The sequence below is a fragment of the Schistocerca serialis genome, chromosome 5 (genome assembly GCF_023864345.2).
Source record: "Schistocerca serialis cubense isolate TAMUIC-IGC-003099 chromosome 5, iqSchSeri2.2, whole genome shotgun sequence".
NCBI classification, from domain to species: domain Eukaryota; kingdom Metazoa; phylum Arthropoda; class Insecta; order Orthoptera; family Acrididae; genus Schistocerca; species Schistocerca serialis.
In genome coordinates, this window is record NC_064642.1 from 587546189 (window position 1) to 587690367 (window position 144179).

At 43.1% G+C, this 144179-nt stretch overlaps 1 protein-coding gene across 2 annotated transcripts; it reads left to right on the forward strand.

Annotated features, from left to right (window-relative positions):
- Positions 1 to 30212: 30212 nt before the first annotated feature.
- LOC126481589 (senecionine N-oxygenase-like) lies at positions 30213 to 89519 on the forward strand. Of its 2 annotated transcripts, XM_050105448.1 has the most exons (9): positions 30216 to 30298; positions 30401 to 30546; positions 33389 to 33501; positions 40955 to 41093; positions 53090 to 53208; positions 56037 to 56214; positions 73138 to 73288; positions 75186 to 75349; positions 89047 to 89519. In XM_050105448.1, the coding sequence occupies exons 2-9, from the start codon at positions 30469 to 30471 to the stop codon at positions 89347 to 89349; spliced, it is 1245 nt and encodes a 414-aa protein (XP_049961405.1). In that variant the 5' UTR covers positions 30216 to 30298; positions 30401 to 30468; the 3' UTR covers positions 89350 to 89519. The 2 variants fall into 2 exon arrangements, with proteins under 2 accessions (XP_049961406.1, XP_049961405.1); XM_050105449.1 differs by lacking the exon at positions 33389 to 33501 and having other exon boundaries at positions 30213 to 30546.
- The last annotated feature ends 54660 nt before the right edge of the window (positions 89520 to 144179 follow it).

The following is a 144179-nucleotide window of genomic DNA, read 5'->3' on the forward strand; positions in this document are numbered from 1 at the left end:
TACTGACGTACCACCCGGCGTGATGGTATGGGGTGCCATTAGTTACACGTCTCGGTCACCTCTAGCTCGCATTGACGGCACTTTGAAGAGGGGAAATTACATTTCAGATATGTTACGACCCGTGACTTTACCCTCCATTCGATCCCTGCGAAACCCTACATTTCAGCAGGATAATACACGACCGCACGTTGGAGGTGCTGTACGGGCCTTTCTGGATACAGAAAATGTTAGACTGCTGCCCTGGGCAGCACATTCTCCAGATCTCTCACCAATTGATAACGTCTGGTCAATGGTGTCCGTGCAATTGGCTCGTCACAATACGCCAGTCACTACTCTTGATGAACTGTGGTATCGTGTTGAAGCTGCATGGGCAGCTATACCTGTACACGCCATCCAAGCTCTGTTTGACTCAATGCCCAGGCGTATCAAGGCCGTTATTACGGCCAGAGGTGGTTGTTCTGGGTACTGATTTCTCAGGATCTATGCACCCAAATTGCGTGAAAATGTAATCACATGTCGTTTCTAGTATAATATATTTGTCCAATGAATACCCGTTTATCATCTGCATTTCTTCTTGGTGTAGCAATTTTAATGGCAGTAGTGTATTTTATACACAGTATGATACGGTTAGGGACTGTGCTTGTTGTGATCGGACACAAGGAGGGTTGGCTGCTGTCCGTAAACAGCTGGAAGCTGCGGTGGCTACCGTCGACAAGCTTCCAGCTAATGCTAGAAGTTGCGGTGACGTCGGGGCGCAAGTGACGAGACTTGTGTGGTGGCCCGGACGTCACTGCGGCTTCCTCCACGCAACATCAGAGCCGTCCGTCGTCACTCCAGAGTGGCTACAGACAGTGGCGGGCTGCCGTGTCACTGGGCGGAAGGCGAAAGAGGGAGCAGTTCACGCGGCTGGCTCCCTATATCTTAGCAACCGGCACGAGGTGCTTCCCAGTGTTGATGATTGATCCACCGCGGGATGCCTCTCCTGTTGGGCTTTTTTCTTTTTCTTTTTTTTGGTCATCAGTCTACTGACTGGTTTGATGCGGCCCGCCACGAATTCCTTCCCTGTGCTAACCTCTTCATCTCAGAGTAGCACTTGCAACCTACGTCCTCAATTATTTGCTTGACATATTTCAATCTCTGTCTTCCTCTACATTTTTTGCCCTCTACAGCTCCCTCTAGTACCATGGAAGTCATTCCCTCATGTCTTAACAGATGCCCTATCATCCTGTCCCTTCTCCTTATCAATGTTTTCCACATATTCCTTTCCTTTCCGATTCTACGTAGAACCTCCTCATTCCTTACCTTATCAGTCCACCTAATTTTCAACATACGTCTATAGCACCACATCTCAAATGCTTCGATTCTCTTCTGTTCCGGTTTGCCCACAGTCCATGTTTCACTACCATACAATGCTGTACTCCAGACGTACATCCCCAGAAATTTCTTCCTCAAATTAAGGCCGGTATTTGATATTAGTAGACTTCTCTTGGCCAGAAATGCCTTTTTTGCCATGGCGAGTCTGCTTTTGATGTCCTCCTTGCTCTGTCCGTCATTGGTTATTTTACTGCCTAGGTAGCAGAATTCTTTAACTTCACTGACTTCGTGACCATTAATCCTGATGTTAAGTTTCTCGCTGTTGGGCTAGCGGTCGATTTTCCCGCACAGTCCGGATGAGTACAGACGGTGAGTATGCTAGTCGTTGGGAGCTCCAATGTTAGGTGGGTGATGGACACCCTCAGGGAGATGGCAGGCAAGGCAAGAAAGAATTCCAGTGTGCATTCGGTATGTTTGCTGGGAGGTCTCATCCGTGATGTGAAGCAGGCCCTGCTGGCGGCTATCGAGCGCACTGAGTGCAACCTGCTGTATGTGCTGGCACATGTCGGCACAAATGACGCCTGCCGCTTGGCTTCAGAGGTCATCCTCGGCTCCTTTCGGCGGCTGGCTGATTTGGTGAAGGCAAATAGCAACGCACGCGGGGTGTAGGCTAAGCTTCCTATTTGTAGCATCTTACCCAGTGTTGATCGCGGTCGTCTGGTTTGGAGCAGGGTGGAAAATCTAAACTAGAGGCTTAGACGGTTCTGCGACGGTATAGGATGCGAATTTCTCGACCTCCACTATCGGGTACAGAATTGTAGGGTTCTCCTTAGCAGGTCAGGCGTGCACGACACGCAGGAAACGGCTACTAGGGTAGCGGAGTACGTGTGGCGTGCACATGGGGCTTTGTAAGGTTACTGGACCCCTCCCTTAAGAGTAAACACGATTTTCCTGTTAAATCAGCCAAAGCTGATCAGAAATACAAAAGATTAATATGATTTTAGTAAGCTGTAGGAGCATCCATGGAAAGGTCCCAGAACTAGTATCGCTTGTTGAAGGTTATAAGTCCGCAGCTCGTGGTCGTGCGGTAGCGTTCTCACTTCCCGCGCCCGGGTTCCCGAGTTCGATTCCCGGCGGGGTCAGGGATTTTCTCTGCCTCGTGATGACTGGGTGTTGTGTGCTGTCCTTAGTTAGGTTTAAGTCGTTCTAAGTTCTAGGGGACTGATGACCATAGATCTTAAGTCCCATAGTGCTCAGAGCCATTTGAACCAATTTGAAGGTTTTAATGCACAGATAGTATTGGGAATAGAAAGCTGGTTGAAGCCAGACGTCAATGAAAAAGAAATCCTAAGTTCAGGTTGGAATATTTATCGCAAGGATAGATTAGTCGCCAATGGTGGTAGCGTGTTTGAGCCGTGCACAACTCCTGTTCATGCCATTTATTGTTTTCATCTTCTGTTACGGTACTGCCGCCTCGTTTTTCTAATCCATTTACTGGCGTCACTAACTTCCTGCCTTACTTGCCGGTGAGCGGCATCAGCAGCGCGTATCGATAAATGCACTTTTGTACCATCTTTGGAGTGACCGATAGTATTTCCGGGTCGTCGTGTGTCTGGCAGTCGGTTGGAGACGGACCAGCAGTGCAATCGGGACGCAGAAGCACCGGTGTGGCTCGGACAGCCAGTGCTCGCCGACCGCTGGCGACACACATAAATTGTCCGACGGAGTGAGATTGGAGTGGGACGACCGTTGGTTGGTCGTTTGGTTGGTCGTCTCATCGGCCGATGTATATTTCGGTTTTACACCGTTTCTGGGCCTGGGCAATCGGTCGATTGGCGTGGAGCAGCAAGGACCCCGCCGGGAATCGAACCCGGGAACCCGGGCGCGGGAAGCGAGAACGCTACCGCACGACCACGAGCTGCGGACTTATAACCTTCAACAAGCGATACTAGTTCTGGGACCTTTCCATGGATGCTCCTACAGTTTACTAAAATCTGGCCGAGGCCGCTGGCGGTGTACACGCGCAATTGGAGTGTGAGGTGGTACCTGCGAGTGCTACGAAGTTCGTCGCCCACCGACCTTGGACATGAAAGTTGAGTCTCACTTAACTTACTATCGAGCCTCGACTGTTTACATTTCTTCGTTTGATCCTGGTTGTCACTTTGGGGACATTCCCGCGAGCAGTAACGTGTGTGCATTCAAGTCGGCTAAGATTCCAGCCATCGTCCTGTGGAGTTTAGCTTAATTTATTCCCTTTTATTGAAGTTGAGCCGGCCGGAGTGGCCGAGCGGTTCTAGGCGCTACAGTCTGGAACCGCGCGACCGCTACGGTCGCAGTTTCGAATCCTGCCTCGGGCATGGATGTGTGTGATGTCCTTAGGTTAGTTAGGTTTAAGTAGTTCTAAGTTCTAGGGGACTGATGACCTCAGCAGTTAAGTCCCATAGTGCTCAGAGCCATTTGAGCCATTTTTTATTGAAGTTGACGAGCGGTATCTTCTACCTTGTGGCCGTTGACGTTCTGGTTACCTGCGCTGGTCGTTGACGTGACTTTAGGCAGTGTGTTTTCCTCGTCGTGTTGTTGTTGTCCAGAGCGGCTTGTAGTTCGATGGCTGAGGAGTTGTTGGTCATTGTGGGCCCCAATGTTCTGTTTGTCGTAGTATTGAAATCTTGTGATCATTTTGATGGTTACGTGGACCCCATTTTGTTGATTGGTCGGTCGGCTGCCTGCCGGTTGGATTGCCTCCAGATTAAGAAGTCTCACCTAAACAGGCATTAGTGTTACAATTCCAGGCCGTCGCTTGGTAACTTCTGAGCGCCGTTATTTGTGTGTTACATAGTAATTTCCCTGTTTGGGTTTTAGTTATTTGGTTGATTTGTAGCCTTCAGCCGAGTATTAATATCTCCTAAATCAATGTTCTTGTCTTTCCCTTAAGGCATGAGATTGCTATTCTTCATCGGAGCCTTGAGCCGAATTTTACATGAGATTTTTAAGATAAGGCCTTCTGCCTTTTAAATTGAAACTACTTTTCTAGGCCTTAAGCCGTTAAACATATTTTGTTGATATGTGGCCTTCAGCCAAGTATAAATATCCCTTAAATTAATGTTCTTGTCTTGCCCTTAAGGCATGAGATTGTTATTCTTTATAGGGGTCTTCAGACCAATTTTATATAAAATGTTTTAAGATATGACCTTCTGATTTTAAAACTGAAATCTTCTTTCTAGGACTTAATCCCGCTCAATTATTTGTTGATGTACGGCCATCGCCCGAGTTTTAATATCTCTTAAATTAATGTTCTTGGCTTGCCCTTAAGGGATAAGATTGTTATGCTTTTGTATGGGGCCTTCAGCCGAATTTTGCATAAAATGTTTTAAGATAAGGCCTTCTGTCTTTTGATTGAAACTCTTCTTATTGCTTAATAAGAGCCCTGCAACCAATTTCCATTAAAATTAAATTGCTAAGGCCTACAGCCTGTTTAGATTGAAGATTTAGAAACCTCCAGAAGAACCTTGTATTTCAATATCTTGCTTAGGCCTTGTGTCTTGGATTTTGAGTGTGGCCTTCTGCCGATCTAAAGTTAATCAAAGGAGTTCGATTAAAGTTTTGAGTGTTTTGTATCCTTGTTTAAATTTTGTGTGATGATGAATAAAGTTCTATGTTGAGATCAACTGACAGCAGCTTATTTTCGCCCCTTTCCACAACCTAAACCGCTCTGTCCTGCTAGCCCAAGCATTTCAGTTTTTATTGCAGTAAAAAATTCTATAAATATAGCGAGATTGTAACAGATTCAGAATGTGAATTAATCTGGGCGAAATTGAGTATCAAAACCGGGAAAAAATGATGACCGGATGCTTTTATTTACCACCTGGGTCCGGATCTGTAGTTGTAGAGCGCTTCAGACAGGACTTGATTGCAGAATATCATTAGTAATTGTCCTGATCATGGCCTTGTAATAGGGGGTGACTTCAACATGCCAGGGATAGGTTGGGAGTTTTATGCCATCAAAACTGGTGCCAGAGACAGGTAATCGTGTGGCATTGTTCTGGATGTTTTGCCCGAAAATTACCTTGAGCAGATAGAGAACCAGCTCGTGAGGGTAACGTCTTAGACCTCCTGTCAACAAACCTGAACTTATAGAATCAGTTAACATACAGGAAGCTATTAGTCATAAGGCTGTGACAGCATCTATGACGACGGATCTTACAAGGAATGTTAAGAAAGGCAGGAAGATATATTTGCTCAGCAGTCAGCAACAAATCCTCTGGGATGAGGACGAAGATATGGAGAACAAATGGAAAAAATTCAAAGATCTCGTTCAATATGTCCTAGACAAGTATGTTTCTAGTAAGGTTTTAAGAAGTGGGAAAGATCCACCATAGTTTAATAACTGTGTTAGGAAATAGCTACGCAAACAAAAAGCACTTCATCTCAGATTCAATAGAAGTAAAAACCTAGCTGACAAACAAAAGCTGAACGAAGAGAAAATGAGCGTAAGGAGAGCAATGAGAGTAGCGTTCAGTGGTTTCGAAAGCAAAAGGTTGTCAACTAACCTGAGTAAAAACGCTAAGAGATTTTGGTCGTATGTAAAATCAGTAAGTGAGTCAAAATCATCTCTTCATTCTGTCAGCGGCCACACCGGCACAGAAACGGAAAATAACAGATGTTGTTGTTGTTGTGGTCTTCAGTCCTGAGACTGGTTTGATGCAGCTCTCCATGCTAATCTATCCTGTGCAAGCGCCTTCATCTCCCAGTACCTACTGCAGCCTACATCCTTCTGAATCTGCTTAGTATATTCATCTCTTGGTCTCCCTCTACTATTTTTACCCTCCACGCTGCCCTCCAGTGCTAAATTGGTGATCCCTTGATGCCTCAGAACATGTCCTACCAACCGGTCCCTTCTTCTTGTCAAGTTGTGCCACAATTTCCTCTTCTCCCCAATTCTATTCAATACCTCCTCATTAGTTATGTGATCTACCCATCTAATCATCAGCATTCTTCTGTAGCACCACATTTCGAAAGCTTCTATTCTCTTCTTGTCCAAACTAGTTATCGTCCATGTTCCACTTCCATAGCCGGCCGAAGTGGCCGTGCGGTTAAAGGCGCTGCAGTCTGGAACCGCAAGACCGCTACGGTCGCAGGTTCGAATCCTGCCTCGGGCATGGATGTTTGTGATGTCCTTAGGTTAGTTAGGTTTAACTAGTTCTAAGTTCTAGGGGACTAATGACCTCAGCAGTTGAGTCCCATAGTGCTCAGAGCCATTTGAACCATTTTTTTCCACTTCCATACATGGCTACACTCCATTCAGAAACGACCTCCTGACACTCAAATCTATACTCGACGTTAACAAATTTATCTTCTTCGGAAAATCTTTCCTTGCCATTGCCAGTCTACATTTTATATCCTCCCTACTTCGACCATCATCAGTTATTTTGCTCCCCAAATAGCAAAACTCCTTTACTACTTTAAGTGTCTCATTTCTTAATCTAATTCCCTCAGTATCACCCGACTTAATTAGACTACATTCCATTATCCTCGTTTTACTTTTGTTGATGTTCATCTTATATCCTCCTTCCAAGATACAGTCCATTCCGTTCAACTGCCATTCCAAGTCCTTTGCTGTCTCTGACAGAATTACAAAGTCATCGGCGAACCTCAAAGTTTTTATTTCTTCTCCCTGGATTTTAATACCTACTCCGAATTTTTCTTTCGTTTCCTTTACTGCTTGCTCAATATACAGATTGAATAACATCGGGGAGAGGCTACAACCCTGTCTCACTCCCTTCCCAACCACTGCTTCCCTTCCATGCCCCTCGACTCTAATAACTGCCATCTGGTATCTGTACAAATTTTAAATAGCCTTTCGCTCCCTGTATTTTACCCCTCCCACCTTTAGAATTTGAAAGAGAGTATTGTCAAAAGCTTTCTCTAAGTCTACATATGCTAGAAACGTAGTTTTGCCTTACCTTAATCTTTCTTCCAAGATAAGTCCTAAGGTCAGTATTGCCTCATGTGTTCCAACATCTCTACGGAACCCAAACTGATCATCCCCGAGGTCGGCTTCTATCAGTTTTTCCATTCGTCTGTAAATAATTCGCGTTAGTATTTTGAAAACGAAACTTATTAAACTGATAGTTCGGTAATTTTCACATCTGTCAACACCTGCTTTCTTTGGGGTTGGAATTATTATATTCTTCTTGAAGTCTGAGGGTATTTCGCCTGTCTCGTACATCTTACTCACCAGGTAGTAGAGTTTTGTCAGGACTGGCTCTCCCAAGGCCGTCAGTAGTTCTAATGGAATGTTGTCTACTCCCGGGGGCTTGTTCCGACTCAGGTCTTTCAGTGCCCCGTCAAACTCTTCACGCACTATCGTATCTCCCATTTCATCTCCATCTACATCCACTTCCATTTCCATAAAATTGTCCTCAAGTACATCGCCCTTGTATAGACCCTCTATATACTCCTTCCACCTTTCTGCTTTCCCCTCTTTGCTTAGAACTGGGTTTCCATCTGAGCTCTTGATATTCATACATGTGGCTCTCTTTTCTCCAAAGGTCTCTTTAATTTTCCTGTAGGCTGTATTTACCTTATCCCTCGTGAGATAAGCCTCTACATCCTTACATTTGTCCTCCAGCCATGCCTGCTTAGCCATTTTGCACTTCCTGTCGATCTCATTTTTGAGACGTATGTATTCCTTTTTGCCTGCTTCATTTACTGCATATTTATATTTTCTCCTTTCATCAATTAAATTCAATATTTCTTCTGTTACCCAAAGATTTCTACTAGCCCTCGTCTTTTTACCTACTTGATCCTCTGCTGCCTTCACTACTTCATCCCTCAGAGCTGCCCATTCGTCTTCTACTGTATTTCTTTCCCCCATTCCTGTCAATTGTTCCCTTATGCTCTCCCTGAAACTCTGTACAACCTATGGTTTAGTCAGTTTATCCAGGTCCCGTCTCCTTAAATTCCCACCTTTTTTTGCAATTTCTTCAGTTTTAATATACAGTTCATAACCAATAGATTGTGGTCAGAGTCCACATCTGCCCCTGGAAATGTCCTACAATTTAAAACCTGGTTCCTAAATCTATGTCTTACCATTATATAATCTGATACCTTTTAGCATCTCCAGGATTCTCCCATGTATACAACCGTCTTTTATGATTCTTGAACCAAGTGTTAGCTATGATTAAGTTATGCTCTGTGCAGATTTCTACCAGACGGTTTCCTCTTTCATCTCTTAGCCCCAATCCATATTCACCTACTAAGTTTCCTTCTCTCCCTTTGCTACTGTCGAATTCCAGTCACCCATGACTAATAAAAATTCGTCTCTCTTTACTATCTGAATAATTTCTTTTGTCTCATCATACATTTCTTCAATTTCTTCGTCATCTGCAGAGGTAGTTGGCATATAAACTTGTAGTACTGTAGTAGGCGTGGGCTTCGTGTCTATCTTGGCCACAATAATGCGTTCAATATGCTGTTTGTAGTAGCTTACCGGCACTCCTATTTTTTTATTCATTATTAAACCTACTCCTGCATTACCCCTGTATTCACCTGACCAAAAGTGTTGTACCTCCGGCCACCGAACTTCGCTAATTGCCACTATATCTTACTTTAACCTATCCATTTCCCTTTCTAAATTTTCTAACCTACCTGTCCGATTAAGGGATCTGACATTCCACGCTCTGATCCGTAGAACGCCAGTTTTCATTCTCCTGAAACGACGTCCTCTTGAGTAGTCCCCGCTCGTAGATCCGAATGGGAGACTTTTTTAACTCCGGAATATTTTACCCAAGAGGACGCCATCATCATTTATCCGTACAGTAAAGCTGCATGCTTTCGGGAAAAATTACGGCTGTAGTTTCCACTTGCTTTCAGCCGTTCGCAGTACCACAACAGCAAGGCCGTTTTGGTTAGTGTTATAAGGCCAGATCAGTCAATCATCCAGACTGTTGCCCCTGCAACTACTGAAAAGGCTGCTGCCCCTCTTCAGGAACCACACGTTTGTCTGGCCTCTCAACAGATACCTCTCCGTTGTGGTTGCACCTACGGTACGGCTATCTGTATCGTTGAGGCACGCAAGCCTCCCCACCAACGGCGATGCCCATGGTTCATGGGGGGAGGAAGATAACAGAGAGGAGTCCGAAATACTGAATTCGGTCTTCCGAAGTCATTTCACCGCGGAAGATCGTAACGCTCTCTCCCCTTTCAATCTTAGTGCGAACGTCGAAATGGCAGATCTTGAGATAACCGATCACGGAATTGAAAAGCAGCCACAAATGCTTATTAGTGGAAAGGCTTCAGGACCAGATGAGATACCTGTAGGATTCTATAAAGATTATGCGAAGGAACTTGCTTCCCTTCTAGCAGTAATTTATCATAGATCACTTGAGCAACGAAAAGTACCTAACGACTGGAGAAAGGCGCAGGTCGTTCCCGTTTTTAAGAAAGGCCGTAAGACAGATCGACACAATTATAGACCTATACCGTTGACGTCAATCTGTTGTAGAATTATGGAACATGTTTTGTATTCAAGAATTGTGACGTTCATGGAAAATGAATAGTTCCTCTAAAAAAAAAAATCAACATGGATTCCGCACACGGAGATTCTGCGGAACTCAGCTCGCTCTGTTCCTACATGAGATGCACAGCGCAGTGGACAACGGCGCTCAGGTTAATGCCGTTTTCCTTGATTACAGTAAGACAACCGTCCAGCATTGCCGATTAATGAAAAAATGCGAGCTTACTGAGTATCGGAGCATAGCTGCGATTGGATTCAAGACTTTCTTACAGATAGAACTCAACACGTCGCTCTTAAGGGAACTAAATGGACAATGTAAAGGTACTATCCGGAGTACCACAGGGAAGTTTGATAGGGCCGTCGCTGTTTAATATACTACTGGCCATTAAAACTGCTACACCAAGAAGAAATGCAGATGATAAACGGATAATGTGATTACATTTACACGCAAGTTGGGTGCATAGATCCTGAGAAATCAGTACCGAAAACAATCACCTCTGGCCGTAATAACGGCCTTGATATGCCTGGGCATTGAATCAAACAGAGCTTGGATGGCGTGTACATGTACAGCTGCCCATGCAGCTTCAACACGATACCACAGTTCATCAAGAGTAGTGACTGGCGTATTGTGACGAGCCAGTTGCTCGGCCACCATTGACCAGACCTTTTCAATTGGAGAGAGATCTGGAGAATGTGCTGGCCGGGGTAGCAGTCGAACATTTTCTGTATCCAGAAAGGCCCGTACACGACCTGAACATGCGGTCGTCTATTATCCTGCTGAAATGTAGGGTTTCGCATGGAACGAATGAAGGGTAGAGTCACGGATCGTAACACATCTTAAATGTAACGTCAACTGTTCAAAGTGCCGTCAATGCGAACAAAAGGTGACCGAGACGTGTAACCAATGGTACCCCATACCATCACGCCGGGTGATACGCCAGTATGGCGATGACGGATACACGCTTCCAATATGCGTTCACCGCGATGTCGCCAAACACGGATGCGACCATCATGATGCTGTAAACAGAACCTGGATTAATCGGAAAAAATGACGTTTTGCCATTCGTGCAGCCAGGTTCGTCGTTTAGTACACGATCGCTTGCGCTTCTGTCTGTGATGCAGCGTCAAGTCCATGGTCTCCGAGCTGATAGGTCATGCTGCTTCAAACGTCATCGAACTGTTCGTGCAGATGCTTGTTGTCTTGCAAACGTCCCCATCTGTTGACTCCGGGATCGAGACGTGGCTGCACGATCCGTTACAGCCATGCGGATAAGATGCCTGTCATCTCGACTGCTAGTGATACTAGGGCGTTGGGATCCAGCACGGCGTTCCGTATTACCCTCCTGAACCCACCGATACCATATTGGATCTCGACCAACGCGAGCAGCAGTGTCGCGATACGATAAACCGCAATCGCGTTAGGCTACAATTCGACCTTTATCAAAGTCGGAAACGCATTTCTCCTCCTTACACGAGGCATAACAACAACGTTTCAGCAGGCAACGCCGGTCAACTGCTGTTTGTGTATGAGAAATCTGTTGGAAACTTTCCTCATGTCAGCACGTTGTATGTGTCGCCACCGGGACCAACCTTGTTTGAATGCTCTGAAAAGCTAATCATTTTGCATATCACAGCATCTTCTTCCTGTCGGTTAAATTTCGCATCTGTAGCACGTCATCTTCGTGGTGTATCAACTTTAATGGCCAGTAGTGTATAAATATACAGGGTGAAAAGTATTTAAACCGACAAACTCTGGTAGGTTGTAGGGGAAATCAAAACAAATATTTTTCGCTAATGTTATTTTTTCCTATGAGGATTATTTAAACCGGTGGAGGCCGTATTACGCTCTTCAGTTGTTAGAGGCCATATACCGATCTTCAGTTGACAGAGGGCGTATTACGCTCTTCAGCTGTAGGCAACTGCTGTCCTCCAGTGTAGTAGTGCATTGTCTCTGTTTACTAATGGAGCGATACACCTGGAGTGAGTACACTGATATGGTTGGTACGTACTACGTAGCACACCACAACGGACGAGCTGCACAGCCGGTTTATCAACAACAATATCCTAACCACCGTATCCCGCATCATACGACCTTTGTTGCTGTGTACCAACGTCTGCGTGAGACTGGGTCATTTAGCAGATTACCTGGACAGGGACAACGTCGCACGGTAAGAACGCTGAAATTTTTGAGGAAGCTGTCTTGCAGTATGTGGAGCGGGATCCTTCAATCAGCACTCGTACAAGTTCACGTAACATGGGGACGAATCAGACGAATGTAAGAAAAGTCCTTCGAAAGCAGTTGTTACGTCCAGACACGAGACTCAATTCATCGGCAGAATCTTAAGTGAATGTAACTCGTCCACGAAAGAAGTGGCTTATAAGGCGCTTATTCGCCCAATTCTTGAGTATTGTTCATCTATGTCGGATCCCAATCAGGTAAAGCTGATAAAATGGTACAAATGACTCTGAGCACAATGGGACTTAACTTCTGAGGTCATCAGTCCCCTAGAACGTAGAACTACTTAAACCTAACTAACCTAAGGACGTCACACACATTCATGCCCGAGTCAGGAGTCGAACCTGCTACCATAGCGGTCGCGCGGTTCCGGACTGTTGCGCCTAGAACCGCTCGGCCACTCCGGCCGGCGTAAAGCTGATAGAGGAGATGGAGAAGATCCAACGAAGGGCGGAGCCTTTCGTCACGGGATCGTTTAGCTGGAGAGAGAGCGTTACAGAGATGCTAAACAAACTCTGCTGGCAGACGTTACAAGAGAGACGTTGTGCATCACGGAGAGATTTACTGTTGAAATTTCGGGACAGCACTCTTGGGAAGGAGTCAAACAAGATATTACTTCTCCCCACATATATCTCGCGTATTGACCACGAGGAGAAAATTCGAGAAATTAGAGCCAATACAGAGGCTTACGGACAATCATTCTTCCCGCCCACTATTCGCGAGTGGAACAGGGTTGAAGGGATCATATAGTGGTACTGAAAGTACCCTCCGCCACACCCCATTAGGTGGCTTGCAAGTATGATGCAGAGTGGATTAGGGAAAGATGGGGAAGGGAGACGGGAGTGCCCTTTCAAGGAACAATCCCGGAGCGCTTTAGGGAAATCACGGAAAATCTAAATAAGGATGGCCGGACGCGGGTTTGAACCGTCGTCCTCCCGAATGTGAGTCGAATGTGCTAACCACTGAGGCACCTCGCACGGTTCAATACCCCTGAAAAACTGGCTGTTACAGTTGTAAAGGCTACCCAGATAACCCAATGTGGACACAAGGGTTAAAGCATCACTTGATGCACCAGTTAACAAACTCTTCTCTTCAGGTAAAATGTTCAACATTTACAATAGGACAAATACATCTAAGACTTAAATACCACTTTAATCCTACTCAATCAAGCTGACTGCTTCAACTGAGGTCACTAACTGGGGAAGAGCGCTTTCATGCTCGGCTTTATATTGACCTCCATGTGAGGGCGCTGTTGCTCTGAGACAGTGGACCTGTCTTCACAATGCCCCCCATTCCTCATTGCGGCCATCAGCGAGACATCGGTAATGTCTATGATGTCGATGTGACTCACTGACATTGGTGTGGCATCGTGATCTCTGGACCACAAAAAGCGTTTAGGAATTAACTGGGGGAGGTTCGTGAATTCCCCTACCCTTGTCTTTTGACCAAAATAAGAAGCCTATCCATCAGTCCCCGACTGTAAATGTACGCTGTTGTCATACTGTCATTTCTTCAGCGCCATTTCATTTATCATTTCTACAGTACTCTTTCTTACACGTAGTATAACAAAGAAACGACAACTTTCGAACAGATGTTTATCGCTAACATGGTCTTATATGGCATGATTCCGCCTGGTTCAAACATCTGCCGCCCACGCAGCTCGCTAATCTTCTGCAATGGCGTTACTGTTGCCGCTTCGCTACGGTATTGTTGGATATCAAAGACTGTCTGGCGAATGCTGGGGCAAATATTCTATTTGCTTGAAGACTTCCGACTGTAGATGATATCTGCCGGCTGACTGAACTATATGGTGAGTCTGGAAGAGTTGGACACTAGCTGAGACGGACCAGTGGCGTATATCACAAATGCGCCGCTACAGAGACGCTCTCGCTGTTCGCAAGAAAGCTATTTTGTGAACAAACGTGTTGCAAAAGTGACGCCGCAATTTTGGCGTTAGTTCTGGAGAAAGATCACGTTCCCTGTTCCTGTAAGCCGAAAAGTTTTATCGTGTGGTTACATAATTTTAGCATTAACACTTAGTCTGCACAGTGTTGGTGCCACCGAGTCCGCTACCTGCAGACATAGGTCGGGGTGGTCCATCTCACCCAGGCAATCGCAAGAGATAGATCAGTGTTATTTGGGATAGGTGGACCACTTGTTTCAATGTGGAATAGATGGCGCACAATTAAATTTTTCTTCAAGGCATGTGGATTAATCTAAGTGAAAACGGCTGCAGTCTCGGACGCTCCTTATTTGTCGGAAGATAGTCCATGCCAAAAACCGGAAGACCAGAATCTCACACACACAGACCTAAAAACCTCTTCAAAGTTCATCAACTGACGTATTTTTGATCTCAAGCTCATCAGAAGATTGGAGTTATCTGCTGCCACAAACAAAAAAAGTTGAAAAATACACAAACCTGGAACAAAGAAAGTTCAAAATGGTTCAAATGGCTCTGAGCACTATGGGACTCAACTGCTGAGGTCATTAGTCCCCTAGAACTTAGAACTAGTTAAACTTAACTAACCTAAGGACATCACAAACATCCATGCCCGAGGCAGGATTCGAACCTGCGACCGTAGCGGTCTTGCGGTTCCAGACTGCAGCGCCTTTAACCGCACGGCCACTTCGGCCGGCAACAAAGAAAGTGGTCCAGCTTTCCCGGGCTTATCCTACAGCTTCAAAGAATTCAGAAACGCAAGGTGATATGGAAAACAGTTCTCGTTTGTATCATTTCACTTCACCTGATCTTAATTACCCGTCAGGAAATTCCTTAAATGAAAGCTCTATATCTAACCTGAAAAACGTCCAGCCGATTTTGGTATAAAATGTGACGTACTGATACAGCGCAGCTTGTTAACTGAAGAGCTGCTTCCAAGTTCCAGGCAAAAGAGGTGATCAAGAGCGTTGACAGAGATTCATGTTTAGATACTCTGAAATTTGTTTTAAAGCATGAGTTGCAATACACACGTTCAGACATTAAGGACACCAGTAACTACAGCACCTTCTGAACATAGTTTCAACAAATTGTAGATGATAAAAACTACTCGAGATGGGGTTGAAAGTAGGCTGTCAAATTTTGTCAGTAGAACAGGACATAGCTGCTATACCTCCCCACAATCAATCACTTTACTCCGCCCAAAGTGTGGAAATGCTAAGTAAAATTACAATACATACAATTCCAGGAATGGGATGTTATCTCAACTCTCAGTTATAACCCTGTTTCTTTTATGTCTAAGTAATAATTTATGCACTACCGATAAAGAGCAAATAAATTATGTTCTTCATTATATTTCATATTAACACCAATGTGCAGTAGCCGCCCAAAACGATAAGATACGCGTTTATTTACTGGCAATATTTTTAGGAGTTCTTAAAATTGGTAAATTGTTTACTATAATTATACATTTAATTTGTTGTGTGGAATAGTTTTAATCATTGAGTTTAGTTCAGTCCAGTCCTTTTTTCAGTAGTGAGTCATTTGTACAAAAACCACTTAAAAATGATAAAATTTGTTTACTCTGAGTAGAAAGCATTATAGAAAGGTAGTTGTATGGAGGGAAAAGGTGTGGCTGAGAGAGACGGAAGAGAGGGTCCAGGGCAGCTTTGACAGTTCTTCCAAGGAACCAGGATCACCTCGGTACGATACTGAGGCAGTGAATTAGAGCAGGCAGTTTACAGGAGTACCGGCCATATTTCACAAATTTTTGGATGGAGAAAATTTCATTGGGCGGTGTTTACATTTATCCAGCAACTTACTCGTACGTTATACTTGTAATTGCAAACAAATGTGGTTGATGACGAGTTTGGTGAAATCCATAGTAGCGGAAAGAGCTTGGGAAAGACAAAGGTTATAATACGGAAATCGGTCTGCGGTGGATGTTGGTTGTAGTTTGTGAAGACAAAAAAATATTATTACCACGTGATGATTGACTGAGAGACCGTTATTATAATCGCTGACGAAATAATAATTTAACAGATAAAAATTGAAGTTCTTTTCTTTGACTTATAGACTCTGGTTTTTTTAGTGATTCCAAGCTGAGAGCAAACAGCATTGTGGCTAATGTATATTTCAGTTACTACGGGAGAAAAATACGTGTAAGAAAGGGGAGAAGGCACGACGTTCTTTACTGTCACTTGTTTCGTGAGCAGCAAATATGATTTCAACACTCGATCCGTTAATTTCCGAAACTAGTCCGTGTAGTGGTCTTGACAATAGTATTTCTTTTGCATTCTGTTTTGATTAAACTTGAACGTACGTAGTTTAATCAGTAGTGTCTTATAAATAATTCGCACGTTCCCTTACAGCATTCGGCTTTGCGTCAGTTCATCTTCTGATACGGATAGACACCTAAGTACGAGTAGCATGGAAAAGTCGAAACCAGAAACGAAAAGCGATTAATGCTGTCAATGATGGCAAGGAATTCGGTTGTCATTTAAAGAAACATATTGCTGACTGCTACAAATGAAACACAAATGTGAACTGGATACACATTATCGCCACTTTAACAACTGTTACGTATCACATAACGTCTGTGTTCCTAAAAAAATGTGCGTCATCCTTCTTATCTACTCAGGACGCAGCTATGCTTAGTTATTATTACAAATCTTAAGTGGTTACCGCTATCTCTTCTCACATACACAACACAGTAGACAGCTTTCATCTTGACGTAGCTACTGCCAATTACTAGATAAGCTAAAAAACGCACGGTCACTGTTATCTAGCTTCTCTGCTTGTGCAACCGCAGAAATCTGAAAAACTAACGATATGCCCGTATGTGTGTAGCTTAAAAGATCCCTTCGGATCTTCATAAACGTCTGTCGAGAGAGTGGAATTGTTATTATGTAATCAAATGGAACATTTTCATCAGAAAAGTCACGCGATTGAAAACAGAGATGATTGCGACCTTAGTAGGGAAATGATTTAAATTAGCTCACCTAGGGTCACGTGATAAGGAACAAATAAGATCTACAAATACAACAAGCAAAGAAAATTCTCACAGTTTCCTGCAATATTTATGCGATTTTGGTGCGCTCTAATACCATTAAGTAATAACAAAAATGATAAATCATGTGTTATTAATACTGTCACGACAAAAGAGGTACGTTTCTAGCAGCCCTTCGAGTGGGAAACTGTCCATAAAAGATGGAACAATCAGCAATGACCAGGGGCATGAGGACGCAGAAGGCAGTGGAAATCACTAAACCATTGCATTAAAAACACAAGAGATGTATCCACAAGACGTTGGTATGGAAAAGAAAAAGGGTCATGACGATCTCTCCATTGGCAAAAGTTTCCGAATTTTTGCCGCGTTTGAATCTCACGGAGGGACTGCCAAGGGGGAGGTGACCATGAGAAAAGGACTGAATAACCGACGAAAACCTAACGTTCTTCGAATCGTAGCATGTAATGTCAGGGGTTATAAAGTGGCAAGGAAGCTAGAAAATCTGAAAAGGGAAAAGCAAAGACTCACAATCAGTCTAGATACATTGGGCGTCAGCGAAGAGAAATGGAAAGAAGGCAAGGATTTATGATCAGATGAATACAGGATAATATTAATAGCAGTAAAAAATTATTTATCTGGAGTAGATTTCCTTACGAAGGGGAAGGTAGGACAGAGAGTGAGTTACTGGGAATAGTTCAGTGTTAGGGTTCTTCTCATCAGATTCGACAGCAAACCAATACCGACAATACAATTCAGGTATTCATATGTACGTCTCAGATTGAAGATGGAGAGACAGACGAAGTATATGAGGATACTGAACAAGTGGTACGTAAAGGGAGGTGAAAATCTAACAGTCATGGGGGATTTGAATGCGGTTGCAGGGAAGGAGCAGAAGGAAGGCCAACAAAAGCAGTTCAAATTTACTTGCCGAGATCGCGAGCGAAAGATGAATTGATAGCGGAAGTATATGCCAATACTGAACGGGTAATTTAGAACGTAAAGGGAGATGAAAATCCAGTAATCGTAGAGGACTGGACACAGTTGTAGGGGGAAGGAAAAGATGAAAGCGTTGTGGAAGAATATGACCATGATATTAGAAATAAGAGAGGAGAAAGGCTAACTGTGTTCTGCAATAAATTTCAGTTAATAATATCAAATATGCTGTTCAAAAACCACAAAAGGAGGTGATATATTTAGTAAAGGGCTGGGGATTCGAGAAGATTCCAGCTGTATTACACCGCGGTCAGAGAGAGCTTCCGAAATTAGCTACTGAACAGCAAGGCGTAACGAGGGCCTGATATAACATCTGATCACAATTTATATAGTAATGATGAAGAGCAGACTCAAATTTAAGATAATCTTTGTAAAAGGAAGTGGGATACTAAAGTACTGAAGATTGACGAGTCGCCTTTAAAGTTCGCTAAGAATGTGGATACTGCGATGAGCAATACCATTGTATACAGTTCAGTTGAACAAGAGTGAACATCTCTGAAAAGAGCAGTCACACACTTTGTAAAGACAGAATTGGAATGAAAAACACAGCTACTAGGAAGGTAACTGTGATGAAGCCTTGGGTAACAGAATAAATATTTCAATTGACTGACGAAAACGGATGTACAAAAATGATCACGGCGAGACAGGTACACCATCACCGTATAGGTCACTCAGGATTGAAACAAAGAACAAGTGCAGGTAAGGCAAAGTGAAACGGAAGCAGGAAAAATGTGAAGAAATCTAAAATGAAATTATCGTTGGATGAACTCACTCAGCATACAGAAACGCCAAAATAATCTTCGATGAAATTGAAATCAAGTGCGGCAGCTTCAAGAGTGCAATGGTAATTTCACTGTTAACCGCAGAGAGAGCCGGGATAGGTGAAAAGGAAAGTCTCTGTGAAAAGGACGAATTGTCTGATGACTTGACGAAAGAAGAAATTATACAAAACATATAAGATAGTGGGGATTCAACAGTAGAATCAGAGTTTGAAAGAGCTTTGGAAGACATGAGATTAAATAAGGCGGAAGGGATGGACAACATTCCACCAGAATTTAAAAGCATTGGGGGAAGCAGCAACCGTACCATTCAGATTGGTGTGTGGGATCGAGGAGACTGCTGACATACCATCAGACTTTCGGAAAAATACCATCCACACCAGTTCCTAAGATAGTAAGAGAAGAAAAGCGTGAGAATTGTAGTACAATCATCTTAGCAGCTCTTACATCCAAGTTGTTGACAAGAATAATATACAGAAGAATGGAAAATAAAACTGAGGATCTATTTGATGACTGTAAGTCTGGCTTTAGCCAAGGTAAAGGTACCAGAAAGACTGTCCTGACACTGTGGTTGGTAGTGGAAGCAAGAAAGTAGGAAACTGAAAGAGCGTTCATAGATCATGTCGACGTGGAAAAAACCTTCGGGATGTAAAATGGTCCAAGATGTTCGAAATTCTGTGAAAAACAAGAGTAAGCAACAGCGAATGACGTGTAACATACAATATGTACAAGAACCAAGACGGAACAACAAAACTGGATGACAAAGAATGATTTGCTAGGATTGAAATGTGTGTAAGACAGGGATGCAGTCTTTTGCCTCTGCTGTTCGATGGAAATGTCTAAGAAGCAGTGCCGGAAATAAAAGAAAGGTTCAACAGTGGCATTAAAATTCAGGGTGAAAGGATTCCAATGATAAGATTCGCTGATGAGATTGCTATCCACAGTAAAGATTAAAAAGAAGTACGAGATCTGTTGAACGAAGTGAATAGTCTAATGAGCATAGAATATGTACTGAGAGTAAACCAGAAAAAAGCCAAAGGTAATGAGAAGGAACAGAAATGAGAGCAGTGAGAAACGTAACATAAAAATTGGTGTTCAGAAAGTAGACGAAGTTAAGGAATTCGGCTACCTTTAACACATGATGGAATAAGCAAGAAGGACGTAAAAAGCGGACTAGCACTGGCAAAGAGGGCATTGATTGTGAAAATAAGCCTATTTATATCACATATGGACCTTAATTTGGGGAAGAAAATCCTGAGATTGTACGAGATTTGGAGTACAGTTTTGTAGGGGAAAATCGGAAAAAAATAATTGAAGCGTTTGAGGTGTGGTGCCAAGGAAGAATATTGAAAGTTAGGTGGAATGCTAGAGCAAGAAGCCAGAAAGTTTTCCCCAGAATCGGCGAAGAAAGGAATATACAGAAAGTACTGACAAGAAGATGGGACATGATGTTAGGACATAACAGAGTTTGGAATATGTCCAACAAATAATTGAGGATGTAGGGTGCAAGTGTTACTCTTAAGATGAAGAGAAATTCGTGGCGAGCCGCATCAAACTAGTCAGAAGACTGATGACTCAAAAAAAAAGTCTCAGCTTTTCCACGATATAATCTTCTGGTCGCACTTACAATCGACTTACATAATATAGAGCAGCAAGGCATTTTCACAGATTTTTTTGTCGAGAGCCTTTACCGCTATCTGTGGCAAGGAAGTAGCTTGCAACAACCACTCACGACCCAAACATTATGACCACTTCCCACCACGTCGTTGAAGCTGCCTGGTGGCGTTGCGAGCACGTAACAAAAGTATATAAGCCGAGCAGATATGGACGGGTAACACCCTAGCGAAGATATGGGCTGAACATAGGGAATTACATCGAGATAAACGAGTCTGACAAAGGGCAGATTATTATAATGAAGAATATCTAAAAAATGGCGAAGCTGGTCGAATGTTTACATACTACTGTCATGAGCATCTACAGAAAGAGTTAGAAGGGCAGTGAAACTACCACTAAGCAGTAAGTAGTTGGACGTCCACGACTCTGCACAGAACGTGGGGCTTGGTGGCTTGTCTGGCCTGTAGGGTAGCATAGGTGGTGTGATCTGTGGCATCTCTGCCAAAAGAGCACAATGCTAGCGCACGCAAGTGTTTTGGAGCACACCGTTCATTGTACGCTGTTGAACATAGAGCACCACAGCAGACTACCGTTACGCATTCGCATGTTACAATTGCAGCGGACACGTGACTATTGGGATTTGACTGTCGATCAATGGAAACGCGTCGGCTCTTCGGGTGAATCACATTTTCGCTACACTAGGTCGCTGGTCATCCCATAAGTGACATCGTCGAGGTGAACGTCGGCTCGAAATGAGCAGAGCGCCGCAGACGCTGGGTGGTGGAAGCAGTATTATGACATGGCAGACATTCTCCTGTGCTTGCAAGAGATCTGTACACACACTGACAGCAGCGAACCACCTGCATTTCTTAATGCTTTACGTCTTCCCCGATAGTGGTGTCATCTTTCTGCAGTATAGTTGTCCGTGACTCGGAGCCAGAACCGTACTACAGTGGTTTGAGTGGCATTATAGTGAACCCATGCTTATGCCTCAGCGACCAAATTCGCCTGATGTAAATCCTATGGAAGCCATCTGGGTCGCTATTGAGCGCCATCACTGCGTACGCAAATCAGCGGCCCCATACTTACGTGAATTACGTGACTTGTGCGTAGACACATACCTCCACAAAGCTACTAACGTACTGTCGGATCCCTAATACGCAGAATCAGTTATACATTTCGTTCTAAAGAGGGACAAACAAGCTATTAAGCAGGTGATCATAAGGTTTCGGCTCCCCATAGCCTGTCACCCAAATCGGTCATACCTGATGTCTCGCCAGCAACGCGTCATATCCGGCACCATAAAATCACAACGGAGGTGGGTAGCATCAGGCATCCCCCAGGATCTGCTATTACATCTTATATGCTTTTCACTGTATGTCAGAGTGCGACATCAGCTTTGTCCTACTTGATGGGCATCAGTTGTATCTGTTATCAAGAAAGGCCTTTCTCAGGAAAGCTCATGGTGTCTTGCATTGTTTATGAGAGTCTGTGTTCATTATATCTGTGATGTTTGACTCTTTGATCCTGTTTCACCATCGAATGCAAAACTCACCTGCCTGCTTGCAGACAAGAGCAGAGATTTGAATACCCTCTGTCAAGGCCCCTGGAGTAGACAACATTCCATTAGAACTACTGACAGCCTTGGGAGATCCAGTCATGACAAATACCATCTGGTGAGCAAGATGTATGAGACAGGCGAAATACCCTCAGACTTCAAGAAGAATATAATAATTCCAATCCCAAAGAAAGCAGGTGTTGACAGATGCGAAAATTACCGAACTATCAGTTTAATAAGTCACAGCTGCAAAGTACTAAAGCGAATTCTTTACAGACGAATGGAAAAACTGATAGAAGCCGACCTCGGGGAAGATCAGTTTGGATCCCATAGAAATGTTGGAACACGTGAAGCAATACTGACCTTACGACTTATCTTAGAAGAAAGATTAAGGAAAGGCACGCCTACATTTCTAGCATTTGTGGACTTAAAGAAAGCTTTTGACAATGTTGATTGGAATACTCTCTTTCAAATTCTGAATATGGCAGGAGTAAAATACAGGGAGCGAAAGACTATTTACAATTTGTACAGAAACCAGATGGCAGTTATAAGAGTCGACGGACATGAAAGGGAAGCAGTGGTTGGGAAGGGAGTGAGACAGGGTTGTAGCCTCTCCCCGATGCTATTCAATCTGTATATTGAGCAAGCAATAAAGGAAAAAAAAGAAAAGTTCGGAGTAGGTATTAAAATCCATGGAGACGAAATAAAAACTTTGAGGTTCGCCGATGACATTGTAATTCTGTCAGAGACAGCAAAGGACTTGGAAGAGCAGTTGAACGGAATGGGCAATGTCTTGAATGGAGGGTATAAGATGAACATCAACAAAAGTAAAACGAGGATAATGGAATGTAGTCGAATAAAGTCGGGTGATGCTGAGGGAATTAGATTAGGAAATGAGACAAAGTAGTAAAGAAGTTTTGCTATTTGGGTAGCAAAATAACTGGTGATGGTCGAAGTAGAGAGGATATAAAATGTAGAATGGCAATGGCAAGGAAAGCGTTTCTGAAGAAGAGAAATTTGTTAACATCGAGTATAGATTTAAATGTCAGGAAATTATTTCTGAAAGTATTTGTATGGAGTGTAGCCATGTATGGAAGTGAAACGTGGACAATAAATAGTTGAGACAAGAAGAGAATAGAAGCTTTCGAAATGTGGTGCTACAGAAGAATGCTGAAGATTAGATGGGTAGATCAAATAACTGATGAGCAGGTATTGAATAGAATTGGGGAGAAGAGGAGCTTGTGGCACAACTTGATTAGAAGAAGGGATAGGTTGGTAGGACATGTTCTGAGACGTCGAGGGATCACCAATTTAGTATTGCAGGGCAGCGTGGAGGGTAAAAATCGTAGAGGGAGACCATGAGATGGAGACACTAAGCAGATTCAGAAGGATGTGGGCTGCAGTAGGTACTGGGAGATGAAGAAGCTTGCACAGGATAGGTTAGCATGGAGAGCTGCATCAAACCAGTCTCAGGACTGAAGACCACAACAACAACAACAACTGTCTTATCTATTTTCTTTTAAACGAACACTGACCCCTCGACCTTAACGCTCTTGTCTGAATAACATAGCATTCCCATATCAGAAGAAAATCCTTCATGTCCCAATCCATTGTTCACCTATTTTCTCGAAGTCTTTCGCAGTAGCAGGAACTCGACTCTGGAACAACTTCCTGCATCATATCTGAGAGCTGAATAACACGTCCAGTTTCAGGAGACAGTTAAAGACATATCTACTAAAGCAATAATAATGATTACCGTAGCCTCCTTACGCACTTGGTGGGTTTGTATACGGTTCTTTCAAACAAGATCTTCATTTCCCAGTAGCTGGTAGCTGGTAGTCTCCTTCAATTTCCTTTCCTCAGAACTCGCTATATAAGGAAACATCTATCTCGTACAACTGCAAACTATTTTTGTAACTGCCAGTATCATTACTGCATTGTTATTATTATTATTATTATTATCACTGTTAGTGGCAGCAGCAGCAGTAGTACAAATATTCCCAGTATTAACTCTATTAGTTCTTACGCAGTATCATTTACCCATATTGTCCCGATAGGCACTCAATTTTAAAACCATTTGTCATATTAAAATGTTATTTCTTACGTAATTAGGATGTAAAAAAGGCACTGTATGTGTGAAAGCTTTATCGGATGAAAGAGAGGGCCTGAGGGCCAAGCGGCTCTAGGCGCTTCAGTTTGGAACCGCGGGACATCTAAGGTCGCAGGTTCGAATCCTGCCTCGGGCATGGATGTGTGTGATGTCCTTAGGTTTGTTAGGTTTAAGTAGCTCTAAGTTCTAGGGGACTGATGACCTCAAAAAGTTAATTCCCATAGTGCCCAGAGCCATTTGAATAAGAAATAAAGAAAGTAAAGGGAAACAGCAGATGATTTTCGCAGTCAGGGGCAAATTTTTCCTAGCTCTAATCACACGGTTGCTTTACTGCTTCCTATCACCATGGAAAGTTCAAATGAATGTTGCTGTATTCACTATATGAACCATTCCCACATTCTCTGATACTGGTACACGAAATCTTGTTAGTTTTCTTATTTTCATTCTGTTATGCTTTGGGCAGGACGCACAAAGACTGTTCTTGGCCCAGTAATGAGCTCTCAGGATGACTGGCGGTGTCATTTCGGGAACTTTGTGAAGGCTGCTCTTCAGTTGTCAGTGCTGACCAATTCAAAAGAAATTACAATACTAATTCAGTGAGAAACGGATGGAAAAACAATATACACTTGGTTAACACCTTCTTCAGCATTATGCATGAAGAAGAGCAATATTCAGCAGGTTTCACTTATAACAGGATTCCCGTAGAACCTATAGCATTGAGTGATAAACCTCAAGTATTCAGATCCAACCGGAAAGGTTTCCTTGTGGCGCAATTCTTCTACTGTGCACGAGCAGTAGTTGAGAACTTTTCTAAGACATTTGTTATTGATTTTATAATTCTCTGTAAATTTTCTGATCATCGTTCTATCTACTGACTCGTTCCATGATCAAGTACCTTTTGTTCACATGGTCCCACGAAACCTGACAAATGACTGATCTAAATACAAAATGAATGAATACTACGCTTTGAATTGATGTAATAAGAGTATGCATCTGCTTAATCTGTTCATGCGAATTAATTCCTCCCGAGTTGTATGCCCAAATCTTCTCTTGAAGCTTAGCGGAGGGAAGTGATTCTACAATGAAGTTGGAACGGAATGAAAATAAATGCGTGAACTTCATATCAACGACGACGTCATTAGAAATGGAGCACAAGTTTCTAATGGACAGGAATGAAGCAGGATATCGGTCGTATATCTTTTTTGATGGGGAATCGCCCCAGTATTTCTCTTAATCAGTTCATGGAAAGATACAAACCGTATTATTGCAATAACACCCTGAAACGAGTCATCTGATGTCCACTTATCTAGGTAAAAAATCTAGAGAGTAGGGTGAACGAGGTAGTAACCTGTAACTCATTTATGAAACTAAGGCACGGGATTCGATAAATCGATTTTAAAACTATAATAGAAACTCCATTCATGGATCAGACTTTAGGGCTGTTCTAAATGGCCGACTGCTGCCTACAGGGCAGTACGAGCAGTGATCTACGACCGTGGGACATATGAACGGCATGTCGCCAGTCCCTATAGCCGTTACTGAAAGTAGACGAATCCTGATGGTGATATTGTCTCTTTATGCAAATAACTCCTCATTTGGCCTTACGAGGCAGAGCTGACTCGTTCCAGACCTCCCTGCCCCAGAAAAATATCTGTGGAGGCACCAGGAATCAGACCTCCGCCATCAAAGACAGCGAAGCTAATCATTCGCCTATGAATGCAGTCAAAAGGAAGGACTGTTGTCATTTCAATAATTCCCTTTCAGATTCATCGAGCCTTAATCAGCACATAATCGGAATTTAATGTTCACTGGTAGATAGACACCTTCTCTACAAAAAGTGAATTATTTAAGAACGAAAGTATTTATTAACTTGAATTAAATTTGGATTCAGTTAGTCTTTTAATATCAGAGCTAACGACCCAACTAGCCATCAAGAAATAAAACTGCAGTTATGTAATGTTTGTTACATCATGAGGGGTCAAAAGTCGTGGAATAGTGGTGTGGGCGTATACGGATGGCTGTAGTATCACCCATACCCGGTATGAAAGGGCAGTTCATTGGCGGAGCTGCCATTAGCACTCAGATGACTCATTTGAAGAGGTTTCCGACGTGATTATGACCGCATGACTGGAATCAACAAGCTTTGAAGATGGAATGGCAGTTGGAGCTAGATGCAGGGGACATCCCATTTCGGAAATCGGTAGGGAATTCGGTATCCCAAGATCCACAGCCTCAAGAGTGTGCTGAGAATATCAAATTTCAGACAATACCGCTCACCACGGACTACGCTGTGTCCGACGGGCTTCACTTAAAGACCAAGACCAACGGCGTTTGCGTAGAGTTGCCAGTGCTAACAGACAAGCAACACCGCGTGAATTAACAGCATAACTCAATGTGGAACTATGACGAATCTATCCGTTCTGACAGTGCGACGAAATCGGGCGTTAATGGGCTGTGGCAGCAGGTGGCCGACGCGAGTATCATTGCTAACAGCACGACGTCGCCTGCAGCGCCTCTCCTGATCTCGTTACCATATCGGTTGGATTACAGACAACTGGGAAACAGTGGCCTGGTAAAATGAGTCCGTATTTCAATTGGTAAGATCTGATGTTATGGTTCGAGTATGGCGCGGACCGCACGAAGCCATTGACCCAAGTTGTTGACAATGCGCTGTGCAAGCTGGTGGTGGCTCCATTGTGATGTGCAATGTGTTTAGATAGAATGGACAGGGTCCTCTTGTCCAACTAAACAGATCACTGACTGGAAATGGTTATTTTCGGTGACGGAGTCAATCTGTAGCCACTCATGGATTTAACTCATGGATTTAATTTTACCATAGAACTACGCACGATGTCACTAGGCCACAGAGTTTCACGATTGGTTTGAAGAACGTTCCGGACAATTCGAGCGAATGATTTGTGCACCCAAATACCTCGACATGAATCTCATCTAACATTCGTGCACAATAGCCTGCGCCAGCAACACTTTCTCAATTATGGACGGGCATAGAGGCGGCATTGATTTAATATTTCTGCTGAGAACTTCCAATGACTTCATAAGTCCATGCCACATCGAGTTGCTGCACAACCCCAGGGCAAAGGAGGTCCGATAGAATATTAAGAGGTATCCCAAGACTTTTGTCACCTCAGTATATGTATTAGTGCGTTTATTAAGTGGTACTCCTTTCTGGTATTGGAAGATACTCCCATGATTTCTGTAGTTCTGCGAAATGTTCTTCTGCTGTCCAACGTCACGCTTCTAATTTCGTCGTAGTCTACAACTCAGGAATAGATTAGACTGATCTTAATGCACGGTTTGGAAATTGTCCATGCACTGATAGTTTTGCATACTAGATTCTGGTAAGCATTGTCCGTCCTTGATAAACATCAAACAGGAGAAAAAGACTTTTGTGGTGAATTAACATTCTCCTAGAAAAGTTGAGACCGTGCGCAGGCTCTTCTTTCGCTACCAAAGTGCATGCTTCCGAAGGTCTGTTCTGATGAGCAATACGTCGGAATTCATATGTGCTGTATTACTAAAATAATACAGTAGTTACCTACACACATTAATAAATAGTATATTTTTCTATATTCTTCTTATATAGCAACAAATTTCGCTTCTCTCTCACTTCTACGATTTTCGCAAATCATCAAACTTTCTATCAAAACACGAGGATTGGAACTTTAATAATGGCAACTTTTTATTTAAAGACCGTACAAAATAGATAAGTGTTTCAAAATTTTACTGACCTTCCAAGTAGTCACCAACATTGTGTATAACCCGTTGCCAGCTACGTGGAAGTCGTAGGATACTCTTAGCAGTGCCAGTTGTGTTGACAGTTCGAGCGGCAGGGCCTATTGCCTGACGAATTTGTAGCAGTTCTGAAGCGAATGCCATGAAGTATTTCCTTCAGTTTAAAAATCGAGTTGAACTTACGAGGGCTTAAATCAGGGGAGTGTAGTAGGTGGTATAGCACTTAGAAGCCCCATCAGTTAAACAAATCAGTAACAGGTTGTACTGTACGTGCTTGAGCATTGTCCTGCATGGTCAGGTCCTGCAGAAAGTGTCATCACTTCTGTCTCTATGCTGTTCATTTTTGGAATACAACCTACGACCAGCTTAGAGACAGAGGTGATGACATTTTCTGCAGGACATCACAATCATATTGCAGGACAATGCTCAAGCACGTACAGTGCAAGCTGTTACTGATTTCTTTCACTGATTGGGCTGCTAAGTGCTGTACCACCAACTGCACTCCCCTGACTTAAGCCCTCGTGAGTTCAACGTGATTTGGACTGAAGGAAACACGTCACGGCATTCACTTCAGAACTGCTACAAATTCATCTGGCAATAGACGGCGGCGGTCAAACTGTCAACACAACCGCTAAAAAACGACTTCCACATCGCTGGCAACGAGTTATACACAATGCTGGTGTCTACTTTGAAGGCCAGTAAAACTTTGAAACACCTATCTATTTTGTACGAGCTGTAAGTAAATAGTTGCTACTATTAAAGTTCCAACCCTCGTATCTGACTTTCAGCAGTGCATTAACTTAGCTTCAGACAAGAATTCATTGTATGTGTACTCCATCGGAGAACTAGCACCACAATATTATTTCATAATACATTAATCGCTTAATAACAAAATCCAAAGAGAAGCTCTGCGTACCACAGAGCGCGTAGCCTCTCTCTCGCACACAGAAATCAGAACTGTCTTTTATGTTGAAATTTCAGATAACATATTCGTGACTTGCGCGTAACCGCGTCTGACTGGACTTTAATGTATATGAACGTAGCACTCGTACGCAAAAGCTGGTAAATATTAGTAGCGACGTAACAAACCACTTATGCTTTAGGCTCTTCGGCTGCACACATTCGAGGTGCTTCTGAATGTTTGCACATTCCATCTGTTCATCTTCCATAATGCAGAATTCTCGATCCTTTCTTATCTCTTGGAATCAAGCTAAACGCTTGCTTGATTCTCTAACAGCCATTCACCTCTTTACACTTCCTGCTCACTTTCTAACAGTAATTCATCTCACTACGTGTACTGCTCACAGTCTTCATTATCACCAGTAATCCAGATTTTGAGCACTCAAACATCTGCCCCCCCCCCCTTCGGCCCTACAATTACTATCACAACTACGGCTTCCCGAAACTCGATCCCTGGTCGTTCTAAGACGTTCACATTATATCGTGATTCGGAGTCAATGTTAAAATGCAGCTCCTCCTAGAACTGTCTGGTTAGGTCAGTTCAAGGGTTGCAGAAAGGCAGCAGCATACCATCTCCAACAGGAAAACACTTATGTGGCATCAGCCATCAGTTTCGGAACTCCCGATACTCATGGTTATACACATAACTCCATATTCTGTCTAAAGACATTATGTTAATTTTGATATTTCTGAAGATGGGCAGAGACCGAAACGCGTCAACGTATCGCTTCTGAACAGAAAAGTGCACAATTATTTACTGTACTATTCAGCAGTGGTTAAAGATTCATGTTTACATAGTCGTTCAAATGGTTCAAATGGCTCTGAGCACTATGGGACTCAACTTCTGAGGTCATTAGTCCCCTAGAACTTAGAACTAGTTAAATCTAACTAACCTAAGGAAATCACACACATCCATGCCCGAGGCAGGATTCGAACCTGCGACCGTAGCGGTCTCGCGGTTCCAGACTGTAGCGCCTAGAACCGCACGGCCACTTCGGCCGGCGTTTACATAATCGTCGCACTTCTCCTACGCGACATCATGTCGCACCTCAAGTCTATGTTAACTGATTCGAAAAGTTCAGGTCTGTTTGGGACGTCACCATGCATGTACAGTAGTTTGCGTATGTATGTGCGTAGATGTAAATGGTTGAATATCATAGTCGTCCGCTTGGAAAACAGCTACGTTGCCCATTCAGCGACGGAGTTTTGTCCAGAGGTATTCCGGCACATAAAGAACCCATCCCCAAATCTTCCGCTTTCGAATCTAAAGTATGTCAGGCAGCAAACAAAAGATTATCACAGCAAGGATAGTAAGAGCAAAACAAACGTGGAGCTCTGCAGTCCCGCCGAGGTCACCGCATCAAACGAGAGGACTTACGTAACGTCTGTTATACAATCTTATTCCATAGCCCTCATCGTTTCTGCTACCACAGAGCATTCTGCTTCGCAGATAGGCAGACGGCGGCTGTAATACTGCTGCATGACACGACATTTAAGAGCGCGACGACGAAATCTGCACGGTCAGTGTTTAGTGATCGACTTGCCCGAAATTTTTGAGGCCAGTGCACGATACTGTGGTGACGTCTCTAAAAAGTTCCTCGCCACTTGTCGTTACTGTGCAGAATCCCGGAGGATTCAAATAGACGAGAGGGCCAGAACAGTGCCAGTCTAAGAGCGACTTTGGTGAAAGATGAGTCACGTCGCGGTTCTCGGAGCAGGAATCTCGGGCCTAGCGACCGCCAGACGTCTGAATGATGCTGGTTACCAGGTATGTGGAGTGTGCAGGCTCCTTTGCACTAAACAGCGTACTGTTTTCTTTCCAATCCCCGTTTGTATGCTCTACAAATCGTTAAACAGTGAGAGACAAAGAATATTTTCATTGTTCCACCTTTTAGGTTTTTTTCTGTTACCTCCACAGATGGAATGAGGGACGAATGATTCTACGAGCATGTGTGCAAACTATTATTAGTTTAATTTTATGTTTACCTTCCTTGTGAGATTGGTGTCTAAGACGTTGGAGAATATTAGTAGACTCCGCTCAGAAAACCGATTCATGAAACTTTCTAAGTAGGTTTAAGCGAGAAATGAGGCTTCATTCTTTGGGTGTTTACCGTTTGTAACTTCGCAGCGTCTCTTTTCTGCGCTTACGTTACTAAACTACGTGTCCTTAGTATTCGAACGACTCACCTTGTTACTACAACCCGACCTGCACCATTATAATAAAATTCAAAGATTTTTAAAGTAAACTTTAAAATTTGCAGATTTTTTCTTATGCTTCATTATGTGTACGAATGTAAACAAGCGTAATAGACGCCATATCAGTCTAAAGGCTTTCGTGAAATTTGTCACCTATGGTAAAATCTTCTTAGTCATAAGGCTACATGCGCAGCCATCCGTGAACACCACTGGAATACTGAAGAAGACCCCAGCGGTGTGTTCGAAACGATGAGCGGTGAACAAATTTGTAGAGGAACATGGCGCTGTCTCACGACTCATAAGATTTAATCATCGATAATAACACCTCCTCAATATTCATAGTTCCGTTTTACAAAGACGGATAAAGTGGCAAATACGGATCCATACACGCTGGTAGTAACTACTCTAACAGAAAAATAATCCTTAAGTTTTAAATTATTGTGCAGGCCAGTTGTTCTTGAACGATACTACTTATTACTTTCTGTTAGTATGTACACTATGCCCTCGTCAATAAATCAGGAATCACAACCTGTAGACAGCATAAATGTCAACATACGTCTCGTTTTATTAGTATTCTTGTGACCTGCTATTCATCTGTTAATAGTGACAGTTTGTTTCTCGTGAACGTCGAGTTGAGAAACTAAGAGTGTCGTGAAATCTGTCCATAATGTTTTAGTATCTTCCTTAAACGGTTTTTGTAAACAATGTCCCATATCGAATATAGGTATTTTTTGTTTTTGTTTCTTTTTTTAATATCTAATCTTAAAGTTATCTACACCAACATCCAAATCTGCAAACAACTGTAAAGTCCATAGCATAGGGTATTTCCTAGAACACCCCATATTACATATTCCTACGTTCCATTCACGGGTGGAGCACAGGAGGAATGACTAATGACCCTCTGCGCGTTGTAATTAAGCTAATGCTGTCTGTGCTCTTAGTGCGGGAACGATCCACAGGGAGCTGTCGTATATTACTAAATTTCTCACTTAATTGCGGTTCTTTAAACGTTGTTAGTTGGATTTCGAGTAATAGTGTGAGTCTATCTTCAAGGGTGTCGCAGTTAAGGGTTTTCGCCTTGTTCTTGACGGTCGCTTTCGTGACACTGTCAAATAAACCTACGACAATGTTATTCTTGCTATACACATAAGAACACTAGTTACATCTGTTTGATTTTGGTCCCACACACTTATGCAATTTTCTAGAATTGGTCGCACAAGAGTTTGTAAGCAATCTACGTTGTAGACCGAAAATATTTTCCCAATATCCGACCACTGTGTAATTATTTAGCTTAATAGTCCCATAAACTGCTACACGCAGTGTTTATATGAGCTGACTGATTATAGTTATGACTCGTCGATACTGTAGTCAAATGAACTCTGTTTCTGTGTTTTGAGAACTGCACAGTCTCACGCTTCTGAACGTTTAAAGCAAATCACCACACTTCGCTCCTTTTTAAAATCTTAACGAAATCTGAATGAATATTTGTGCAGCTTCCTTCCAGACTGCTCATATAATCGTACATACATCCACATGTACGTGATTAATCTGCTATTCAGAATAAAGTGCCTGGCAGAGGGTTCATTGAACCGCTACACTCTCGAACGACGTGCGGGGAAAAACGAGCACTTAAATTTTTCTGTACGAACCCTGATTTCTCTTGTTTCTTCGTGACTATCATTTCTCCCTACGTAGGTGGGTGGCAACAGAATGCTTTCGCAATCGGAAGGAAAAACTGGTGATTGAAACTTGATGAGAAGATCCCGTCGCAACGAAAAACGGCTTTGTTTTAGTGATTGCCACTCCAGTTCACGTATGATGTCTCCCCTATTTCGCAATAGTACAAAACGATCCGCATTTCTTTGAACCTTTTCGATGCCATCCGTCAGTCACACCTGATGCTGATCCCACACCGAACAGCAATACTCCAGAATAGGACGGACAAGAGTGGTGTAAGCAGTCTCATTTAGTAGACGTGTAACATCTAAATGCATACAAGGCAAAAATTTTATGTTTACTTCAGTATACTATTACCTTAGACCTGTGAATAAAGCGGGACCTCAAAAGAACGCAAATGAATATATTGAGAATGTTATTATGCAGCCTACAACTACGTAATGTATGTCAGCGCACTCCACGTCGGAGTGTCTTACGTAGCTAGATTCGGACTTCTATAGGCAAGCAGATACCGATGTGAGGACGCTGTAATGTGCTGCATGTTTCTCTAAACATAAAAGCCTATAATGTATTGTTATGCTATAAAAATATTGTCCCATTTTGTCTGAAGGGAGTGCAGAGTTTCAGCCGTAGGTGTCTGTGTGTGTGTTTTTGTTTTGCTACCTAAATTATGTGTTCATTGCACAATGAATAATGAGGAATGATGTACTAAAGATATTTCCTACTTCACTTTGCAGGTCACGGTGTTCGAACGATCAGATAAGATGGGCGGTACTTGGGCATACACTTCCAGCACGTGGCTGGATGATGACGGCAGACCAGTGTACACCAGCATGTATGAGAACTTGGTGTGAGTACAAAAACACAACAAGAATGATAGTTTGTGTATCTGCAGTCGTATCACTAATCAGTACGCAGAGAATCGTGAAATGTAGTTTAAAGAAATGTGGTTTCCTTTTGCATTGTATCTCTACTTTAGATTACCGTTAATTCCCATCTGCAACAATCCAGGGGAATCTTACGACCAGTTAGATGTACTTCTGCATTTCTTTTGTCACCATCGATATGTTTCTTTACTTCTGTGTGTACGCTAGTCTGAGGTTTCTTGTAATCGGAGGCCCAGCTATCTGTGATGCATGTAAAGGATGAATCCGCTATGACGTTAGAGTCAGGTAAGGGCTCACTGACACGAAAACGACAGAGTCGAAAGTTATACGCGAAAATCGTTATGGCAATGGACCTCTTCTACTCCAAGCTCTTTGCTTACCAAATTCTTCGAGGATGAATTATGGACTGAAACAAGTAAAAAGTTTCTAATAAACATGGACTCTGAAGTGCTTACGTTAAGAGCTATGTTCACTTGTTTAGTAAATGTGTTCCACAGTAGCAAAGAAGAACTGGTTTTCATATCTCATAATGTACGTAATTTAGGCTCGAGTTTACTGCAATTTTTTTCTTGTTTTAGTCAAAAGTACGATCACTCAAAATACGGAAAACAAAGCGTTTGCAGCAAAAGAGTTTCACCGTCAGAGATATCGGAACAATTTTGGGTTATACACTACTGGCCATTAAAATTGCTGCACCAAGATGAAATGCAGATGATAAACGGGTATTCATTGCACAAATATATTATACTAAAACTGACATGTGATTACATTTTTATGCAATTTGGGTGCATACATCCTGAGAAATCAGTACCCAGAACAACCACCTCTGGCCGTAATAACGGCCTTGATACGCCTGTGCATTAAGTCAGACAGAGCTTGGACGGCGTGTACAGGTACTTCTGTCTATGTAGCTTCAACACAATACCACAGTCCATCAAGGGTAGAGACTGGCGTATTGTGACGAGCCAGTTGCTCGGCCACCATTGACCAGACGTTTTCAATTGGTGAGAGATCTGGAGAGTGTGCTGGCCAGGGTAGCAGTCGAACATTTTCTGTATCCAGAAAGGCCTGTACAGGACCTGCAACTTGCGGTCGTACATTATCCTGCTGAAATGTAGGGTTTCGCAGGGATCGAATGAAGGGTAGAGCCACGGGTCGTAACACATCTGAAATTTAGCGTCAACTGTTCAAAGTGCCGTCAGTGCGAACAAAAGGTGACGGAGACGTGTAACCATTGGCACCCCGTACCATCACTCCAGGTGATACGCCAGTGTGGGGACGACGAATACACGCTTCCACTCTGCGTTCACCGCGATGTCGCCAAACACGGATGCGACCATCATGATTCTGTAAACAGAAACTGGATTCATCCGAAAAAATGACGTTTTGCCATTCTTGCAGCCAGGTTCGTCGTTGAGTACACAGACGCTCCTGTTCGTGATGAAGCAGCAAGGGTAACCGCAGCCATGGTCTCCGAGCTGATAGTCCATGCTGCTGCAAACGTCGTCCAACTGTTCGTGCAGATGGTTGTTGTCTTGAAAACGTCCCCATCTGTTAACTCAGGGATCGAGACGTGGCTGCACGATCGGTCACGGCCATGCGGATAAGATGCCTGTCATCTCGACTGCTAGTGATACGAGGCCGTTGGGATCCAGCACGGCGTTCTGTATCACCCTCCTGAACCCACCGATTCCATATTCTGCTAACAGTCATTGGATCTCGACCAATGCGAGCAGAAATGTCGCGATACGATAAAGCGCAATCGCGATAGGCTACAATCCGACCTTTATCAAAGTCGGAAACGTGATGGTACGCATTTCTCCTCCTTACACGAGGCATCACAACAACGTTTCACCAGGCAACGTCGGTCAAGTGCTGTTTGTGTGTGAGAAATCGGTTGTATACTTTCCTCATGTCAGCAGGTTGTAGGTGTCGCCACCAGCGCCAACCTTGTGTGAATGCTCTGAAAAGCTAATCATTTGCGTATAACAGCATCTTATTCCCGTCGTTTAAATTTGGCGTCTGTAGCACGTAATCTTCGTGGTGTAGCAATTTTAATGGCCAGTAGTGTAACTTTCGACTCTGTCGTTTCCGGACCAGGATATCTTACCTCAGATTGACACATTCACCCTTCTCCATGATCCTTAAAAGTTTGTAACATCATCATGGAATCATCCTGTACATTTTACCATCATTCCCTCCTGTTGTCCAATTAACCAGTCCTGCATGCTTAACAATTTTAAATAACACCTGTCCAATAGCGAGGATACTTTGTTTTTACTTTCTTCTTTCAGTACCTTTTTTCGTCTCTCCTAATAATATATTTCATCTGTCGTTATTCAACTTTAAGATCTTTCTGCAAACTTGATTTAAACGGGTCTACTTTCTTCTTTCCAGCTTCTCAGTATCAAGCGAGTATTTTCAAGATCGTCTTCGTCAATGTTTAAAATTTGTAGTTTTTTTGAGGGAGGTGGGGGGGGGGGGGGGGGGGGAATTTACCTTCAGCTTGACGACTGAGACGACAAAATAATGAAACATGCTGAGGCATTATAACCGCAGCGGTATTTTCCTTACTGTTTTCCTAAACTCTCAGTACAGCTACTGGGATCGCGTTTCTAGTCCATTGAGTTTCATTAAAGTCTTTCGTATATTCTAGTTCTCCGCCTAGTAGAAATATGTATTCATTATTCACAAGAAGAGCTCTCCCACCACTCAGTACCGACAATTATTAACGTAGCGTGAGTCACCAGGAGATGTTTATTCAGCAGCTACCGTTCTGTCTGCTCGCTTTGCAATGTAGTTAACTGTTCTCCGCTACGTTACTCATGTTCACGAGGTCTGGAGACGCTGAAAGAGTAGGCCGAGTTCACAAATGGCCTCACACACTGCAGCATATACAAGATAGTCATTAGGCAACGCAGAGCTGAAGCATGTAAAACGTTATACATTCTTAACAAGACTCCACTGTTTTCTTATATCTTCTGAAAGTTCACTGCCTCTATGGTTTCAGATTAAATTAAGAACTATATTTGATATATGCCTATCACCACATTAATTGGTTTCCAAGCGCAGAAATGTTATACATAATCGTATTATCACCCATAATTCTCTACATATTTACCGAACTTTCTGAATGTGCTCTGGAGAATTCTCAAACAAACTGTATGATGGCTGCCACAGTAGAATTATTGTAATGCTTATCGAATAGCTACGATTTTCTACAGCACCTCAACGCTTGAGATTGTCAGATGATATTGAGCACCAGCTGTGCTCATTAGCGTCTCAACCATTATTATTATTATTATTATTATTCTGTATTCTGTTTTCGCTTTTCTTTGTGCCCGACATCACTTTCATTCTCTGAGATCGGGCTCTTTTTTCCGCTCGTTAGACCAAGTTGTTCCGTAATTTTTGGGTTTATCTGCCGGGCCAACAGCCCAGTTGTGAAATTTCTGCCTAAAATTTTTCTTTCTGGTTCATCAAGTTGCGCTGCTCTTGCTTCCTTCACATCTCCTTTTGCTGCACCGATCCATTCTGGAATTCCGATTTTAGCTTTACTGTAATTTCGTAGAGTTCCACAACTTGTCTGGTTAATCTATTCGTTTCCAGTCTTTTTTCGCGACCCCAAATTTTAACCTGCTCATTTTTATGTCTCAGCATATTTCCGAGTAGTATTTCTTTATTGGCTTAAAGTCTGCACGTTCCTTCTTCACTGTAATTTACACATAACGATTTCATAATTACTTTTAGTTTCTGCTTTAAAATCTTTAATGTCTCTCTTTCTGTTTTAGTGAGTATTTCAACCCCTTAATGAAACTATCATTTGTTATTGCGCTGCAGTGTCTTTTTTGTTATAGACATCTTTTGTAATCTTGAAAGGTGTTTCCATTATCTGACACAGAATTTCTAAACTATTTCAATTCTGGAATCGTTTCGCCTAAATATTGCAACTATTTTCTCCTAGTTACTTCTTAGAACTTTGTATGCCAGGTTGTTACTAGATTTTTTTCGTTGGTGTTTGGAGTCCTACGCATTCTGCTGTTTATTTAAGAATTTATGTTTACGTTTTTGCTGTTTGATTGTCCTAACATAGATAATTACTATTATTTTATACTTTTAATTCACAACATGCAAGGTAGTTTGTCTGAGATCTACCACATCGTAGTGCTTTGGTCTTTTCAAATCAGAGTAGAGCCGGGGAGGGGGGGGGGGGGGCAGGTGGGGGAGGAGGTAGGGGCGTTTTCACATGTGAATCCGTGGATGGCAATTATTAGTCTCGTAACTTGCCACACAACTAGGGAAAACCCTCAGAAACCTTTGGTCTGTTTTCGAAAGCGGAAAATTCTTGCAATTAGTTTGCATGGGGATCTATTGTGTCAAAGTGTATACACCCAACTATTTGCTCGAGATGCACTGCAGTATCGCCGAAAACTAGACAAAATCTAGGTTATCCAGTAATCAGGACTGCTGACAACCGCGGCAGAGGTCGATGTATCGGTTCTATTTCAGGGCGCTCAGAGCGCAAGGCCCTGTAGCACGCTATACGGTACAAAGTTCTCGGTCTACATTACTGTTCGTTCCAAACACATCAGCTTAGGAAAACAATTGCGTTCTTCTGCGAGTGGAAGTTTTAGCTACGGTAAAGTGTTTTCCGTTAAGACCTGTTATATTTCAGGCGCAATTTGTCTCCAGCTTCCCTCATATTGAAAAACTATTGACACCGTTTTGGTTAACTTATTGTGACACGTAACCAGTCTCTAATTCATCTAAAAGATGAAGAATATGGATTATGTCTGGACGGTGAGCAGACCAGCTGAATGAATCCACTCCACATTTCTTTACCATTATCACGTTGCTACAAGCTTGTCACAGTAAGATCCTGAAGATCAAGCTCTGTCACACCTTGATGGGCCGTTGTGTCACTGACGTCTTCACGGGGATTGCAACGGAAGTTCTTTACATCTGACAAGACCGTCTAACTTCCGTTCGTCCATTACGTTTTAGATTTCAGAGCCCACTGCAGTTAATACACTCCTGGAAATTGAAATAAGAACACCGTGAATTCATTGTCCCAGGAAGGGGAAACTTTATTGACACATTCCTGGGCTCAGATACATCACATGATCACACTGACAGAACCACAGGCACATAGACACAGGCAACAGAGCATGCACAGTGTCGGCACTAGTACAGTGTATATCCACCTTTCGCAGCAATGCAGGCTGCTATTCTCCCATGGAGACGATCGTAGAGATGCTGGATGTAGTCCTGTGGAACGGCTTGCCATGCCATTTCCACCTGGCGCCTCAGTTGGACCAGCGTTCGTGCTGGACGTGCAGACCGCGTGAGACGACGCTTCATCCAGTCCCAAACATGCTCAATGGGGGACAGATCCGGAGATCTTGCTGGCGAGGGTAGTTGACTTACACCTTCTAGAGCACGTTGGGTGGCATGGGATACATGCGGACGTGCATTGTCCTGTTGGAACAGCAAGTTCCCTTGCCGGTCTAGGAATGGTAGAACGATGGGTTCGATGACGGTTTGGATGTACCGTGCACTATTCAGTGTCCCCTCGACGATCACCAGTGGTGTACGGCCAGTGTAGGAGATCGCTCCCCACACCATGATGCCGGGTGTTGGCCCTGTGTGCCTCGGTCGTATGCAGTCCTGATTGTGGCGCTCACCTGCACGGCGCCAAACACGCATACGACCTTCATTGGCACCAAGGCAGAAGCGACTCTCATCGCTGAAGACGACACGTCTCCATTCGTCCCTCCATTCACGCCTGTCGTGACACCACTGGAGGCGGGCAGCACGATGTTGGGGCGTGAGCGGAAGACGGCCTAACAGTGTGCGGGACCGTAGCCCAGCTTCACGGAGACGGTTGCGAATGGTCCTCGCCGATACCCCAGGAGCAACAGTGTCCCTAATTTGCTGGGAAGTGGCGGTGCGGTCCCCTACGGCACTGCGTAGGATCCTACGGTCTTGGCGTGCATCCGTGCGTCGCTGCGGTCCGGTCCCAGGTCGACGGGCACGTGCACCTTCCGCCGACCACTGGCGACAACATCGATGTACTGTGGAGACCTCACGCCCCACGTGTTGAGCAATTCGGCGGTACGTCCACCCGGCCTCCCGCATGCCCACTATACGCCCTCGCTCAAAGTCCGTCTACTGCACATACGGTTCACGTCCACGCTGTCGCGGCATGCTACCAGTGTTAAAGACTGCGATGGAGCTCCGTATGCCACGGCAAACTGGCTGACACTGACGGCGGCGGTGCACAAATGCTGCGCAGCTAGCGCCATTCGACGGCCAACACCGCGGTTCCTGGTGTGTCCGCTGTGCCGTGCGTGTGATCATTGCTTGTACAGCCCTCTCGCAGTGTCCGGAGCAAGTATGGTGGATCTGACACACCGGTGTCAATGTGTTCTTTTTTCCATTTCCAGGAGTGTACATTGAGCCTGCTAGAACGAGGGGCAGTCTTTGTGCTTCCTTGTCGTTTCCACTCCACCGTAAAAACACTCACAGAGGGCCTAGCTTATTCTTGTGAAACATCGTTGACGGGATACTGGAGTCTTTTACTCCCTTCATTCACAATAAAATGTAGTTAATGGTGGCCTTCATCAGAAACAGCCACTACGAAAATGCCGCAGCTGTTAAAAAGGAATAAACATACCATTGATCTAAGAGCGAAACTCTATGTATATCTATCCTGCACTATGGTATTTATAGGAGCACTTTGTTTTTCGTCTGTCTGTCCGTCTGTTAAGACCCCTTTTTCTCAAGGAAAGGGTTGAGGTATCAAACTGAAATTTATGTCAAATACTGTAAGCTACTATCCCTTGACAGTAAAAAGGTTTAAGCTTCGAAGTTAGTGCAGCCATTAGCTGCGGCCATCTATGTCACATATTTTGAAACACGCAAAATCACTCATTGGAACCTATATGGTACTTTCGGTTGCTGTAGATTCATGAAATTTGGCAAGCAGAAAACTTCTCCGTAAACCGGAAAATCGTTAATTTGTAATTATATCACATAAAAATACTTTTTGTCATTTGTTATCCCGTCTGTCTGTCTGTCTCTCTCTTAACACCCCTTTTTCTCTAGAAACGGGTAAAGGTATCAAGATGAATTAATAAAGTCTGCGGCTCTTAGCGGTGTAAAAAGTTTAAGCTTCTAAGTATATGCCTTCCAAAGACACAGCCGCTTACGTTACGTATTTTGCGTTCTTGCAAACTCATTCCTCAAACATATATATGTGAAATATCTACATATATATAATTTAGCCATATCCACAATTTGTTTTTTTCCTGAAAATGGCACACTTTTGCTTAATCTGAAACCGCTGTTCTGTAATTATAGTGCTAGTAAGTAGCCAGATCTGACGTATTTTCAAAAGCTGTTGCTGTTTCACAGCACCAACCTTCCGAAGCAGCTGATGACGTTTCCAGACTTTCCCTTCCATGATGTGGATGATTCATACGTGCGTTCAGAAGAAATACTAAATTATATCAACAGTTTCGCCGACAAATTTGGAATCAGAAAACTCATCAAGGTAAGTCGTAGATTTTGAGTAAATTAAAATTGACAGCAGAGGTAATGTAGACCGAATGTTTTCTTCTTTGCTTTGTTTTATCTAATTTTCCAGCACCTAACAGCGCTAGTGTGTGTCGTTCTACAAAACGGTTTTCTCAGCTAAACGTTCTTTAGTTGGCAGTGGTTTTCCCTATTAAGAATCTTTTAAATATGTGTCTGCTATGTAGATCGTTCGTTGCTGATCACATTTATTTATATAAGCAAGAAGTACGTAATATATTTGCTTAAATTACAGTGACGTCAATTTTCCGAGCTAATAGATTGTGTAAACGGATGTTTCATATGGTACAAGTCTAAAGCTACTCCTGGATGCTAGTAAACGGCGATAAGTACATTTGAGTAATCTCAGTCAGGGTGACCTACGCGTTACCTCGAACGTACATTTGGTATCAGTATAAGACTACTACGTGGGACTGGATACACCTCAGAAAACGTTGAGGTTACACACCATTCGGCCAATCCTTGTGGTTTTCATAGCCTCGTAGAGCACGTTGATATTACTGCGTCCCACAGTTATTTGCAGTCCCCCATCTCGAAAGAGAGTCGTCACGTTTACCCTACTGGCTAGTAGAAGAGAAACATTTGTTAATAGTCACCATGTACTAAAATACATTTTAGGAAATAAAATGCAGACAAATATTAGCAATCAAAGCCATGCTGTCATGATTTTCACCCAGAATGCGTTAGACAGGGGTATTATTTGATGACTACACCTAACACCATCTGTCTGATATATGGTGTTTCATGATTTGCCTGTTCTATTTTCCATATTCCTCCCTCATTCAGTATTCGTGGCATGGTTTTCGACACCACTTCCTACAACTGTGATGGTATAACACACGTCGAGCTAAATCTTCCTGGAAGCTCGATGCAATCTATCAGAATTATTTGATGCATAAATTCAACATATTTAAAGACTGTCACTTCAAAAAAATCTTCCTGGAAGCTCGATGCAATCTATCAGAATTATTTGATGCATAAATTCAACATATTTAAAGACTGTCACTTCAAAATACGCCACTCCATTACAGATAAATTCTCAATGTACAACAGGAGACCAATAAGTTTGCGTTTACCAACTGCGAGATTTTGTTTATTTACCAACAAAGGCACCATGGGTTCCAAGACTGTGTTAGTTTGTTGACTGTAATGCAGTGCAGCAGACATATTGCTTCAAAAAAAAATTATTCCTTCATTCTTAAGTCCACTTTCTTAGTGTACTGGCAAAAAACATCTGGGATGTCGAAGGCAGTAACATTCCACGAATGTTCCAGTATTTCAACTGAGGGAATAATGAAGTGTCTCTCACGGGGACACGAGAAAAACAAGTTTAGCAACAAAAAAATATCCCTGATTCGACGGTGAGAACAAAAGGCACAAAATACTGTGTCTCACTAGATACTGGTACGGAGGTTCACAATGCTGCTATCTAAAAATCGTGTGACTGTTTCTAGTATGTAGCAACACCAGTAGCAGCTCGGTAGGAAAATATACTTGCAGGGAAATAATCCAAGTTCCGAGACTGTCGCCAGGATTAGGTGCAATAGAGGCACAGAAAAGTCTGTCCTTAATGCAGAAAGTTGAGAGTAGCGGAGTTGGTCCCAACGACAGGCTTCGATAGCGTCCTGAGACGACGAGACGAGCAGCACCCACTCGGAAGACAGAAGAGGCCCTAGAAAATGGAAGAAATGGCTCATTTAGTTTTTATCTCATTTATTTCATCCCCCTCGCTCCATATTGGCTGTCAGCAGTCCAATTCTCCACTGTTCAACCAAGCGAATTAAAAAAAAAATTCAATGAGAACTTGTGTTTTTTTGGTTTTTTTTTGCTTTTTAAATTAAAATTCAAAGAGACAGGTAAAAAAGGGAAATATACACATTTTAAAGACACATTGCAGGAAGATGAAATGCTGATAAAAACACAGAACCACTGCAGTTTCACTTAAAAAGTGATGGACCTGGACAATGGTGAGAGGTATTGTCGGAGTAAAAAGTAAGTTCCCTAGGGGTCAGTAGTGTGGGTAGAAAAACAGCGGTCTGTTAGGTATGAAAAACCAAACTATGAAGATGAGATGTAGGACCTGAACTGGATGGTGGAAAATATTGTCGGTGGGAAAGACAGAGAGTGGGGAGTAATGTGTCGTGTGGATAGGGCATTGGTTGCAAGAGGAAAGGGATGAAGAGGCAAAGGAGAGAGAAGCCCTGACGAGGAGTGGGACAGGTGGGCAAGAGTTAAAGTCGGTGTGGCGGATATGCGCTACTGGCCATTAAAATTGCTTCACCACCAAGATGACGTGTTATAGACGCGAAATTTAACCGACAGGAAGAAGATGCTGTGATATGCAAATGATTAACTTTACAGAGCATTCACACAAGGTTGGCGCTGGTGGCGACACCTACAACGTGCTGACATGTGGAAAGTTTCCAACCGATTTCTATTACACAAACAGCAATTGACCAGCGTTGCCTGGTGAAACGTTGTTGCGATGCCTCGTGTAAGGAGGAGAAATGTGTACCATCACGTTTCCGACTTTGATAAAGGTCGAATTGTAGCCTATCGCGATTGCGGTTTATCGTATCGCGACATTGCTGCTCGCGTTGGTCGAGATCCAATGACTGTTAGCAGAATATGGAATCGGTGGGTTCAGGAGGGTGATACGGAACGCCGTGCTGGATCCCAACGGCCTCGTATCACTAGCAGTCGAGACGACAGGCATCTTATCCGCATGACTGTAACAGATCGTGCAGCCACGTCTCGGTTCCTGAGTCAACAGGTGGCGACATTTGCAAGACAACAACCATCTGCACGAACAGTTGGACGACGTTTGCAGCAGCATGGACTGTCATCTCAGAGACCATGGCTGCGGTTACCCTTGACGCTGCATCATTGACAGGAGTGCCTGCGATGGTGTACTCAGCGACGCAACGCGGTGCACGAATGGCAAAACGTCATTTTTTTGGATGAATCCAGGTTCTGTTTACAGCATCATGACGGTCGCATCCGTGTTAGGCGACATCGCGGTGAACGCACAGTGTACGCGTGTATTCGTCATCGCCATACTGGCGTATTACTCGGCGTGATGGTGTGGGGTGCCATTGGTTACACGTCTCGGTCACCTCTTGTTCGCATCGACGGAACTTTGAACAGTGGACGTTACATTGCAGATGTGTTACGACCCGTGGCTCTACCCTTCATTCGATCCCTGCGAAACCCTACATTTCAGCAGGAAAATGTACGACCACATGTTGCAGGCCCTGTACGGGCATTTCTGGATACAGAAAATGTTCGACTGCTGCCCTCGCCAGCACATTCTCCAGATCTCTCACCAACTGAAAACGTCTTGTCAATGGTGGCCGAGCAACTGGCTCGTCACAGTACGCCAGTCGCTACTCTTGATGAACTGTGGTATCACGTTGAAGCTGCATGGGCAACTGTACCTGTACACGCCATCCAAGCTCTGTTTGACTCAATGTCCAGGCTTATCAAGGCCGTTATTACGGCCAGAGATGGTTGTTTTAGGTACTTATTTCTCAGGATCTATGCATCCAAATTGCGTGAAAATGTAATCGCATGTCAGTTATAGTATAATATATTTGTCCAATGAATACCCGTTTATCATCTGCTTTTCTTCTTGGTGTAGCAATTTTAATGGCCAGTAGTGTATATCATAGCGGATCTCATTGTCTGGGAGACGGAGTTGGTTTGAGTTGCGTTGGGATGGATTATGTATTTAGGTATGGAGTTGTAAGATGCTCTTTATATTTTTCTCTGTCTAAAATTGAGCCCAACTTTACAGAACTTAATATGAATTGAACTTTAACTGATCTGGATGCAGCTTGACTTTGTATTAAATACTTAACAGAAGTAAGTAATCAAACTTTCCACTTACCTCGCGTCTTGACAACACTGCTGCAGATTTCTCGAGAGTACAGCGGCAGACAGCATGCAGGCAGCAGCTAAGCTAGATTTCTGTTTCTAAATTCATGTTCGAACTGTAGCGGTAATGCGTAATAATAAACAGTGTCTAAATTCGTGTTCGTACTGTAGCGGTAATGCGTAATAATAAACAGTGGAGTGGGTAGAGTAAGTATTCTTACGAAATGCTAAGCCAAGACAAAGATTTTAGACTGAGTAATACTTCGCGTCATCTTCACACTTAACATTGGTCTGAACAATACTACGCTTAACAAAGTGAATACTTGCTGCTGCTAATACTACTACTGCTTTGGCCACACAAACAGCAGTCGGTCTTTGGCCTCACCAACCAGCCTGCTGCAGCGTCCTCGGTCCGTGTATTCTTTTTCAGACAGCCCTAGCGTACTCATATCCTCTCTGACCTGATCAATCTATCGGAGTCGTGGTCTTTCCAGTGGTCTTTTGCCTCTATCTCCCTCCATTACCTGCCTAATCATCTGGCCTTTTCGACGCATTACATGTCCATACCACATACCACCTCAGTCTTCTTTCTTTGATCACCGCCACGATGTGCATCGACCTGTATAGCTCCTGCAGTTCACAGTTCTTTCTTTTCCTCCATTCATCTCCATCCTTCACTGGCCCAAAAATCTGTGTGAGGATGGCATTCTCACATGTCAGGAGTTTTCTTTCCATCTTTTGGGTGATGGTCCAGGTCTCTACTTCATATAAGACTACAGGTTGTATTATTGTCTTGTAGATCTTGGTCTTTCAGGATCTCGATAGAAGCCGGGACTTCAACATCTTTCCCAGAGCAAACCTTGACCTGTTTTCTGCTTGTATTCGTGCGGTAATTTCCTGGTCTATCTCGTTTCTTTCAGTGAGTATAGCCCTAAGATATTTAAAGTCTGTTATCCTTTCAAAGACTTTCTCCTCCACCTTTAGGCGTCCGTCATCATTTTCTCCGCTATCTACGAGGTATTTTGTCTTATCCATATTCAACTTCAGGCCAAATCTCATTGCCTCTTCCATTAAAGTTCTTGTTGTTTGAACCAGGTCTTGCTCTTTGTCTGCTATTAAAACTACATCATCCGATAGGCCAGGGTGTTGATCCTTCTTCCCAGCTGTATTCCTGTCTCTAGGCTTGCTACCTTCCTCAGGGCTCTCTCCAGTACCAGATTAAACAGAAGAGGGGAGAGGCAGTTTCCTTGTCGCACTCCAGTTCTCATCTTGAACTTTGATATGTTTCAATTTACTTTCACCATGCATGTTGTCTCCTGGGTGCATATCTGTGTCAGTTTTATTAGTTTTCTGGGAACTTGAGCCCTTTCGAGTCCTAGCCATATTGCTTGTCTATTCACTATATCATATGCTTTTTGGAAGTCCACAAAAAGGCAGTGAACATTTTTGCGTGATTCCCAGAACTTTGCTGACACTTGCCGTATTGTGTGTAAATTGTCTACAGTTGACTTTCCCTTTCTGAAACCTGCTTGTTTGAATCCCAGTACTTTCTCGACATGTGGTGTTAGTCGCTTCAGTAACAACATGCTCAACATCTTATAAGCTTTACACAGTAGTGTGATTGCCCTGCAATTGCTACATCTCATTGGGCCCCCTTCCTTTAGTATACGGCAGATGACAAACTCCTTTCATTGTTCTGGGATCCTTTCCTTCCACCAAATTAAGCAGATTAAGTGATATAGTCTCGCTTGTAGAGTAGCCCTTCCCTCCTTCAGCATCTCTGCCGGTATGCCATCTATTGTGCCTTCAAGGCGATGACGCATAAGAGAAATTATCTTCGCGTTAATATGTTGAACTTCAACCTGTCGTTGAACAGAGGGAGCATAGTTTGAGAGCTCCCGGAGAATTGCGAAATAGCACTCCATGGTATGTCGTTGCCACAGCATTTTGTTCCGACCGTAATTCATCATCGAACGACGTAAAGCAGGCTTGGTGCAGTCGAGCCACCACCCGAGAGTTGAAGGATACGCTGGAAGGCGTCTCACACAGTTGTTCCGCGTCGTTTCTACGACCTGCCTGCATTCCGGATCCTTGAGATGGGCAACATTCAGCTTCCACAGGTCTCGACCGCGCCACACCTTCTGCCTCTGGAGCGAAACAGTGCAAATGTAAGACGACTTGCTGAATGGCTGGTGACGTACGTATATCCAGGCCGATCACCATGCACGCGGTCCCAACTATCGGTGAGGTTCAGTTCATGCACGAGCAGCTTGAGTTCCAGACATGTGGTTAAATGAGGATGTTGGTCCTTCTGAAATAACACACAACTGAAGTCACCGCCACGAATAATATGGTCGTAGCGGCCTACAAACAATGGAGCGACATGTTCTGAGTAGAATCGCGACCGTTCCCGTCGCTTGGCCGTGCCCGAGGGAGCGTAAACATTTATGACTCGGACACCGTGGAAAGTCACAGGAAGAAGGTAGGTAAATCGCATCATCTACCTCAATGCCTTCCTTTAAAGGAATAGCTGTCCCACTGCCTTCGTCAGCACACGGCGTGAGGTAGGAAACATAGCCATAAATATTAGGGAATTCACGGAGCAATTGTAGTTTGGCAGGGTTGCCAATGGTGTTGACATTGATGGAGCCAATTCTGTAAGCTTTTCGTGGAACTGGCACTAATGGGACACTCTTGGAGGCACGAAGAGCAGCAGCGAACAGGAATGTTGTCCCAGTAGGCTGCACATTCCCATCCAGCAACCCTGTCGATTATCAGTCGTGAGTTGGAGCAGCAGCGTTCGCTGCTGTCTCAACGGTGGGTGGTTCGTCGTCTACATCGTCAGACCACGCAAAGATACGTGGATGGTGTGTCTCCGGTGGAGTACCTGTGGAGTCCGAAGGCGGCGTCACGTCGTCGGTGGAAGAGTGGTGCTGGCTCAGCTGCTGTTCACCGTCCATAGGTACAGCGTCTGGTGCATGCAAAGATGGTTGTACCTCCGACGGGGTGCAGACTGGTGTTTCCAACACGGAATCGTCCACCGGGGCAATATCCTGATAGGTGTGATCCTCATCGTCTTGAGACAGCGTCCTGCAGGTGTCAGAGGGGGCGATCCGCCATTTACGACGTCTCTTCGACGACCGTAGCTTGCGCCCGTGATCTTCAGTGTCCGAAGACGCCTGGGAACCCTGATATTCGGGCACAAAAGCATCGGTAGGCTCAACCATGGGGTCAAGGGCCACCCCCTGTCCTCGGGATGCTCACCACTGCACATGTCGCGAGGAGGAGGCCAAGGCGGCGGTCCTTCCGCTACAGTCGGAGGCATTACTGGAGACGACGATGTGGCAGTAGTAGGAGCCAGTGGTGATAGCGGTCGGGGATCTCTATGGAGAACTTCGACAAACGTCAGCGGTAGCGTCGTCGGAGCAGTCATGGCCGGCAGGTCCCCAGGCGGTAACTGCGTGATTCTGCGTTGCAGCCTCCTGGAAGGAGGTGTCCTTCTTTGCCACATCCCGAACATGTCTTCGGCTGGCCAACATAAATAATAATTGCACGGCAGCCACCAATATATAAGTAGGATGACCCATGTTTGGTTAGCTCTATGCGGATTTGTCGTACTCCATTGAGACCCGGGTATATAGTGAACTGAACCCACTTTTCAGCATTATGACTAATCACCTTTCCATATGAGCGGAATGCAGATACCACCACCTCTGAAGGCACCTCGAAAGGGAGTTCAAATACACGTATCGTCCGCAATCCGAGTCCCGCATGTTCCACAGTTACGTCACCGATGTGTCTGTCAGAGTGACGGAACTTAAGACCGCTTCGAGTTGCAATTAGAATTTTGTCAAATATGTCTTCGTTAATCAATCACACGTATAGTACACTGTTCACTATAGACAGGTGGATGCCAACAAGACCGTTGCAATCAATCTTGACTTCATCTCTGATAAACAGTTCGATTTCCAATGCTTTTGGTCGGGCATATTCAGGTGCAAAGCTAATTTTCAGTGTAGATTTTCTGTGGGCATAAGCCATTCTCTGTGGAAGGAAATCAAGCGCGCTAAGACGGCAGAATTACGTAAACAACTCCGCGAGCGAGCTGCGTGTCGAGGACGTAAACAAGACGTCCGTACCGCTAACGTGGCGAAAGGTGACTCTCCATCTGAGTCACCGAAGGCACAGAGGATAGTACGTCTGCAGGGACTATCTCGCGCACGCCTCCTACGAGTCCCACATTCTCACCTTACATGTCCACACACTACATTCGTAGTGTCCCTACCCAACACGCCCGTCAGCAGCTGAAGGTATCAATATATAATTCTAATTTCGTTCTATACGGCTGCAGGTCATTAGTGATGTCTGTTCTTGCGGACATGTCCGAAAAAACGGACCCCATATCCATGTAAAAATAATTAATGTCGAGAAATGAAATTTCGAAAATGCATTTGTCTAGGTAACTTATTTAACCGACTAAAATTGCAAGATCACAGATTAATGTAAGCGCAAAGTAAGCCTTCGCAAATGTGAAATTCTACTACATTAACAACCGGTGTATACGAGAGAATGCTGAACGCAAACATGCAAGCGTGCATGCATTGTGTTGTACAGTTGCCGGATGTCAGTTTGTGGGACGAAGATCCATGCCTCTTGCATTTCGTCGGTCAACAGGGATACGGGTAATGCTGTGTCTGGATGGCGCTAGTGCTGTCGTCCAATAATCACTCAAATACACTCTTTTGGAGACAGATCTTGTCATCCAGAAGGTCAAGACGATATGTTGGCACTCTGTAGAGCATCTGAGCGTTAACCTGTTGGAAAACACCCGATGGAATGCTGTCTATGAATGGCAGCACAACCGGTCGAATCACCCACTCAGAGTGCGTGGTACAACCATGAGAGCGCTCCTGCTGTGATACGGAATGGCACCCTAGGTAATAACCCAAAGTACAGGTCCAGTGCGTCTATCACGCAGACATGTTGGTTCCAGGCCCTCAGCCGGGCTACTTATATCCAACAAAAAGCCTCTCTGACGTCTTAGCGGAACCAGCTTTCATCAGAAAACACGACAGACATTCACCCTGCCCTCCAATGAGCTCTCGCCTTTACACCACTGAAGTCGCAAATGGCGGTTGTTTGAGATCGGTGGAATGCACGCTACAGGGTGTCTGGCTCGGATCTGCCGTTGAAGTGACCGATTTGTAATAGATTTGTGTGTCGCTGTGGTGCCAATTGCTGCAGCTACAGATGCAGTACGATGCACCACTGCCATACGTCGAACCGTATGGTCTTCCCTTTCGATAATGCCACATGCCATCCGCAGCCCGGTCTTCTTGAGACCGCACATTCTCATGAACACCGCTGCCACGTACGGTGGCTACATTCCTGCCAGTATTTCTGCAGTATCGCAGAAGGGACATCCAGATTCTCGTAGCCCTGTTACACGACCTAGTCCAAAGTTAGTGAGGTGTCGATAATGGCATCTTTGTTGTCTTAAGGGGATTCTTGACTAGCATTAGCTCACTGCGTCCAGTCTCAAAGCTAACCGACTCTCATGCCCGTTACAGCGCGTATTTAAAGCAAACCTGATTTGCATCCTCTTAGTTGCGCTATTAGCACCACTCTTATGCGACCGGCGTGAAATTTGAATAGATAACATCTTGCAGATGGAGAAATACGCTGTCGCACAACTCTATCGCAGTATTGCGCTTTTTTCCCTTGTGTGTATATTATATATAAGATATACAGGGTGGTCCATTGATAGTGACTGGCCTAAATATATCACGAATTAAGCGTCAAACGAAAAAAACTGCAAAGAACGAAATTTGTCTAGCTTGAAGGGGGAAACCAGATTGCGCTATGGTTGGCCCGCCAGATGGTGCTGCCATAGGTCAAAAACAGGAACCCCCATTTTTTATTAAATGATAGTGTAGTACGTAAAGATATATGAATGTTTTAGACCACTGTTTTCTCTTTGTGACAGATGGCGCTGTAATAGTCACAAACGTATAAGTACGTGGTATCACGTAACATTCCGCCAGTGCGGATGGTATTTGCATCGTGATACATTACCCGTGTTAAAATGGCTCGTTTACCAATTGCGGAAAAGCTCGATATCGTGTTGATGTATGGCTATTGTGATCAAAATGCCCAACGGGCGTGTGCTATGTATGCTGCTCGGTATCCTGGACGACATCATCCAAGTGTCCCGACTGTTCGCCGGATAGTTACGTTATTTAAGGAAACAGGAAGCGTTCAGCCACATGTAGAACGTCAACCACGACCTGCAACAAATAATGAAGCCCAAGTAGGTGTTTTAGCTGCTGTCGCGGCTAATCCGCACATCAGTAGCACACAAATTGCGCGAGAATCGGGAATCTCAAAAACGCCGGTGTTGAGAATGCTACATCAACATCGATTGCACCCGTACCATATTTCTATACACCAGGAATTGCATGGCGCCGACTTTGAACGTCGTGTGCAGTTCTGACACTGGGCACAAGAGAAATTACGGGACGATGACGGACTTTTTGTACTCGTTCCATTTAGTGACGAAGCGTCATTCACCAACAGCGCTAACGTAAACCACCATAATTGGGCAACGAAAAGTCCACTGTGGCTGGAACAATTGGAACATCAGCGACCTTGGCGAGTTGATGTATATTCGGCATTATGGGTGGAAGGATAATTCACCACCACTTTATCGATGGCAATCTAAATGGTGCAATATATACTGATTTCCTACGTAATGTTCTACCGATGTTACTACAATGTGTTTCACTGCATGACAGAATGGCGATGTACTTCCAACATGATGGATGTCCGGCCCATAGCTCGCGTGCGGTTGAAGCGGTATTGAATAGCATATTTCATGACAGGTGGATTGGTCGTCGAAGCACCATACCATGGCCGGCACGTTCACCTCATCTGACGTCCCCGGATTTCTATCTGTGGGGAAAGTTGAAGGATGTTTGGTATCGTGATCTACCGACAATGCCTGACAACATGCGTCGGCGCATTGTCAATGCATGTGCGAACATTACGGAAGGCGAACTATTCACTGTTGAGAGGAATGTCGTTACTCTTATTGCCAAATGCATTGACGTTTACGGACATCATTTCGTGCATTTATTGCATTAATGTGTTATTTACAGGTACTCACGCTGTAACAGCTTGCGTTGTCAGATATGATAAGTTCACAAAGGAACATGTATGTTATTGGAACAACCGAAATAGCATGTTCAAACGTACCTACGTCCTGTATTTCAATTTAAAAAAACCTACCTGTTACCAACTGTTCGTCTAAAATTGTGAGCCATATGATTGTGACTATTACAGCGCCGTCTATCACAAATCAGAAAAAGTGGTCCCTCTAAAACATTGATACTTCTTTACGTACTACATGAATATGTAATAAAAGATGGGGGTTCCTATTTAAAAAACGCACTTGATAAGCGTTTGACCTATGGCAACGCCATCTAGCGTGCCAAGCACAACGCCATCTGGTCTCCCTCTTCAAGGTAGACGAGTTTCGTTCTTTGTAGTTTTTTCGTTTGACGCTTATTTCGTGATATTTTTGGCCCGGTCACGATCAACGGACCAGCCTGTATATGTTTGAAATCGGATTCTGAAGTCTTATGTAGACAATGATCTTCCTCTTGCCCTGAAGGACAGATTTCATCAAGGTCGTAATAAAACTATAGATTTGTATGAATTACAAGCAAACAAATGAACAAACGGACTCTCTTCTTTATGTATTCGTATATACTCGTAGACAGATAGAAGGTAGGTGGTTGTTTGGTGTGAATTACCGAGCAAAGGGAAAGAGATAGTAACTTATTTTACTTTCAAGGAACCGATTATTCTAAACCTGACCTTCCCATGAGCATTCAGGAACAGTGGCTTAAGTACTTCTTCACTATTAGAACACACAACGCCTCACAATTGTTCTTTTTCTGAAGTGTATCAAATCATGTTGAAAGACAATGACTGGGTGGTGGTACATAAATGCCAAAGACAGCTGAATTGGTTAGAGGAGAAATATTTTGTGGTGAGAAGCCATTTCTTTCTTCGCAGTTCCAGCAGCACGTGGAGAAGGTGAGCCCACGCGGCTCACGCTGGGCAGTGGAAGTCACCGACCTGCGGACACGCGGGTTGCACACCTACGAATTCGACTCCGTTGCTGTGTGTACCGGGTGAGATGCTCTGCGCAGTTTGCTACTTTTCAGTTGCTATATACAGCTTTTCAGTTGTGCTTGTGCGATTGCATTTTCCAGTGAGCCATTGTATTAACCGCCAATAAATCCCAGAATAGATGAGCTGTTTTAGCCTTTTGTGAGACCAAACAACGATACAAGAGCAAAGAGAATAAACACTGTAGTTAAGGCATGACATTCCGCTTTAGCTTAAAAATAACTAAGGCCGCAGAAAATTGTGAGATGAAAAGCATAGTTGGCTTACCACAGAAATCATGTTCAGGATAAAGGGCATGAAAGAGAAATGTAATAAAGTGTGATACAACCTCATAGAAAGATACCGTATATTACACTAGAGACCTACCTGCCCCAGTTTCGCTCTATAAGCACGAAGTATCTACCGCCTGCGACGAGCGACTTTATAATGTGTACAGAACCGGGAAACATACCGTGGATGCACATAATCAGATCTAAAAGCAATTATATTTATTCCTTTTGCAACTATAAATTCTGTGAGGTCAAATGAAGCTCCAAACAACAGTCATTTACATATACATAATTCCTATGCAAGTCACACGTAGTGAGAGGGTTCATACAACCACTATCAGACTATTTCTCGACCTTTCCACTCCCGAAAAGCAAGCATTCGGAGATGAAGGTCAGTGATTGAACATCCGTAAAAAGGTTTCGCCCCAACGAAAAACACCTAATGTTTTAGTGATAGGAACGCGGACTCATGGTACCCGTGACACTCTCTCCCCAGTTTGCGACAGTACAAAACAACCTACCGTTCTTTGCAGTTTTTCAATGTCCTCTGTCAACCCTGCCTGGTAAGTACACAATATGCGCAAGAATAATCCCGAAGGCTATGAACAAACGTACTGTTCGCAATGTCTTTCGAAGATTTGTTCAATCTTCTAAGTACCATGACGATTCTCTGTATTTGCTTTAGGAAGGGTTCGGATGTTGCACTTCATAATGGAAGCGAGAATAAGGAAAAATCAAGGTGTGCTTTTACGATTTGTAGACCTACATTGGACAATGCAAATTGGTCCAAGAAATCCTCACAAAAATGGTGTAAGCTGTAAGGAAAGACGGTTAATATACAATACATACAAAAACCAGGAGGAATCAATAAGAATTGAAGAATAAGAACGACTTACTCGGATTATTTTGTTAGCTCCATATTCTTGTTATTATTACAGTTATATAAGTTACCGCCATAGCTTTTTGCAATCACATTAAGTCAGTCACTTACACATTTTCTTTTAAGAAATTTTTAAAAAATTTATTTATCTATTTTTGTTATATTTTATATAATTACTGTAACAAGTTATAATACATTTTAGTTAATGAGTAGATTTTCACTTAATTGCATGGCACAGTACATACTCGTGAAATATGTGTGAAGGAGCGACATCTGACGAGTTTACGTCACAAACCTGTTTTGCATTTCGCAACTGCACTCTTGTTCGCTGAGAACAGGAACATCGTTCTCATTTTGACCCGGCCTGCACTGCATTATTATACCTGTACGACGCGATTTTTTGCATTAATCATATGAAAATAAAGTAAGGCTTCTGTAGTTTTATTCACGTGCACCTCAAAAATATTTTAACCACTAGTATTCTATCTACATTAAATTAGTGGTAATTTATTATTTTATAGTTGATTGTTTACGTACTACATGAATATGTAATAAAAAATGGAGATTCCTATTTAAAAAACGCACTTGATATGCGTTTGACCTATGGCAACGCCATCTAGCGTGCCAAGCATAACGCCATCTGGTCTCCCTCTTCTAGCTAGACAGAACTTATCATTTCTGACAACGCAAGCTGTTACAGCGTGAGTACCTGTAAATACCACATTAAATTGTTTACAAGAGGTATACAGGGTGAACATTAACAAAAGCGAAAAACTGCAGGGACAAATGCCTGACTGGAAATGGAAGAAAAGAGGCCCAATGAACATGTATCTGGAAATGGACAGTGTGTGCAAATGACAATAAATCGTCCCTGAACATAGTACAGAGTAGAATTGCATGCATGTCACATGTTCAAAGTCGCCTCCATGGTACTGCAGGTGAAAGGGATAGAACTGTGTACCATTCAGGGTACACATAATCGTACTTCGGCTTAAACCGTGTTTGCGGACCGCTTGCCTGGAGCTTGTACTAGGGTTCGGCTCAATATCTGTAGAATCCGGTCCTCCAACTATGGTGCAAGCACAGTTTGCCGCTTCCCTACGCGTCAACTATGTGAAAGGACTCATGATCACTCAAATGCCCAATAAGTGCTTGAAATGTTATGTGATGTGGTCGGTGTCTGTGACGGTACTTGCTTTGGTACAGCTGCGCTGCCTCTCGACCGATTTCGTCAGCTTGCCCGCACACAAATATCATCTCGGCTTGTTGTCGACTTGAATACCGGGCCATTCCGCTGCTTACAGGACGCTGCATCAATCACATAACCTGCAACACACGAGGAACACATGGCACGTGGTCAGAGGAAGTGTCATCTGTCAGTCAGCGCCATCTACTGTGGCAACGGTGCATTTCCGGACACATATTCAGAGTACCTTTCTCCTTCTCCAGTCAGGAATCCGTCCCTGTAGTTTGTCGGTTTTGTGTTGATGTTCACCGTGCATGTTTCAGTAGCTCTGTTTTGTTGTTTTTTTCTTGAGATATGGTGATTATGCACCGAAATCGGTAGTCTGGCTCAAGTTTGTTTGTGATCATTGACTGGAATTGCCGGGCGAATTCTATGTCATTCTCTTTCTTATCTAAGAGATAACTCTGGAGTGAGACATCCGGCCTCTGTTCGCAGACAATTCTGGTGTCCCAAGTACCCAGCGGTGGAGGGGCGCGACCTGTTCCGCGGCCGGCAGACGCACTCCCACGAGTACCGGAGGCCGGAGCCCTTCAAGGGCCGCCGGGTGCTGGTAGTGGGCGGCGGGCCCTCCGGCTTCGACCTCGCCCTCAACATATCGGCCGTGGCTGAGCAGGTACGGCACATCACTCCTGTACTACTCTGGCTTTGCTTATAGCCACAGTGAATGTAATTCAAAAAGTGTAATACCAGAAACTTTGTAGATTTGTCAACAGTCAGATGTAGGGGAGAAGGAGTGGGGAGGGGAGGCGGAATGGACTATAGAGTCAGAGAAGTCTCGGTCGTCTGATTTCGTCTGGAGGTGGTAGGGCGCGCTCAGGCTGACACCAGTTAAGCAAACCAATGTCTTTATGGTTTAGTAAGGTAGCAACTGTTGTCGCGAGCAAGTTGCGTAGACTGCCTATAAAAGTAAGTAAATTTGCTGCTCTATTGTAACTTTCCGGGCCGTTTACTGCTGGGGTAAGAATATCATATTTCTCTCTTCACAATCAACATTTATTCTACCTAAGTCACCGAGTTCTTAGCTATCTTTGTTTTACAATTCAGTAGTAAAAAAATTTAAACAGTGGTTACTGAATATTTTCTTAATACAAATGGGTATGGGAGGAAATGGTCTGCTTGTAAGGTCCATTCCTCCCCGGTCGTCTGTTTTCTTCATTTGACAAAACGGAGAGATATGATTGGTTCAGGAAAAACATGGAACAAGCTGTTGAATAGGTAATTAATAAAACGATGACCCATGGAAAAGCATCGAAACCATCTGTCGCGCCTTTGACTACATTAAAACGATACGTAGTAAGGAAAAATGGCAATCCCCTTTCAACAAATGACAAAACCTCCACAAAAAGTCAGTGTGTTTTCAAATGGTAGTAAGGTTTAGAACTTGTCATATACCTTAAGAATTTCAAAAGTTATATATTCTTCCACAACTCATGTATACAGTTATACAGCGGGTTTTTTGATGTTTCTTATTGTGTCATAAACGCTATTGAACGACAACCATACCGTGGTTATCGTGTTTGCGTACAATTGCAGTCGACCTGACAAAGTCAGGCTCACACGTCACGTTTTATTTAAGATTGGTGCTGCAACCATGTTGTAGTTAGAACAATATTGCATTGGATTCATATTGCAGATAACATGCTTGGTCATCACCTGGTTCACTGCCGGTATAATATTATGTTTCATTCCGTAGTATAAACACAAAGGTTAAAAACTGAAAAATAATTCATTTAAACTGCTCTTAGTGTGCAGAGAAACCGCTCGTTATCACGCCGCACTTGACCGCGCCGTTCGCTAACGATGTGGGTCGCTTTCTTATTACCTAACTGACGCTCTCCGGTGCCAAATGAGTCTTCCCACTTCAGTGGCTTTGGTGTTCTACCAGATTCACTCAGTTCATGACGACTGGCAGTTCCTTACCTATGAGAGTTTTCAGGATCTTTTCAACACTGACACTCAAGTGTAATGTTATGATGTCTATAATTTTGAAAAGTAATTATTAATTACTTAACGCTGAGTGAATGCGTGGCTCTTACATAGAGTGTGACATCCTCATGTTTGGAACGATGGCAAACTACATACAAAACCCACATATTCATAATACTGAAGGAAATCACAGATTATTTTTCAAAGTTACAGAATCGTGATATTCACCATACATTAAAAAAAAAAAAACATTCTATCAGATGTTAACAATTAGGTCGAGACTAAATGTGGACAAATGCAATAGATTTTTAGCAACCGGTTGTGGTTATTTTACAACAAAATGCCTTTTATGTAAGCTGTTGCACACAAGTTTGTGAAGGAAATACAACAGTTGTTCATGGCGTTGCTGAAGAAATCCATTCTACAGTTTCCACGGGAAGCTACACGTAAAGAACTCACCTCTCAAGGATCGTAGGATATTCAGGATTTGTGGCGACTGAAGTAGGAATGGTACCTTGTCTGTCCTCACGTCTCTAGAGAAAGTTGATTGACGCTGAGATTATAATCTCTATTCCTGTTTCCCATCCGCCAGACAGTTCCATTCATCTGATATTCCTGCCCCCAGGCCATGGAAACATCTGCCTTCTTCATCTACTGTTTCTTCGCCGAAACTAATGATGCAATTAAAGAAAAGTGACAGTGGAAAGCTGCAGATGACTAAAGTGCGCGTCATATATCTTGGCGGCCGAGTTTAGGTTCGTTCTGCGCATCTGACGTCACAAAACACAGTCAGCCAATGAACAGAGAACGACGTTGCCAGATCTCGACAGCAGTGCAGAGCACGGACGAGTGTCTTCAGTTTTAGAAATGTTCAGTCATAAATAAAGTAATAGAACAAAAGCAATGTCTTGATAGCAGACTTTCTTTTACAGAAAGTTTGGCAAAACCATTCTTTATACCAATTGCTTCATATTCTATTAATTAATTAAACCAAACAAGCAATAACACTCCTAATTCAGGTGATATCAAGGAAAGGTGTTTGTTTCAATCTCACGAACTGCTTTTTCGCAATAAAGAACAACGGTGTTTGTTTATTTCCTATTGTACTTCGACGAAGCTTGAGTAATTCATAGTCATACCAACAGTGTTTATAAGTAGTTGCGTGAGGTGTTAGAGTTCTCATGGCGTTACACTGTTTGATGAGCTGAGGTAGCGGAACGGTTAAGGTGTTGGGCTGCCAAGTGAAAGGTTATGAGTTCAAACCTTGTGCGGTGTGTAATATTTTCTTAATTTAAAAACAATATTGGAGTGCCTTACTTCACGAATTTTATTCGTTTGAATGAAATTTCTAGTGCTTTGCCTCTTCATTAACTTTTTCGCTGCTGCAGACACGTGCTCCCCGCATTCCGCGCTGTGCGCGATTTTGTCATCACTGCACTTCTCGCCAGTGCAGACACATGGTGTTCCCACTGCTTTGACACACTTATCATTCGATTTCACAAAAACTATTTGGCCAAAAAATCTGATTTTTACACGTCTTCTTGCCTGATACCTTCCACCCATAAACGACTTAATTTTGTTTTGATGTGCAGCATTAAATGTAGTAAACCACTGCACGAAATTTTGAAGAGTTTGCAGAGGTAAAAGTCCATAGCGTATACTTTCCGTATGGTCGATTTTAGTTGCCACAATGTTGAGAATGAAATGTGGACAAGATACCTAAATTTCATATAATATTTACTGTACAACAATATCTCATTTAATTTAAGTACCACATAGGTGTCGTATGTAATATTGAGAAATATTCCGTCTTTCGCGACTGTAATAAAAGTTTTATATACACACGGCGCGTTTGGCTTTATTTTAAAGCACTTCCATCGATGAAAGGTATGACACATACACAATGGTATTCATGTTCTATTCCTTGTTTTTGTTCCACAGTCGCAGTTTTACCAATGGTATTGAAATATATCCCTCTTCTGCAACTGTAATAAGCGACTTATTTAGACCAGACGCGTTTCTCTCTTTTGAAGCATCATAAGAGGACTGTATTTTGTGTCCTCCATTGACAAGTCACCTTTCGTAGTTTTGTGCTGCGGTAGCACAATATTCAACTTTTGTGTTGGCTCATCAGTGTTTTAGCAAATAAATGCTGTTTGTGTGTGCCACACACAAAATTATATTTGACATAGCTCTGAGCACTTCACTGACAGACGGTATATTCAAGTCCTAATGTTTTTGTAAGTCCACAGTTTTGTTTAATGTATTTTGTCTACTTCCTTTTGATTGATTGAAGTGCTTTAAAATAAAGCCAAACGTGCCCAGTGTAAGTAAAACTTTTGTTACAGTCGCGAAAGGTGGAATATTTCTCAATATTACATACGACACTTATGTGGTACTTAAATTAAATGAAATATATAGGTATCTTGTCCACATTTCATTCTCAACATTGTGGCAACTAAAATCGACCATACAGAAAGTATACTCTATGGACTTTTACCTCTGCAAACTCTTCAAAATTTCGTGCAAAGGTTTACTATATATAATGCTGCATAATAAGTGCGTTGAACATCGAAACAAAATTAAGTCATTTATGGGGGGAAGGTATCAGTCAAGAAGATAGGTAAAAATCTAATTTTTGAGCCAAATAGTTTTTGTGGAATCGAATGATAAAGAGTGTCAAAGCAGTCGGAACACAATGTGTCTGCACAGGCGAGCAGTGCAGTGACAAAATCGCCCACAGCGCGGAATGCAGGGAGCACGTCTTTGTAGCAGCGAAAGGGTTAATGCGGCTGTGGCGGCTTTGCGTCATGAACTGCGCGCTCCCCCCTACACGTAAGCTTGCGAACTATGCTATGCTATGGCGCTGCTTCTATTGGCACGTGCGTCGTGTGCAACTGGCAACGCAGCAATCTCCAGCGTCTGGGCGGGCATGCGCGAGGCGCCAAGATAAAAGAATTGAACTATAATAGACAGTAATTTAACATCCAATATATTAAAAACTAAGACTAACTGTGTGGTAGTGCTGTTACGGTGTTTTATGGAGTCCACTCACATTCTGAATCACATGTTAAGATGTCACGTTGCTGTGGGACAAATAAGGAAATGGGAAATACACCTAAATACAATGGAAGCTAAACAAGAATGTCTCCAGTCCCTAGAGAGAACAAGAACTGTTGAACTGAAATAAATTAAGAAAAGTTAAGAGATCAGTTATGAGTTACGAAATAAAATCACAAAGACAGTGGCAGATTGACGAAGCGTATCACATTGCTATCGCTAGAACTGCAATGCCAGAAGCTCGCGGTGCAAATGGTGTGACTGCACGTTAGCAAGCAACGTAGTTGCTTCACACATACTGTCAACAAAACATGCCAATCAAACAGGACTACCTTCACACAAAGATGATACCAAGGTAATGGACGATTCCCGGCGGGGTCAGGGATTTTCTCTGCCTCGTGATGGCTGGGTGTTGTGTGCTGTCTTTAGGTTAGTTAGGTTTAAGTAGTTCTAAGTTCTACGGGACTGATGACCATAGATGTTAAGTCCCATAGTACTCAGAGCCATTTGAACCATTTTTCTGATAATGGACGACAGTGCTTGTGTATCAAAACTGTGATAATTTGCACACTACTAGTATCCGCGATGTGAAGACATCCAGGAGATGCAGCCGAATGGGGTTAGAATAGTGATCTCAAACGCATACAAAACGTTTCCCATCGCCAACATGACCGGGGATGGAGGCTGCCACACACAGACGGAGCGGCGCGGCTTTTTGGACCACAAGTTGAGTGACCTGTCTTGGCCCCAGGTTTTGGAACAGGAAGGAATAAGTTCCCCTCAGTGTTGGCACGGATCCAACTTAAAGTCCAATATAATGGCTCCAAATCTTTTCGGATTTTCGCCATCTTGCATAATTTCTAAGTTAACCAACTGGTGAGTGTGAGAACTAATTCACACCCATCAGTCGATGGTTGTCCATCCAGGCAAGCCATGGGTGGTGTCCGTTGGCTAGTCAGAGAAAAGTTACAACATAAAATGATCGATTTATTTTAATGACCTTTAATTAACTGGCAGTCAAGTCTCCAATTCCTATCAACGAACTTGGAATTTTACGAGAAACTCTCTTTCTTTGTGTTGAGAACTGGTATGGACTGCCGTTGTCGCTTCACCACATGCATTGTATACCTTTGAAAAATCTCCGCATTACAGATCCACTTCTGGAGGCAATCTCCAGAAATGCAACAAATATTTCTCTCTCACCCTTGCTTCGTAGATCAACCCCAATAAACTAGCAATACTCTTCTTTGAACTCTCTTTAAAGTTTTGTTACTTCATGAATAGATGACTTTGTTATACTCCCAATTCTAACAGTAACTCAGGTTTAGGTAGTATTAGCTGATAATGAGCAATCATTACAAAGATTAATTCACAAACTGTCCAGATCCTGTACTTAACATACTTTATCTTAATATCTCGAGTAATAAGACGAAAGGCAAAACATTTACACCACTATAACATACTAGATGTAAAATACCCCTTCATAAAAAATAATAGAAAGGAATTACTTATTTTTTAGGACACACTACATCCTTAATAAAAGAAACGACCACTAAAAATAAACAAAAATGACTAAATCATATCACCAGCGCATAATCTTTGTATAGTAACAAACGAAACCGGTTCATGGTTAATTTTTCTTGATTCGGACACACTGTATCCTTTATAGAAGAAACGGCCTTTGACAATAAACAAAAAAGGTTAAATTATATCAACAGCACGTAATCTTTCTTACTAACAAACTGAACGGTTCATGGTTCATGATCCGAGTTTCAGGTTCCCTATCTATCGGCCTCAGAGGACAAAACCATATACATTTTAGAAAGATAGCATACTTTTCGATCGAATGTAAAAAATCAAAACGCTGTATAATGTTATGATAAAGGTTCAACACGCCACAAGACAAGTACCGTATTATTGTGTATATATTTTGAGGTAGCGTAGATCACTATGCGCAGATTGTTGTTGTTGTTGTTGTTGTGGTCTTCAGTCCTGAGACTGGTTTGATGCAGCTCTCTCTCCATGCTACTCTATCCTGTGCAAGCTTCTTCATCTCCCAGTACCTACCGCAACCCACATCCTTCTGAATCTGTTTAGTGTATTCATCTCATGGTCTCCCTCTAAGATTTTTACCCTCCACGCTGCCCTCCAGTTCTAAATTGGTGATCCCTTGATGCCTCAGAGCATGTCCTACCAACCGATACCTTCTTCTAATCAAATTGTGCCACAAACTTCTCTTCTCCCCAAACCTATTCAGTACCTCCTCATTACTTATATGATCTACCCAACTAATCTTCAGCATTCTTCTGTAGCACCATATTTCGAAAGCTTCTGTTCTCTTCTTGTCTAAACCACTTATCGTCCTTGTTTCACTTCCATACATGGCTACGCTCCATACAAATACTTTTAGAAACGACTGCCTGACACTTAAATCTATACTAGATTTCTATTCTTCAGAAACGCTTTTCTTGCCATTACCAGTCTACATTTTATATCCTCTCTACTTCGACCATCACCAGTTAGTTTGCTCCCCAAATAGCAAAACTCCTTTACTACTTTAAGTGTCTCATTTCCTAATCTAATTCCCTGAGCATCACCAGACTTAATTCGACTACATGCCATGATCCGCGTTTTGCTTTTGTTGATGTTCATCTTATACCGTCCTTTCATGACACCGTCCATTCCATTCAACTGCTCTTCCAAGTCGTTTGCTGTCTCTGACAGAATTACAATGTCATCGGCGAACCTCAAAGTTTTTATTTCTTCTCCATGGATATTAATACCTACTCCGAATTTATCTTTTGTTTCCTTTACTGCTTGCTCAATATACAGATTGAATAACATCGGGGAGAGACTACAACCCCGTCTCACTACCTTCCCAACCACTGCTTCCCTTTCATGTCCCTCGACTCTTATAACTGCCATCTGGTTTCTGTACAAATTGTATATAGCATTTCGCTCGCTGAATTTTACCCCTCCCACCTTCAGAATTTGAAAGAGAGTATTCCAGTCAACATTGTCAAAAGCTTTCTCTAAGTCTACAAATGCTAGAAATGTAGGTTTGCCTTTCCTTAATCTAGCTTCTAAGATAAGTCGTAGGGTCAGTATTGCCTCACGTGTTCCAATATTTCTACGGAATCCAAACTGATCTTTCCCGATATCGGCTTCTACCAATTTTTCCATTCGTCTGTAAAGAATTCACGTTAGTATTTTGCATCCGTGACTTATTAAACTGATAGTTCGGTAATATTCAAATCTGTCTGCAACTGCTTTCTTTGGGATTGCAATTATTATATTCTTCTTGAAGTCTGAGGGTATTTCGCGAGTCTCATACATCTTGCTCACCAGATGGTAGAGTTTTGTCAGGACTGGCTCTTCCGAGGCTGTCAGTAGTTCTAATGGAATATAGTCTACTCCGGGGGCCTTGTTTCGACTCAGGTCTTTCAGTGTTCTGTCAAACTCTTCACACAGTATTGTATCTCCCATTTCATCTTCATCTACATCCCCTTCCATTTCCGTAATATTGTCCTCAAGTAAATTGCCCTTGTATAGACCCTCTATATACTCCTTCCACCTTTCTGCTTTCCCTTCTTTGCTTAGATCTGGTTTTCCATCTGAGCTCTTGATATTCATACTGAAACGTCCCCTTTGAACAATTAAACAGGACTGTGCTTAAACTGACACACAATATTTTTAGCGCAACGCAATCTGACTTTCAAAAATCCCTACAAAAGAATGGCCCCGACTAACATTAACCTATACGTTTCACAAATCACTTACCTCACCAAAAATCTTCGTTACTCGAACTACTGCAATACAGCGAGTGCCACTACTGCCAGCTAAGTAAAAGATTCAAACTACAGAAGGCACTAACTACTGATAGGCATAGTTAGCAAATGAAAGATTTTAATAGAGAACAAACAATGTATTTACCTTAATAGTCATCAAAAGTCATAATATATACAGCAGTTCATGACATCTATTTTTACAAATTTCAAATCTCCGCCATTTCTGTCCCCACATCCACCACTGCTGGCGGCTCACCTCCAACTGCGCAACGCTATGTGCTGTTAACAGCCCAGCTGCCCAACTCTACAATGGCAGACAACAATGCAAACCAGCCACAGATTGCACACAGCACAGCCAGTGATTCTCACACAGAGTGCTACGTGGCGTTACCAATAAGAAAACCTAAACAGCCTACTTTCGTATCAGCCCTGTCAGTACTTGCAGAGTGATTGTTAGTGTCTAGTTCCGTAGAAAATTCCGAACTGTTGTCTAACAGGAGGTAAAGCCGATTAATTTCTTCGTCATGGTTTGATAGCCAATCTTCAAATTTCAAAGCTACTGACTTACCTTCTTTCTCTAAACTTATTTCAGCATCGTGAAATTTTAAGATTGCTTTGTATTCATTCAAAAAGTCTACTCCCAGTATAATTTCCGTCGACAATAATGGAACAATAAGAAAGTTCATAGAGAAGCTGTGGCTTTGGCAAAAGAATTCTAAATTGGTTTGTTGGCGTACATCTACACTTTTTCCAAAGATTGCACCTTGTAATTTAATCTTACGTAACGGAAGTGTGGGGCAATCGTTCGATATGTTGCATTTTCTAAAAGCTGTTTCACTAATTACTGAAATTGCACTGCCAGAGTCAAGTACTGCCGTCAATTTTACGTCATTTACAGTAATGTGAATCACAGGATATGCAATGTTGTTAAGTTTTACGTCGTGTTCCTGGAGTACGATGTCCCTAATATCTTCCATTTTTACGTAATTACTAGCTACGGCAGGTGCGTCGTCAGTTTCATAAGTACGTTTTGTGGCTGCCAGCGGTGTGAGTCATTGCCTATTGCCTCTTTGTTGGCGCGAGTCGTTATTGGGATTTGGAGACCTAACTTCTACAAATTCACTGTGACGAGAGGGCCCTGCCCTGTTTGAATCCCGCCAGTTCTGATGCAATTCTGGTCTGTCGTTACGATCACATCGTCTGTCGTCATGTCGGTAGTTCCTGTAGTTTCTTTCTTGTCGGTTAAGTGGTGGAGGATTTCTCCCTGAATCGAAACTGCACGCTGGACCGTTGCGTCTAAAGTTATTCTGTCTCCCGTAATAATATTTATTTTGGTTCCCATATTGTCTGTTTCTTTGATTGTCTCTGTGATAGTCATTACCGCGGAGAGGTGATCTTTCCCTGTAATTATTACCTCTGCCAACGGTTGTCATACGGGTGGTGTCTGTTTTGGTCACGATTTACGTTATAAGAATAGCCTTGTCGTGTATTATTTCTGTCATCGCGGAATTGTGACAGATGTGACCTGTAATTGTTGTGCTCCTGTTTTCGCATTCCGCGATTGTCTGTGTCAATTTCCAGTTCTTGTAACAGTCCCTGAAAAGCTTCAATCTCTTCTTTGCAACGTCCTGCTAAAATAATATGTCGTAAATGTTCAGGCAGTTTGATTAAGCAAATGCGGATGAGTTCTGAGGGGCTGTATGGGTTTGACCGGTACTGATTCTTCTGCAACATGTCTTCAAAATATTTCACAAGACTGGAAAATTCAGATTGTTCGAAATGTTTCACCATTATGATGCTATGTTTTACTCGGTCTTGTGTAGCTTGAGACCAATACGCTGAGAGGAAGGCATGATAAAATTCTCCTTCACTGTGACAATCGTGAATGACCGATCGCATTCTTACAGCTGGTTCATTCTCCAAGTAGTCACAAATAAATTCTAACCTGTGCTCCAATGACCAGTTGGGAGGAAAACAATGAGAGAATTGATGGAGCCATGCTTGTTGATGAATGTCGTTGGCAGAATTCTTAAACGTTTAGAATGTACGTGTAGTAATGAACAGCTTATAGTCAAAATCATCATGTCGGCGAGTAGCATATCGGTCATTGTTATGTCGTGTCGGTGGTTCCATCTCAAAATCCAACGCGCCTTGCCAATTTCTTTCATAATTTCCGAAATGTCCTGTGTTATTATTTTGTGGTTGTTCCGTATTTCTGTGTCCCTCTTCCCATACTGGAGCGCGAGTGTCCTCTGAAATATGTAATTCTTGTATTACCTGCGTCAACTGATCTTGTACTTCCCGGATTTCTCTTTTGTTCTGTGTATTGATTTGATTTTGATTTTGTTTGAATTTTCTAATTTGTTCATACTCTTCTGTGTCAGTGAAGGCTACAGGTCTTGTGTCATTCATATCATCATCTACCTTTGTAGATAAGTTAGTGACCTGATCCGAAAGTTCGGCTACTTTCTCCGATAGTGAACACATTTCCTCAGTGTGTTTTTCTGAACCAAGTTTCAGAGTGTCCATTTGTGTTGAAATCGAATCTACTGTGTCCTTCAAGTTTTCCTGAGTTTTTGCAAGTTGCGTAACCGAATCGGCAGATGCAACTGAGTCACTTTTAGCCCACAACGTCTCATGATTTTCATGAACAATGGTTTGAAGTTCTTTTATGGCTGCTTCGTGATTCTGTAACGCATTTTCATGCCGCGAAAAAATAGGTTAAAATTGCTCACAAATTTGTGTTTTTATGTCATTACAGACTTTCTGACATTTCGATTCAATGTTATGTAACTCAGTAGTTAAATCTTCACGTGTTTGTTCAAGTGTGGTGTCTAACTTTTAAAGATTTTGTTCCATTGTGTCTAACTTTTTAAGATTTTGTTCCACTGTGTCTAACTTTTTAAGATTTTGTTCCACTGTGTCTAACTTTTGAAGATTTTGTTCCATTGTGTCTAACTTTTGAAGATTTTGTCCCATTTGTCTCTGATTTTGTTCCATTTGTTGCATTAATTGCAATAATAATGTATTAGTGTCTGGAATCTGTTTCTCTATGCGTTTTTGCAGTGCATTTTCACCGGCAACATTCACATTTTGACAAGCAGAAAATGTGTCTTGACTCATTTGAGAAAACGGTGAAGATCCAAAACCTAAGTCTACAGTATTTGCAGTATTGTGTTCTGTCATTTCGGATTCCTGAGGCGAGCTGTTGCCGACCGATCGATCGATAATGCTTCCTTGTTCACTACCTGTTTCACTGTCTACACCATTATTTGCCGCCCACTCCATTTCCCTATGCACAATTACCAAATTACTACTTCGAATGTCTGTTAATTCACTACACAGTGGTGCTGATAAGCTACGCTCGTCGTCACTATTATTTCTCAGTTTACTTTGAAACCTAGTGTTACGTTTTTCACACGCCATTATTGTCACAATATTTCACACGATAACACAGAAAAGCACAATTTGAAGAGCAAAAATAAGAGAACATAGCACTGAAAATAATATGTAGTTAATTGTGAGCGCAGCTGCGAAATACTTGGTGCAAATCTACATGCATGCCACAACTGTTTTACTGTAAAACAATGAAAGACTGCAACTACAAAGGAGATTCTCTCTACAATTATGCACTAGCAATAAACAATAGCTACACTAATCACACAAACTACAAGGAAAAAATCAGAAGATTCCAGTGAGTTTTCCTGGCAGGGTCGCCATATGAAACGTACCCTTTGAACAATTATACAGGACTGTGCTTAAACTGACACACAATATTTTTAGCGCAACGCAATCTGACTTTCAAAAATCCCTACTAGTGAATGGCCCTGACTAACATTAACCTATAAGTTTCACAAATCACTTACCTCACCAAAAATCTTCATTACTCGAACTACTGCAATACAGCGAGCGCCACTACTGCCAGCTAAATAAAAGATTCAAACTACGGAAGGCACTAACTACTGATAGACATAGTTAGCAAATGAAAGATTTTAATAGAGAACAAACAATGTATTTACCTTAATAGTCATCAAAAGTCATGATATATACAGCAGTTCATGACATCCGTTTTTACAAATTTCAAAACTCCGCCATTTCTCTCCCCACATCCACCACTGCTGGCGGCTCACCTCCGACTGCGCAACGCTATGCGTTGTTAACAGCCCAGCTGCCCAACACTACAATGGCAGACAACAATGCAAACCAGCCACAGATTGCACACAGCACAGCCAGTGGTTCTCACACAGAGCGCTACGTGGCGTTACCAATAAGAAAACCTAAACAGCCTACTTACAATACAAGTGGTTCTCTTTTCTCCAAAGAACTCTTTAATTTTCCTGTAGGCTGTATCTATCTTACCCCTAGTGAGATAAGCCTCTACATCCTTACATTTGTCCTCTAGCTATCCCTGCTTAGCCATTTTGCACTTCCTGTCGATCTCATTTTTGGGACGTTTGTATTCCTTTTTGCCTGCTTCGTTTACTGCATTTTTATATTTTCTCCTTTCATCAATTAAATTCAATATTTCTTCTGTTACCCAAGGATTTCTACTAGCCCTCATCTTTTGACCTACTTGATCCTCTGCTGCCTTCACTACTTCATACCTCAGAGCTACCCATTCTTCGTCTACTGTATTTCTTTCCCCCATTCCTGCCAATTGTTCCCGTATGCTCTCCCTGAAACTCTGTACAACCTCTGGTTTAGTCAGTTTATCCAGGTCCCATCTCCTTAAATTCCCACCTTTTTGCAGTTTATTGCCCCGACAATATTCTTCCAGCATTAGACAGTGAGTGCACTTACCGACCGCCAACAAATTTTAAATGTAATTTGAAGCCTATATGAAACTTGATTTCTCTGACAAACCCAAAAAAATTGTTAAAAAATTATCACTTACAAGATATTTCAATGCTCTTGCAGTAAAACTTTAGCATCAGAGATGAAATTTTAATTTATTGCTTGTTTACTGCTACCTCTATTCGCAAAATATTTTTCATGCCAAATTCACACGTATCACTAAGTACCTGCAAAATTACATAATTCATGAGATATGGCACTGAAATCATTGAGATGCTGGAAAAACTAGCTCTTGTATAAAACAGAGCACACATTATCGTCACTCTAATCATCCGTTGTTTTTCATAATGGGAATACATAGAGACCTCCAACTAAGTATAAACATGATTTCAAACCTTTTCTAAACTTCTTCTTCCTTACATGCTTAACGTCGAATATTTAATACATTAACTCATTTGTAAGGAAATTAGTCATCTGAAGCTGTTTTGTACGTGAAAGCTAGATTCTTTAAAAGACTGGGGGTTTACTGGTTTAGGACTACAATGAAATCCAGTAGGTTTTCCCAAATTTCCATACGACATTGAAGAACGGAAATAAGAAAAAAGAAAGGTTTCAGACTTTAGTAACAAAAAAAATGGCTCTGAGCACTATGGAACTCAACTGCTGAGGTCATTAGTCACCTAGAACTAAGAACTAGTTAAACCTAATTAACCTGAGGACATCACAAACATCCATGTCCGGGGCAGGATTCGAACCTGCGACCGTAGCGGTCTTGCGGTTCCAGACTGCAGCGCCTTTAACCGCACGGCCACTTCGGCCGGCCTTTAGTAACAGGTTTATAAGAAGAAAGCCGGTTATACAAGAGCAAATTGGATACATCAATTAGAATGGGACGTACAAATATTCCGCAATGAAATTCATGTGGCAGCCAAGAGGTCTAAGGCCATTACTATGGCCAAAGAAAGGACGAGAAGACGAGCAGCGTCAATCAGTGCACAAGTTTCTCAAGAGTTTGAACTTCCTGATGCTTGACGGAAGAAGAATCGTGTCATGGGCTTTCGGTTCGTGATGTCAACGTGATGTTTCCGACCACGAATGATTTGACCGAGGGTTTTCCAAGTGTCAAAGGGAGCCGCAGCTGCGGTGGAGGCTCTGACGACCGTTTTGTAATAAAAATGTCCCTTCTCGTTTCATCCAGGTTTAGGGCTGGCTATGCACATAATAACATAACCAGGTTTAATTGCTTTTTTTACGTTTTCATCTTTATACTGCAGCGTATGATAAACTTCTTTTCTTATTTTATGAATTTTAATTTCTCTATAAGTTTTTTTGTAAGAAAGTCAGATAGCTTAAACATCTTAAATCCCCCAAATCGCTATAATTCTTATAGTGACTTAACCTGTCGTATCTTTTTCCTCTTCTTTAAAGAGGCAGGCCCATGGAATCTTTTAATTTCAATTACACCATTTACTGTTTCCTCCATTTTTTCCAACCTTCGACACTGGTCCCGCGCTGCTGGTTAGGAACATTTCACGTTTCAGCTGGCATGCTAGGATTTTCCATCCATTGGTTTGACTATATAGTAGCAAATTTCATGACCTTTTCTTTACTGGACGTTTCTTCCACTATTATCATCCACGCTTCAGCAACACTGTTTGTACGAACATCTACCACGGCAGCACACATGCAGCAAAACAATAAGACTTCTTCTCTATCCCTGTATTCCACAGTTAATCCCAGGTTTCGTATTTACTTTCACAGACAGCCGAAGTGAAAACTGCAAACGGAAAGGTATGTTTCGAGGACCACTGTTTTCATAGTTTTAATTTCAGTAATTTCTAACTAGAAACCAGAGGTTTCGATGGCTACCTAAGCATCTCGTCTTTCAGTCCAGAAAAAAATCTTTCAGTGTATATTTACTTATCACGGAGCAAAGTAAATAAAACAGGAAATACGTCCGTCTTCTCTCATTTGGTTCCGTTGTCAATGTGTGTGGTGTAGAGCTGTTTGAATTGTTTCGATCGTCAAATATCCGCTCCACAACAAGAGGTCATTTTTCACAGGATTTTCTCCACTTCTTCGCAACTATGCTCCAGAATTCTTTTGTCAGGAACACATTCATGGTCATTTTTGAAAAAAACTGTTACCTTCTGTTAATTTCTAAATATCTTCGCTCAACTCAATCTTCAAACTAGTGCCAGGGTTCTGGGTCGTCCCAGTAGCTCCGTTCCTTGCTTTAAACTATGTAGCCTTGGAATTCTCATAATCCGGCATATCTGAAACGAAATCTAAACCTTTATGTTTCAACTCTTCAAAAATCCTCTAAAATTTAGAAAACAAGCGCCCTTTGTTCTTCGTGGACTCTTTCCCTGCAGTTATGCATTCGTTTCTTAAGCAACACATCCGCTTATTCAGTAGGGCAAGACTGTTGCCGTCCAACCGAGATTTGCCATTTGCATTTTTTTTAAAATTACACACCTTATTGCACATTCGGCAATTAAATTACAGTGCCCAGACTAAAGTTATGCATCAGCGAAGAGCTTTTTAACTACGATGCACTGAGGCCAAAAGTAGTCCATGTTTATTGTTAAAAACGTACTAATGACGTAGGATGAATTGTAAATATTTTTACAAATACTCTACGTGTCCACCAGCAGCAGCACGAACAACACCTAGACGATAGCTAAATTCGTCATAAACTTTACAAAATGTAACTGCTTTTACAGAAGTTGGGGCAGCTCTTATTTTATTTCCCCCTTCTTCTATGTCATGAGATAAAAGGGAGATGAACACACTTTCCTTCACATATCCACACAAAAAAAATCGCTAGGGGTATGCCTGACGATCTTGGGTGCCAAGAGTGCAGGATAGTGTCTCAGGGGTCCGTGCGTCCTATCCAGCGTTGAGGCAGACTCACTGAGAAACCGACGTATATTGTGGCAGTATGGTGGAAATCGTCCTGTAGTTGTGGAAAAAGCCAATTCTGCAGCGTTTGAAGATAGTTCGTTCCAGTTACTGTGTTTTCCTCAGAAAAGAAGGGACCATACATTTTTTCACGAGAAATGACAAAAGAAACTCTTACCTTAGGTGAGTCTCTTCTGTGCGCAACAGTGTCACGAGGATTCTGGAGTCCCCATAAGTGCACTTTACGTCGGTTTGCTTTACCGCTCACATGAAATGTTATTTCATAACTGAAAATTAACCGTGGTAAAAATGTGTCGTCTTCCATCTTTTTTAGCTGAGCTTTACTGAAGTCAACCCGTTTCTTTTTACCACCAACCCGAAGAGTTACGCTAATTGTACTCCGTATGGTTTATAGACCCAACGACGCCGTAACACTCATAACACTCACCAGACAGTTGTATGGAGCATTGCCAGTTCTCTACTTCAACGGCGAGTAGACTTTCGTGGACTCCACCCAAACGTTCGCCGAATTCTTTCCATGACGTCATCAGAAGTGCGAGTTCGACTTGCACTCTCACCTTTGCACAAGCACCCTGTCTTCTCAATTTGGGGATACCAACGACGAATATTTTTGGGTGCAGGTAGATGAATTCCAAAACGCCGAAGAAAAGCTCGATGGGCCGAAATAACTGACTCATTCTTTGCAAACTGCAGCAAACAAAACGCCCTCTACTGAGCGGACACCATCTTACTTTCGACTGATTGCAAACTGAGAAGACACGGAGACGATTATCTAACGGTGATTTGCTGAAACTCTAGGCCCGCCTATTCAGACAACACACTTTGTTTCAGCCGTTTTCTCCCTCTGATAGTGGGCTAAATCTTGGTACTCTAGACACTGTGTCGCGTAAAACTGGTTTCCTGTTATGAAACGGAAATGCACTTTCTGTCACGCGTAAGTTGTATAACTATTACAATTTCTCCCATAACATTATTTTTTATGTACTACTCTATGCAAAACAACATTAAATGTCTTTCTCATAATTGTGATATTTTTTATCCAGGTAATCATCAGTTACCATCCAGAAACTGCTCAGAAAGGCCAGTTCCCCGATAATGTCATCGAGAAACCGACGTTGGTATCTCTGTCTGAGTACGCTGCCACTTTCGAAGACGGGACATCCGCAGAGATAGACGATGTTTGTTACTGCACTGGTGAGTGTCGCAGTATGTTTCTGTCATCTGTACGTTTCTCAGGGCGATCAGCTTTCGTTATAATCAGACAAAGGAAATTTGAATCTGATTCGAAGCACTCGCGGAAAAATTCTAACAAATTCACCAAATTTACACGCAAGATAAAAATGCTGTTCCGAAAAAGAGACTTAAAATTACTTGATTAATGGTATAGAATTGACACTAAGGATACAAAAGGTGAAGTGATAGGTTAGACGTGTACTTTATAATACTAATAGTGCTAAACTCCACGTCAGACTTGCCATTGCTAAAATACACCATTTTCCAAGAGATTCATAATGAAGGAAACCTATTTCGCACATTATTCTTGACGTTTGGAATGGCCTGAATATAGTTAGGTTATATAGAAACACGGCAACTTCGAATATGTATAAAGGTAGCACACCAACATTACGATGAACATATCTCTTCGTGATTGGCCTTCTTTAGGTCGTCTGTATACATGTTCGTCGGAGGATAACCGCATACTGACATGCCTTAATTGATATGAGACGGTTCTAAAGTGTAAAATTGACATAATATTTTGTTTTTCTTAAGTTTTCAAAAAGGTATGAAGATTAGCACATCGCTAGATGTGACAATAGCGAAATTCCTGTGTTTTTTTCCTGAATCCGCTATAAATATGACATAATTCAACTAATAAATTCTGAAGGTGGCAGGGGTAAAACATAGGGAGCGAGAGGCTATTTACAATTTGTACAGAAACCAGATTTCAGTTATAAGAGTCGATGGGCATGAAAGGAAAGCAGTGGTTAGGAAGGGAGTGAGACAGGATTGTAGCATATCCCCGATGTTATTCAATCTGAATATTGAGCAAGCAGTAAAGAGAAGAAAAGAAAAATTCGGAGTGAGAATTAAAATCCATGGAGAAGAAATAAAAACCTTGAGTTTCGCCGATGACACTGTAATTCTGACAGAGACAGCAAAGGACCTGGATGAGCAGCTGAACGGAATGGACATTGTCTGGAAAGGAGGATATAAGATGAACATCAACAAAAGCAAAACAAGGATAATGGAATGTAGTTGAATTAAATCGGGTGATGCTGCGGGAATTAGATTAGGAAATGAGATACTTAAAGTAGTAGTTGAGTTTTGCTGTTTGGGGAGCAGAATAACTGATGATGGTCGAAGTAGAGAGGATATAAAATGTAGGCTGGCAATGGCAAGGGAAGAGTTTCTGAAGAAGAGAAATTTGTTAACATCTAGTATAGATTTAAGCGTCAGGAATTCGTTTCTGAAAGGTTTAGTATGGAGTGTAGCCACGTATGGAAGTGAAACGTGGACGATAAATAGTTTGGACAAGAAGAGAATAGAAGCTTTCGAAAAGTGGTGCTAAAGAAGAATGCTGAAGATTAGATGGGTAGTTCACATAACTAATGAGGAGGTATTGAATAGAATTGGAGAGAAGAGAAATTTGAGGCACAACTTAACTAGAAGAAGGGAGCGATTGGTAGGGTATATTCTGAGGCATCGAGGGATCACCAATTTAGTATTGGAAGGCAGCGTGAAGGGTAAAAATCGTAGAGGGAGACCAAGAGATGAATACACTAAACAGATTCAGAAGGATGTAGATTGCAGTAGGTGCTGGGAGATGAAGAAGCTTGCACAGGATAGAGTAGCACGGAGAGCTGCAGCAAACCAGTCTCTGGACTGAAGACCATAACATCAACAACAACTAACTACAAGTTAATTCACCCTCTATCTGCATTTTCCACCCCTAATATTGATAATTATGATTATACACACAGTCTCACAAGAAAATTCGGTGAATGGCAATAGCGACTCACAGAATTACAGTTCACTGCATATTAACAGTCCTGAGTGACAATGCTGAAAGACTCTACTTTTTGTTTCGCAGGATACCGGTACAGATTCCCATTCTTGACTCCGGAGTGCGGGGTCACTGTGGAAGACAAGCATGTGCGCCCTCTGTATCACCAGGTGGTGCACATCGACCGCCCGACGATGGCCTTTATCGGTGTGCCGTACTACGCCTGCCCTTGCATGCTCTTCGATGCGCAGGTGGGTTACAACGCCACAAAATGTTACTTACCTTGCCTCTTACACTGCTGTGCATCAATCTAAGATATAATTTTCTCTTTTGAGTGATTAGTCTATCTGTGTAGCCCATGATACACTATGTGATCAAAAGTATCTTGACACTTGGCTGAAAATGACCTAAAAGTTCGTGGAGGCCTCCATCGGTAATGCTGGAATTCAATACAGTGTTGGCCCACCCTTAGCCTTGACTGTCGCAAGCATACTTTCAATCAAGTGCTGCAAAGTTTCTTGTGGAATGGCAGCCCATTCTTCACGGAGTGCTGCACTGAGGAGAGGTATCGATGTCGGCCGGTGAGGCCTGTCATGAAGTCGGCGTTCCAAACCATCCCAAAGGTGTTCTGTAATATTCAGATCAGGACTCTGTGCAGGCCACTCCATTACAGGCATGTTATTGTCGGGTAAGCACTCCGCCACAGGCCCAGCATTATGAACAACTGCTCGATCGTATTGAAAGATGCAATCGCCATACCTGAATTGCCCTTCAATAGCAGGAAGCAATATGGTGCTTAAAACATCAATGTAGACCTGTGCTGCGATAGTGACACACAAAACAACAAGGGGTGCAAGCCCGCTCCATCAGAAACACGTCCACACCATAACACCATCGCCTCCGAATGCAAATTTTACTGTTGGCCCTACACACGCTGGCAGATGACGTTCACCAGGCATTCGCCACACTCACACCCTGACATCGGATCGCCACATTGTGTACCGTGATTCGTCACTCCACACAATGTTTTTCCACTCTTCAGTAGTCCAATGTTTACACTCATTACACCAAGCGAGAGGTCGTTTTGCATTTACCGGCGTGATGTGTGGCTTATGAGCAGCCCCTCGACCATGAAATCCAAGTTTTCTTACCTCCCGCCTAACTGGCATAGTACTTTCAGTGGATCCTGATACAGTTTGGAATACCTGTGTGATGGTCTGGATAGATGTCTGCCTATTACAAATTACGACCGTCTTCAACTATCGGCGGTCTCTGTCAGTCAACAGACGAGGTTGGCCTGTACGCTCTTGTGCTATACGTGTCCCTTCATGTTTCCACTTCACTATCACACCGGAAACAGTGGACCTAGGGATATCTGGAAGTGTGGAACTCTCGCGTACAGACGTATGATACAATGACACACAGTCACGTGACCACTTTCGAAGTCCGTGAGTTTCCCGGAGCGCCCCATTCTGCTCTCTCACGATGTCTAATGACTAATAAAGTCGCTGATGTGGAGTACCTGGCGGTTGGTGGCAGCACAATGCACCTAATATAGAAAACGTGTGTTTTTGTGGGTGTCCGGATACTTTTGATCACATAGTGTATCATGATATTAACTAGCTTAACAAGTAGTACACATGTGGTAACTGCTTTTAATTTTACGGAAGAATTGTCTTGCTTGAACTGGATGACTGTGATTGTGCCACTTGTCAAGATAGTCGTTCTTTCTTCAAGACCGAAATACTCTTGGAAACAGCAGTTCGCGTGCGCTCTAGTATTAGAATTCGCTGTCTAGTAGTAGTTCTCTGCTGCGTTGTTGCTGATTATGATGTGAGGTCAGTTGTGTGACCAGCACGTGCGTTCCCCTTGCTGTTACAAGAGCGACACAGAGGCCGAAAGTAGACTGCGCTACTTGTATTGTTAGCACACTGTACAAAATGTTAGTCATACCTTAAAAGCGCAAACTGGTCGCACGGGGGCGCTGTAGATGGTGTTACCATGGCAGTGAAGTGGTGTATATGTGTTAGTCAGATGTTTGCAATGTGTGCAGTAAGGTGGGTGGACGTGCAGACATGAGAGGGCGGCAGAATGGAACTATTATGTTTGGACGTGCCCATTACCAAACCCATGCGTTGGTGTCAAAGCGAACCGCCTTATTTGTATTCAAGGAATGATGAACCAACCGCAGCCATGCAACGTGGCGTAAAAACTGTGATCTTGAAGTGTTGCTAACCGAAAAGGGTTGGAGACGAGTGTCACTCTCTAACTCGGCAGGAATTTCGGCTGTCAGTGAGTGCATGTGAATCTCGTTGCGAAGGGAACTGCACGCAAAGGAAATTTGGAGGTATTTCGCAACATTCCATGCCACACAGCGGCACATAACTCTGCATGTCTTCAGTGGGGATATTCACTGAGCATAGGATAGCAGTAAGTCCATATATAGATGGCGGTAGTATCGCATACACTACATATGAAAGTACAATGCACTGGTGGAGTGGCCATCTGTACTCAGGCGACTCACAGAATAAGGTTTCCGGAGTGATTATGGTCGCAAGACAAGAATTAATAGCCTTTGAACGCCGAATGGTAGCTGGAGCTAGACGCACGGGCCATTCCATTTCTGAAATCGTTAGGGAATTTCACAATGTGAAGAGTGTGCCGAGAGTACCAAATTTCAGTCACTACTCCTCACCACGGACAACGCAGTTGCCGATGGCCTTCGCTAGGCTGCTCGTCTGCATAGAGTTGTCAGTGCTAATAGACAAGCAACACAGCATGAAATAACCGGAGAAATCAATGAGGGACTCACGTCGAACGTATCCGTTAGGACAGGGGCACAGCAAATGACGGACGTGTGTGCCTTTGCCAACAGCACGACATCTCCTGCAGCGCTTCTCCCGGGCTATTAACCATATCGGTGGGACGCTAGACGACTGGAAAACAGTGGCCTGGTCAGATAAATCCCGATTTCAGAGGAAAGAGCTGATGGTAATGTTCCAGCACGGTGCAGACCCGACGAAGCCATGGACCCCAGACGTCAAAAAGGCACAGTGCAAGCTGCATGTGGCTCCGTAATGGTATGGGCTGTGTTTACCCAGAATGAACTAGGTCCTCTGGAAGTTCGGCTACGTGGAGACCATTTGCAGCCATTCATTGACATCATGTTCCCAAACAACGATGGAATTTTAATGGATGACAGTGCACCATGTCACTGAACCACAGTTGTTCGTGATTGGTTTGAATAACATTCTGGACAATTCGAGCAAATGATTTGGCCGCGGAGGTCACCCGACATGGATCCCATTGAGCATTTTTTTTTTCAGGCATCAGTCCTCTGACTGGTTTGATACGGCCTGGCATGAACTCCACTCCTGAGCCTACCTCTTCATCTCAGGGTAACACTTGCAACCCACGTGGTCAATTATTTACTGGATGTATTCCAACCTCTGTCTTCCTCTCCAGTTTTAGCCTTCTACGGCTCCCTCTAGTACCACTTAACTCGTTCTCTCACGTCCTAACAGATGTCCTATCAATCTGTCCCATCTCCTCGTCAGTGTTTTCAACGTATTCCTCTCCTCTCCGATTCTGTACTGAGCCGTCTCATTCCTTACCTTATCAGTCCATCTAATTTTCAACATTAGTCCGTAGCACCACATCACAAATGCTTCGATTCTCCTCTGTTGCTGTTTTCCCACAGTCCATGTTCCACTATCATACATTGTCAGAAATTTACTCCTAAAATTAAGACCTATGTTTAATAGTAGTAGATTTCTCTTAGCCAGGGATCTCATTTTTGCCTGTGATAACTTTTGATGTTCTCCATCCTCCATCTGTCACTGGTTATTTTGCTTCCTAGGTAGGAAAATTCCTTAACTTCATCTGCTTCGACCATCAATTAGAAACTTAAGCTTCTCGCTGTTTTCATTTCTGCTACTTCTCATTACTTTCGTCTTTCTTTGATGTGCTCTCAGCCCATAATCTGTACCGTTCATTCCATTTAGCAGATCGTGAAACTCTTCACTTTCACGGAGTGTAGAAATATCATCAGGGAATCTTATCATCGATGTCCTTTCATCTTGAATGTTAATTCCGTTCTTGAACTTTCCCTTTATTTCCGACATTGCTTCTTCGACATACAGATTGAGCAGTTGTGGCGAAAGACTACATCTCTATCCTTGTCAGCTTAAGTACTTTCATGATTCATCAGCAAAGTTAACTACTAACACGATGAACATTCTCGTCCCATTTTTATCGTCTGTTCCGGCAGCTTTTTAAAGGATAAAATTTACTGCCACGACACTTCCCGGTCACCGGTAACAGGCTGGCTATCCTTGCTTCCATACCTCTTTTGTTTTATACTGTTTGGAGCAGTGACGCACAGCACGGATACGTTGTGAGTTGTAATATAAATTATTCCTTCCACCACACATTAACCCGAGCTCTGAATACAGAGCTTTAACCAAAAACACTGAAAGGTGACATTCAGGTTCATGGAACAGTCGAGCCCAACTAAACCCTGTACTTAAGGAAAAATCGGAGTTTCTTACTAACTTTGCTCCTGAGATATGAATGAAAAAGTAATAGTAATTATCTGTGTTTCAACAAGCTACAACATTACAGAGTTAATTTCGTTCGTCGTATTCAGTGTTTTATCAAAGCCAGAAATTATTTAAATAATATTAAACAATATTGCTTATTTAAATCATGACGTAGACAGTTAATTAAGCAAAAGTTCATGAGGCAATGAAGTCTTTTGTTTAACATTATACTGGAGACAGTTCTTTGCAGTAAAAAAGTCAACGTAGTTTAGATGTATTCGTAGCATGAGTTCGGCTACATGAGTGGTTTCCATCGTTTCCGAGACCCTTACCCCTGAGTGTAATCATGTGTTAGTTAGTACCCCCAAGCCCCACCCCCTTCAATTCCCTTCACTCCTCCCTTCCCACACCCTTACCCATCATCAATATTAGCGCGTAACTAAAATTTGATATGAAAAAAATATTTGAACACTTTTAGATTTAAAATGACGAAAGACTAACGAGATTTAGTGTCTGTAGGTGATTTATTAAACCACGATTTAATGAGTCAGTGAGACAATTCGTATCGCTTATTTCGACTAACCTTTTTCTGAAATGATGAACAAGTTCTCAGTGAAGCACGATTTGTACCTACAATACCTTCTCAGAAAAGAAAGCTAACTGTCTACACTGGGGGCAGACACTTATTACAGAACATCCTTCGAATGCATCACTTTGCCGGCAGCTGTGGCTGAGCGGCTCTAGGCGCTACAGTCTGGTACCGCGCGACCGCTACGGTAGCAGGTTCGAATCCCGCCTTGGGCATGGACGTGTGTGATGTCCTTAGGTTAGTTAGGTTTAAGTAGGGAAGTTCTAGGGGACTGATGTCCCATAGTGCTCAGAGCCATTTGAACCATTTTGAATGCACCACTTTCTTCTCTTACGACTCTTGCTTCACCATACCTGCACTTAAAATCAACCGAGTTAGAATATGTACACTATACTTACCGCTTGTAAATCACATTATAGCTGGACTCCTTATTTCTAAACTCACAGAAATTGAAAGGCTTCAGGTTGCCAAGGATTTGTGTCTGGCCGCTGCCAATAATAGCAAAAATAATAATGAGAGTCTTGAAATTTTCCCGGCATAACGAGTACTCCATAAAGTTTCGGGATCGCAGCCGGATAATGTAGACTTCTTGCCACGATGTTTCGGCTGACCACCATTGAAATATCTTCAGGTGAGTGTTTTGCACTGGAGATTGCTAGTTCACATCGCTACCTTTATACAAAAAATTGGCCCGAAGAAGCATGTGCAAAGACAGCCGTTACATGAGAGACCTCAGTCGAGTTACGTGTCCGCTTCGAATATTGCTCCATATATGGCGCGCAGGCAAACGCGCACTCTCAGTCGGATTGCGCATTGGTGGAGCCAGATTTCAAACGTCAAAATGTATATTTTTCAATGACTAGATGCAGCCCGCACTGGGCAAATAAAATAAAAGATAAGAAAAGAGATATCGCTCGATATGTCATGAGTTCAAATTTGTTCAAATGGCTCTGAGCACTATGGGACTCAACATCTGTGGTCAACAGTCCCCTAGAACTTAGAACTACTTAAACCTAACTAACCTAAGGACATCACACACATCCATGCCCGATGCAGGATTCGAACCTGCGACGCTACCGGTCACGCGGTTCCAGACTGAAGCGCCTAGAACCGCACGGCCACACCGGCCGGCTATGTCATGAGTCCTAAACCGTTCGCGTTCTGAAGAAATTAAAGATATCTTCGGGTCCCACTCTTTAACAAGATGAAACCCGGCATCACGATTAATAAGATCTTGTGCTAGACGTATTTCCACCGATTCCTTAATAATTAAGTCCAGACGGATCTCATACAGGCCAAGATTTCCGTGGCAGAGTAATCCATGGAGTGTCCTGTGGAGATACAATGCTCGGCTATGGATGACCCACTGGGCTGCGAAAGGCGAGTTTGGCGGTCACGTGCAACGCTTCTTTCAAGTAGTTTCGCGCGTTGCCTGTCCAATGTCAACTTTGCTGCACTGCCAAGGTATTCTGTAGATTTTAGTCTTCCGCAGTCCCAGATCGTCCTCTGCCGAAACGAGAAGAGCCGAATTCTATTCTGTCTAATTTCGACGAAATATTACCTAGCCGACGTACGGGAAGAGTGCCTAGGACTTGACTCGCTACTTCTCCTCTTGACTGCATGTGTGGTCACGTTCCTTCTTCCTTAAAGCTGTGCTGATCTGACATGGAGAATGTCCATTATCTTTGAACACTGATTGTAGGTGTTCCAGCTCCTATGCAAGGCTGTCTGCATCAGATACAACATGTTCCCGGCGAACCAACGTCCGAAAGTCGTTTGTGATGGATGGTGGCAGCTACGAGAAGAACCTAACACGGTGGTCCTTCCAGCGAATGAGGGAAACGCCTCTATGCTGTTCCCACGTGGGGGCTATGACGAGAAGATTTATAGCTTGCTTACTGAATCAACGCACAGGAATATTGATAAAGACCCCACATGGAGAGTAGAAAGAAAATCGACAGCGTTGCTGAATTCTTCTCCCCTTCTGCAAGAAATTGAGAAAATATTGAGGCCTCACAGCTCCATCCTTCCAAAAATAATTAAAAAAGGTCTTCCATTACGTCCTATTGTGAACAATATGGAAGCTCCAACGTAAGACTTAGACGTTCTGCGTCCTTACTGAATCATTTTTTGGGAAAGTGTTCACATTGTCAGAATGAGATTTTCACTCTGCAGCGGAGCGTGCGCTGATATGAAACTTCCTGGCAGATTAAAACTGTGTGCCCGACCGAGACTCGAACTCGGGACCTTTGCCTTTCGCGGGCAAGTGCTCTACCATCTGAGCTACCGACGCACGACTCACGCCCTGTACTCACAGCTTTACTTCTGCCAGTACCTCGTCTCCTACCTTCACATTGGATTCGGAACTCCGGTAACTTTATTAATAGACTGAAGTCTATTCATTGTTATGTGTCTCACTCTTTATAATGGTGCTTCTCATGGACTTATTGTCAGTCATGAAAAGTAAGTTCCAAGCTGATATGACTGCACTGTCTCATCACACCCTTTCCTCCAACTACTTTTTATTCAACAGCGATAATTTTGAACGAATTGAATGTGTTGCCATGAGTTTGTCCCCCTGACAGCAAACTTTTTTATGGAAGACAATGAGGAGAGTGCACTTGATTCCGTAGAACTTAAGCCAAACGTCTTCTGGCGTTATGTGGATGATACTTTTGTAGTTGTAGCTGCACTACAATTTATTATAACTACCCGGTATCTTGTTTTCGATAACAATTCTAGATAGAACTGCGTATTTTCTGTAGTAGGCCATAACTTTCGTTTATACAACAGATTTTTAGACAGTAATATTTTCTTCCCAACTCATATAACTTTTACTACCTTACACATAGAGTGTTGTAAGCCTACTTATGTATTTTGTATTCCGTCTGCATACAGAATAGCACTTAGCCAGTAATTTCTTTCCGGCCATAGTGGCATCGCCAAATGTTAAATGCCACTATGGCTGCAGTACTTTAGGACATTGTTTGCATAAAACAGACCTGAAGATGGTCATTATACAACGAAACCGGTAATCTGTTGGCGAAAGGCTTGTGACCATAGACGTAGAGTAAAGGAAATTTATCGTTTTTTCTGTTGTTAAAGATGCTGTGTTTATAATTATTTTGGTGTGTTCACGTATACCTCTCATTACCTGCATAAGATGCATGGGGTGTCCCGGCTTAAGCATATTGTCCATTGTCTAATGCCTGATCGAAAGGTATTTTCGAAGTCATTGAAAGCAACATTTGCTATACTGACTACTCTTTACGGTAAAAATATTATCCCTGCACGAGACTCCTTTCCTGAACCCAAGTTGCTCTTCTCCAAAACGTGCATCTTCTATTATTTCTAGGCGATTACTTTTTATTTTTAAGTAAGATTTATAAATTGTTTTCGTGGGATTTTTACCTCTTTAATTGTCACATCCCTTTCTTTGACTCTTTTTAAAAATATGAATTATTTCAGCTGTTTTGCAGTTATCAGCAATTTTATAACTTTGTCAGCATTAATTAAATAAATGTAATAGTATCCGAAGTTCCACACTTATAACGTCCAGTCTCAAAAGCTATTGATCACAGAGTAATATTTTTTTTGTTTATTACTAAAATATCTCTCTCAGAAACAAATATTTTCAATGTTGTCTCCTGCATTGCCTTCCCTGCATATACAAAGGTCTGAAACGCCGTTTTTATGCAGTTGTGTCAGTTTTTAACACGTAACAAATGTGAAGTTTTGAACTCTAACTCTTACGAAAGCAACGTAAAAATCCTGAAATTCATGGTGGTATTCGTCTCAGTAGTATCGCTAATGCGTCAAAAATATTTCATCAACTTTAATTAGGCCCGTTAGTATGTTAATTATTGAAATAGGAAAAATTATCGCGTCCGAAGAAGTTTCCTTCTCATCACTTTATATCTTGAAAACTATGGCATTCGTTGAATAATAACTTGGTGTCCACACAAAGTTAAATATAATTAAAATGTAGTACAACTTACAATTAGGAAGTTCTGAGAGTTGGCTGAACAATATTCCATAGTCTCACAACAAGGAAGAGACAGTGACACAAATAAATCAATAAACGTAATATTTAATGGAAGTAAGAAGTTCATTTAAGTACACTATACACATGTCAGACAATGGGAAAACAACGCAGTTCAGTGTCAGAGCCAGAGACTGTGGAACTATCGGAGTGTCTGCTCGTAGTGTGAGATTTAATCAAATCTTCGGCTCTCTGTTCCAGTATACCTTCAGTACTCCCTACTTCCTCTATCACTCATTTCAGATGTTTCACTGATTTTTTTCAGTCTTTTGGTGTCACTTTTTCAGTTTCATCATACAAAAGGCGTTGTACTTCAGCGGCATAAGTCGTTTGACATGAGATCAATCATTTGTATTGCGTTGAAATGGCAACTGGTGGGAGTAAACCTTAGCGCTTCATGCCCGTATTTTTTTAAATTTATTTTTACGTGTTGTTACTGTCAACCAGTTTGTAATGCTTCTCCAGCCACCTGACGATGTATTTATCCCTCGTTACTTAAGTGGACGCCTTATTATGTATAATCAAACGATATGAAGCATTCTAACAATCGTGGAATTTTTCGTTACGTTTCGAATCAGAGTATCCTAACTATGTCACCAAAGTATTGTGGTTCATCACTTCCTGTTAGTCGTACTTCTTATTTGAATAGAATAACAGCTAGAAATGAAACATTTTGAATATCCGGAAAGCGCTACAGTTATTCTGTTTGCATTGCCGATCGGAGCTGCCGTATTACAGCTGTCCACTCATTTCTTACCACGTTCACGCTGGCGTGTTATCACCGGTGACTCACGCTAGATCCTCACATCGGACAGTGTGTACCTCCAGTTGCTCCCGCTCGACTGTCAGTTACGCTACTACCATTACACTAACGCATGATGTATTACCTATGAGCCGGTGCAACAAACAGCAGAGAATACAGGGTGCGCAAAATAAAAATCCCGGAGATCAGAGCTCCAAGGTACGAAGAAACACAGCAGAGGAAAGGAAATACAGTAGTAACCCAATTATAGCACATATTGCCTGGTCAGCAAGTTACTGGAGGGTGATCATTGCCAAACTACTGGAATTGCTACAATCTCATCCGAAATATTCTGTAGCAGTTCTTGAAGCCTATGAGGGTTGTTGCGATGCAGCTTAGACTTGAGCGCTCCCCGCACAACACAATTTCACAGTGACATATCAGGTGACATGGGTTGCCAGCTAGGGCCGCGACAAGACTACACTCTGCTAACAACCCCGTCAGGCTTGAAGATTGAGTAAATGTGCTCCAAGGTTCGGCCGGCTGTATGCGCAGTTGCTCCATCCTGTTGGAAATAACTGTGCCTTCTTTCCTCCTTCGTTAAGGTTGCCACAAATAGTGTCCAATCGTCCGGGTCACTTTTATTTGCATCATCCTGTGCAGTTTTGTGTGGCCCTTCAACGAGAGAGCTTTCCAAACATATGAGATGCTATAATTTGTGATTAATTTACTGCCAAATCATTTTATGAGGTCTCCCGTTGTTTTGAAATAATGGACTTAAGGTAATTTCGAAAAAAACCATTGTATTAAGGCAGTAACCTAGGCCGTTTGGATATGATCCCTGGCCCATGGCAAGAAACAGGGAAAGTAACGCTGCCAGACGAAGGAAAGTATGAACACGCATTCCGTCCCACAGCGAGAATCACATTTCTCTGCGCCGGCATAAACATGTGAAATTATGATCTGTATTCACCCAAGTTTGACGAAACTAAACGGTATCGTCAAAATTTATACCTACTAATTCCCAAAGAAGGTCGCAGCACTAAGTTTTAATAACTGGCGACCACAAACAGATTTAAAGTGTAATCCAAACGTTTTTGCAGCTCTTAGCAAGGACGATTTTCTGCCTTATAACTTTCTGTGTATCAGCTCTAACTTCCTTGAACAGAGCTCGTATGTTTCATGACGAATTGCATCTTGCTGCAAAGAGACGCGCTTTACACCCTTCTTTCGAGTTGTCTCTTCCACTCAGGCGTCGACAATTTAGATGATTGACCTAAGTCTTCTTTCGCCAATTTCTCCTAGCTATTTTTTATTACTAATTGTTCACTGACTGGTCGATCAGCTACAGTTCGCAACTTTATCCAAGGGAAAGCGAGTCGCTCCTGGATCCCTCTCTGTGTTCCAAGATACTTCCTGAAGGAACATACGAATTCACGCGAATGACGACATATAACCAAGCCGCGTCCGACACTTTTTTAAAGTGTCCTAAAACTGCACACACTCGGACTGCCTCTCCATCGAATGATTGAATCATTCATTGTAAGATACTAGAAGCTAAAAATCACCCGAATCGCTTACTACAACAACACAGCAAGACTGGCTAGCACACTGCAATGAGCAGCGGATCGTAAGTTGCAACACAGTAATATCCAAGAATGCGAGAATATCTCCCATTGCTGTTTTGCTGGCGGTAGCAGTCCCGCCCGCTACTTTTCAAGTGACAACTAGTTTGAATCTACCTGTACAGGGTTGTTGTTGTTGTGGTCTTCAGTCCTGAGACTGGTTTGATCCAGCTCTCCATGCTACTCTATCCTGGGCAAGCTTCTTCATCTCCCAGTACCTACTGCAACCAACATCCTTCTGAATCTGTTTAATGCATTCATCTCTTGGCCTCCCTCTACAACTTTTACCCTCCACGCTCCCCTCCAATACTAAATTGGTGATCCCTTGATGCCTCAGAACATGTCCTAAGAAGCGATCCCTTCTCCTAGTCACATTGTGCCACAAATTTCTCTTCTCCCGAATTATATTCAATACCTCCTCATTAGTTATGTGATCTACCCATCTGATCTTCAGCATTCTTCTGTAGCACCACATTTCCAAGGCTTCTATTCTATTCTTGTGTAAACTATTTATGGTCCACGTTTCACTTCCGTACATGGCTAGCTCCATACAAATACTTTCAGAAACGACTTCCTGACTCTTAAATCTATATTCGATGTTAACAAATTTCTATTCTTCAGAAACGCTTTCCTTGCCATTGCTAGTCTATATTTTATATCCTCTCTACTTCGACCATCAACAGTTATTTTGCTCCCCAAATAGCAAAACTCATTTACTACTTTAAGCGTCTCATTTCCTAATCTAATTCCCTCATGATCACCCGATTTAATTCGACTAAATTCCATTATCCTTTTTTTTTTTTGCTTTTGTTGATGTTCATCTTACATCCTCCTTTGAAGACACTATGCATTCCGTTCAACTGCCCTTCCAAGTCCTTTGCTGTCTCTGACAGAATTACAATGTCAACGGCGAACCTCAAAGTTTTTATTTCTTCTCCATGGATTTTAATTCCTACTCCGAATTTTTCTTTTGTTTCCTTTACTGCCTGCAACGGTATAAGTGCAGATATTTTTATTGGTGTCTGAGGGGCAACATTATAACAGTATTTACTTCATTTTCAGACTATTAATTGAAGCTATTAGGAGCGGTATGCCTTTAGTTTGGTTAGTAGCTTCAAGAGGATGTGACAAGAGCAAGCTACTAATATTTACTTTCTGCAGGCAATAGGTCAGTTGCTGAATGATGGATGGATGGATGCCAAACGGTTGGCTATATTGCAGGTGTAGCCCACTTAGTGTTGGATCTGAAACCATGCAAAAAAACATCAGGAAGTAATTTATATGATGTATTTGCAAGAGGATTGTTTGGTGCAGAGAGAAATCGAGGTATTAAGGCACCAACGATCACAATATCGCCATTCATTCTCCGAACTCCCTGTGTACTGGTTGTCCCAGAAATACTCCTATAAATTTTAAGGGTTGTAGAGGGTGTATTGGGAAACAAATCGAGGGTAGAAATCCGAATTCGAAAAAGTCCTCCACCGACGTTACAGAGCGTCGTATTTAAAGGCACTGGTGCCAGCCACTAGGCCACACCTTCGGTAGTAAACGCGACTTCGTACGCTTACTCGCTGTATGAGGACCAACTCGCAATTCTGTTTCTTGTTCAGTGATCGCGCCTGATTGCCACGATCGCCAGTGGAGAAGCTGGAGCTAGCTGCTGCCCATAAAAGCTTTGTCTCCTACGAAAGAGCCGGCTGAGGTGGCCGAGCGGTTCTAGGCGCTGCAGCCTGGAACCGCGCGACCGCTTCGGTCGCTGGTTCGTATCGCGCCTCGGGCATGGATGTGTGTGGTGTCCTTAGGTTAGTTCGTTTTAAGTAGTTCTTGGTTCTAGGGGACTGATGACCACAGAAGTTAAGTCCCATAATGGTAAAAGCCATTTGAACCATTTTTGAATCTTGCGAAAGCGATGCTCTGTTGACTCGGTGGATGACGATTTGGAGTATGAGTTGCCATCTGCGGTTTTCCGCCTTAAACCCTCTAAAATCTCGAATTGTTTTCCGTATACAGGAAAACTGTGTTCAAAACTGTTATCCATCGAGGCAACAGAGTATAACGTTCGTAGGAGACAAGGCCTGTCCATGCATCAGCTAGCTCCGTTCTCTACAATGGCAGTCATGGGAATCAGTCGCCGTCACTGACTAACAAACACTGTACACAGTCACGTTTGCTGCCAAAGACTGGTCTAGTGGCGGGCTCTGGCGTCCACAACTTCGACACTCTGTGGCCTCGTTGGATGACGATTTGTTCCTCAGCACACCCTCTACAACCCGTCGATCTTTGACCCTGCGTTTTTTGGGACACGCCGTATAATGTTTTGTCCGATGTGCTTACCTGCTTAGGCAGTGAATGCTTTGAGTCACAAGTAGGCATTCTGGCCAGTGCAGTGACTACGGATGTGCACCACAGGCGCAGTTCTGGGTGGCGGTGCTGGACGGCAGGTGCCGGCTGCCAGACCCGGCCACGATGCGCCTTCAGGAGCTGGAGGACGTGGAGCGGCGGCGCTCGCAGGGGGTGCTGCCGCACAACATGGCCACCTTCCAGCGGGAGTACGTCGACCGGCTGGCGGAGCTGTCGGGCGCCAGCCTCACGCCGCGCTACTACCACAACATGTTCGACGCCGTCGGCTTCGACTTCCTCAAGGACCTGCAGAACTACAGGAAGAACAAGTACAGGATCGTGGATGACGAAAATTACGAGAAGGTCCTGTGAGGGCGAAGGAGTGAGAGACGCTACGAATTTTTGCAATTATTATGCCCTGCACCTATCATCGACAATACCCTTCTTTTTACATGATTTAGATAGCTTTTCTTTGTTTGTAACCTTTTTTGTATCTCTTTAATGCTTACTGATTAATAAAAAGAAATCATAATGTAAAATAATACACATCTTAGTTCTCTTCCTGCTTTCCACTCTTTGAAATATGTTGAACATTGTGCAGCAGTGAAAGCCTGCAATAGAAATTAATATCACAAGTTTTACATGGGAACAGGACATTCATGCTCTAAATGAACTTGGCTATGGTTAGAAATCCCTTGGTCCATCTGCTTATGTGAATTCTGAAGGCCGGCCGGTGTGGTCGAGTGGTTCTAGTCTGGAACCGCGCGACTGCTACGGTCACAGGTTCGAATCCTGCCTTAGGCATGGATGTGTGTGATGTCCTTAGGTTAGTTAGGTTTAAGTAGTTCTAAGATCTAGGGGACTGATGACCACAGATGGTAAGTCCCATAGTGCTCAGAACCATTTGAACCATTTTGACCTATGAAGGCAACGGTTGACTCTCATATTATGAGCGGATAGGCAGGAGTGTGATCACTCCAACAAAACATGTGATTACATTACATGTGAGTACATTTCATCCGCATTTCAAAGGCCTCCTGGAAAGCACTAGCACAGTATTGCAACTGTCAGCATGTCTAATACACTACTGATTTTGACAAATGGCTGACAGTAATTCCATCCACGAAACTCTTACAACTGAAACGGAAAATACGTTTTGTGGGCAAAAAAAAAAGTTCAAATGTGTGTGAAATCTTATGGGACTTAACTGCTAAGGTCATCAGACCCTACGCTTACACACTACTTAACCTAAATTATCCTAAGGACAAACACATACACCCATGCCCTAGGGAGGACTCGTACCTCCGCCTGGATTAGCCGCACAGCCCATGACTTTTTGTGGGCAGAAACACGTTTTAACATCGTTTCAGTTATCAAGACGGCATACAACACCGCCTACTTCAGTACATGAAGCCCACATGAAAAGTCAGTGCCACCAAATCCACGCTACAAGAAAACTATTTTGTGTAAGTGAGAGAGAGAGAGAGAGAGAGAACCCTGTATGGAAGACGCGTACCAGTATGTCAGCGCTTCTTAAGGAATGTGAGGCAAAATTCAAATTGCTCTGAGCACTAAGGGACTTAACTTCTGAGGTCATCAGTCCCCTAGAACTTAGAACTACTTAAACCTAACTAACCTAAGGACATCACACACACCCATGCCCGAGGCAGGATTCGAACCTGCGACCGTAGCAATGTGAGGCAATCACGGGACAGCCATCCCTGCACACTGCTTTTGATGTCACTTTCTAATATACATTTATATTCAGTTCTGTTATTTGTCTCTGCCTTGTCCATATCGTAAAGTACCATTTCTTTGTAATAAACATTAGTTTCAATAACTGGTGTTTTACAGTTACTGGTGTATTGCTCTAATTTCTCTTTATTCTGTGGTTTATTGAAACAGTATTATAAGCAAGGATACGAACACTGCAATCAGTCGCTCTCATATTAGTTTTTTTTATTATTCTTGCATCTACAGATTTCAGCTGAAAGCAGCCGTCCTGAGTTCATCTGAGCGACGGTCATTTATAGCTGAAACCTGAAGAAGCAAGAATAATAAAAAATTAATGTGAGTGCGACTGATTGCTGTGTTGCTATCCTTCGATATAACAGTCTAAGTTGGTGTGCACAAGAGTGCCTGAGGGAATCAAGTAGGTTTTGAGACAATATTTGCAGCGAAGCCTTTGCTAGACCAGAGTGTTTCAACCGCCATGCCACGACACATTGGTGTGCTGCGATTGCATGTCAGGTATTTCGTGACATTTTTAATGTCTTTTAAGACACAAAAAAATTATCGTTTCTTACAATAGCCCAGTTTGCAAGAACACCATCGTGGCACCCGCCCTGTCCGGCACAGAAAATCCAAGGCACACAACCCGCGTGCCTGGCTGGCTTCTTTAGTATCTTCTGATAGCTGCGAAGGAGGATTTTTGTCGTTAAAGTGCTTGTGTCATATTAGCATTTCTGAATACAGCAGATTATCTATTACTTAATTTTAAAACAAATTAATTCTTCTGTAGAAGTTTGATAAGAATGGATTCATGATCAACAATGATAACACAATCTGTAGAGTGGAAATCAATAATGGTCTAAGTCCCAAAATTTTTTTTAGTTAGATCCAAAAAACCAAGCTAAGTGCCGTTGAAAACAACCTGAAAAGCGGGATAAGCGCTGCGGCGGTTTCTTGTAGTGCATATAAGGCACAAAAGATAGCATGAACGGTACGTGGCTGCCCAATAAAAAAAATGGCTCTGAGCACTATGGGACTTAACATCTGAGGTCATCAGTCCCCTAGAACTTAGAACTACTTAAACCTAACTACCCTAAGGACATCACACACATCCATGCCCGAGGCAGGATTCGAACCTGCGACCGTAGCGGCTGCCCAATATTGAGACTAAAGTTGGTTAAGTGCCACAAGGCCTTGTAATTGTTTGCAGCGTGTTACAGAGATTTTGCCCAGACTGAAAAACGTAAGAGGCTGGAAGAATGTCAGAGTGTCAAGTACCTAAGGACCTTGTAAAACTTATGGAAAAGGAAACAAACGATTTGTTTTTACTATGCTCCAGCCCGTGGACTCTTTACTTTAGAAAAGCAGCCGATACATATATTAAAACAACGAAAATAAATATTTCTACAAGTGGAAAAAAAGTTGCACCTCGTGTCACCAAGATGACAACAATATTTGACGAACTTGAAGACGGGATCACATACAAGATTTTCAATAAAGGGATTACCACTGACATAATAAAGAAATTCGTTTTACTATCATAACAATCGAAAACAACATGTCAGGTGGTAAGAAAAAGCTTCTTTAACAGATGCTGCCGTTATTGAAAGCAACTAATAGAACAGTTTTCGAAAATTTAATCAATTAAAATTGCTTTGTGCTGTATAAATATAAAAGAACGATTAAAAACAATCTAATCACAGGACGGGGTATCTGCAAAATGTATCTATAAAAGGTTTATTATTAACAAAAGTGATTAATACTTGAGATTTCTTTGTTTGCCATCTACATCGTTTTTGCCGATATATGTATGGCATTTAAAACGTTCTACGCTTTTTAGAATAAATCTTTTATTTTCATCGATGAAAGGAAAATTGCAATAATTGTGTGACTCTCACCATAGACTATAAATGAAAAATATTACTAACGATTTTTCTTTAAAATATTTTTCTCAAAAAAAACTGAATTACTCGGAATCAATCTTTTGGTACTTAGTCCGTTATTGATTTCAAATTCAAATGGTTCAAATGGCTCTGAGCACTATGGGACTTAACTTCTGAGGTCATCAGTCCCCTAGAACTTAGAACTACTTAAACCTAACTAACCTAAGGACATCACACACATCAATGCCCGAGGCAGGATTCGAAGCTGTGATCGTAGCGGTCGCGCGGTTCCAGACTGTAGCGCCTAGAACCGGTCGGCCACTCCGGCCAGCGTTATTGATTTCCATTTTACGATTGTTGCCTCTCAAATTATACATTTGTGAAGCCACTTTTCTACTTATAACTATTGTTACTGCTTATTTCGTTCACCTGGTATACTGACCGTTGGAGGTCATATTTGTTCGTTTAAGTAATAACGATATCATCAGCGAACGGAAGTGCATTCAGATATTCATCATTACTTCTCTTAATTTCTGTTTTTACTTTACCGAATTCTCGCGAAGATCCTATGAACTACAATCCGAATGGAGAAAGAGATATTGGAAGACCTCATAAAAGATGGGAATTATTTTGGTTATCTTGCCTGGAAGTAACACGACGATAACTATTGTTCCTTTGGCACTACAGCCTCCTTAACTGAGAGTACACTTAACAAATAAATACTGTATAAGATTAAGAGCTTCATTTGTAGTCTTGCAGTTAACTGTAGATTTTTAAAAAGTTATAGTAGTTGTGTAGGAGAAACAAATCCGTAATGTTCGGATACAGCATTAGTAGTTTCTCCTTGACACAGTCACATTGCTTAAATATTTGATGCTATCCTGCAAAGAGATGTGAAAAGGAATGAGCATATGAGGATTGTGGTAGAGAAGGCGAGTGGTCGACTTCGGTTTATTGGTATAATGAAAGTATGTTTCATCTTCAAAGGACACCGCATATAGAACGCCAGTGCGACCTATTCTTGAGTACCGCTCGAATGTTTGGGATCCGCGCAAGGTCGAATTAAAGGAAGGCATCGAAGCATTTCAGAGGAGGACTGCTGTATTTGTTACCGGTAGGTTCGAACAACACGGAAGTGTTACTGAGATTCTTCGAGAACTCAAATGGGAATACGTGGAGGGAAGACGACGTTCCTTTCGAGGAACGCTACTGAGAAAATTTAGAGAACCGGCATTTGAAGCTGACTGCAGAACGATCCTACAGCCGCCAAAATACATGTCACCTAAGGGCCACTATTCCTGGGAATAGAACAGGAAACGACACAACAGGTAGCGGTACAAGGTACCCTCCGCCAAGCAACGTACTCTGGCTTTAGGAGTAAGTCTGTAGATGTAGGATTTCGACGTCACCGCTTAGAGGAGAAAACATTTTACTTATTTGGCCCTGAACGATCTAATCGGCCGTTCTGCTTCAGAGGCCGACGCTAGGTGGAAAAGGATGGTGCTCAGGTGTGTTAATGCCATTTCATTCTCACAACAGGAGAAACTCGCCCGATGTGAACTGCGATCCACTGTCAGTTATCACCATGTGGCATTCCCCAATGGCGGAAATCGCCGCTACTGCTCGCAGCTACAACTGCCGAGGTCGTTGATAACACACGGGAAATAGGAGACAGCGCCCACGACAAATAACGACACGCTGCCTTTGAACGGACCTGCACCATCAAAGTGCACGGAGTCTGTGGCTGATAGGAAATTTACCATGAGGAGAAATGTTTCTCCAGATCTGACCAGTTATTCGCGATAGTTTGTTCAGTTTGTACTGCACGTCAATCCCGAGGTCAATGCCTAGCTAAAGCCTTGACGTCACCGTAGCGTACAGTGTATTCAGGATAGAACCCAGAACTGATATTTCAGTGAAAGTAAGGCCGCTCAGATCAGTGTTAAGTACGCATTGCATCGAGGTCCATAGCACCGCGTTTGTAGCCTTGACTAGTTGCTTCGGCCACCAGAGAAATGCATAACGTCATACAGGTGGTTACAATTAAATGGACAGTGTTCCAAATGCCGCAGTGCGGACTGTATATATCGCAAAATGGCTCTGAGCACTATGGGACATAACTTCTGAGGTCATCAGTGCCCTAGAAGTTAGAGCTACTTAAACCTAACGAACCTAAGGACATCACATGCCAGTAAATTGTTTGTCGCTTGGTAACACGTGTTGATTTCTTTTTTGAAGCAGCTGTTGGTGTAAACGGGTAAAAATGTTTCCATAAGAAACACAATGGCTGTTGAGAAGAAAGAACGTGCACTACTGTTAAACTTCTTCTATCATAACTTAACAGTAGTAAACGTTCTTTCTTCTCAATAGCCATTGTGTTTCTTATGGAAACGTTCTAACCCCTTCCTGCTTTCCGGGTATCTCGCCGAAAGAAACAGCTTGAAGGAGGCCCCCTGTCAATAATTGTGCTAAGGAATAAGATCAAAAATTTTGAAGAAACAGGTAAATTAGGTGACTCAGCAGGGAGAGCGAAGCGGTTCGTTCCCATGGCAGTTGTTGATATACTTGCTGCGAAGCCAATGCCTCAAACTCTGCAGTTAGTGCTTCAGCTGTCACGGGCATTGTCTCTCTCCTGGTCATTAGCTCAAAAGATTCTGCAGAGCATTTTCCACTCTTGTCCCTATAATATTCAGAAAGTCCACCAAATAAAGTCGTAAGACAGGCTACAGCGCCATGACTTTGCCCTTCGTTTTTTGGCATGCGTAGGAATAGATTACATGAGGTCGGGGAGTATTCTTTGTACGCACGGGGCACATTGCATTGCACTGTGTCGTGAATTCTCAGAGCTGTTACATACGGGATTCTACTCCGCCACATACTGTCCAGGAACGTCTACTGCTCTCAGCTCATGTGACTATGTGGGGTGGTTTGACCAGCTCCTTCATTCTGGGTCTGTTTTTCTAGGATGGGATGATACCTCGCGGGCCTGTTAGGTGTACAATGACATCTGCAAGTTATAAGGACCTCCTTGTGCAACACGTGATTCCAGATTTGCAAGATCGCTACTGTGTCCGACACCATTATTTCCATTCACGATAGAGCGAGATCACTTGTCGCTTGCAAAGTGAAAAATTTGCTTTGAGAAACATTCCGCAACAACCAATTCACCTCTTGGTAATTTCAAGATGTGCAGCCCCCCGTGTCCTCCTCAGTCCTCATATTTTGTGAATTAAAGTTTATATTATGGTTCAATGCGTTGTTCTTGGGCAATATTAGATTAAAATACTGAAACCAAAAAATTGGTGCGATTTATAAAAATTTTAGAACATGTTCAAAATGAATTCTTTTCATGTTAGAAAATAATTAAAATATTTGTAATATCCGGAAAATTCAGTATTAACACCTAAAAGTTATGAAAAAAACCGTCACTGGATGTGAAAATACAAGCAATTGGCAAATGCAGTCCCAGTGCTACATCGAAAACAATACACCGCCATAGTGTTGTGATGAAATAAACAATCACTTATTCGATTGTGTAGGGTCTGCTAACATATCGCAGCACTGTCTAGACGCATCTAGTCCAAAATTACTAAAACTAAACAGAAATTACCTTTATTTTCTAAACGCATCTAGTCCAAAATTACTAAAACTAAACAGAAATTATGTTTATTTTTCAGTGACGTAGTGACTCTACGATGAACACCATTTTTATGCATAGGTGCAACCTACTGGAAACACGCAGAGATGGAAAACAAGTGATACAGTGAAAGCACATGGTGTGAAGTTCGCTCTGAGCACTATGGGACTCAACTGCTGAGGCCATTAGTCCCCTAGAACTTAGAACTAGTTAAACCTAACTAACCTAACGACATCACAAACATCCATGCCCGAGGCAGGATTCGAACCTGTGACCGTAGCGGTCTTGCGGTTCCAGACTGCAGCGCCTTTAACCGCACGGCCACTTCGGCCGGCGTGTGAAGTATACAGGGTGTTACAAAAAGGTACGGCCAAACTTTCAGGAAACATTCCTCACACACAAATAAAGAAAAGATGTTATGTGGACATGTGTCCGCAAACGCTTAATTTCCATGTTAGAGCTCATTTTAGTTTCGTCAGTATGTTCTTCCACCTACGCACAATGGAGCACGTTATCATGATTTCATACGGGATACTCTACCTGTGCTGCTAGAACACGTGCCGTTACAAGTACGACAAAGCATGTGGTTCATGCACGATGGAGCTCCTGCACATTTCAGTCGAAGTGTTCGTACGTTTCTCAACAACAGATTCGGTGACAGATGGATTGGTAGAGGCTGACCAATTCCATGGCCTCCACGCTCTCCTGACCTCAACCCTCTTGACTTTCATTTATGGAGGCATTTGAAAGCTCTTGTCTACGCAACCCCGGTACCAAATGTAGAGACTCTTCGTGCTCGTATTGTGGACGGCTGTGATACAATACGCCAGTCTCCAGGGCTGCATCAGCACATCAGGGATTCCATGCGACGGAGGGTGGATGCATGTATCCTCGCTAACGGAGGACATTTTGAACGTTTCCTGTAACAAAGTGTTTGAAGTCACGCTGGTACGTTCTGTTGCTGTGTGTTTCCATTCCATGATTAATGTGATTTGAAGAGAGGTAATAAAATGAGCTCTAACATGGAAAGTAAGCGTTTCCGGACACATGTCCACATAACATATTTTCTTTCTTTGTGTGTGAGGAATGTTTCCTGAAAGTTTGGCCGTACCTTTTTGTAACACCCTGTATATTACAATTACGCACAGAAAATGTTGGTTTATTCTGCGAACAATAAAAAAATTTAATTTTGATGTGAGACATATGCTACATGGAAACTGAAGAGGAGAAACCCCACCTACGTCCGTGTGACTCCTACTGGGCGATCGTTTCTATCAGGGATGTACTCGGACTCTTCGAGATCTAAAAAGACAGCATACGACGACGTATCGCTTTGATTACACTAAATAACCTGCGAGCAGTTGTCAACCATGATGTATTACGGATGTAACACATTGCTGAGTCCAGTGACTATATTGACTACAAGTTGTAAATTCTGAACATATGCTTACAAACTTGTCAAAGCAACCATCATCATGTTCTCTCATTTTCCTGCACCCACACCACATTCTGATTGTCTACAGCGCCATATTTTCACCTTGTGACAAAAAGTAGAACAATTTTTTTTTCAGCATATTCCACTAGCGCAGTGATTAATGAACGTACCTACGATGCTTTAGCGTCCTTCAAGGAACTGAGTCCACAGTGCAGCACACGGAACTGGTTCAGTTTAAGTATAACCACCCAATACTTTGCAGAGTGTGTGGTCCTGATCTGTGATCTTAGCCTCCACCTGGGTTGGCATGGTGAATTGGTCCACAAAGTCCCAATGCTTTCATCTAAATGAAAACAAAGCTTCACTCTCTTATCGAACTTATGATCAGTACCCATTAGTCGATGCAAACGGCTATGAACGTCTTGAGTGCTGGCTCGATAGTACATCTAGTAGTAGTACTTCCTTAAAAACAGCAACCTTTGCTCGAATCAGTGCTCCTATTACCATGTAGCTCGCTTGCGTGACAGACTGAAATGTTCTAGAGTGCTCAGCTTTCATTCGTATGCTGGAAGAGACCCTGTATCCAGTATCAGGCAAAATTACTGTGTTATGCTTCTAAATCTTAAATTTTCATAGTAATATTATTATCTACAAAAATTTGTGAAGTTAGTAATAAATACTGGTTCTATGTAAATTTTGCTATAACTCATCCGTGTTGCTGTTAATGGTTCTGACTTGCTTACGGCATCTGTTTTGAACTGCGAAACATCTGTTGGCGGGACTAAACATCTGCCTGCAATAAATGTTGGCAGCCTTACAGCAAAGACTTCGAATACCTTTTTAGCTTTCTAGGGGACAGCACTCCCGACTGGTGACCGTACTCTGTTCAGGATGGTCGTTGTACGTTCCTGGACACATCGGCAGACGCAGAAACAGAAGAATCAATTTTAAGACATGTTTATTCAGTAATTTTACAATCAAGGCGGTATCCCATCCTCTGCTGGGTTGGGGACGGACCCTCGCGTCCATGTGTTGCTGTGGTCCCCTGACGGACCTCTAAGAGGATGTGGGCTTTCTCGGTCCCTCCCGTGGCTCCTCTCACTTTCCCACTCCGCGTTGTGGAGTGATGGCCGACGCTACTGCCCTACCAGGCGGTGCATGTTGCCGTGTTACCGGTTGTCGTAGTGAGCGACGCAACTGCCCATCTGGTGACTGCGTTGTGATGTCGTCGTGCTGTTCGCCGATCTTGACCCGGCCTTCAGCAAGACGGTGGTGGATCCGAACCGGCGAGGTGACGGCAGCTCAGGCCCCAACTCGATATCACGGTGACAGTCTCATCAATGGCAGTTGTTGTTCTGGTCTCGTAGATGGCTCCTGACAGCTGACGAAGATGCAGTCATCCTCGACCAACAGTGCAGCGAAGAGACGTTGAACGATCTTGCACAAACTGTTACCTAAGAATAATCAGAGAATCGACTGCGGACGAGATGAACGCCATCGATCCTTCTGATCGAGTGTCTGCTGCGCTGTCGGCATGTTCATTACGTTTTGAGAAGGGGTTCAAATGGTTCAAACGGCTCTGAGCACTATGGGACTGAACATCTGAGGTCATCAGTCCCCTAGAACTTAGAAGTACTTAAACCTAACTACCCTAAGGACATCACACACATCCATGCCCGAGGCAGGATTCGAATTTGCGACCGTAGCGGTCGCGCGGTTCCAGACTGAAGCGCCTAGAACCGCTCGGTCACAATGGCCGGCCTTGAGAAGGGGTTTTGCTGTTAGACGTCATTCGTAATAAGTGAAGCGTCCCCCTTCAATTCTAGCCGTCAGTAGTTTCTCCCACTGTTACATTTGCTTAACGATTCGTTTTGCTACGTTACTCCTGTTGGCAAACCTACAGTGAGTTGAGAGCTCGTTTCTCTGGATGGGGCAGGGTAAGGTTATGATTGTGGACGGGGCCGTAATCAGTTACTCTCGGTTGCACAACAAATACGTAAACTTTATTTAAAGAAATTAAAATTTTAAAACACTCTCTTAAAAAAACATAGCTGACTGTATGATGGCTGAAGACCTTATCACGAAAAAATTTCCACAATTTTAGGGCCGAAGGCCACCAACAATAACCTCAAACAACAAACGGCTGAAGGCCTAATTAGAAGTAAAGAAAACAAATCCAAATAACACTTTTAAAATAAATCCCTTGCTTTTAAAACAAGTTAGCTTTAAAAAAACTTATTGTAACACGGCTGACGGCCTTATCATGAAAGAAATGAAATTATTGCTCAGCTGAAAGCCATACCAACAATAATTAGAAAATTACAAATATTCTTAAAACAAACATCATAATCTAAGGAATCAGGACAAGCGGTTCTCAGCAAGTGTTCAAAAGCTCGGCCTGGGAAGATAAACATAAGATGAGGTGAGACAGGCAGCCAAGAGCTGTACTCACGTAATGGGATGGCAACTGAAACTATGTACAGCTTAAGCGCCGACTGACAGACTAACCAACCAATCCGCCTAACGTGCGATCATCGGTACAACGAAGGAATATTTTTAGACAAGGGCGAAGAGACAGACAGCACTACATCTTCAGAAAACACCTAAGGCCGAAGGACACTCTAGAAACAAGGCAGACCTCTCAAAAAATATGCACAGTACAACACAAGAGGCTGTCGAACTACACGCCGTGTCGGACAGCATCAACCCGAAGAGGAAAGGTACACTGCAAGAAAAGTATGCTAACCTCCAGGGCAGGTAACTCGGGCGTTAGCGATCACAAGGCAGAAAATGCCGCTGGTTGCAATTCGGCAGCAAGACGGCTGCAATATTTCACCGCCTCGAAACACTTCAATCGTTGCCGCTAGGCCCAGCGGCCCTGGGAGCAACAACCCGCCGACCAAAGGCGAGGTCTCGGAATAGTCGAGGTTGCATTAGCAGTTAACTCTTCACTCAACTTAAACGTCCAGGGTTCGGTGTGCAACGAAGTCGTCGCTATTGCAGCTACCCCTCCTCGATCCGGCAGCGGCAGCACGCCGCCAGCGGCCCCGGCTTGCCTCTCCGCTGCACGGACCTGCTGCGCCCCAACCGAACTGATATCCGTTCGAACCCCTCACTAAATCCAGTATGCAGACAGCATTAAAATAACTGATCATTCAAAACCATAAGATACACACGGCTCCGGGAAAACAATTCCACCAACAACTCACAATACTAAAACCAGCCACTGTGAAACAAAACGGACGAATTATAAGTCGGAACAAACTCAGAGGAGCCTGAGGTAGTCGGATGACATAATGTACGTCGTCCGCTGCGACGACCGACCGAACGACCAATGAAGATCCCAGTATAAATCGTTGACTGACAACATATTGCCATGAGGGCACTTCGACGGGCAGACACACACACAGGTGAAAGTTGCGCTACTCGAATATCACGGTCCACTCAACTAAAACTCGCTGAATCCGGTCCTTGACGTGGTCGTGCACTCTAGCGACCACATCCTCCAGTCGGACAGTCCATGTGTGTCGCCAGCGGTCGGGCGAGTACTGGCTGTCCGGACCACACTGCTGCTCCGTCCCAGCCCAACTCGTTCGACACACGACGACCCGAAAATACTAGACGCCGCTCCAAAGATGGTACCACAGTACGCGGTATCGATAAGCGCTGCTGCTACCACTCACGGACAGACAAGGCGAGCAAATGTAATGGCCCAGTGAACACACTAAGAAAACGAGACGCCACTAGCGCTGTGAGAAGATGCCAAGCTATCAACGACATCAACTCGAGCCGCACACGGCTCACGAGTGAAGTTGCAAAGCGAATCGTGCTTCTTGCATTACGTTGCGGAGGCGCATCGAATCTCTCCCAGCTCTCTCCCTGTCGCACACCACCTGCTGAATCACTCGCAGTCACACTCACTGCCTTGCTGAGCTTCTGTCAGCTTCTGCCAGCGTATTCGCTTACGACACACGCCGTGGCAAATTTACCGGTGAACTCTGAAATTTTCTGTCTTCCCTAACGTAACTGTTCTGCTGTACAACAGCTTCAGAAACGTTAAGTGATCCCCCTTTTCCCGAATCTGATAGAGGTGGGCGTGAGATCTGCACAACATTCAGTAAAAATTTGCACATCATTGTTTATCTAGCCCATGTACGTCTGGAATTCCTTCAAAACTTTGGGCAGAGAGAGAGATTTCCAACCACTTACAAACGAGAAGACAGGGACCTTACGCAACTGTTGTTCAGTATGTAACCCATGTACTGAAAGTTCCTTTGGAGAAAACTACACATATTGTCATACATTTTAATCCACGAACTTAAAAAACGTTGTAATAACAGACGAGTCAAGAGTTTTCATCAATATTCTTCTTCATTTTCTTCTTATTTCTTCGAATGTTAGGTATTTGTCTGTTACACCCTGTTAATCAGTGTCTTTATCGTCTGTGGGTAGGTTACTTTTGATCTCACCACCTCTTTCTTGGTCTGCTGTTGATCTTTGGCCTCTTGGTCACTGATTCTTTATTATGTTGGGTCCTTTCCTTTGATTCATTCTTGTGAGTTGTTCTCTCCATTTATTTCTATACTCGATGAACTGTCCATTTGTGCTTTCAAGTCATAGCTCATGTATATTTGTAATAATCCTTATCATGTCAGATAGTCTATAGCCAGCTGCGCTTCCCAAAAACTTCACTTCCGCAGCTGGTATTCTTCCTCAATTTTGGGCGTTATTGTCTAACTGTCACTGCCGTAATGTATGGACGGTATTGCCATCACTTTGTAGAACGTCATTGCGATTTCCTTCCTCATCTTTTCATTCAGAATTCTGTATATAAACGGCATATCTATTTCGTTTTGGAAGGACAAGTTGAATTCATTCACACCCGAAAATAGGGTGTTCGTTTATTATTATTTTGCTTGGGTCTTGACCTTTAAAAGCCACGACTGTTGGTCCAGATTGAAAAGTTACAGCTTTTGACAGATATATTTAATTTATGAGGGCGTGCTGAAAACTAATGCTTCCAAAATTTTTATGTGGAAGCCCAAAGATTTTTCAACAAAATAAACTTATTAACTTTCTACATTTTTATGCTTCATGACTACATATTTTCAGCCGCTTGAGGGCCCCAAATTGTAGCCTGTAACATGTCAGTCTGTAGCGTAACAATGGCGGTGCGTCAGAAACAGCATGCTGTAATCGAGTTTCGAATTCGAAGATTTTGTTCAGTCATGAACGACTTTCTTCTTCAGCATGATATTGTCAGACGACACATAAGCGATGCGACATCTGTATCAGTCCGACACAATGAGTCTCCCCTAACGGAACTGTTCTGCTGTACAACAGCTTCAGAAACGTTAAGTGATTCCCCTTTCCCGAATCTGATAGAGGGGGCGTGGTATCTGCACAACATGCAGTGTAAATTTACAGATCATATTTTATCTAGCGCTTGAACTACTGGAATTCCTTCAAAACTTTGGGCACAGAGAGAGATTCCCAATCACTTACAAACGAGAAGACAGTATTACTCATCACCGAGCTCCGTAATGTTCTCAGACATTGTATAAACAACCCATACAACCTCGTCTTCGCCCCATCCGATTTTCGTCTGTTTCCTTCGAAGATTTCATTTTGATAATGATGGAGCAAAGGAAGCAGACGTGCGGTTCTGGCTCCGCCAGCATTCTACAGCGACAGTATCAACAAACTGGTCTTTCATTGGGAGAAATGTATCCGTCACCAGACTAACGACTTTGAGAAATAAATACGTAGGCATGAAGAATAAAGGTGTAGAATGTTAATGACGTTTGTTTTATTTAAAAAGATTTAAGAGTTTTCACATAAAAAATTCGGAAGCATTACTTTTCAACACGTCTGTAAATAGTATTTTGAAGAATACCCACACCGTCGGCTATAGGAAATTGGTCATCCGCAAAGTGTGTTGTCATTATATAACTTCGTTGGTTAATGTACACTCCTGGAAATGGAAAAAAGAACACATTGACACCGGTGTGTCAGACCCACCATACTTGCTCCGGACACTGCGAGAGGGCTGTACAAGCAATGGTCACACGCACGGCACAGCGGACACACCAGGAACCGCGGTGTTGGCCGTCGAATGGCGCTAGCTGCGCGGCATTTGTGCACCGCCGCCGTCAGTGTCAGCCAGTTTGCCGTGGCATACGGAGCTCCATCGCAGTCTTTAACACTGGTAGCATGCCGCGACAGCGTGGACGTGAACCGTATGTGCAGTTGACGGACTTTGAGCGAGGGCGTATAGTGGGCATGCGGGAGGCCGGGTGGACGTACCGCCGAATTGCTCAACACGTGGGGCGTGAGGTCTCCACAGTAAATCGATGTTGTCGCCAGTGGTCGGCGGAAGGTGCACGTGCCCGTCGACCTGGGACCGGACCGCAGCGACGCACGGATGCACGCCAAGACCGTAGAATCCTACGCAGTGCCGTAGGGGACCGCACCACCACTTCCCAGCAAATTAGGGACACTGTTGCTCCTGGGGTATCGGCGAGGACCATTCGCAACCGTCTCCATGAAGCTGGGCTACGGTCCCGCACACCGTTAGGCCGTCTTCCGCTCACGCCCCAACATCGTGCAGCCCGCCTCCAGTGGTGTCGCGACAGACGTGAATGGAGGGACGAATGGAGACGTGTCGTCTTCAGCGATGAGAGTCGCTTCTGCCTTGGTGCCAATGATGGTCGTATGCGTGTTTGGCGCCGTGCAGGTGAGCGCCACAATCAGGACTACATACGACCGAGGCACACAGGGCCAACACCCGGTATCATGGTGTGGGGAGCGATCTCCTACACTGGCCGTACACCACTGGTGATCGCCAAGGGGACACTGAATAGTGCACGGTACATCCAAACCGTCATCGAACCCATCGTTCTACCATTCCTAGACCGGCAAGGGAACTTGCTGTTCCAACAGGACAATGCACGTCCGCATGTATCCGGTGCCACCCAACGTGCTCTAGAAGGTGTAAGTCAACTACCCTGGCCAGCAAGATCTCTGGATCTGTCCCCCATTGAGCATGTTTGGGACTGGATGAAGCATCGTCTCACGCGGTCTGCACGTCCAGCACGAACGCTGGTCCAACTGAGGCGCCAGGTGGAAATGGCATGGCAAGCCGTTCCACAGGACTACATCCAGCATCTCTACGATCGTCTCCATGGGAGAATAGCAGCCTGCATTGCTGCGAAAGGTGGATATACACTGTACTAGTGCCGACATTGTGCATGCTCTGTTGCCTGTGTCTATGTGCCTGTGGTTCTGTCAGTGTGATCATGTGATGTATCTGACCCCAGGAATGTGTCAATAAAGTTTCCCCTTCCTGGGACAATGAATTCACGGTGTTCTTATTTCAATTTCCAGGAGTGTAGTAGGTATAAAACGCTGTTTTTTTGCCATTGTCTCCACAAAATATCAACACGTACATCGAAAAAGTACTGGAGGAAAATTGCTTCATTGCTGAAAGCCTACATTTGTTGTTATTTTAATATTCTCTATTTTGGCAATCGCGCTCGTACGTTTGTTGGGTTAGTAAGTGGAGTAACCCGCCAGGGTAGCCGAGAGCGCTAACGCGCTGCTTCCTGGACTCGGGTGGGCGCGCCGGCCCCAGATCGAATCCGCTCGGCGGATTATCGGCGAGGGCCGGTGCACCGGCCAGCCTGGATGTGGTGTTTAGACAGTTTTCCACATCCCAGTATGTGAATACCGGGCTGGTCCCCACGTTCCGCTTCAGTTACACGACTCGCAGACATCTAAACACGCTCGCACTATACCATTCATTACACTCAATGCAGACAGTAGGGGTACACTCATTCCGTCCCGGGGGATACGGGGTGGCGGCAGGAACGGCATCCGGCCACCCGCTTCCACTAACCTTGCCAAATCCGTTCCTAACAACGCCGAACCTGCGTCAGCGCGGGACATGGCACCAGTGAAAGAAAGGAAGAACTCTTAGTAAGTGGAGTGGCATGCAATTGCTTCTCGTATTTCCTGCAACAGTTAATGAAAGCGAAGAGTTTCCACTAACTATTGACGTAAAAGAAAGGACTGCGGAAACAAATATTTTAGAAGGCGTCACAACTGTTCTGTCGAAAAGTGAGAAAGTGCTTCGAGGAATGAAGTCTTCGAGTTTTAAGTTTAGACTTATCGAGCCTTGTGCACATAATGTGTCGTAATTGTAGTATGCAGTATTTCGTAAGGAGTTGCCACGTAATTAAACTCATTTTTTAAATGTAATAGCTTACACGTACTTCGTGGAACTCGCAAACTACACATTACGGAGCAGGGAGTGACTGCGCACATTAAAGAGGCAGCAGATGCTTTTTTCGCGGAGAGTGTTTATACAAAGTCTGAGAACATTACGGGGCTCGGCGTTAAGTAATACGACGGGCCTACAAACAGGTAGTAACGGCCGCGCCAGAAGGCTGGCCCCCGCGGCTCCGAGCGGTCTTCTCACGCGCGCCGCGTCAGCACGAGGGCAAATTTAATTTTCGCGCGGAGGAGGGCTTCCTACTTCATTGGTGGCGCTGCCATTACCCCCTAATGAAAAACTATTAAAACGGAGGTGCCAAGAGCATGGAAAGAGAGGAGGGAAAAAAACACACGGGAAAAAAAAAGCAAAAAAAGTTCTGCCTCGACAACGCGCTGCATGGCCGACGAGGGCGGCGGAAACTGGCTGCGGCGGCCAGGTGGCAGCAGCGTCGCCGCCGGCCCCGGTAATGGCCACGTACTAATGGAGCTGTCTGCCGCCGACGGATGCTAACAAACTGCCCGCCGCCGGTCCGCCAAGGGTTCGCGAAAGAGCCCCGGCGCCCCTCCGCCAGAGGAAACTCGCCCTTCCCTGGAATGCACTTTTCACTCCTGCACAGTACTCGACTCCGCATTTTATGTATGCTGATAACTGGAAATGTAATTTGGTCACGCAGAAGAGAATCCCCGGCAAAATACTGAGAACGCCGTCGGTTTTCGCCTCGTCAGATTAGTACCAACATCAGTGTCTCCCTTACGTCTTGAATTTGTCACTGTGCATTCAAAGCTGGAAGAAATTCTTTATTGTTATACCCTAATGGCCATTAAAATTGTTACACGACGAAGATGACGTGTTGCAGACGCGAAATTTAACCGACAGGAAGAAGATGCTGTTATATGCAAATGATTAGCTTTTCAGAGCATTCACACAAGGTTGGCGCCGGTAGCGACACCTACAACGCGCTGACATGAGGAAAGTTTTCAACCGATTTCTCATACACAAACAGCGGTTGACCGGCGTTGCCTGGTGAAACGTTATCGTGATGCCTCGTGTAAGGAGGAGAAATGCGTACCAACACGTTTCCGACTTTGATAAAGGTCGGATTGTAGCCTATCGCGATTGCGGTTAATCGTATCGCGACATTGCTGCTCGCGTTGGTCGAGATCCAATGACTGGTAGCAGAATATGGAATCGGTGCGTTCAGGAGGGTAATACGGAACGCCGTGCTGGATCCCAACGCCCTCGTATCACTAGCAGTCGAGATGACAGGCATCTTATCCGCATGGCTCTAACGGATCGTGCAGCCCCGTCTCGATCCCTGAGTCAACAGATGGGGACGTTTGCAAGACAACAAGCATCTGCAGGAACAGTTCGACGACGTTTGCAGCAGCATGGACTAACAGCTCGGAGACCATGGCTGCGGTTACCCTTGACGCTGCATCACAGACAGGAGCGCCTGCGATGGTGTACTCAACGATGAACCTGGGTGCACAAATGGCAAAACGTTATTTTTTCGCATGAATCCAGGTTCTGTTTACAGCTTCATGATGGTCGCATTCGTGTTTGGCGACATCGCGGTGAATGCACATTGAAGCGTGTATTCGTCATCGCCATACTGGCGTATCACCTGGCGTGATGGTATGGGGTGCCATTGGTTACACGTCTCGGTCACCTCTTATTCGCATTGACGGGACTTTGAACAGTGGACGTTATATTTCAGATGTGCTACGACCCGTGGCTCTATCCTTCATTCGATCCCTGGAAGCCCTACATTTCAACAGGATAATGCGCAACCGCATGTTGCAGGTCCTGCGCGGGCCTTTCTGGATAAAGAAAATGTTCGACTGCTGCCCTGACCAGCACATTCTCCAGATCTCTCACCAATTGAAAACGTCTGGTCAATGTTGGCCGAGCAACTGGCTCGTCACAATATGCCAGTCACTACTCTTGATGAACTGCGGTATCGCGTTGAAGCTGCATGGGCTGCTGTACCTGTACACGCCATCCAAGCTCTGTTTAACTCAATGCTCAAGCGTATCAAGGCCGTTATTATGGCCAGACGTGGTTATCTGTGTACTGATTTTTCAGGATCTATGCACCCAAATTGTGTGAAAATGTAATCACATGTCAGTTCTAGTATAATATATTTGTCCAATGAATACCCGTTTATCATCTGCATTTCTTCTTGGTGTAGCAATTTTAATGGCCAGTAGTGTAATTAAAATGCTGCTACTCACGTAGGTCCAGTGTGGGCTTTAGTTATCTTATCATAGCGAAACTTGGTAGATATGATAATATGTCAGTGTGTAACCGATTTACACTGGAAAGTAATAGTTCCAGTTTTGGCCACCAGCTGCAAATCTGGTGCTCTACAGTGACTGTATGAGGCTGTGGCACACACGATGTCGTTTGACAATCCGTAACCTGAGTGAACATTATGGCTGTCTAGAAGCGAGACTGTGCGCAGTTAGTGAAACTGCATTGAGAGACTACACTGTCCAGCAAAAAAGAAAAAACATTTTTTAGTGTTTTCTGCGCTTTATGAGTTAGTTCTTACTAATTTTTGGTTGAAAATTTTTCCTTAGTTCTAGTTTCTGTGGTACACTACCACATCAACAGATTAAGAGAAAGAGATACATTCTAATTACATATACTACCACTAAAAGTGTACTTGAATTTTTTAAATGGTGAAAGGTGGCTACACTGAGTCACAGCGCCAGAGATTGCGCCACAGATTATTATTCCGCCGCCTCCACTGGCGCAGTAATAGTTCAGAGGAGTAATAGTTCAGAGGATGTCGAGAGCAGTCTCTGTTCTGTTGGGCGAGAGAGTAGACGATCTGAGTGTTCACTTAAATGTTGTACTGTCCGGTAAGTATAATGTATAGATGGGAGAAGATGCAATTGTCAGAATATATTTGAGATTGGAGATGTGCTATTGATTTATGATGCTGGCGTAATGGAATATTTTCGTCAATACATAATGAGGTAAAAAGGTATTACAGTTTTCTTTAATAACAATCCACCTTGCTCACAGGTACAGTCAAGAAAGCATCTGGCTCATGTTCATTTATTAGACTTACAATTCTGGTTTCTATGTGCAATCATAGTATTTCTGGTTTTTCCAATAGTTCGTTGTAAATGGTGTTTAAAATATTTTGTCGTATTGAGAAAGAACCTAGCCAGATACATGTACGTTGAGTCACACTACCACATACAGAACAGTTAGACTTGTGCTTTCTTGTTTCGTAGCTTTTATAGTTGCAGGGGACTTAATTAATCAATTGTGTTAATGGAAATTCCTTGTCATTCTTTATTGTTATTTTATCCAGTCAGATTGCGTGCTAATACTTGTCAGGGCCAACCAGTTATGAGACTTCGTAACCGGTCACACAGCTATCAAAATTATTCATTAATATTAGTCTTTTCTTTTTAATTAAGCCCCCTTTCAATGGTTGTTACATTTTAAGTGTTCTGAATTGTGGGAAGTATACCTCCCATGTAGTTAGGTCTGAAGAGAATCATCTGGTGACTGCATGAGATAGTCGTCTTTTAGCTTGCCTGTGGAAACGGAACTCCGGATCGTCCCTACACAAAGAAAAAAGTGATCTGCAAGCATTGCTTCATTCCAGGGGTCCTGATATTTTTGTTCCATAACAGAAATGTTCCGATGGACTCTTTCTCCATGTTCATCAATGAGAGCCCCACAACTAGGAGGGAAAAAAAATCTAGGTGGGAATGGAGAAAATGGATTTTGTAAGTAGGCTGTTTATGTTTTCTTATTGGTAACGCCACGTAGCGCTCTATATGAAAAATCACTGGCTGTGCTGTGTGCAGTCTGTGGGTAGTTTGCATTGTTGTCTGCCATTGTAGTGTCGGGCAGCGGCAATTGGATGTGAACAGCGCATAGCGTTGCGCAGTTGGAGGTGAGCCGCCAGCAGTGGTGGATGTGGAGAGAGAAATGGCGGAGTTTTGATATTTGTAAAAATGGATGTTATGAACTCCTATATATATTATGACTTTTGATGATATTAAGGTAAATACATTGTTTGTTCTCTATTAAAATCTTTCATTTCCTGACTATGCCTATCAGTAGTTAGTGCCTTCCGTAGTTTGAATCTTTTATTTAGCTGGCAGTAGTGGTGCTCGCTGTATTGCAGTAGTTCGAGTAACCAAGATTTTTGTGAGGTAAGTGATTTGTGAAACGTATAGGTTAATGTTAGTCAGGGCCATTCTTTTGTAGGGATTTTTGAAAGTCAGATTGCGTTGCGCTAAAAATATTGTGTGTCAGTTAAGGACAGTCATGTTTAATTGTTCAAAGGGGACGTTTCAATTTTAAGGGACATGTTGCATCCAAGGTTATGGTATTTTTGCAGGAGAAATGTCACCAACTGAGTGTAGCCATCAACTCTTCTTCCCTAAAAACCACAGAAAACTCCCTTGAAGGTTTCCCAAGCTTCCTTTTGGTTCCCCTCCAAAACTTTTCAAATGCAGGATCCTTTACAATTTCTCGAATTTGTGTCCCTATTAGAATATCTTCCTTAACTTTTGAATCACTTAATGTCGGAAACTTCTCTCTTACCTACTTAAAGGCATGTTCTTTTTGGTTCATTGGAAGAAAAACATCTTTTGGGTCCACGAGAGGCTCGCAACGACATTTATATAGCCGTGTTTATGGCTTCTTGCAGGTCAGTCTGCTCTGATATAATGCGATTTTCTATCCCTATTTTCCCACATATATAAGAAGCAGCATTGTTTTGTGTACCCGCCGGACGGTGTGGCCGAGCGGTTCTAGGCGCTTTAGTCTGGAACCGCACGACCACTACCGTCGCAGATTCGAATCCTGCCTCGGGCATGGATGTGTGTGATATCTTTAGGTTAGTTAGGTTTAAGTAGTTCTAAGTTCTAGGGGACTGATGACCTCAGATGTTGGAAGTCCCATAGTGGTCAGAGCCATTTGAACCAACCTTTGTGCACCTCAGTTGCATTCGTAAGAGTATGGCAATGACGTTTAGATCACCGCAGATTTTCCATTTGTGTTCACGATATTTGATTTAGTCCCATACGGCATACAACATCACCTCATGTAAAGATTGGGTAAACTGAGTATGTTTAGTGCCTCAGGTGTGTTACAACTGCACTTCTGTATAACTTTAGAGAATGTAAGTTATATCAAAATAAATCGTGGTTGCCAGTAAAGTCGAAATAATTATATATATATAATATTGCTCGTTGCAGCACTCTTTCGCTTAGTTATTGTAGGCTATTCTTTTACATTAATTATTTTACATTAATACAACTCGTAGCATGTACATTCTACACAGATCTGCTATCTTACGATCAAAATCGCGATCTATTCTACTTTCATTTGGTGCACTGAAAATGTTCTATATTATGAAATTTCAGAAACAGCATGAAGTACCTGTTTTACACACGACAACATTTACTATAAAATGGCTCCAGAAATCAGCGAATATATTACTCCAACAGATTTTGGGTCCACGAGAGGCTCGGCAACGACATTTATATAGCCGTGTTTATGGCTTCTTGCAGGTCAGTCTGCTCTGATATAATGCGATTTTCTATCCCTATTTTCCCACATATATAAGAAGCAGCATTGTTTTGTGTACCCGCCGGACGGTGTGGCCGAGCGGTTCTAGGCGCTTCAGTCTGGAACCGCACGACCACTACCGTCGCAGATTCGAATCCTGCCTCGGGCATGGATGTGTGTGATATCTTTAGGTTAGTTAGGTTTAAGTAGTTCTAAGTTCTAGGGGACTGATGACCTCAGATGTTGGAAGTCCCATAGTGGTCAGAGCCATTTGAACCAACCTTTGTGCACCTCAGTTGCATTCGTAAGAGTATGGCAATGACGTTTAGATCACCGCAGATTTTCCATTTGTGTTCACGATATTTGATTGAGTCCCATACGGCTGTCATATTTCCATATGTCTCCTTCATGTGAACTGCATGACTAATAGGAACAGAATGGAGACGATTGCCATTGTGATGTAACACAGCTTTCAAACTAAACTTGGAGGAGTCTATGAATAGCCTCCATTCAGTTGGATCAAGGTTCAAATTTAGCGATTCCATAAAGCCATTAATGCCGCAGCAAACAACAAGATTTTTTTTTTCTTCCCCAAAACGGGAAGCAGTTCCATGTGACGTTTTCTGTACTGTGAGACTGTAAAATCACTTTCGAGAAGATTCCATTGCTGTAGTCGAGACCCAAGAACTTCTGCCTTCTCCTCTGACAGGTCAAGCTCTCTAATGAGATCACTCAATTCCGCTTGACTCAGTCTGTGCGATTTATCATCTTTTCCCTCAAAATCAGGGCCGTGGAATGTGGGAAACTTGTTCGGTTCTTCTTCTTCTTCTTGCTCCACTCTGTCTTCATTTTCGACTTCAAACACGCAATTTTCTGGTGGAGTAGGAAATGGTAAACTATCTGAATCTGGAATGGGTCGATTAGCATACAGAAGATTCAGGTACAGAACTGTTCTTCTTTACTTCATAGACAATTCTGCCTTTATAGGTGGAGTCAAGCAGGAGTAGTAGTTATCTGTATTGTTTGTAGGCTCCCGCCAAGCCATAGGCACAGCAAAAGCCATTATATCTTTTTTCAGCAATTCTCGCAGTGTAGATGAACATGCGTTGCAACATATTTGTGGAACAAAAGACGTAACCTGGATACCTACTTTGATATCAAAGTAATGCCGATAAGCAGATTTCACAAGAGGCATCAGATTCTATTCCTGTAATTTGGTGGTATTTTTATGAATTTTACACTAAGTAAGCCCTCTGAAACCAGAAATTTTCCTTTAGATTGAACTGTGTAAGCATTCACTTGAGCACGAACAACTGCTTCAATTCCGCACTGCATTGATAATGACCTGACACAGGTCGAAATCTGATCTGCGTTGTGACTATTAATGTCATATTAAAGCAACTTTATTCTACGACTGATTGCTGCTCTATCTAACCCAATATAACCACAGTCGTTGCGTGCACCCACCCCATGGAGGGCAACCTGATGAATTTTCCTTTAATTACAGTAGAAACTAAATGAAACTCAGTCACAGCAACAGTGTCTATGGCATCAGATTCTGTTCCTGCAATTTCGTGGTATTTTTACAAATTTTACACTAAATAAGCACTATCAAACCAGAAGTTTTGCTTTACTTACAGCAGAAACTAAAATGAAACTCAGGCACAGCAACAGTGTCTATGCTTACGACGTACAAACAGCTTAAGAGCATTTGTGTTTTGTTATTGTACAGGTGTGCCAACTCCGCAAACAGAATTTCGACAAAACTGAATATGTTGACTGTAAGAATGAAATGTCACTTTACCTCCGTCTGTTGTTTTTATAGGGATTTTTTAATTTAGCAGATGGAAACACATAAGCATTAACAATTTTTGTGCCAGAATCATTTTCATTGTTGACCAGTGTTATCACCGATAAAAGGTCTGAGGATAGGTCCGGTGTGAAAATGGTTCAAATGGCTCTGAGCACTGTGGGACTTAGCATCTGAGGTCATCAGTCCCCTAGAACTTACAACGACTTAAACCTAACTAAGCTAAGGACATCACACCCATCCGTGCCCAAGGCAGGATTCGAACCTGAGACCGTAGCTGTCGCGCAGTTCCGGACTGAAGCGCCTAGAACCGCTCGGCCACAGCGGCCGGCAGGGCCCGGTGTCATTAAATGGTATAAAGAAGATGGAAACGAAATGCGAAAACACTGGTGACCCTGGTGTGACACTTGGAAGAGAAAGGCGTGCTAGCCCTGTGGAAGTTATTGACGAGGTTTCTATCGCTATAACTGACCATGCAGCAAATGCCCCGGACAATGCCAGAGTACTCGTGCGGAGTCACGAGAATCATCCATCTCATGGTCAACAGTACGGGAAGGTTTGCTATCTGTTTTCGCTGGTACCTGTACAAGACTGAGACGGTGCAACAACTGAAACCTTATGATCCGTAGCAATGCTCTACATTTGTTCTCCGATTTCTGACACAGATCGAAATTGATGTCACGTGGCCAGGGACTATTCTTCCATGGAGTGACGAGGCACATTTTACACTACTGGGTGCAGTGAATACACAGAAACGCCGAATTTGGAGTACTCTTAAACAGCGTGTTGTGCACAAAGAGCCATTGCACCTGCCGTATGTGACTGTTTGGTGTGGATTCAAATGCACCTTTGATACCGACCCGTTGTTTTTTTGAAGCGACTTCACCCAGAGGGCCTGTCAGGTGTATACTAACATTTGTACGTTATCGAACCTCCTTGTAAAGCACATGATTCCTGTTTTGGAAGAGCGCAACTGTGTGTAAACCACTGTTCATGCAAGATGTGGCAACAATTAGCGTCGCTCCCCCGGCGAAAGATTTGCTTAACGCAACCTGCTATCTCCAGGCATGAACTGCAAGATCACCTCATCTGAATCCTTGTGACTTTTGTCTGTGGAGTTATCTGTAGAACACATTTGCCAGGTACACGTTCGGTCTCTGACCGAAGACCAACATTCAGGAACACGTCGGTCAGATTCTACCGAAACTGTTGCGAACAGCTGTCCATCACGCCGTTTTACAGATGCAGCGCCTCGTCGACGTCTGCGGGGCTCATTCTGAATAAACCGTGTAAGCGGCAGTAAATAATAAAAAGAAAATTATACCTTTCTCACATGTATGAACTTTTCTGCTCACGTTCCGTACCTAATTCATTAATGGACAAATTTCTAAACGTCTTTCTTGCGTTCACAGTGCCAGATTAGCACCTGGTGACTAAAACTGGAACTAATTCTTTTTTCAGCGTAAATCGGTTCCTCATAATGCATTAAAGTATTTACCAACTTTTGGTGCCATACGATATTTACAACGGACACTGGGACGCTGTGAGAAGCTCCACTTTAATTATAATCACCTCGTTCATCATTACCGTGAAAGATGCACATTTATACTGAAAATATAGAAAAACAATATTAAACCGACACAAAAATCAATATGTGAAGAAATAGATTAACAACTGGTATAAATTAGTGGATTATTGCCTTGATAGGTAACCTTAATATCTGAAAGACATGTTTAGAATATACTTCGTAAATTTGCAAAAATTATCAAAAATTTTGAAGTTTAAGTTGCTAGTAAAAGAAACCGAAATCATTAAAGCAGACATATGAAAAGTGGGCTCGTAAGTATAGAAAAGAAAATTATTTATCTGGAGTCCTCTACTTTTTAGCTATGTATGCTGAACACTATTGAAGACAACCAGAAAATGCCTATAAACAATGGCCACGCCCGGTAGAAATGACGTGTAGATGCGTGAGCAAGTACCACAAGCGCTTATGACAGGGGCGATTATAGACGACGGCAAGGGGTGGGGGGGCTAATGGGAGGGGGGAATGAAATATCGCTTAACAAAAGAAGAGATGTGGTCCACCACCGACAAATTGGTAAAATTTGTTTTGGAGTTCAGGGTAAAAATGTGTATTAATAAATAATAAGACGCCCGTTTCCAGTTACATGACATTTATTCGTTTAGATAGTAAGCTATTTCCTGCTCTTATTTTTCTGTTAAAATGGGTTTGAAGTACATTGCAACCTATATTGCTACGTAATTATAGAACAGAATTAATGAATCTGTTGGAGTAATATATTCGCTGATTTCTGGAGCCATTTTAAAGTAAATGTTGTCGTGTGTAAAACAGGTACTTGATGCTGTTTCTGCAATTTCATAATTTAGAACATTTTCAGTGCACCAAGTGAAAGCTGAATAGATCGCGATTTTGATCGTAAGATAGCAGATCTGTGTAGAATGTACATGCTACGAGTTGTATTAATGTAAAAGAATAGTCTACAATAACTAAGCGAAAGAATGCTGCAACGAGCAAGTGCTGTGACTGTTTTGATATGTAATTATTTCGACTTTACTGGCAACCACGATTTATTTTGATATAACTTACATTCTCTAAAGTTATACAGAAGTGCAGTTGTAACACACCTGAGGCATTAAACATACTCAGTACCCAATCTTTACATGAGGTGATGTTGTAGTTTATGAATTCCATTCTCAGATATGTGGTTCAAAATGACTCTAAGCACTATGGGACTTAACATCTGAGGTCATCAGTACCCCAGACTTAGAACTACTTAAACCTAACTAACCTAAGGACATCACACACATCCATGCCCGAGGCAAGATTCGAACCTGCGACTGTAGCAGCAGCGCGGTTCCGGACAGAAGCATCTAGAACTGCTCGGCCACAGCGACCGGCAAATATATGGACAAGATAAGTATTCAAGGTTCAGATAACTGATTCATAGGATTAAATAATATTTTACCTGTGTTTTTGTTGATTTTTTTTTTTTTTTTTTGTTGTTTGTGCACTTGGACTGGTTTATTCATGTAAGTCTTGCTGACAAAAGTCAAGCTGTCTATTATTATGTTAATTTTGAGAAGACGTAAAGTTAACGACATGTCGTGGGAGCTGCTTTCATCGGCACATTAACTATTTTGGTTCTGTAAGTGGTTATGAAGTAATGCCAATACTGCACACTGCACTCTTTAGACAAGTAACAAATTGAACTAATTAATTCATTACATTAGTGCGCAGCAAAACAACATCCAACCCCTGTCACAGTCCGATACCTTAGGTTTACGTGGGTCACTTTGGCCTTATGAATTAGACTAATAATAATTCTAGAACAATATTTAAGTTATTTCCTCATTTTATATCACAATAAAGGGTAGAAACTGAGGGAGGGGCAGGTGTTAAAAGTGGAGTGGACCGTTTACTATGCTGAAATTTTCGCAGGTGAGTTAAGGGATGAAAGATTATGTTCGAATTATACAGAAGCCAGAATGCAATTATAAGAGTTGAAGGAATTCAGCAACAGAAAGTGGAGTGAAAAAGAGTTACAACACGTCACACATGTAAATTTGGAAATTTGTGTTAAGGTCTTATGGGCCCAAACTGCTGATGCCATCGGTCCCTAAACTTACACACTATTTAATATAAATTAAACTAACTTACGCTAAGGACGACACACTCACCCATGCCCGAGGGAGGACTCGAACCTTCGACGGGGGGAGCCCCCCGGACCGCGACAAGGCGCCTCAGACCGCGCGGCTACCCCGCGCGGCACGTCACACATGTCATTCAGTCTCTGCAACGAGCACCAGTAAAGGCAGCTAAGGAGTTATTCAAAGGCAGAATTAAAGTACAGAGAGAGGAAATAAATAAAACTTAAAAATCGTTGAACAGCATCAAAAATGTGTCAAAAAAATAAACGTCATCGTAGATTAAAGGTAACAGAGTGTAACCGAATTAAATCAGTGGTGATGAGGAATTTTCATTAGGGAATGAGACACGGAAAATAGAAGACAAGTTGTCGTATTGGGTAGCAGAAAACTGACGTAGAAAGAGAGTGTGCAAATACACGTTAGAATCAGCAAAGAAAAATGTTTCTGCAAAAGAGCTATATGCTAACATAGAATATAAGTTTAAGTTTGCGAATCGTTTTCCTCGAGATGGTTAGGTTAGGTTATGTTAGGTTCCTGGAAGTATAAGTATTTACTTTTCTTTTCTGCAAATGAATTCAAATAACTGATGAAGAGGTACTGAGTTGAGTCTAGGAAAAGAGATTTTTACGGTGTAACTAGACTAAAGAAAGATGCAAATTAGTATGGCGCACCCTGCAGCGTCATGAAATAGTTAGTTGGGTAATGGAGGAAGGCGTGGCAGGAAAGTTGGGGGAGGGGGGGGGGGCTGGGTAGTACTGTTGTTGAGGTACAGTACAGGTAGCAGGTTCCTATGGAAACACATCAGGTTGCATTCATTATGAAGAGATGTTCACAGGGCAAACTAGCGTAATGAGATTTGGAAGCAGTCTTCGTACTGAATACTACAAGACCGACACTTCGGAGAATAAATATTAATCCGCTACTTCACAGCCCTGCTTAGAAGGTGATTATTACACTGAAGGAAAACAATCGCAACACAAAAAACAACTAACGTTCATCAACGACAGTTCACACAATTGTGTGAGTATCATATATGAGTGATTAACACTGCAAGATATGTAAGATAAGCCTCTACAAATGTGAAATGCTGGTACGTTAATAACCGGTATAATCGCCAAGACGTTGAACGGAAGAATGCAAACGTGCATACTTTGTATTGTACTGGTGCTGGGTGTCAGTTTGTGGGATTGAGTTCCATGCCTGTTGCACTTAGTCGGTCAATGCAGGGAGAGTTCATGCTGTTTGTGGGTGACGCTGAGGTTCGATCATATCCCATATGTGCTCGATTGGAGATGAGTCTAGTGATCGAGAAGACTAAGCAAACATGTCGGCACGCTGTAGAGCATGTTAGGTTACAACAGCTGTATGCGGAAGGGGGGTGCTCCTGTTGGAGCTCTGTTCATGAATGGCAGCACAGCAGGTCGAACGACCAGATTTGCGTACAAACTTCCAAGCATGGTGCGTGAAATAACAACGAGAACGCTCCTGCTACCACGCATAATAGCACCACACACCATAACTAGAGGTGTAGGTCCAGTGTTTCTAGAACGCAGAGAGATTGGTTGCAGGTGCTCAACTGATCTCCTTCTAGCGAACACACTGCCATCACTGGCACCGAAGCGGAAATAGCTTCATTAGAAAACATAATAGTCCTCCACCCTGCCCTCCAATGGGCTCTCGCTTGACACCACTGAATCGCAAATGGTGGTAGGTTGGGTTCAGTGGAACGCACACCACAGGGCGTCTGTTCGGATGTGTCATTGAAGTAACATAATTATAAACATTCGTTGTGTCACTGTTGTGTCAACTGCTGATGAAACTGCTGCTGCAGATGCGGTACGATGAGCCACAGCCGTACGCCGAAAACGATGGTCGTCCCTCTTGTTAATGCCGGGCTCCTTGCGACCGTACATTCGCACGACCACCACTGCCACAGTCAAGTTCCTGCCAAGTCTTTCTACAATATCGCAGAAGGAACATCCAGCGTCTCGTAGCCCTATTACACGACCTCGTTCAAAGTCAGTGAGGTGTCGTTAATGGCTTCTCCGTCGCCTTAAAGGCATTCTTGACTAACATCAGCTCACGACTTCCAGTCTCAAACTATAGAAACACGGCTACCAACTTTCGCTTATGTCGCACAACTTGTTCTTGTTGTTGAGATTTTTTGCCGTCAGTGCATACTAAACTTTCATACTAAACTTTTCGTATCCCCAACCAGTCGTTGAGTGAGTCGGACCTTTATCTGGGGAAAGTTAGGTTAATCCCTTGTCAAACCATACTGATTTATTTTCTCTGTCCTTCCTCTATTTCGATGACGGCCAGTTTGTGTATATTCGTTCTGAAAGAGACTTGGCCGAACTTCTTCACTCGTCGTTACCCTGTCCAAGTTCTAACTCTATCTCCGACAGTCAGCTAAAATTACAGTATTCCTTCCTTTCGTTCACAAAACTTTTTTTTTCTCTCAAGGAAGAGACCTATACAGGGTGGTCATAAACCGTCTGAAAAACTTCTAAGGATGTTGCAGTGGACGTTGTACTGAGAAATAATCGTTAAGAAAAAAATTCTAAACGTTGCGCTGATTCCGAGTTATTGAGCATTGAAGTTAGCCAGTCCGGTCACCGAAAGCGAAAAATGCAAGCCACCGTCCAGAGGTGGTGTTGCCAAAACTGTTCTTCATTTGGTTTCCCCAAACCAGACAAAAGTAGCTTTTGCTCACGTAGCTTACGTTCATCACTTCTGATAAAGGCAAATTGTGAGTGGTAATTAGCATTTCAACAATTGATAACTGGCAGACCAAAGATGTACGTGCATCGCAGCATTTTAGGGTGTGTTAAGTGCCAGAATTTGAGCGCTCAACGACTTGATTAGCTCACTTCAATATTAAATAACTCAAAAACTGCGCTACGTATCGATTTTTTTCTTAATAAACATTTCTCAGTACGACCTCGCTTGCAACGTACTTACAAACTTTTCGGGCTGTTTGTGACTGCCTTGTAGAAGGGGTTAATGGTTTAAAATACAAACTGTTACAGGAATTTTAATACTTTACATGGTTCTATATGCTAAAAGAATGTGATCTTGTATCCTTACTCATCACCTTCACTGTAATAAGTATTTCACATGTATCTTCGATTTTGATGACTGGAGAAGGATCCACAATTAAATCTTTTACATATGATGGAGCTTATTTTCTTTTGTTTAACTGTGTGAAACTCTTCGGCTGCAGCCGCGCGGGGTAGCCGAGCGGTGTAGGGCGTCTTGTCACGGTTCGCGCGGCTGCCCCCCCCCCCCCTCGCCCCCGGCGGAGGTTCGAGTTCTCCTTCGGGTATGTGTGTGTGTGTGTGTGTGTGTGTGTGTGTTGTCCTTATCGTAAGTTAGTTTAAGTTAGATTAAGTAGTGCGTAAGCCTAGGGACCAATGACCTCAGCAGTTTGGTCCCATACTCCTTACCACAGATTTCCAAGTTTTTTTCTTCTGCTGTTTTTGTCCATAATATTTCTCTTCGCCGCGTTTAGTTACTTCAAATTCTTTCTTTCGCTTCTTACACTTCTATATAACCTAGTCTTTACGTCTAATGATAGTGATTGATATTTTTCAATGTGCCCATTCGAGCCATCTTACGGAAACTGTCAATAAAGAAAGTAATATTTTATTTGCGATAATTCGTTACATCTTCCCACTGCTTACCTACTTAGTAGCCGCTCCGACTTAGTCGTTTGCCGTAGCGTCGTAGGAGCTTTCCACTACCCTCGTCATAGAAGGCAGCCACTTGTACTTCCTGCCAGCTCTCTATGCTGGTCTGCAGCTCGTTGTCTGTGGCAAAATGTTGCCTTCATGGCCAGCGGTTCTAGTGAGCAGAACTGAAACTGAGAGGGAGCCATGAGATGCTGTATGGTCGGTGGTCACACACTTCCCATCGAAAAAGCTGCAGGAACGTCTTCATTGTCCGTGTAGTGTGCGGCCGAAACTTTTCATGCAGAAGGAAAGGGATAACAGTTACATTATATGGGTTTCTATGAAATCAGGCGAAATTTCTCTGTAGGGCGCCGTACTTGACGGGAAGCACTATTTTCTAGGCATCTCTACGTGCTCACTGTGCGCTCTGAACTAACAGATGTGACTCGATCGACGGGAGTACTAGAGACACTCCCCAACACATTTGTGCATAGTTTCATCAGATATTCATTGTGGTTTCCATTTCGCGTCGTGTCGGAACTTACTTTCTGGACACACACCCGCCGTAGTTAAGTGATCGGCGTTAGCTAATAACTTGATCCACGTGAATTTTACCGTCCTAAGATTTAATTTTTACCATGCTGCCTACATACAGGGTATTTCAAAGTCTTTACGACAATCGTCTCGGAATAGTAGATGTGATAGGGAACAACTTTTATTAAAGCCGAGTGGGATAGCCGGGCGGTCTAGGGCGCCTTGCCATGGTTGTCACGGCTCCCCCCTCGGAGATTCGAGTCCTCCCTCGGGCAGGGGTGTCTGTGTTGCCCTTAGCGTAGTTAAGGTTAGATTAAGTAGTATGTAAGCTTAGAGACCGATGACCTCAGCAGTTTGATCCCATAGCACTTACCGCAAATTCCCAAATTTTTATTGAAGACAATATGTTCACTGATGCTTCTCGGCGACGAGAGGTGTCTAAGAGTACGCCAGCCCTGGGACGAAGAGATTTCACTGAATAGGCAGGGTTTGTTACGCAGATGTGCTGCATCTGAGTCCTACCTGTCCCAGTAAATTGATAGAGCTTTTTTCTGCAAGAAAACCTTAAGAATGAGTGTATCTAAGCGGAGGAAGATATTTTAATTGTTCAGCCTACCTGTTGTGACACAGAGCGGATGAGTGACACATAGGAACACACTTAGCAAATGAACACCACAGATTGCCTGTAACCTGACGGCTCTCAGGGGCATAACTGATTATCAAGAGTTTAACATCGGAAGTGTTTTGGTAAAACCTCCAGCAAAGTCTGCAATGCAAAATTTTGTGGCAAACTGGCGCACAACTGGCTCTGTTGCGAATAACAACCGTAACTATTCGAAAAGAGCTCGAATACCAGGAAACAAAGTCTGAATGAAGGAACTGAAGTGCGAAAAAATCTTAACGCCGTTTATCAGTGGAAGAGTAAATTAAGAATTCGTTACGTGGAAACATTATGAAAAAGGACATACATCTGTATCCTTACAAATTTACTGTTGCGTGAGTTACAGTATTTAGACGACTTTTTGCGCATTAAGTTCTGAATGTTGTGTTATCAGAACTTTCAGATCTTCAGTATTTCATTTCTTCAGAAAAGGCCTTGTTTAGCTTGTCAGGATGTGTGAACTCACAAACATGAGCCATTGTGCATTACAAACCACCGATCAAAGCTTTGAAGAGCCAGTTTATAATGTCAAGACAGTTGTTAGGTATGCAAAGTCTGTTGTCTGCATCGTAACAAGATTCTTTCACCAAGCTGTTAATGCTAACTGGTAAGTGCAGATAACTTTTTAATCAACATACGAATCAACTCACAAAAGGAGGAGAGCTGCGTAGATATTTTTTGCACAACGGAGCAACAGCACACACCACCATGACAACCTAGTCACGAGTGCATGATGTGTTCGTTGAGTAGAGGAATGCCAGCAGAGACAGTGCAATCTCCTAGCTACAGCGGTCGCTTGATCATTCTTTCTTGTGAGTTTTACCTGTGAGCCAAACAGAAGCGCCATGTGCACTAAAAAAATCCTCACATGAATAGCTACAGCAGAACAATGAAACGCTATTGCTGCTGTCCGGAAGAGCTGCTGTGTACGAATATCTCTCCACAAGTAACTCGAGTACCGGGCTGCACCGATGTCAACGGTGAGCATTTCCAGTATTTCTGTGATGTTCATTAAAAGGTGTCAATTCTGCATCAATCTTTTCGTAATTGTTTTCTGGGTCAGTTTAGTCTCAAACACCTTACATATAGGGTGTTTCCATAAGGACGTCCAGAAATTTAACAAGACAATTTGAGGGGGTTAACCTGGGGTCGGAGAAGCCAGCTTAAGGGGGTAATAGGAATAAAATCACATAACTGTCTGCTTTTCTATTTGCATTAGTTACAGTTAACTGCAAATACCATCATTGACACAATGAACTTACCATTTGTACAAAATGTGGCCAAACTGACGGCCATCACCCTCAGTGCAAGCACGACATCGGCCAACAAGGTTCTGACACACCATGACAAATATCCCAGGTGTGCTTCGAATCACATCACAGGCAGCTACAATTCTGGCAACTAACTCTATCTCTGTATTCGTTTTGGTCTCAGACACCAGTAGCTTCAGATATCTCCATAGGAAATAATCAAGTGGATTCAGGACAGGTGACTTCGCAGTCCGTGGAATAGAACCTCCCATCCCAATCCAGCGACCAGGAAACACAGCTTTGAGATGGAAGGTGCCAGTTAGGAAATCGTTCCCTACGCAGCCTTTCAACAGCGAGAATACTGCAACGTACTTCCCCACACTAAAAGGTACATATGAGCGAATTCTACGAAACTGTACCGGTACTGCTCCCATCGCACTGTACTGTACGTCTCAGAATAGCACTAAGTGATGAAAGGGTCTGTCGGTGATTCATAGCACTTACTGTCATGGGAGAATGTAAATACAATACAATAGAGCCGCCTTATAAACTAACAAAGTGAATAAAACCTACATCATGATTTCCTAGTAAATCAGAGTCGTCCTCCTTCTTTCCTTGCAAGAAATAAAGAATGTGCATGTAAATAAACAGCACAGTACATGTAAACTTGTACGTATGTTAGTTGTCAATAAGCCGTAAAACAGCAATGCTAGACAAAGCGTAGACAAGTTTACTTCCATATCTCTTTAAGCTGGCTTCTACGACCCCAGGTTCCCTACCTAAAATTGTTCAGTGGAGCAGTCTCTGTGTCCTGTCACATTTTGAACGCTCTTATAAAAACACCATGTATACACCGCCTGATGGAAAAAGTGACGTAACCAGAAGACACGTACACACAATTGGCGGGCACGTTAATGGTCAGGGTTGGAATTCCGTGTCACAGGCAGAATATCCACTAGAGTGTAACAGTGTTGTTCGTATTTAGTGTTGTTACCAGGCCTAGTAGAGTATATAAGGGGTCGTGAATCGCGACGGATAGTATGAGATCGTTGTGAAGAAAATAGAGATGGCGAGTACCCATATGACACAGCATTATCAGCACCTCTCAGAGTCTGAAATGGGCCTCATTGTGGGGCTCCATTTGGCCTTCTGGTCGACTCGTGCAATATCCAGGTTTTTGGAAGATGCAGGTGTGTCAGTTGTCTGATATTGTTCTGCATGGGAACGTGAGGCTAGCCATACTCATCGACATGCTGCGAGTGTACCATAAGGACGGATCGCCAGTATTGTGCACCAAGAACGCCGTAACCCCTCCACGTCTGGGACTGCCATCCGAGAGCAAGTAATGAACTGCCTGCAACATTATGTATCACCCCTCGGAGAGTAGCAGCAGTCGGATTAGGAAATCGCCGACCCATGCATAGGCTGCCGTCAACGCCACAACACAAACGGCTGTGTTTGGAGTGGTCCAGTGACCGGGAGACATGGACTGTTGATGAATGACATCGAACAGTGGTCAGCGATGGATCACGGTCGTGCAGTACTAGAGAGGGCCATCGTCTGCGAGTATAGCTGCGACGTGGGGAGTGGTCATATTCTTCCAATGTTTCGGAAAGGCACTGAGGTGCTACTCCCGGTGTCATGGTGTGTGGAGTCATCGGCTATAATTTCAGGTCACGGCTGGTAGTGAGGAATTCCTACGGCACCTCCCATATGACAGTACCGTGGTGCCATTTTTCAACAGGACAACGCTCAACCACACATGGCACGTGTATCTATGAACTATGTTCATGATGTTGAGGTACTCCTGTGCGGAGCAAACTTCTCACACTTGTAACCCATAGAACTTGTGTGGGACCAGGTCGACGGAATCAGGGTATCAAGGATTAGTTCAAATAATGGCTCTAATCACCACGGGACTTAACATCTGAGGTCATCAGTCCCCTTGACTTAGAAGTACTTAAACCTAAATAACCTTAGGACTTCACACCCATCCATGCCCGAGGCATGATTCGAACCTGCGACCGTAGCAGCAGCGCGGTTCTGGACTGAAGCGCCTAGAACCCCTCGGCCACAGTGCCCGGCAAGGGTTACTTACTAGTGTTCTGTACCATCTTACATCACAGGGGGCTGCAACTGTTTATAACATTATTCTCAACCGAATGCATCCAAACGAGAGGAGGTGCCGTGTCATACGGATTATAGGACTCATACTATCAAGTTCTTTCTAAATTTGAATCGATAGTGGAATAACTGCAGTAACATTACACATCCTCTCAATCCCTGAAGTTTCATTTTTGTTTCCTCCCCCCCTTCTGGGCACTTTACTTTTTCTGTCAAGCAGTATGTGAATCGCTAACTGCAGGAAGGAGACATGTCCGGAATTTTCATAATTCTTTTAATTGTATCAAGGAAGTGCACCTGGCCAAGCTCCTCGCTTACTGCAGATACTGAACTTTTCCAAAATTCACAATTCGCCTCTAGCAGCAGGTATAATTCACCGCTTACTGCAGAAAGCGGTGGGGAATGTAGGGATTTTAGCATAATCAGGAGAAAACTGAGAAGAAAGGAAAGATATTACACTGGTAATGAAATGAAGAATGACAGATTCAGTGTAGTTCTCATGAGAACAAAAGAATTTATAGATTGCAAGACTTGGTGGCCAATAAGGAAAACATGTTTCAAAGGAGCAAAATCTCTGCCTGTTATTATGAATTTAGTTTCAGCAGAGATATACCAAAGGTAGCTCAGTGTAAGACAAAGATCAATGACCAGAGAGCTGATAGCTTTTATTTAAGGAATATTCAGAAGAATCTAGAACTTTACAAGGAACCTGCCTACAAAGCCATGGTACCCATAAAAATCTTAAAAATTAATGGTATTAAGAAAATGTTAATTTACATTCCGAAAGAAAATATGTATTTTTGGAATCCAAATTTTGATATATCCGACAGCACGAGGATGAAGGAAATGTTTAAGCCCACGAATTTATTTTGATGTAACAATGTAGAAAGTGTTTAGTTTGACGAAGGAACGTTATTCCACTTTGTTTGCTGCAAAGAGGAAAAACGTCCAGTGGCAAAGAAAAAGGGGCATAAAAATTACGTATTCTAAACTATCGTACAACGAAATACAGGGTGTTACAATAAAAGAACGGCCAAACTTTCAGGAAACATTCCTCACACACAAAGAAAGAAAATATGTTATGTGGACATGTGTCCGAAAACGCTTAATTTCAGAGCTCATTTTAGTTTCGTTCTTTCACCTACGCTCAATGGAGCACGTTATCATGATTTCATACGGGATACTCTATCTGTGCTGCTAGAACATGTGCCTTTACAAGTACGACATAACATGTGGTTCATGCACGATGGAGCTCCTACACATTTCAGTCAAAGTGTTCGTACGTTTCTCAACAACAGATTCGGTGACAGATGGATTGGTAGAGGCTGACCAATTCCATGGCCTCCACGCTCTCCTGACCTCAACCCTCTTGACTTTCATTTATGGAGGCATTTGAAAGCTCTTGTCTACGCAACCCCGGTACCAAATGTAGAGACTCTTCGTGCTCGTATTGTGGACGGCTGTGATACAATACGCCATTCTCCAAGGGCTGCATCAGCGCATCAGGGATTCCATGCGACGGAGGGTGGATGTATGTATCCTCGCTAACGGAGGACATTTTGAACAAGTGTTTGAAGTCACGCTGGTACGTTCTGTTGCTGTGTGCTTCCATTCCATGATCAATGTGATTTGAAGAGAAGTAATAAAATGAGCTCTAACATGGAAAGTAAGCGTTTCCGGACACATGTCCACATAACATATTTTCTTTCTTTGTGTGTGAGGAATGTTTCCTGAAAGTTTGGCCGTACCTTTTTGTAACACCCTGTATATTTACAAAAAAAATAAAATATTGCTATCGAGTTTTTATATAAAGCAGTTTTCTTCTCTCTCCCGTAAAATTTGTAAAAGTGGACCCGTTCTCTTTCTCGAGTTAGCAGTTCATTCACATTTCAATAAATGTAGCCCTGCAGTATATCCTAAAAAAAAAAATCACGAGGCTACAGTCCTCTTCAGACATACCAAAAAATCAGGGTCTTCAACAATATTTCACAGGTGCCTCACACCTCCAGAAACAGTGCGCCCGACACTATTGCGCCGATATACAGGATATAAAATCCCATCTGAGGCCTGCGATCATTTTTATGGTTGGTTGCATTGGTTGCCAAATATTAACTATTGCGCCGATGGATACTGTGGATCTGCGCAAATGATTGCTGAAGAGCTGGGGCCTTCCGAAGCATGTCCAAGGTCACATGCACTTTGGTTTAGTAGTCTGCTGCCGCAAGCTGCGTGCTGCCTCTGAGGGCCAGCGGCGTTCGGTATTCCGCGAAGTCTGCAGCGGCTGGGCCAGGTGTAGGTAGGCTGGCACACGTGAGGCCACCTTGCGGCCCTGCCCGGCCCAGGTGCCCAGCGGTGCCGCCTCATCGGCAAGCCAAGCCACCCACACACGCGTGGGAGGGAAGTCCGCAATGCGAAGTAGCCTCCGCCGCTTCCGGCCACCGGGTTATTGCCACTGGCTCCGACACACAGGTTCCAGTATCTCCGCTGCTGTTCCCAGCGTTGCAAATATGGGGTCTGAGATGAATATTTTTTAGCTAGAACTCAGCAACAGACGTATTTTCAACCAATTCTGTTGAGGCACTACTTGTTTCGTGGCTTATAATCACATCATCGGGTGGCTTTCACAACAAGAAAAAATAAACTATGATAGTGATTGAATCCATATACAGCAAGATCTACTAAAGAGACTGCTTACACCATGCTTGTCCTCCCTATTCCGGAGTATTGCTGTGCTGTGTGGGATCCGCATCAGGGTCTCGCTGTTCTAGGCGCGCAGTCCGGAACCGTGCGACTGCTACGGTCGCAGGTTCTAATCCTGCCTCGGGCATGGATGTGTGTGATGTCCTTAGGTTAGTTAGGTTTAAGTAGTTCCAAGTTCTAGGGGACTGATGACCACAGCTGTTAAGTCCCATAGTGCTCAGAGCCATTTGAACCATTTCTTTTTTCCGCATCAGGTGGGACTGACGGATGATATCGAAAAAGTACAAAGAAGGGCAGCTCGTTTTGTATTATCGCGAAATAGGGGAATTGGAGTGGCAATCATTAAAACAAAGGCGTTTTTAGAATGAAATATTCACTCTACAGCGGAGTGTGCGCTGATATGAAACTTCCTGGCAGATTAAAACTGTGTGCCGGACCGAAACTCGGACTAGGGACCTTTGCCTTTCGCGGGCAAGTGCTCTACCGACTGAGCTACCCAAGCACGACTCACGTCCCCTCCTCACAGCTTTAATTCCGCCAGTACCTCGTCTCCTATCTTCCAAACTTTCCGCGAAAGGCAAAGGTCCCGAGTTCGAATCTCGGTCCGGCACACTTTTAATCTGCCAGGAAGTTTCAAAGGCGTTTTCGTTGCGACGGGATCTTCTCATGAAATTTCAATCACCAGTTTTCTCGTCCGACTGCGAAAACATTCTGTTGGCACCCACCTACATAGGGAGAAATGATCATCACGATAAAATAAGAGAAACCAGGGCGCGCACAGAAAAATTTAAGTACTAATTTTTCCCGCGTGTCGTTTGAGAGTGAAACGGTAGAGAGGCAGCTTGAAGGTGATTCATTGAACCGTCTGTCAAGCACTTTATTGTGAATAGCAGAGTAATCATGTAGATGTAGATGTAGTTTATGAGAATATGTGAAAAACGCAAGTGTATTTACAAACATTTATACATGGTGAACAACGGGGCGCAGAATTAGGAGGGCCAACCTTCATAGCTAATACCACAATGTGCATAGAGCGAATAGTCAATGAACAAAAAGCTAGGCGACGGAAAACATCCAGTGCCAGGTAAAACAAGTCACACACTTAATATTGTAACTTAGGTCTCACCCGTTTATTTGTTGTATTCATTTCTGTGAGAAGTCTATAAGGCATCTCTCCTGCTCTCGCTTGAAATTGTACTCGCATCTGACACTAAACTGCCAGATTGACGTATGGCATGGAGGCATTTTATTTAATTTTGACTCTATTGTGAGAACCCAGTGATTCCACAAACATGGTTTATTAAGTTCTTTTGTCTCTAGGTTAGGTTAGGTTAGGTTAGGTTAGGTTAGGTTAGGTTAGCATTTTTTAGATTGTGATATCTTTTCCTTAGCCTGTATTCGGTTATGCCACCACTGTATGTGCAATGTAGTTGGCTCTTGAATCTAGATCTATCCTTCAGACTTTCCATACGTGGTACCTGCTTCCTTTGCTACCCTCGTTATATCAAAATTGTTGTGACGAAGCCTCAACTTTCATAGTACGCTCAGCGTACAGGGGACGTGGTTTTGGTTTCTCCCGTCGCGTTCACGGTGGTGCTCTTTTTGTCGGCGCCTCATGCGCCTTACACTTTGCTTCACCGCCTCGTTCCGTGCGTGCAGTGCGGCCGGCGGTTGCTGCGGCTCACGTGGGTAGCTCTGACAAGGTAGAGTCCCCACCATACTCCCCTTACATTTAATGTTAAGATGCCCCAGTGGGTAGCCCGTCAAAAACTGAACACATATCAGGCATGAAATCAGGAAGAAAGTGTACTGAACTGTGAAAAAAGAAGTAAAATGTAAACAGTGAACGGTCCAAGGTCAAGATATGCAACATCGAGCAGATTTGACCAGGCAGATCGTCATGGTTATGTGGTCGTGGTCTAGGACTGCGAATGTGAAGACCAGTGTTCAAACCGTGTTGATGCCTCTTTTTTTAAAAAAAAAAATTTAACAGAATTATGAACTGTCCGTCGATTCATTGGCGTGTCTGTTCGCTGTATTCGAATTTGTGTCTGTGCCGTGATGTAACATCTCTTTGCAACAGCGAGGAGTAAGAAGAAATCTTCAGACCTACGTATCTCCTATACGTTCCACACAAGTACCAAACCTCATGACTCCTGCGTTCCGTTTTGGAAGTTTTGACTCCTGAATTCCTTTGTTGTAACTTAGTTCTTACCCGTTTACTTGTTGTATTCATTTCTGTGAGAGGTCTATACGGCATCTCACCTGCTCTCGCTATTCATCGCATTTACTTGTGAAGATGATAATATATTCTTACCACATGATTCATATTCTACGACCAGTGTGTAGTATGACGATTGCCGAGACTACAGAAGGAGAAAGGAACACGCCAGTGACCGGACGGGAAATTTATAATTTTGTAAAAAAAAGGAGATGGGGGAAGGCACGAGGGAGGTTTGAACACAGGTTTCTCACCCTACTGCCTAACGCCGTGACCACACAAGCACGACACCATTCTTCTTGTAATACGCTCAGTGTTGCACATGCTGAGCTTTGATCGTTAACTGTTTATATTTTGCATCTTTTTTCATAGTTCAGTACACCTTCTGCCAGTTTTCATGTTTGATCTGTGTTCAGTTTTTGACGGGCTATTCACTGGGCCATTTTACCAACAAATCTGAGGAGGATGCAATGGGGGTTTCCCTTGTGAGTTGTGCTGACATGCTGTTAATCATTCTGCTTCTTGCCTCGACGATATGTTGCTTTTGACCCAGCGTCTCACTTTCGTTCCTTGGTTATAGGCGCGTCCTTCATACATGGCATAGGATGCTTTCTGTCGCCCATGTTTTTATTCATTGATTGTCCGTGCTACGGAAATTATGGTTATAACAATGAGGGTTAGGCCTTTTATGTTCTCCGCCATGTTGTTACCATATTTAAAGTTTGTAAATATACTTGTGTTTTTATCACTTCTCTCTGTCTATTAGGCACTTATGCCTCTGGTATCACTTTAATTTGTATGGGTTCAATTACTATCATCGTTTATTTTGTTGTTGTTTAGTTATGTACCAGATAGATATTGCTATAAGCAAAGAAACTGTTCGTGCCTCAATAAAACTTGTTCAGAACAGAGCTGTTTGCGGGGTTCTTGCTAAAACATGTGCATGGTAAAACATTCAAAAAGCCAAGATCACATAAAATTTTTTTTATTTAAGAAAACTGTGCGTCATCTTCACGTCTTAAATTTCAGGTTTTCAAGACGTGAAGATGACAGTAAAGTCTACTGAAACCGGTTTAAATATACGTCGCTTCATCTCGAGGTCTTGAAAGCCATAAGTTGAAGAGCTAGAGATGACAGCAAAGTTGTTGTAAATACAGAAATATTTATACTATCTTGGCTTCAGAAAGTTTGTACCCAGTAAATGAGATTGTTCCTTTCTGATTTCTCAATATGAGAAAATTCAATCAAAGCAATGTACCATCATAGCTGCGGATGCCCCGACCATCGTTTGTCATCGTGGTGAATGTTACAAATAACTAAGAAAACTGAGAACGGAAATAAAATACCTTCATTTTTGTTCAAAACAATCACCATTAGCCTCGGGATCAATCCTGTTAATGTCGACAAACTGCAGAAAACTCCAGTAAATGCTACAATGTGTAGCTTTGCTGCTTAGGAGAGTTATATAATTGAATGAGTGATGAGTTTGTTCTGCTTTTAGAGAATTAATCTGCCAGGAAGTTTCTTGTTCTGCTTTTTTTAATATTAGTAGCCACCGGTGAACAATGGTCCTTGCCGAGATGGGGTTGTTTTCCTGGTTAGGCGGCACATATAGCCGTACTGTAGGTGCAACTATGACAGAGAGACCAGGCAAAGCTGTGGTTCCTGAAGAGGGCATCGACCTGTTCATTAGTTACAGGGACAATAGCCTCGATGATTGACTGGGACAAGCTATAATACAAGCGTTCTCCCAACTATTGTGGCATGACATATATGAGATTTCATACTCGACATGCACTCTAAAACCAGAAGTACGTGCCCTGGACCCAATCGACTTTATGTCATACTCCCTGCTAACGCACAGGACCCAGAATTGCAGAAAACAACCCCACGAGGGTAACAGCGGCTTTGTTCGACAAATACAGACAAAGTTCGAAAATATCGCCCATGGACCACACCAATATTCCATCTACAGTCGAATACGTGGGCCCCTACTACATGCAGAAGACCTACGTAATAGGAATCGTCCTCTGTTTCCTGAGACAAGACTGTAAACCCGGCCAAGAACATCACCGAGTCAAAATTTCCGAAGTACCTGTGCAACAGTTTAAGACAAAACGTTTTGGCGCGTTTTTTATCCCCGTAAGTCCGCACACGAAGTCAATGAAGTTAAGGAATTCTGCTACCTAGGCAGTAAAATAACCAATGACGGACGGAGCAGGGAGGACATCAAAAGCAGATTCGCTATGGCAAAAAAGGCATTTCTGGCCAAGAGAAGTCCACTAATATTAAATACCGGCCTTAATTTGAGGAACAAATTTCTGAGGATGTACGTCTGGAGTACAGCATTGTATGGTAGTGAAACATGGACTGTGGGAAAACCGGAACAGAAGAGAATCGAAGCATTTGAGATGTGGTGCTATAGACGAATGTTGAAAATTAGGTGGACTGATAAGGTAAGGAATAAGGAGGTTCTACGCAGAATCGGAGAGGAAAGGAATATGTGGAAAACACTGATAAGGAGAAGGGACAGGATGATAGGTTATCTGCAAAGACATGAGGGAATGACTTCCATGGTACCAGATGGAGCTGTAGAGGGCAAAAACAGTAGAGGAAGACAGAGATTGGAATACGTCAAGCAAATAATTGAGGACGTAGGTTGCAAGTGCTACTCTGAGATGAAGAGGTTTGCACTGGAAAGGAATTCGTGGCGGGCCGCATCAAAAAAAAAAAAGTCCGCACAACGTAGCACACTGGACGATACCGAACAAAGAGAAGCTAGCAGACATATATCTGGTCCCGAAAGACGCTTGCGCCACGGGATGTGAATTCTGCGGCTCAGGATTCTCGGTCGAATTCTCGCAAACGTTCGGCACACTAGTAAACAACTGTAATGTGTCGGGGCAGGATACCACATACCCTGCTTATACGTGAATTAATTACGGGAATTTCGACGTTTTCGAAACGAAATTAATCACACATGCCTGGAAAGGTTTCTTCAAAGTGGTGCACTCGTTTAATCTGGAGACTGATGTACTCCTATGTGGTAAAATCAGAACTCTCATGCCCTGTACTAATTTTTGTACAAGTTGAATTACTAAGCATCTCATCCCGAATTTGAGGATAAGATTGCAAAATAAAGTTGATACCATCACTAGCTTAATTTTTATTTTATTATCAAACATCTACTCAATAAAATCTTTATTGCTAATACCGACCGTTACATGGCTGTATTAATAGTTTTACAGGTTACCGTTGGTTCACTAGGTTGCTCTAGACGGTACTGTCCTGAAGGTGTTCGCCTCTGCAATGGCTCTGACGATCTTACCGATACAACTACATCGAGCTTGCGCACCCATCTCCATCGGCCCTAGATAGTGCTTATCACTGAAAAACCTATCTCTGGTGTGACGTAACTTGCGAACACACATTGTACACCACTTGGTACATTCTTCGGCTGGATTTCAACTTATCAAGGTGAGACACGTTGCGTGACTCTGGTTATGTTACTGTTAACACTAAATTTGTACATGGTACCTAACTTCTGGCTCGCGTCATAGCCAGGTGCGAGTTTTTTGATTGATCGTAATAGGGCCCCTGTTTGACCATCATATCAGATGGCCTAGTAACAAAACATACAGTTGAACATCAATGTAGCACTGATTGGATATTTCTATGCAATGCGTTGTATTTTATAACATGTTATCTAGCTTTCCAACAAGACTGGATCCATGGCTTGGAATTCAGATTACTGTAGCGCAGATTGTACTTGAACTACGCGATCACTGATAGGAAGCAGCTTCCATATTTTGCTAATACTGAATGGAGGCTACGAAAGATAGTTGAAATGTACTGCTGGAGCAAAGTGTTCGAGAAACATGATATAAGTAACAGGCAGCTTACTAAATTTCATGATATAGTATCAGCCAAGACTGACAGACATATGTCTTTAAGAAACAGCTCTGTCGTACGAGTGAAATTAATTTCAGAGAGAATATTTACGGTAGATTCCTTAATACAAAATAATATACAGCAGCTCTCCCCTGTTTACAATGAGTTTCTCAGAAAGGTCCATATGGTTTACAGATTAAGTTGCTGACGTCTGTGTTACTAAGGCTTATTCTGTGAAAGGTTGGAGCATTTAGTATTCAGTTTCAGAAACAGAAATCCTGGGCACGTAAAGTCGCATTATGATTTCGTCCCTGTTTGTATGGAAGAATTTCAGTGTTAACATTACAGCATGAATGAACTAATTGGTACGTTGTTTGGCTGTCTGTACGCTAATTTTTCTACACAGTCACAGATAATGTCTGCTTTTAAAGTTAATAACTTATTGGAAAAATGAAGTAACAAACGAAGATTAAATGTTGTGCTTGCCATATTCGTAACAGCGCAATATCTCGAATTCACGCTCATGTCGTTGTTAAGCCGTTTCCCATTTTTACGAAACATAATTTCGTCACTGCTAGCGTAGCAACTATTAATCGGTCCGTCTGCATCGTTTTGCACATTACCACATCAGATAAACAGTTTGTGACAAAGGTTTGCCAGACAAGTATTGCCTACGAGCCAATGTTAAAAAGTCACAATTGTAACATTACTACCCCGTAAAATTCCAGTTGCAGCCAGATAAATTCCAAGATTCACCCACTGGTTAGTAATTACGTAACAATCTCCATTCAACTGATGAACGGCTCTTTTCGAGTCCCTCGGTAATCTCAGCAAGCAACAAAGGCCATGAGTAATAACTCAAAGATCTGGTCTGAAAGTCACACCAGAATTACACATACAGTTTCTACAGTTTCCTTGGTAATAATGACGTTCATTACAACTTCCATCAATCTCACCAAGTTCGTTTCTTCTATCAGCAATTCTGCCAGCTAACTGTTAGATCTCTGGTGTTACTCGGAACTGTCGCCGAAGCTTTCGCTGAATACCGCACAGTTGATTTTGAAAATCACAGCTGTAAATGAGTTACCAAAACAGCAAATCTTCTGTAATAAAATCGGCAAACCAGCATTAAAACAGTAAAACAGGTTTGCAGAATCTGGAGACTGAGATGACTCTTTACACCCAAGTGCGGCCGGATCTTCCTTCTACAACGGACCGCGAACGATTTCTCGTGGCGGTTAGTAGACCCGCAACCGAGCGCCTCCCCAGGTGGCGGACAGGGGAATGCCTCCTAGATATAGGTGGTACCGAGGAAATGAAATACTCGGGGCGGACCAAAACTACTAGTAGCGTCAGTTCCCACAGTGGACGGCTACAAAAGGCGTCTGCTCCACATGTCAGTGGCGGCCTCAACCAACCTCCTGATCCGGAAAGTCAGGTTGTACTCGGCAGAATGTCATATATCCAACTACTAAACATCGTGATGGTACAACGAGAAAAATCTCATTACCCCGGGCCCCAGTCAATAGACTGGGATCGTCGTGAGCATCGGATTCCGGGAGCCCACGGACACCATGAGAAGAATCGGAGCTTCTCAAACTCCCTCAAGACCACACGCAAACACTACATTGGCACACTCAACGTGAACACACTGATGATAACAGGAAAGATGAAACAACTGACAGACACTCTCGAAAATTTTCAAATCAAAATATGTGCACTGCAAGATACACGATTCACAGATGAAGACCATTTCAACACGGAGAATTTCAGAATATACAATGGTAAACCATCGAAACAACCGTAAAACCTAAGACTTTTTGGCACAGGATTTGCAGTACATAGGTCCATCACGGACAGCATAATCGACTTTTCGTCACCAAACGAAAGAATCAGCACCATCACAGTGAAATCAGCCAACAAATCCTACACAAGAATCAACGCACATGCACCGACTAATGACCATAACAGGAAAAGCCCAGACGAAATTGATGACTTCTGGACGACAATGGAAGAAACTATCAGAAAGATTCCTGCACATAGAGTCAAAATAATACTGGGAGACTTCAACGCTAAACTCGGAACAGAAAAGACATACAGAAATACCACAGGAAAACATACTCCACACAAAGACACAAACAAAAATGGAAAACACCTGAAAGACTTTTGAAAAAGCCACGACCTCGCCATTATGTCAACAAAATTCAAGAAACCAACACGGAAACTTACCACATGGAAATTCTCCAGCGGAAAGCAAGAACTACAAATCGACCACGTAATAGTCCAGGAAGACTCACAAAAATAAATTTTGAACATAGACACACGTAAATGCTACTTCGACTCAGATCACCACCTACTACAGATCAGGATTCGTCTTTTGCCCAAGAAAAAGCTCCAGAAGAATAAAATTGTTAGACCAGATCCAGAATACCTTACTTTAAACCAGACACAAATGTTAGACAAAATTAAAATGGAGAAAACGACTGACTGGATACAACTTTCAGGAAGAATCCGAGAGGCCATGAAACTAGCACAAGCACCACGCACAAGGAAACACCGTTGGTGGAACCACACAACTGACCAAGCTATTGACCAACGAATCAGTGCATGGAAAATATTTAGTAGCCATAAATCCCAAGAGAATTGGATGAACTTCCTGAAAACACAGAAGCAATCAAGCAAAATCTTTCGCAGTGAAAAACGACAGCATGATAAACGGCGACTGACGGAGATCGAATCGGACTTCATGAAGAACAATACAAGAAACTTTTACAGCACGTTCAGAGAAAATATGACTGGATATCAACCACCCAACATGTGCTTCGGAAGACCGGATGGAACCCTAGAAACCAATACCAAAAACAATTGTGACATTCTGGCAAAGTACTTTGAAAACTGCTCAACACAGACCCCCCTATGGAAGAAATGATGACAGAAACGAGCTCGTACAATCCAGATAGTCAACCTCCAATTCTAGAAGAAGTTAAAGAAATAATCAAGTCACTCAAGAATCGTAGAGCACCAGGAGAAGACCGCATCATCGCGGAAATCTGGAAGTTACAAGACCCAGAACTCACCAAAGACATCCACAGCATCTTGGAAGATATCTGGAAGACCATGAAAATTCCTGACGACTGGAAAACTGCCCTGATACACCCACTACACAAGAAAGGTGACAAGACTGACCCAAACAACTACAGAGGAATATCCCTACTACCAGTCACATACAAGATCCTCACTAAAGCTTTACTAAACAGACTAGAATGCCAGACCGACCACTTGGTTGGTGAATACCAAGTAGGCTTCCGTAAAGGGCGGTCTTGTGCGGAACAAATTTGGAACCTGCAAATGATATTACAACACAAACAGAACCTGATCATTACCTTTGTCGACTTCAAAAAGGCCTACGACTCTATCGACCGGAAAACTCTCTTCAAAATTCTAGCAGAATACAAAGTAGACAACAAAACACGGGCTATCATAGAGCAAACTTCAACCAAAACGACCTCCAAAGTAAAGTTCTGTGGGGAACTATTAGAGCCCTTTGAAATTCGCACAGGTGTCCGACAAGGCGATGGCCTCTCACCTCTCCTTTTCAATCTGGTGTTAGATAAGGTAATAAAAGAATGGGAAACATCACAACAGGGGATTGCCTTAGGAAACCTACAGATTAAATGCCTGGCTTTTGCAGACGATTTGGCGATTGTCACGAAAGGTATAAAAGAAAAAAAAGACGCTATTGAAAAACTGCACGAAATCGCTTCCAAAACTGGACTACAGATCTCTTACGAAAAGACACAGTTTATGAGCACAAAGAAACTCTCATCTTTGAACACAAAGTATGGCACGATTTACAAAACGGCAAACTTCAAATACCTCGGTGAAACACTACAAATGAGTGGACATAACAGAGACTGAAACGAAGAAAGAAAGACTGAACTGGACAAGGCATACAAACTAGTGTGGAATCATTAGAACAAGAAGTCTCACAAAAAGCCAAATTACGCCACAACGACACCGTGGTGCTCCCCGAGGCACTATATGCAGCAGGGACCACACTAATCCAAGGGCATACACGTAACAGACAACTAGAAAAAGTAGAACGTAAAATATTTAGGAAAACATTTGGCGCAACTAACAACAATGGAATATGGATCAAGAAAACTATAGAGGAACTATACAAACATACGGAGACAATTATAGAAAAGATTAGCAAACACAGACTACAGTTCTATGGACACTTATACAGAATGCCATCACACAGACTGACCAAACAGATATCTGAGTGGGTAACCACTAGAAACAAAAAATGGGTGGCAGAGGTAAAAAAACGACGTGAACCAACTCATCATAATAGCAGACACAATAAACGACAGAGTAAAATTCAGAAACATCGTTAAGAAAAGTAAACTACTTGAGATACAATGTGACAAACGCACAGTCGTAAAATGGACCGAAGAACGCAAGCAAGATCACAGCCGGAAGATGAAAGAAATATGGGCAACCAAAAAGACAATCAAGATGAAGCCGAGGACACAAAGCCGACAAGAAGCATGGACAGAGGACCGGAAACAGAAACACAGCGAGCGAATGAGGGAACTTTGGGCAGCAAGGAACGCAGCAAAAGGAACTGGCCATGTAGTTTAGTCGAAATGCGCTCTTTAAGGGCAAAACACCAATTATATATATATATATATATATATATATATATATATATATATATATATATATATATATATATATATATGCTCCGGACTGTACCTGCAGGAAGTTCCCTCACTGGCACTCCGATGGGTCTGCCACTTCCACAGATAACAGCTACACCTTACTTGTTACAACCAAAGTTCCTGCGAAGTCACTTGATACACGCGGAGTGAAAACATCCTCGGATGTCACGCTAAGCTCAGGATTAGAAAATCTCCTCATCGCACCGAGGCAACAAGAAAGGGAGTGCCCCCTGCCGTGTACAATTCGGAGTACCTGCCGAAATTCACGCTGAGGCGCGCAGCCGCACGGTCTGCCGCACCGCTAATTAAACTCGTAAAATTTGCCTCCAGATTGAAGTACGTATCGAATAATTAAACTGCCGTCCATCTATCCCTATCAGCCTTAAAATTATGTTTACGATACGAGGGAAGCAGTTTACAGAATATTCTAGTCACGTAAGTCAGTTTACTGTCACATCTGCTAAGGTACGAGGCGTAATCACTAGATGAGCGCTGTTAACTTAGATTTAAATCTTGACATTACGGACAAAGTTTAACGAAGCGGGGCCATCTGTTGATTACTTTGAAAGCTATGGAAGTCATTGTTCTCATTTGTTGATTTATTTTTGTTGTGAAGATTGTGGCAATATGGCTCTCTCACACATCTAAGCAGACATTCAAGATATTTCACACTTTGCTCACATAACGACAAAGATTTTATATTTAATATGCAGTACAATAATTAGAAACAATTATATTATAAGTAGTGGAAAGTATATCTTACCGTAGGAACTAGCAGTATTTATATTAGGTCATGACAAGTAACCCAACAAAGACATTTAAACAGAGGGTACTGGGAAAAATCGAAATGACGGGAGGTGTGGGAAAAGGAGAGGAAGAGAAACGCGAATGGCCACATCTGTTTTTTTTTTTTTTTTTTGGAACAGTTACGAGGCTATGAAGAGGGTACAATAAGACTAGAAGACCAAGAATGTAGGCTCGGGTGTTTTACCCTAATGTTCACTCTATATACCTAAGAAGCAATGGCAGAACTAAAAGAAACGTTCAAGAGTGGGGTTAAAATTCGGGGTGAAAGGGTTTCAATGACAATATTCTGTAATAACATCACTATCTTAAAAGAAAATGAAGAACAATTACGGGATCTGTTGAATAGAATGAACAGTCTAATGAGTACATAATATGGATTGAGAGTAAATCGCGAAAAGACGAAAGTAATGAGAAGTGTCAGAAAAAAAACGAGAAAGTTAACATCAGAATTGAGGATCACGAAGTACACGAAGGTAAGAAATTCTGCTGTCTTAGCAGCAAAATAACCTACTATGGACGAAGCGAGAAGGACATTAAAAGCAGACTAGCTTTGGCAAAAAGTACATTCTTGAGCGAGAGCGAGAGCGAGAGCGAGAGACGTCTGCGTGTAACAAAGACAGGCTTTAACTTGAGGAATACATTTCTGAGAATATACACTACTGGCCATTAAAATTGCTACACCACGAAGATGACGTGCTACAGACGCAAAATTTAACTGACAGGAAGAAGATGCTGTGATATGCAAATGATCAGTTTTTCAGAGCATTCACACAATGTTGGCGCCGGTGGCGACATTTATAACGTACTGACATGAGGAAAGTTTCCAACCGATTTCTCATACACAAACAGCAGTTGACCAGCGTTGCCTGGTGAAACGTTGTTCTGATGCCTCGTGTAAGGAGGAGAATGCGTACCATCACGTTTCCGACTTTGATAAAGGTCGGATTGTAGCCTATCGCAATAGCGGTTTGTCGTATCGCAACATTGCTGCTCGCGTTGGTCGAGATCCAAAGACTGTTAGCAGAATATGGAATCGGTGGGCAATACGGAACGACGTGCTGGATCCCAACGACCTCGTATCACTAGCAGTCGAGATGACAGGCGTCTTATCCGCATGGCTGTAACGAATCGTGCAGCCACGTCTCGATCCCTTAGTCAACAGACGGGGACGTTTGCAAGACAACAACCATCTGCACCAACAGTTCGACGACGTTTGCAGCAGCATGGACTATCAGCTCGGAGACCATGGCTGCGGTTACCCTTGACGCTGCATCATTGACAGGAGCGCCTGCGATGGTGTACTCAACGACGAACATGGGTGCACGAATGGCAAAACGTCATTTTTTCGGATGAATCCAGGCTCTGTTTACAGCATCATGATGGTCGCATCCGTGTTTGGCGACATCGCGGTGAACGCAGAGTGGAAGCGTGTATTCGTCATCCTCATACTGGCGTATCACCCGGCGTGATGGTATGGGGTGCCATTGGTTTCACGTCTCGGTCACCACTTGTTCGCATTGACGGCACTTTCAACAGTGGACGTTACATTTCAGATGTGTTACGACCCGTGGCTCTACACTTCAATCGATCCCTGCGAAACTCTACGTTTCAGCAGGATAATGCACGACCGCATATTGCAGGTCCTGTATGGGCGTTTCTGGATACAGATAATGTTCGACTGCTGCCCTGGCCAGCACATTCTCCAGATATCTCACCAATTGAAAACGTCTGGTCAATGGTGGCCGAGCAACTGACTCGTCACAATACGCCAGTCACTACTCTTGATGAACTGTGGTATCGTGTTGAAGCCAGGCCAGGGCCAGAGGTGGTTGTTCTGGGTACTGATTTCTCAGGATCTATGGACCCAAATTGCGTGAAAATGTAATCACATGTCAGTTCTAGTATAATATATCTGTCAAATGAATATCCGTTTATTATCTGTATTTCTTCTTCATGTAGTATTTTTAATGGCCAGTAGTGTACATTTGGACACTGGTTGATAGTGATGCATCGTCTGTGGAAAAATCAGAGCAGAAGAAAATCGAAGCATTTTAAATGTGATGCTACAGAAGAATGCTCAAAATTGGGTGGATTGATGAGCTAAGGAGTTAGGAGGTTCTTGACAGAACCGGCGAGGTAAGGAATGTATGGGAAACATTGACAAGAAGAAGTGACAGGATGACAGGAATGACTTCAATGGTACTAGATGGAGCTGTAGAAGGCAAAAACTGCAGAGGAAGACCTAGACTGGGATACATCCAGCAAGTAATTGTAAACGTAGGTTGCAATTGCTACTCTTAGATGAAAAGATTGGCAAAGGAGAAGAGGAATTTTGGTTGGCAGTATCATACTAGTCAGGAGACTGACGACTAAAAGAAAAAAATAAAAGGAAGGAGGCTGGAAGTGCTTCAGCTCTTTTTTTTTTAAAATACATCAGCGCAATGATTTGTGCACAAAGTGCAGGCAATCTTGTTCCAGAGACAAGCAAAATAGCAACACAGAGAACGAGTTCCCAAACGTTTTTGTTTTATGGGTGGGCACTCTTACGTTACGACATTGCTGAGACCTTGTGTTGCGGGTTACGCTAAGAGGTCTGGTACTTGATGGCTGTTGTAGGTTTAGAGGTGCATCCACATAAGGGAGACTAGGAAACATCAATAGAATTTTGTCTACCTTCAACCATCCAAACTGAGTGTATAAGGCACTGATTGATCAAATAAGCTGGTATTGAAGGTATAATGCACACACGCATTCATGGTCAGCTGTAACCGCCTAGAGTTTATCACTATTCGTATCGCGTCGAATTACACTGCAGCAGTGGAGGTTCGACAGATCGAGTGATTGGACAATTGTAGGTTCCACATCCTGTGGACATAATCTCCAAAATTTCTGGAAGCCACAGAGGCAAGAGGAATGTTTACTGCACGTAACGACGGTAATTCCTCCCCAGATGAGGTGCTCATTCAAAGCTACATCCAGGCTCTTTACGATATTGAGGTACCGTTAGCAAGAAAAAGGCGGCAGGTTTTCGCGGAACTGAGAACTAACTTTTTACAGTGTGCCAGATTTACTCGTGACTTCTTCGCCTATCTGCCCACTTGAAGACAGTCATTCATCCGGGCGATGGCAGTATTAATATCTTCGGATCAGGCATTCGTGTAGCTGCAGGTTGTCGGCATTGAAATTTGCAGGAGCAAAGAATCGACTAAATGTCACTGATATAAAAGGAGAACAATAGTGAGATTAGGACTCGTGCTCACATTAATCAAAATAAAAGTTCTCTTGATAGGAGGTCATCGGTTCGATAGTACTGGCAGGGTTGGACAGGAATTCGTGACAGTAGATCGATTCCAAAGCAACAAGGTGGTTGGAGATAAAGTCAATGTACAAGCTATGATGAGAAGAACAAACAGACATCTGCTGAACGTGGGAAAAATCGGAGGAACAATTGTGTCAGGGTTTTGTCTGTACATCCACAGTCCACCTGCACACTGCAACAGGGTTTGCTGCGGCGACAGTGACGTCGGTGATGCACGGGCTAGGAAGCAAAAGGAGACCCATCCTGCAGGGAAACTGCCGTGTGACATGTCGAAAGGAAGAAAAGACGGCTGCTTGAAGCTTGTAGGGAAGCGGAAACGGCAGTTTCAAGCGTGGCGCAGACCCTTCGCGCCATCTGGTGTCACTCGGTCCCGTGCAAGGCCCATTAGAAAGACAATACCTGGCGCTTACGTCACAGCAAGTGGCACTGCAGGTATTATTACCATTGCCAGCAGCCATCTCCGGCAGGGAACTAGTACTTATTTCAGACAGGGTTAATAATTCTAGACTGCTTGTTAAATGGAGGCAAGTTCTCGATAACACACGACAAAATCATGAACTTTAGCAGGTGTTTTTTGTCTTAAATATTGATGTCCCGTGGGCCCTTCACGGAGCCCAAGTGTATAGGACTAGTCTACTAGCGTGGCTTTACAAATTCGTTGCACGGCCCATACTCTTTGTTGGCACCGGTCCCGGGACGGGCTTCTCAGCGGGTCTTTCTCGCACGCGTCGTTTCAGCCCTCTCTGATTGATGCCAGAAGCTGAAATCGTGACTATATAAGCGGAATACCGTACCAGTGATGGCAGTCAATGGTCTTACACCTGACGACGATGGCAGGGAGACGGCCCATGTAAGCTCAACAATTTTACTCGAATTGAAGTTGCTTGAAAACCGATAATATTTTATTCACGTCTCTAACACTGCATGTCTTAAGTGGCCTCTTATTCCACACCACAACCGTCGGCTTTCCTCCAGCACTGGCTCTTACCCAACTACCAACCCTCAGGCACGAGATCACAATTTTTTTCTGTAATGTTGCCTGGAGGCCGGTTTTGTACGAGGAACGTAACTGACACTATGCTTATCTTCTTTGACGAATTTCCACCTGGAAACCTGTCACTGTTTTTGAGTACATAAAATGCCGTGACCTTGGTTTTAATATCCTAAAACATTTTTCTTTCTACTTATGAAATCTTTTACCCATAATTTAACAAGAATGCGATCTAACTTTATTGTACATTTCGTAGTGACATGGACTTTCCATAGCACAACAGAACAATTAAAGGGGGTTTAACATAAACTAG

Bases quoted from the DNA above. Each gene is read 5' to 3' on its own strand.
- LOC126481589 (XM_050105448.1), top strand. From the start codon at position 30,469: ATGAGTCACGTCGCGGTTCTCGGAGCAGGAATCTCGGGCCTAGCGACC. The intron at 53,209-56,036 runs GTGAGATGCTCT...CTCTGTTCGCAG, and splicing joins TCCGTTGCTGTGTGTACCGG to ACAATTCTGGTGTCCCAAGT. The intron at 73,289-75,185 runs GTGAGTGTCGCA...TTTGTTTCGCAG, and splicing joins CGATGTTTGTTACTGCACTG to GATACCGGTACAGATTCCCA.